The sequence below is a fragment of the Aulonocara sp. 'chitande type north' Nkhata Bay genome, linkage group LG19, assembly GCF_057382095.1.
Source record: "Aulonocara sp. 'chitande type north' Nkhata Bay isolate Kocher_YH1m ecotype deep benthic linkage group LG19, A_spYH_male_GT1.1, whole genome shotgun sequence".
NCBI classification, from domain to species: Eukaryota; Metazoa; Chordata; class Actinopteri; order Cichliformes; family Cichlidae; genus Aulonocara; species Aulonocara sp. 'chitande type north' Nkhata Bay.
This window is the reverse complement of record NC_141362.1, coordinates 26,093,735-26,237,913: the sequence shown is the minus strand read 5'-3', so window position 1 is coordinate 26,237,913 and position 144,179 is coordinate 26,093,735. Positions and strand designations below refer to the sequence as shown.

At 41.8% G+C, this 144,179-nt stretch overlaps 3 protein-coding genes across 7 annotated transcripts; 2 read left to right on the top strand and 1 right to left on the bottom strand.

The window, feature by feature from the left end:
• The first annotated feature begins 178 nt into the window (after positions 1-178).
• Positions 179-2,678, top strand: LOC147307148 (uncharacterized). The gene is made up of 4 exons (XM_086274955.1): positions 179-318; positions 447-602; positions 1,469-1,561; positions 1,925-2,678. Exons 1-4 carry the CDS (start codon positions 217-219, stop codon positions 2,303-2,305), a joined length of 732 nt encoding a protein of 243 aa, XP_086131081.1. The 5' UTR covers positions 179-216; the 3' UTR covers positions 2,306-2,678.
• A 45,556-nt stretch (positions 2,679-48,234) lies between these two features.
• LOC147307147 (uncharacterized) lies at positions 48,235-53,449 on the top strand. Its single transcript, XM_086274278.1, has 3 exons — positions 48,235-48,318; positions 49,058-50,447; positions 53,390-53,449. The coding sequence occupies exons 1-3, from the start codon at positions 48,296-48,298 to the stop codon at positions 53,447-53,449; spliced, it is 1,473 nt and encodes a 490-aa protein (XP_086130404.1). The 5' UTR covers positions 48,235-48,295.
• An 8,109-nt stretch (positions 53,450-61,558) lies between these two features.
• qkia (QKI, KH domain containing, RNA binding a) lies at positions 61,559-143,339 on the bottom strand. Of its 5 annotated transcripts, none has more exons than XM_086273796.1 (8): positions 142,911-143,339; positions 110,818-110,960; positions 98,755-98,871; positions 90,247-90,390; positions 68,818-68,905; positions 66,981-67,421; positions 64,887-64,961; positions 61,559-63,646 (listed from the first exon to the last, which is right to left on the bottom strand). In XM_086273796.1, the coding sequence occupies exons 1-8, from the start codon at positions 143,053-143,055 to the stop codon at positions 63,630-63,632; spliced, it is 1,170 nt and encodes a 389-aa protein (XP_086129922.1). In that variant the 5' UTR covers positions 143,056-143,339; the 3' UTR covers positions 61,559-63,629. The 5 variants fall into 5 exon arrangements, with proteins under 5 accessions (XP_086129922.1, XP_086129925.1, XP_086129921.1 ...); XM_086273799.1 differs by having other exon boundaries at positions 67,122-67,421; XM_086273795.1 differs by lacking the exon at positions 61,559-63,646 and having other exon boundaries at positions 64,107-64,961.
• Positions 143,340-144,179: the final 840 nt, after the last annotated feature.

Sequence of the window (144,179 nt, the reverse complement as noted above, 5' to 3'; positions counted from 1 at the left end):
TTACCAGTATACTAACTAACTACCTAGCGTTACCACGATGTATCGGTGGTGGATACAGCTAGCTAGCATAAGTTCATAGTTCATAACATTCATAGTATAACTCCGTGCTCCGCTTCGTTTGAATTTTTCTGGTGAGCTCGCGGTTTCTAGACACAAGCTTGTGTTTGTGCGCGCACGTTTGTCTCTGTCTCTCTTCATATAAATATCTGTGTGTTGATGGCCAGGACCTTCGAATTCAGGAGGAAAGAGGTTGTGGATAAGAAGCCTGACATCAAGAACCTCTTGGAAAGATGGCCGGGTCTATTTCAGATGGAAGAGGTATAACTTTAACTTTTTTATACTAATGCCTTTTATCATAGTTTGGAAATTGGAATTATGTTTTGACTTTTTCTTGTTGGAAGTTGGTCTTTAAAAAAATGTATTGTACACTGTCTACTCATGTACAGATTAATGCAGAGTTTCTGCGGGTTACTGCAGTTCCCCTGCTAACCAGATTCATGGTCCAGCTGGACAAGCACTCCCCACAGCTACTTAAAATAATCAGAAAGAAAGGAGGGACAACCAAAGCAAAAACTGCCATAATCCTAGAGTTTCTTGATCAGGTAGGGTGTATATAATTAACTATTAACATGACAGTTAGCATTTTAACCGCTGTATCTAATGAGAATTTGTATCCTGTTACAGTTTTATTTTGGTAACGTCAGTGATTATGGCTGTGACCTTTTAAAATGTTGAAAGGAAGTGTGGGCTTTGTTCTTGAATGAATGAAGAGATTTATTGTCATTATACAAGTACAGAGCACAACTACAACAAAATTTATTTTGGAGACACATTTTCACTCTCACTCGCCAGATACACATACATACATATATACGTATAAACTTTTATTTAGGGACAAGAAAGCATATGCCGCTTTTACACCGACAGAACACGGTGTGGCTCAGTTCGCTTTAGCCCCCTGCGGACGCTTTTCCACCGCCTTTACACCTGATTGGCCCGGGTGTGTGTGGTGCCCACGTGATGTGATATAGAAGCGCTCCCACAAAAGGCTTTAAAAAAAAACTCCCAGCAACCATACTCCATTGACTTTGGACCATGGCCACTTCCTCCACAAGAACCAAAAATCAAACCAATCAAAATGAACCACAGACGGAGCAAAGTACAAAAACACACATATATTGCGATTGTTGTTGTTCTTCGGGCTGTGACGTTGCGGACAAAGACTTTTGCACACGACTTTTCATAGCCAGATGGGTTCACCCCTGTTCCCAGTTACGTCTGCTTTATGTTTCCACCACAACAAGCGAGTTCATCCGCGCTAAACTGAACTGCTCTCAAGCGCACCGTGCCGATTTGTCGGTGGAAAAGGGGCATTAGTCACCTCATGAGGATAGAGAGGTGAAAAAAAATTCCTCTCACGCAGCATACTCTCCATATTGCATAGTAACAATTTTAACTGTTCCTGCAGGATGCTGATGCTGACATTAGGAGGGAGTGTATACTTAAATCTCTCATTATCTACCTTGGAGAACGTGTTGAGGACTTGATAAAAGAATACACGGTATGTCCATATCTGTTCTGTCTCTACATGAGATGCAGTCTCTTGATGTAAATTTGACAACTCTGCTATTAAATGCAGTGATTAATGTAGGACAGCAATGATTAATCAACTCATCAAGTTAATATCTTAGGGTTCTGTATTGTTTTCTTTTTTTTCTTGGGCTTTGTGGAACATTTATGAAAATGTTCCGCCATTGATTTAATTTAATGATTATGCAATTCACAATCTGATTAGTCAAATAATTGTTCTAATAGTCTGTGACCAAACAACTATCAAAATAGTAGTTATTATGGTCAAAGATTTATCAGGTGTGCCAGACTTCAGTTCTTCACTTGTACATTTTGTTCCATATTTTACCTCAAGATATCCCAGAAAGATGAAGCTGAGGAAGAGCTGCAGAGTACCACCATGGCACTCTTCGTCTTCAGGGACAACTCAAGCCTCCTACATCAGCCTCGAGACATCGGGATAATCATTGATGGTGTGGAAGTCCTGAATGAGTTGCCTTCTGTGGCAGCTGGAGTGGCAAAGGTCTTTGGACTCTGTTATGCTCTTAATATGGAATATCCACGAGGATTCAGGTTCACCTTTGAGGCTCTTCAAAAGATTATGATGGAGCTTGACTTTAACAAGATGACCTCTAAGATTCGCATTTGCATGCATGTGTGCATGTGTATGTGCACATGCATGTGTATGTGCATGTGCATGTGTGCTTGGTTATTTTTCTTGGTTGGCCTGCAGTGATATTCTACATTCAAAAATTATAAGAACACCCATTTGAAAGGGAGATTTAAGTTGATTTCATTGATACATGTGTAGATTTTTTTTTTTTTTTTACATTGTACAGGCACAGTGCACATATAAACATTTTTGAGTACTGGCAAATTGGTTTAAAAAGAGTTTTTATAATGGTTTTATGCCAGTTTTAGACAGGTTGCAGTTTTAGACAGGTTGCAGGTTTTATACCAGTTCTAAAAAGATTGCAGGTTTTATACTGGTTTTCAAAAGGTTGCAGGTTTTATAAAACAAACATTTCTCTAATCATTTCTGCCGTAGCACTAAATCTGTATATTACTAATCCTCTCTATTGATTATAGTTAAAATGGTTTGGAACAATAAATAATTTAGAAATAATTGGTTGGCCAACTGTCTTTTTTATAGGAAATGCAGAGCATTTTTGAACTGAAATAAAATGAAATGTAAAAAATATAGTTTGAATATATGTAAATCAATTACCTGGCTTCAACACAAACATATTAGTTCATGTTAATTTGGTTCGATGTGAATACATTAGGTTGGTTAAATTTCAATATATTAGCTTGGTTCAATAATTAAAATATGGTTCTATGTAAAAAAAATCAATTTGGATCAATGCAAAATTTAAAGTTTCAGTCAAGTCTAGTAATATTGTTTATATCAACATAAAAGTATCAGGTCATATCAAGTGACTCATTTTGGATTCTATGAAGTCAAATATTTTGGATGTGACAATTGGACATCATTTTTTTTAATTTGAATAGGGTTATTCTTTTTACAGTGTAATGTTGTGTCTTAGTGCTAGGTAAAGCATTGTTCGGTTAAGTTTTAAAGTGTATAGATTGACATGGTGATTGTTATTGTTATTTGCGTCCACATTTTCAGGAGATTTTCAGTCCGGATCACATCTATGGAGCTCTGAAAGTGTTTAGCTCTTTTGCCTCACAGAAAGAAGATCCTAGGTTCATATCCAGTCTTGGGTCTTTCTGTGTGGAATTTGCATAATTTCTTTGTGTCTACATGGGACTCCATCCCCCAATCCAAAGACATGAATGGGGTTAATTTAATCAGTGATTTTAAATTGAGCATAGGCGTGAATGTGAGCATGAATAGTTGTTTGTCTCCATGTGTTTACCCTGTGATGGACTGGCGAGGTTGTACACTGCCTCTCGCCAATTGAAATAAGCTCCAACCCTCCTAGTAATCCTGAATTGGATAAGCAGAAGAAGATGGATGGGTAGATGGATGGATGGAAGATTAAAAACTCACACATTCTTCTTCAGTCTTTTAATTCATGCTCAGAAAACAAAGACTTATCCTATACATTCACTGTCAAACACCACAGGCTTATCCACAATGCACATTCACAAACCACCAAAAAAAAGGCTGCTGGCGTCTTAGCTTGTCATTGTTAACAGGAGATGGGCACACATATTAAACAGAGACGGCTACACTTTCCTATGGGCACAAAACAAGCAGACCTTTCAATAAACATAACAGACTGCAGCCACAAGATGGCAGTAATGTAAAGGATGGATGCAAACAGGTCTTTATGACAGTGCTGTCTAAGATGAAAGGAGAGAGATTACTTTACTTTGGTACATTTAAATGTTTGTCTGTTTTTAGAGGAAAACACTGATTTCCATGCTTGTCCTGACAGAATCCCTTTGAGAAACACAATTTAAGTTGCTTTACCCCCGCCTGCATGTGACATGCATCTGCAAGTCGCTTTGCAACCCACTTTCACCTCACATACTCTTATGCTGATGTTGCTGATGTCGCTCTTCTCTGCGGGATCTTGCTCCTGCTCTCCAAGCTTGCATGTGAAAGGACGCAGTATCACAAATATAAACAGTAACTGCGATTTATTCTTCCTTTGGCTTCAGTGATCCAGTGAGTGACAATTCAATAACTAATTCCATCCATCCATTCGCTTCCGCTTATCCTTCTCAGGGTCGCGGGGGGCGCTGGAGCCTATCCCAGCTGTCATAGGGCGAAAGGCGGGGTACACCCTGGACAGGTCGCCAGTCTGTCACAGGGCCAACACACAGGGACAGACAACCATTCACACTCACATTCACACCTAGTGGCAATTTGGATTTTCCAATTAACCTATCCCCACAAGCTGCATGTCTTTGGACGGTGGGAGGAAGCCGGAGTACCCGGAGAGAACCCACGCAAACACGGGGAGAACATGCAAACTCCACACAGAAAGACCCCAGCCTGATGGTGGAATTGAACTCAGGACCTTCTTGCTGTGCGGCCACAGTGCTAACCACCATGCCTCAAATAACTAATTTAATAACTAAAATGGGCAGACAGTGTTAGAATGACCAGTTTACTACCTCCCATGGTATTATGTTTTTCTCCAAAGCTCTGATGTTTTCTTCAGCCATGTATTCATACAGATATCATTTTCTCAGTCCATACACTCCTCTTACCTCCTCCTATTCTTCCTCTTGGCTTAGACACTGATCTCTGGTGTGAAAGCCCTGACGCCCTGTTGCTAGAGAGGAAGAGAGTCTCAGTGTGATGGGACTAAATTTCTTGCCAACACACTCTGTGGAGCGAGCGCCTGTGGAGGTCTGTATGGACCCTTAGATGTGGAGTACAGAGACAGACCCTCCAATAACAACAGCCCTCTATATTCAGGCACATCCTTGAAAAGACTGCCAGTGATGGCCAACTGCCTGATTTACACACAAACATGGACGCAAACATAGAAAATAATACATACTGTAAGCACACACACACACACACACACATCTATGCCTACATCTGCAGCTGAAGTCCCTCGTTTCCCCTCACACACACACACGCACAGCGCTGGTCGAGCCATGACTCCACTATGAGTGATACATAGGATCATTGTGAAGCTCGCTACAGCTGAGGCCCCACATTTATGTCACTGTGTGGTACTGGGAGGACAGATGCACACTGTTACAGTGCAGAAGAGAATAAATCAAGATAATTTGCCCTCACAAACACACACCAAATTGTTTTATTACCAATAAAACTGACATTGGAAACTATGAAAACTCGCTTGATTGAAAGTAATTTGACTGACAGGCTCAACTTTTTGCCTTTTTCATCAGCAGCACTTGAAGGAGAAACTTCTTCATTTTAATCTGATACAGAAGATAAAAAAAGGCATCTTTGTGGAGAGGTTTCTTGTAATCAGCTCTGCAGGACCAAAGCTTCGTAAAGCTTAGAAGTTAACAAACCTTAACCAACAGCAGCCGTTGACCAAAGAACTGGAGAAGTGCTTCTATTTTACACACCCCATTACCAGCAGTACTTTATTTCTATTCACCACTGAATGCTAATCATGCATTTCTTCAATAAGTAGCTCTAGCACTATGCGCCAAGCGTCAATTTTCATTTGGCACCAAATGTCAAGTTGTTTGTATGTTTCAGAGATCTGAAATCATTCGCTAATATGCCAGTTGCTCTTTGGGAACAGGATGGGTAGGAGGTTGGGTCAAAACTCTATCGCTGATGACAGTTATTATAAGATAGGTTGCTATTTGGTGCGAGGCAGGAATTATAAACCATATCTCACTCTCCCTTTATATCTATTTCTGTCAGCATCTTTCTGATGTGTGCGTCGGAGTTTTGTGTTATTGATTTTGTGTGTTTTGGCATGTGAGCTGAGAAGATTGATGGAGGTTACCATTTCAAAGCATGTAATTCATCAGCATTTGACAAATCCATATCTGACACAAACCCCATCAGTGGCAGGTACACCTTTCTTGTTTCTTTTTTTTTTCTTTTGTGTGTTTGTGTGCGTGTTTCAGTTCAGATGAAATCTACAGTGGGATTTTTGTGTGGGGGTGTGTTTGTGGAGTTGAAGTGGAGGTGGGGTGGTCCCTCAATTTGAAAGCAGAGAGAGATTGACAGTCAGGATTGGACAATGTTTATCTACAATGGAGCTGAGGAAAATAGGTTTGTCCCTGATGACATTTTCATCGATTGTAACATGTACTGCCCTTCTTCCCACTGAAAATGACTAATCTCAGGACTTGCGGTAGTAGTTTTGTTCTTGGGAGGTCAAGGTGCCATGTTCACACAACGTGTAGGACTTCTTTGTTTTATCCCTTCATAGATTTTTCAATCTTACTCCACTGAACTCAGGAGAAAGAAACAAACAAACAAACAAATGGGTGTTTTTTTTTCTCTATTCAAATGCCTGAAAAAACTATTTAAGCTCACTAACATACCACAGTGCAAAAGTAATGAACCACCTCTCATTCCTTTTATTTTGCTTCATTGTAGTTAGCCTGGTGCAGTAATTCTCCAGGCTTTCTGAAGGTATTCCAAAAGACACTGACCCATTAATTCCAAGCATAAAAGTGCATCAAACTCAAGAGATGAATCAGTGTTATGCCTACAGAGAACAGACAACTTAGCACAGAACCAATTTTAAATTGTATCTTCAGGCTTTGACATTCATAAAGTAATAGTTTTGCACCAACAAGATGATTGCCAAAGAGCCGTTTGCTAAAAACCTGACACATCTCTGTACAGAGAAAAGCTTGTCCTTTGGGGAAGGACACACAAGTGGAAGGCCAAAGAAGAAGTGTCAAATTTAGAAAAAAATACAATTGAACACTATCATTTGTGGATTGGCCTCCCCATATGCCTGACCTCAGCATTATTAAAGTAGTGTTGGATCATCTTGACAGAGAACAGAACAAAAGAAGAAGAGCTTTGAATGTCCTTCAAGAAACCTGGAGAACTATTCCCGAAGAGGCTTAAAGAAATTACGAGAAAGCTTGACAAAGAGAGTTCAGGCTGCATTGAAGTATAAAGGGGGTCGTCACCAAATATAAACCTAACAAAATGAAGAGTGCATCAAGACTTTAGCAACAGTACTCTGCATTTGCACCTGGCCTAAACTGTTTCTGGGGCCCCTTATTTTTTGCAGGGATTAGGAAACCATAGACATAGAGCTTTCAGAGGAGTGTAAGGTGATTGAAATTAAGCCGCACTTGCTGAAGAGTAGGTGTGGCACCATTATCATGTGAGAATATGACGAACCTCATGGACAAACTGTGATAGCTCCATGGCGTGCATCTGGTCTCATAAAATGGACTCATATTGCTATGTTGTTATGTGACCCTGCAGAGCAATCACTGAACCTGATGCCTGCAAAAACACTGCAGTTCCTCCATGTTTAACAGATGGCAATTGTGATGGGAACCATCCTTTGGTGTTTGGCTGTCCACAAACATCAACCAATCCCTGTTAAAATGAGGTGCACTGACCCATATTAGTTTTTGTGTGTCATCTAAAACAGGCTGTGCACCCTTTGGTATTTCAAATTGTTTCTGGTTGATACCCTTGCCCAGTGATCTGAAACCTTAATACCCCAGTCAGCACCTCTAAACTATTAAAGTGTCCCCAAGAACAGAGTCACTTGCACATTATTTGATGTCTTAATAAGAACAGTGTGAAGCCTACAAAAAGTAGTAGTAGCCACAATGTTTTTACCTCACTAAGTAAGCCAGCTGAGTGGAATCTGGCAACGCTGACACTCCAACTTCTTCACACTGAATTCACATCCTTGAAATAAACATTTCTGATTAAATTCATTTTGGTTTTGAGAGATGTTATTAAATCTACCGCATGCCTGAGCTTCTTCTTGTTATTGCTCTTCTTCACTGATGAGTCAAGACTGTCCTTATCAGAAGAAACACAGTAATCAACTCTTATTTAACACGTTGGAATAAAGAGTTGATATTTAGCAATTTTTTTAAATTTAAAGTACTTCAGTTTGCCTCATACCTTTCACACTTTTTATGAACTTTTTAAAGGTTGTATTTCCTTGGAGTTAAAAAAAAAAACAACTCACTTTCACCCTAATGTAAACACACATGCTAAAGCGCACAGTAATGATGAATGGCAAATACTGATCTTAGCCACATTTAATCCATTTTCCTAATCTTCTTTCGTCATCAGGCTCTCCCTCAGACACATCTGCTTGTTTATGGGTCCCCGGAGGGTTGTGCCGAACAGCTACGCTCTCTGGCGAGTTCAAGGTAAATTCCAGCCGGGCGTGGTCAGGGTCTGATGAGCATGACACATTTGTGCTGAAATGCACTAGTTTAGCTTTATGAAAATCTGTTGACTTTACTGTTGAAACAAGCCTTGGCAGTTAATAAGTATGTCAAGGTAATTCTCACGGAGTCATATATGCTCCCTATAGACTGATGTGCTGTAAGCATTCCAATATTCTGTGCCACTGGAATTCATTTTTAAACTGCTTTTTGCACCGCTTTCAAGCCGCTCCCTGCCAAAAATCCAATGTTTCTCCCTCAGCAGTGTCTGGGGGATAGTGACTCATTGAGTCATGTCATTAGATAATGGGTTTGGAGGAGTTATTCAAATAAACACAGTTCCTGGATGTAAAATGGAGGCAGAGAGTTCAGCGTTGTTTTTTGTGGGGATACCAGGGGATTTCCAACACTGCTGCAGGGCCCATCTGTTGTAGATCGAAGCAGAATCACAGAACCAGTGACCCATACTGCAGCTGCCCTGTCACAATATTGTTTTTAAAGGTATACCACAGCAGCCATCTGTACCTTATTGCCAGTGGCACTTGAACAAGGTATTCTTGGGGTAATGTCAGCGGTAAATATACCATAATCCTCAAGCAGGTTTGCAGTTCATCATTTACTTATTGATCGGCGCGGCTCCCAAGTGATCGCAGCAGTGTTGGCTCATGTTTATGTGTGTGGGCTGTACAATAGTGCTTCAAGCACAGTCATCTATGACTGTGTTTCAGCTGTCTTCACTCAGTCAGTATTATCATTAGCAATAATATTAACATTTTTCAAAATGCACCTCATTGAGATAGTGAATAATTTGTTTTGTTGCTGTTGCTGGAAAACTTGTAATAATTTTGTGCATTTTAATAGACAACAAAGACACACATGCTCCTGGTTTGACTATTTAATCTACAAGCACACGAGCTCCACCGGGATGTATACAGCCTTCTTTTAAATGATCACGTAAAGCTTTTATCAATACGTGTGCTCGACATAAACCCTTTACAGTATCTATCTGTACAAAACACACAAACTGGCATATCTATAAGGTGGGATGATAAAGTTTTGTGCCTTTGCCCATAAAAATTTAACACCATACCTGGTTGTACCTGAGGTAGTGCTGCACCACTTCCAGCTTAGGTGTTTTTTCTTTTGTTTTTTTCGCCATCACTCCATGGAGGTCCTGTTCTTACCTCTAAAGAAGTGTCAGAAACATGAACCTCAAACTTGAACCTCATTTGGGGGAATGATGAAGTTGCTGGAAGTCAAATCTAGTGAGAGGAGCAGGTGGTTAGACATCTTAGTGCATTCATAGTGTCATGGGCTGTCTTTTTGAAGCAGAAGTTGATGTTTGCTCTCTCTGTAATGTTAGGGCGCATGCTTAAATCCACATACAGGGCCTCCAGGGAGCAATATAAAAGTCGCAGCAGCACTGAAAGTGATGACCTGAAGGGAGAGAATAGTTACAGTTTAACCATGTATAGTTACGGGCCTATCTTTTTTAGATTTTTTTTTTTTAATTTTGGTTTGTTTTGTTTTAAAACAGATGCAGAAAAGTCATTTTTATTACTGTAAATAAAACTCTAACCCATCAAAAAAAACCTCAAATTAAATTTGTAATTTCTGTTATTCGTGCTGTTTTTATTTATATAATATATATATATATATATATATATATATATATATATATTATCAGACTCAGTATAAGTCATATTCCCTTCATTTGTGGACTTAGCCTTGATGTTTCCCGTTGTTTTAACGGTCTAACTAATTTAATCAATTATATGAAGATTGCTATTATTACAATAGTTATCATAATTCTTTCCTCGCTGACAAGCTGCTCTTAGAGGTAATGAACATCCGAACGAATCGCACCAATTTAAACAAGTGCAAAGAGGAGAGATTTCTCCCACCAAGATTTTTCTTGTGTATGTGATGAAGCTGGACTGCTTGGAAAGCTCTTTCCCCCTTGCATTATTAATTAGTTGAAGTAAAAAGAGCTTTATATATGTATGTATATATATATATATATATATATATATATATATATATATATATATATATATATATATATATATAATCCACAACATCTGCCACAGAAGCAATTTTTTAAATTCTCACTTAATTTTCACCTTTGGATGTGTTTCAAGTCCCTCTTTAAATCGCTAAGAAGCATTTTGATTCATGAGGAACAGAGAGGACATCATTGAGGAGATCACTGTTTTTAAGATGATGTAATAAAGCACTATTTCTTACACACGATTATACATTTGATTGCAACCAAAGTATGCAGAGGAATCTCTGAATGTGAAGCACGTTGAACCTTGAAGCAGATGGGCTACAGCAGCACAAGACCACACCGGGAGCCACTCCTGTCAGCTAAGAGCAGACACAGAATCACCAGAATAGAACAATAGAAGAACACTGTTACAAGAAAGCAGTGTTGAAATACCACAATATATGTCAATCACACAGCGTACCCGTTGGTCTAACGTTTGCTTCCAGAAATAACATTTCACAAATCATCTCAAACTGGGTTCTTAAACATGATGGCGAGTTCACTCGACCCCACAGTCATCAGGTCTCAATCCAATAGAGAACCTTTGGGATGTGATGGATCAGGAGATTCACATCACGGATGTACAGCCAACAAATCTGCAGCAGCTCTGTGACGCCATCATGTCAAGACGTCTAAAATCTCTGAGCATTCCTCAGAGATTTTAGACTTTCCAGCACCTTGTTAAATCTGTGATAATTTAATTGCTTCCTTCAGCTTTTTTTTTTTTTTTTTTTTTTTTTTTTTGCTGTGTATAATGTTACAGGTCACTATCACAGCTGTTGTCTGCTTGTGTTTGTCAGCATGATCCTTAACCCCTTAAAATCTGAACCATAAAATAATGTATTTCTTTTAATGGAGTTTTTATTAAACCTTTTCACAAATAAAAATGTCATTAACTGAATATTTGTTTCGATATAAGAGTTTTAATTTGGGTCGTACTTTGTCATATTTCCTGCAGTCTGCATTTTTTTTGTTTGATTTTTTTCCTTTGTTTTTTTCCCCCAATGTATTGTTTTTAAAAGTATTGTGCAATTTATTTATTTTATTTTTGATATTCATATCTTGGGGTTCTCCCTTGATGGCAGACTGGGTTGTGCCTATTTAAGTGGCTTCCTCCTGAAAACACTGTGTCTCTTGCTTTTTTTGCCTCCCTTGCTGCTTTCACACTGGACGCCTTATTGGTTGCAATGATTATGTTAAAAAATTACATGAATTAAAAAATAAACTGTTGTGTTCCTTCTTGAAGCTGTATCAGTAATTTTAGAAATAAAAAGCCCTCTACACACTCCTGTATCGCTTCTGCTTTATATCCCAGTAATTAAGTAATGAGTGATGGGCCAACACTTGCATATGCACATGCTGTTATAGTGAAGAAAATGAAACTATATGGTACATATGTACTTGGCCTCAGGGCATAGATGTGTTTTTATTCTCTCGGAGCTCATGGCTTTGCTCTATTGACAGGCTAGCAGTGGCAAGGCTTGGCTGATAGGCTCTCGGGGCTTTTAGTTGTGCCCTTGTTTAGATGGTTTTGAAAAGAGAAGCCTGGCCTCTGTGGTTATCGCTGGCACTATTTATACGCTGGTCTATTTATCTCTTTCTGTCTCTCTTGCTCTCCCCTTCCTTCTCCCTCAGTCTGTCCTTGCAATAATGACAGCAATTCATATTGAATTTCTCTATTCCCTGAAAGTGATGAAGATGAGGCACTGGAAGGCAAACAATTGGGAGGTGGCAGTTCATCAAGAAAAAAAGAACCCACTGGGGAAAGTAGAGGTGGGAGTGATAGGCTCTGCTGGAGAATTGAGGAGAAAAAAACACAGAGCAGGACAGATGCATTTCTGGGATTGAGTGTGAAAGATGAGGTAGGATGCCAATCAAGAAATGAAGCATCCTCACTATAAGATGGGGAGAGTAATTGAAGGAATGATGGGGTTAGGAATTCAAAAAGGACAATGAGAGAGCACATAGGAAAAACTGGGATGAGCCTCAGTGCACTACCCTTCAGTCCCCAGAGCCCTGTGTGAAAGTATTACCCGAATATCCTTATAGCACAGACTGGGTGTGATCACACGTTTTTAATTGATTTATATTATAACTTGCAGTATTTGACAGTAAAGAAGTAGTTTGTTTGTTTTTTTCCTTTTTCCCTTTGAATTGCAAGAAGACATCAGCATCGTCTTGCAAAAATAAGCAGTGTGCAAAACCTCCGAGAATAAAGACAAAACTGTCAGCAGCAAATAGCATAGGAGGCAAGGGGCGGAACCATAGATGCAAATAGATGCTTAAGCGAGAAGACAATGTCTGGAAATTTCACCTGAGCAACAACAGCTCTACAATGAGTAGAGTTTTCTTTTTGAACATGTGGTCACACCCTTGAACCCACCTTCCACACTTAAATCGCTGCTGGAGAGACTCCCCTTTTATGTTTTTCTTGTTCATGGCTATGTTTAAAACACTGGGAGGTAGTCCAAAAGAAAACCATTGTTTAAAGACACAAAGACACAGGTGCATTTACAACCCAGAAAACAGAATACAAAGGTTTGCCAATCTCTTCAATCCATAGTCTATTGGCATTAGAACGCAGAAAGCATATCAAATGTTTAAACTGGGAAGTTATACCATGTTAAGAAAAAAAGGTCATTTTGAATTTGATGGCAGGAACACATAAAAGAGTTGGGACATGTTTACACTGTGTGGCATCCCAGATACTTTTAACAACAGTCTGTAAACTTCTGAACTGAGGGAACCGGCTGCTGGACATTTGGAAGAGTTGTCCTGTACTTGTGTGATATTTGATATAGCTGCTCAGCACTCTTCTGGATCTTCTTTGTCATACTTTTCTCTTTCATAGTGGGCAAAATGTTTCTGGACTGCAGGCGGACCAGTCCATCCCCTGGACTTTTCTACAGTGAAGCCATGCTGTTGTAAAAAAATACTACTACTAGTACTAAGATATTACTGAATTTCCCAGAGTAACCCACCCAAGGTATAAATAAAGTTTCATCTAATCTAATACAATATGGGTTTGTGTGAGCTGTACATTATATTTATTTACATTTTATTGACTGTACCATCTTTTTTCAAAGTGAAAGCGAGTTTGTTTCTAAAAATAATTATATGTTTTAAACAGTTATCAGGACAATGTGTTTTGTTCATTAGAAAAACACAGTTTTTAAATATAATTTGTGGTTTTGTGTGTACTCCACAAAATGCACCAGAAAAAAGAGGTTTACAGACAGTACCCTGTCAGTGATTGCCAGGATCACCACCCATGTTTATTTATTTATTTATTTACTTTGCTGTGTGTAAACAACAAATTAAATAATTGGTAAGCAGCATCTAACATTATTATGAATGCTTGCAAGAAGTTTGGCCTTTTTGATATTTCCTCATTCTAACTGCAACATTTTACATTAAATTGCAATGAATTTAGTTGCCGTTGATGGTAACCTAGCAACGGTCTATTACAGCACAAGCGATGATGCTGGAGTTGGTACTCAGCTGTGTCTCGGCGTAACTTGTTAGTGGGTAATTAGGTCAGCTTGTTACATCAAACAGCACAAATGCTCTCAAGGCCCAACAGTCCTCTGCATGAAGCCAAATTAAAGCAGCAGCCTTGAAAAGCAGAGCTGTCTTAGAGTTACACATGATGTGGGGACACGCACGATTCATAACTGGAGAGCGTGGTCAAGTGAGCCCAGTGCTGGTTAGAGTCACAGATTTCAAACTTGAGAATTCTTGAGTAAAAATGCAGAGCACAGTTCAGATAATACACCAAACATTCTGGGTTTTCATATCTAATGCTGTCTTCAAATGCGTGCTAAGTGGCCTAAAACGATCAATTTAGTAAGTAATAAATACTGAGAGATTTAACGTGAAGAGGAAAAGAGAAAGAGAAGAATGAATAAAAGAGAGGCAGGGAAAATAAGAGGAAAGATGGATGATTTCCACTGACAGCAGGCAGCCGGGTGGTTCCCGGGGGGCTGCAAGGGTACTGTGACAACTTCACAGACATAAACACACACACATGCAGACCAACACTCACACAACCACAGATAGTTACCTACCACCAGACTTCAAACTGAGTCTATTTTCCCTTTTTTCTTTCTACCAGCTTTCTTAAATGTGAGCATTTTTTCATTATAATGGCACAACGTGTTTCTGATTCTCAGTCCTCTGTCTTGAGGCGTTCAGTGAGATGATGATGCACCCCTCAGTCAGGACACAAACAGCATTTCCACAGCAGGTCATAACTCAGTCAAGCTGCCTTGATGAGACTCATAACTACTGTGTTGAATTTACGGTTGCTCAACTTTGCACTCACGGCTGCACGCTCTCCTCCATTCAACCTCTTTGGTTCAGTGTAAGCCATCACACTGACTTTCACTAAGCCCTTTAGGATAATTAATTTATGGCACGGCACTGTGACATCCTAAAGTCCTCTTTGAGCAATTACAGTGTGGTCAACTTATTCGTCTTGTCAGCAGCACAACTTAAATGCCCTTAATTCTTTCAGAACAGTGGGTTTACTGGGATGTACATATTGGTGCTGACAGGCTGTCAGCATGCTGGATTAAGACCTCCACTGACCCTTCTGTGTTTAAGGTCAAAGTGCCACTCACGATGTCAAAACACATCTGCTGGCGCCCACAACAAACACATATCACATCCATTTAGAGTCATGTGGAGCGCTTGTCCCCAAACATCACTAAACATTTATCAAAGAGCAAGCAATTGATCCATGAGCTTAAATTAATCCAAAAAATGGCAGGATATATTTTAATGGTGTGCCACTTTGATCCTGTTGTGAAAAAGTAAAGTAAGTAGTTATTCTCCTTTGTTTTGACAGACTGGGTTATCTAACTTCTAACAGGCTGGTTTATTAACTTGAGCTACTCCTCTTTATTAACTGTAAAGCCAAAGCAAATCTCTTTTGACATTCTTGTTGAGCAGATGTGTTCCACAGTTTATTTTTGTGTCACTACAAATTTCCTGACTAATAACCTTTAAATTAAATTGACTGAATCTGGACTTGTGTGAAATAAGCCAGTTATGGTCCACACCCCCGGGGCAGACTCATAATCAGGCCATCTCATCCCACCCCATCACGATTTGTTGATATAACACGAGTCCAAAGGGGGGAAAGTAATCTAGATTACAAAAATATATAAGTCTGGGACCGACTACAGTACAGTTGTCTTCACACAGATGTCAGTAAAAACGTGCTGAGAAAGTTGTTCCAAGTTGTTCTGTTTTTATCTAAAGGCCAGGATATATAATAATTGTTAGCTATGTTACTAGAAATACTCCATTTCATTATTGTTTAGGGAAGTGGGCTGCAGGACATACAGGAGACAGACCGCAGGATGAGGGTCCGCTGTCTAGCTGCGGGTTCTGTTACTATGCTGTGTTTACATTTCTGCATATCTCTGCAAATGGACATCACACTGGGTCACGTCTGAAAAAAATCTTAAGTTCTGCACTACATGTGTAAAACCAGCTCAAGACACGAGTTTCAGTATTTACACTGCAGAGGCACTGAGCAAATCCAGGTCACTCGTTCCTTCCAGCAGTGCCATAACAATGACTGCATCCTTTTAACATCGTCACACCATCACAGTCGGTATTACAGCTGATGCTTCTAAAGATGGCAAACGCAAATCGCATATCTTGTTTTACCATGAGAACTGCCATTGTTCCTGCGCTGACATCATCTCTCTCTTTGCAGAATTACAGATGAGTGGCTTTTGCCCTGTTTGTTCTGCAAAGTGGCGAGAGCGAGGAGTGCTGTCCGCAGACTTTGTGAGTTTGTGGTAATTAAAGCTGGATAGAGCCCTATCAAGTAAAGCTGCTTATGTTTAATACAGTCAGCCATGCAGACATGGGCCAGCGGCACACGGCCCTGTGCGGTAGGGGGACGGCATGGCACACAGCCTTCGCACATAATCCCACCCAATGCATCAGCATGGGGGAGGGGGTGAGGAGGAGAGAGTGGTTATTACGCTTGGGTATTCAGCAAAAGTTAAAGAGCATTTTATTGTGTGTGTGTGTGTGTGTGTGTGTGTGTGTGTGTGTGTGTGTGTGTGTGTGTGTGTGTGTGTGTGTGTGTGTGTGTGTGTGTGTGTGTGTGTGTGGCAGAGACTGAAAGCAAAGAAAGAGAGAGATGGGGACAGGACAGTTGAGGGGGGATGGAGGGAGTTGCAGAGAGTGAGAGGGATTTAGTTTATGGCAGATAGACTTCAGTGACTAACTCCATTGTGCGAGTGCTCTGTGCCGTGTGGATCAGAGACGGAGAGAGTGTCCTTTCCGCTTAAATCTGCTGGCATCTCCAACCAGGCAGTCACTCACTCAGTCACCATGCAACACAGCTGTGCAGGAAAGTAGTCCTTGAAAATCCTGAAACAGACAAGTACAATCTACAGACGTACGCACCTATATAACTGCAATATTACATATTTTTTAAAAGAAATTATACAAATTGGTGTAAAGAAACTATTCCACAAGGTTTTACTACATACAGTATGAAAGGGTCGGGCCATAACTTTCATTGAAGGTGGGGCTTCCGTTTTGGAGTCAGTTAAACATGTGCATTTTCATACTATCACCTCAGTACATCCCGTGTGGTCTCGAGCGTCTCCACAGCACATATTGCCATGTGAGCTGCTTCGTGTCCCTAGCTGTAGTTCAGCAATGACTTTGAGGGTTGCAGCATTTCAGCTGTGCTCTGGTTCCCTTCATTTTTCCTCCTCTGTACGTCTGTATTATGAAGGCAAGATATAGCATGGTACTAAGTGTGTAATTCCCATAGACTTCAATAAATTTTTATCTATTTCACCTGAAAATATGTTGTCATTATATTTATTTACAAATACTTAGTGGTAGATAAACTAGAATAAGGGCATAATAATTCGAGTTCTTAGATAAAAACCATTTATACTGCAAGTAATAGTAATTAGCACATAAGTAATTTTAAGCAGCAACTTTAATTTTGTTGTTTTTCCATGACATAACAAACTTTCCCCATCTTACACTGTAAATACACTGTACTTTCAGGAGCATGGGCTCAAGAGTTGGGAGTTCGCCTTGTAATCGGAAGGTTGCCGGTTCGAGCCCCGGCTTGGATAGTCTCGGTCGTTGTGTCCTTGGGCAAGACACTTCACCCGTTGCCTACTGATGGTGGTCAGAGGGCCCGGTGGCGCCAGTGTCCGGCAGCCTCGCCTCTGTCAGTGCGCCCCAGGGTGGCTGTGGCTACAATGTAGCTTGCCATCACCAGTGTGTGAATGTCTGCGTGAATGGGTGGATGACTGGATATGTAAAGCGCTTTGGGGTCCTTAGGGACTAGTAAAGCGCTATATAAATACAGGCCATTTACCATTTTTTTATTGTATCTTCTGCTATGTATGTCTAGGTAAATGTATTTCAGTCATAATTTTAGTACATACATAGAAATTCCATTTAATTCTAGGGGAATTACACTCTTTGTCACAGGCTGAATTATAAAGTGCTACCACGATTTCTACCGGAGAGATCGCAAAATCATCATCAAAAACATTAAGTAAGCAGAAGACTTTGAAAGTTCCCTAGAGGTATGCGCTTCATCCTCACTTCGAAAGTGGTAAGAGGAACTTCTTAAAATTAGTGTCATGGTTGTTACCAGCTGCAACAGTGTGGTTAGTATTTTCCTCCTCGTGTGACACTGTGCATGTGTTAAAGCATACACTTAGTGATACAGTATCTGCTTCCTCAGAGGTCTTAAAAGTTCCCTAGAGAAATGATCTTCATCCTCACTTGGGAAGTGGTAAGAGGAACTTCTTAAAACTGGTTTCATGAGTGTTACCAGGTGCAGCACCGTGGTTAATATTCTCCATCATCATGTGGCTTTGTGCATCCGTGCGACACTTACAGTAATTGTATCTACTGAAGTCAGGGGGTTTAGTAGCTACTGAAGTCAGGGCTGGGATCTGTCATCACAAGAGCATCACAATTCTGCAGGATACAGTCAAAAAAATCTAAATGAAGGCCCACTCCAAGGACAAATGTGGTATTAGAAGTCAGTTGTTTTACAGCTGTATGTAGATGGTCTCATTTGGGGGTTTTTGCATTTGGCATTTACTTTCCTCTAATTTGGCATTTGTTCTTGTTCACAACAAAAACAACTGCTGTAGCTGCAGGTAATTACAGTCTTATCAAACCTACTGAACACACTGATTAAGATATTGTCTGGGGGTTGTGGTATGGCATTATGGCATACCGTCAATTGCACACTATGGCCTGCATGGCCTGTGGTGTGATCTAAAGGAGTGTAAAACAGACCTGTGATATGGATAAAGATGTGGAACGTGTTTTCGATTATCAATTGACGTCTAACGATTGAATTCTCCAGTTGCTCCTCCATTTTGCTGCCATAATTGGCCGAGCTATTACTTGCTACTCAGCATGCATTTACATAACTGATTTCTGAGAAGTGGAGAGGGAGTTGTCCAGCTCACAGACCTAAATGAGAGGCGTACAGTGCTGTAATTTCACAGCTGTAATGTGGCATCAAATTAGCCTTTCAGATCAATGCCTAATCTAACCTCGGCCCAGAAAAAGATCTAAGTGATCCAGCCTCGAAGACAACCGCCAAATCCCCCAGCATCCTCAGTGGTGGTGCACTTTAATAAGCTGTAAGCTCTTCTTCTGATTTGAGACAACCTGAAATAACACTAATTCCCTTGATGAAAGGAATGTTATTTCTATAAATGTGACACATGTAACACAAGCTGAGGCGAGAGGAGGAGAGAAGAGGATCGTGTGGGAGATGAAGATGAGGATTTGCTTTCGGTCTAATGCACATATTTGCTGAAGTGGCTTTAGCCAGTGTCTTTGGAACCGACCTCCTATCACTCCTTTAAAAAAAAGGTTTCAGCGTGATATTCCTTCCCACTTTTTCTCAAGACGTTTGATCTCTGAGCTCAGAAGAGGGTATTAAACTTCACAAAGGCGAGCCGTTGATACCCCAGGGATCAATACACCCTGGCTGGTCAATTCATTAGAGCTGTACAGTGATTAATTAAGTTGTCTTAACCATCGGAAGCAGGGAATGACAGAGGATGTTAAAAGGGGGCGAAAGAGAAGAAAAAAGCCAGCTTGGCTCGACGCGGGTGGTGTGGAGCCCTGAAATGTGAAGCTGGGCTGTGATGTGAGCTTTTGAGCTTTTCATCTGTCTTCACCCCTGTCTGCTCTGTCCTTGGAGCTGGAGCTGTTCATTAGAGGATGAGGAGGAAGCTGGATACCATAGTGTGAAATAGGGAGAGATGCTAATCCTGACAGGTTAGTCATTAAGAAGCCCTCAGAGAGAAAGAAGACACTGAGCAGGCGGCGGGTGGGCGGGGTAGGAGAGAGACGGAGCAGCATTGCTCATAACAAGCATTGCAGGCTTGTTATGAGGTCCCATGCAATGTGAAGCAGAGGAACCTTTGACCCCAACATCCTGTTTTCTCCCCGCTCATCTACTGGTAGCTGTTTCAGGTTTGATCCACAATGAGCAGATTTCACTTATAAATGTCACTTTGTCAGTATTGACCTCTGACTCTAAAGACATTATTGTATTCTGATTGCATCATTAACGCCTTCTTACTGACCATATGGACGGAAATATAGAGGGCATAGGTCATACAGGGTTCATGACATTTGTGTGTCATATCTTCTCTTATTTTTATTTGAATGAGTCAACGTTCTGACCACACCGTGGATCTCCTACTTTGCCTTCATTTTAGGAAATAGGATGATAAGAAACACATTTTTTAGTGTGCTGTGTGGTAGCACGTACATCATGTAGGAAATGTTCTCCTTTAGATACATGAGGACACTGCAATAGAACTCCAACCAATCTAAAAATAGCATGAGTGCTGATCTACAGAAGCAAAAAATACATTTTCATAACAACTTTTCTTTTTTTTATGAATTATAGAACATTTTAACGTTCTAATGTGCTTCAAATAACTCTAAAAACAGATTAAAATGATGTGGAGACAGAAATGTGTTAAATTCTCAAAAGGTGCCAGAAAATCCCCAGATAAAGTTTGGTTCTTTTTGTTTTTGGTTTTTTGTTCTTCTTTTTTTTGGCATAAACAAATAAAATGAGATACAGGTCCATAAAGCTTAAGTCTTCTCTTAAGTCAACAATCTTGTCCTCACAAAATTCCCTCCAGCGCATCTTTTAACACATATGCTCATTTTAAGAGAGCACAAAGGTGCGACAGTCAATGCTAACACATTACCATAAAGCTGAAGGGATTCAAATTATAGGCCGTTTGAAGCTTTCGAACGCAAATTGGGCAAAATTACAACTAGCGCGGGTGGCTGTCGCAAAGGCTGATGTCTACATAATTACAGTGTGCTGCTTTCCTTGGCAGAAAAAGAAGGCTGTGATGAATCTGCCTTGATTGCCAGTATTTAGCACCATCGTCCTGATTGCACACATACTGTACATGTGACAGTTCAGGTCTTTCTCTCATAGCATATATCTCTCTTTGTTTCCTTGTAAAGCCCTAACTTAATGTTCATCAATCTTCTTCTTTCTTTCTTTTTTTGCAAAGATTTCTGTCTGTCTTCATCTCCAAATTTGTCTTTCAGTGTGTATTTAGTGTCTCATCATCCTGCTGTGCCCTGCATGATGATGAAGCTGTCATCTCCAGGGCTACAGAAAGGGAGAATCAAAGTGTTTCCATCAATACCTGTTCAATTAGTATGGCTTTCATGTGATTTGATTATGGAAACAATAGGCGTGGGTGTTGATTGGAGTGTTCACTAAACAAATACAGGCAGGTACGACAGAACACTGTAATCCAAGTGAGCTGGACAAATACACATAAGACACACAAGCACAAACTCGTGCTCATGCGCAGCATCTACACAAGTCCACCCACACAAAGCTAATTACTGGTATCCTTTCTACTTTTTTCAGCTGTCAGCACGCAGCGCATTTCCTGCAAGGTGACAAATAAGCAAATGGAGCAAGTTTTTTTCTTTTCAATTATACTGATGCATTGCAAGATTATTGTTTCACACAAGAGATATTACCTCCATTTGGCCTTGAAAACTTGTTAGATGAGCATAATTATATATTTTCATGCAGACAAGTGATGCATTACAGTCTGTACCCTGTGACAGTTGGTATCCAACGCCTGTGTAATGATATCAAGCCGAGTTAGAATGAGGGAAAGAAGAGCTAAGAAAAAAAACATAATCCACCAGCGGGATGAGGAAGCCTGTGGAATCCGGTATTCCCTTCCATCGAGGCCCTGGGGTCCCATTTTAGATAATCAGTATTTCACAAATAGGACTATTTTTTGCTTCTGTGGAAATAGCTCCTTAGATGATGGCTTCACAATAAGACAGGATGGAGCTCTCTGTGCTGGGAGAAAGACTTAAATAATAAAAGCACATGGGGTTTCATGAATAGAGTATTATGGGGATGTGAATGGGAGCTTTTCTCCCAACTCTCTGCCTTTTTGCCTTTGCTTCCCAGTGCCAGATCCGAGAAAACACTCTGCCCACTGTCCGGCTTTTCCCTCGGGAAATGCAAAGAGAGACAGATGGAGAGAGACAGAGAGGGGGGGAGTGATAGGACCCCTGCCACATAAATGAATTTTTCCTTTAATTTATACGTGTTTCACAAACTTAGTGCTGAAAAAATAAAAATGTTTATAGAAATTAGTTATATACAAGTACAAAAATCTCACTATCACTGTCTTTTTTATACCTTAATCTGAGCCGATCTGGTTATTTTGGTCAAATCTACTCCTTTCCACATAGCAAAATTGGTATGGCCCAGATCTGGCCCACACAGTGTGCTTACACATGGCCCACATACCGCAAAAAATGACAGCCCTTTGGTGGCCCAGAATTAATTTGCCAGACCTGGCCCACACATGGGCCAGCACAAGGCCAGTTGCAGACACACTGGTGGTCCTGTGCTGGCCCATGTGTGGATTAACTCTGACAAAACTGATCTGGGCCACCAAAGGGCCATCATTCTTTGCAGTATGTGGGCCATGTGTAAGTTGTGTGCAGCCACGGGCCAGTTATAGACACACTGCTGGCCCTGTGCTGGCCCAGAACAGTTTCAGCTCTGGCCCCAGATGTCAGCCTAATGTGTACCTAAATCAAGCCATGTAATAACAACATGTGCCACAACATGATGTTACAACATGATTACAGCAAAGATGAGTAAACCGTTACTAGGTTTTGGATAAAGTGTACGCTCACAAACCTGTCAAAACATTGGCAACCATAGCTGTATAGTATTGCAACATGGTATTTGGGTCTTCTAACTAAAATAAGAAAATAGGAGCATAAATAGTGCCATCATTGCCAGACCTGGTCCACATCTGGTTGACATACACCCTGCCATAACACCGGTCAGTCAGAAGTGCCAGCTTGATGCCGGATCCAAGGAAGACCTGTTTTCTATGGCCTGGGCCACACCAAACCATAATCGGGCCAGATATGGCATGCCATTGCATAAACAGTGGCATCATTGCCAGACCTTGATACTTGATACCAGATCCGGGCCAGACCTCCTTGCTATTTGGGTTACCAAACCAAAGACTTAAGAAAGCAGCACTATACTACACCAATGTGCTATTGTCCCTATTATGAATACTGTCATTCTGTCAGATTCCTCTGCCACTCTATAGATACAGCAAAGTGTCCTTTGGTGAAATGTTCCCTAAACATGAAATTAAACTAATGTAATTATGTGTAAAAACAAAATATTTTTCCACTAAGAAGTCATCCCTCATTTCTTAATATTTCTCAATTTAAGAAATTGTGCTACTTTAAAAACCATCTGTCAGTCTTCTTATTGCCTCAAAAAGGAAGGCCTTATTTTTAATAGTAATCCAGTGTTTCAGCAATGGGCCCAAGAAAGAATTAGTTCACATGCAAATGCACAGCACTGTTCAAAAGTCATGAGTCACCCCTCATTTCTTTATATTATGCGACAAAGGTGGGAAATAGGTGCAGCGGTTTATTCAAACGTGTGCAAACACAGATGGAAGTAAAGGTTAAGTGGTCTCCAGAAATAGTTCTCCAGGCTTCTTGAAGGACATTCAAAACTTCTTCTTCGGTTGTTGGCTGCCTTTTCATCCATTAAAATAATGTTCAGGTTCGGGCCGATCCATGACTGATGTGTGTTTGTGTTCCACTGCGTGTTTTTTTTTATCCAGGTATGGTTTTACTGAATTGGCAGAGTGTTCGGGATCATTATCGTGCTGAGAAATGAAGCCACTGCCAATCAGGTGGCTTTCAAAAGGTTTTGCTTGATGGATCAAAATCTTGTGGGACCTTTCTGTGTTCATAACTGAATCAATTTTAACAACATGACCAACACCACAGACTGAAATGCAGCCCTGAACCATGACAGAGCCTCTATCCTGTTTCACAGATGGCTGTAGACACTCACTGTTGGATCTGTCTGCTGACCTCGTCTGTACGTATTCAGCCAAATCTTAAAAATTTGGATTAATCACTCTGTCAGACCTGTTGTCACTGATTCTCAGTACTCTTGTGTAATTTGGCATACCTCAGCCTTTTCTCACTGTTTCCTTTCATTACGAATGGCTTCTTGACAGCTACCTATCGGCTGAGATCATTTCTGATGAGGCTTTGGCAAACAGTAGGTGGATCAGCTGAAGGTCCAGATATATCTCTCAGGTCCCATGTCAGCTTTGCTGGATTGTTTTTCCTATTTCTTAATGACGTGACTTAGACATAGGTTTTGCCTACTGTATATTTCTCTAGTTTTTGTCTAATAGCCTGTTGGGAATCACCTTGTTGTTGCAAAAATACTATCAACGTGTTATTGTTGACATTTTTCACAAAGAAAGACGTTAAAATGTGCTTAAAGATACAATTTAAGTGTGTTTCTTTGCTAGGTTTTCTGTTCTGTGTAGACACAACACTGGTCTGTCCTTTGAGTTAGGTGCCTTTTTTCCATGCTTGACTGATTCACAGGTCAGTAACAAAGGCTGGACTGAACATGATTGGACAAAGACGTTTTACAAAGTAAAAGAAAGTCTAGCTCACTGAAACAAAATATAAAGAAATGAGTGGTTGCTTGAAACTTTTCCACAGAACTGTAACTACAGTAGGTTTAATCTAATTCAGGTCCTTTAATTCAAAGGAAATGATTAGGCAACTAAAATGTATTTGACACTTGTGCAAAAATACAAGTTTAAGGTTTCTGACTGGACATAAAATCTGGCCTTTCGGAAGCACATCAGACAGGGAGGTGGTCTAACTTACAGCCGCACCCCTAATTTCTGCCACACTACATATAGAGACACCTGTTGGCTGAACGTGTGTACTGTATATCACAGGCTGCACAATTCCCCAGTATGCATAACGACACCTTGGGAATCTGTGCTCGGTTTAACCACAGCTTACCAAATGACTTGCACGGTTATGCCTCCACAACAATCAAAGTTTTCATGCCCGCTATCACACATGCATGAGCGTGTGAGAATCCAGACAGAGCTCTGACAGGTGGACGTGTGTTAAAAGCGCATTTTGCAGCCTGCGGTCCTCCCCACCAATCGGCAGAGGAATCCACAGCGTAAAATCTCCTTTCCCCCAGTTCACGCATCACCACCTGGCTCTCTGACAGCGTCTGCTGCCCGTCGTGGCCCCCTTGTCAAACCCTGTTGCCATACCCCTTGACACCTTCCCCCATATCTCTGCTCAAAGTGCCAAAACCTCAGCCGGTGAGTGTTTGATTTCTATTTATTCATGTGGTGTTTCTGCTCCCTCCGCCCCCTTGCTCTTGAATAACTTTCAAAATATACTGTATATCTAAAACACAAAGCAGGCTGCCTGTGTACGGGAGCTGTCAGGAGGCTGTCATGTTAGTCTGCTCTGCCTGGCATACACACTGTCTTATGAATTCATGAGCTTGAAGTAGAAAAATCTCTGTAAAACTGTGCGTGTAGCCGTCTGTGTGTACACACGTTTACCTTTGATTATACATTTGCATGTAGGTGGCACAGCTTTGATGACATGTTAAGCACAACACTGCAAAAATGAAAATAGGCACCGATGAGAAATGATCTTTACAAGTCTGTGCAATTTTTAGTTGATATATAAACATGCAGCCAGCATGGATTCATGTGCATGATGTGACTTTAACCACATAAAAAGACCCCAATTCACCAGCCAGAGAAGATTCTTAAGTTTCTTCGCTTTTTCATGTAAAGGTTTTGGTCTAATCAGCCCTCAGTCTGTGCTGATTTAACATCGGAGCCCATCTCTCCCTGTCCTTAATCAGGCTCTCATCATGTTTCCTGCGCTCCATGAATGATTCACTGTCAGTCAGATCTGAGCACGTGGACAGCCTCTCAAGGACTTGTTTTCTGTCTAGAAGTTCTGTAACGTCTTCCAGCCTTTTAAGATGAAACAAAATTATTCCGGGAGCTCGAGAGATGAAGGGGGCATATTATAATGTCACAGAAGACTTCTCTCTGATAAACCTTCGCCATGGTGCTGCTCTGCAGGTCACTGACTGCTGTTAAACCTTCTAAAGATTCAAGTAAGCTTTATGATCATCAACAGAAGAAAAACATAAAATTTTCTATCCATTTATTCCAAATCAAATGCTGTTTCTGCTCACACTAACAAAACTTTTTCAAAAAAAGAAGCCCCAAACATTTTTCAGGCATGGATGTTGGGCAGTCTGCAAAGAGATTTCACCTTGCAAACGTATCCCCTACATCATCGGCATGGATGAGTTGTTGTTACAGCCTGACTCGTGGGCCTTAAAATAAAATGAAGATCAGCGCCAGAGTTTGCAAAAACAGCATTTGAGTTCATATCGATTTCTTTCAATCTAGTTGAAAACAAAAAAGCACAACTCGGAAAGTGTGGGGGGAATCACAAACCACTTCCATGCATGCTTTTATCCGCACCATCTCAGTAGTGGACACTCTAGTGTTCACATGACATCACATCATTATAAGTGGATCCACCTGAAAGGGAAAACAAGGCTTTTTTCTGCTATCTGATGTTTATTTTTACCAGGTTTGCTAAGCTAAATGCTGGATAATTGTTCAATTGGATGCATTAATGGCACTTGTTCATAACTAAATATGAACAAGTTGCGTACACGCAGCGTCCAGATTGCACCATTCTTCCGTCTCTGCAGCAGCACAGCATATCCTTTAAACTGACAATGAAAATAACTTCCGGTTATATTAATCTAATAAGATATTATAATAACCTAATCTTGACTACATTTGATTAGTTAGCTCATTAGCTCCTATATTAGCTTTGATTGTGAACGCATTCTTGTACTTTGCGTCAACAGCAACATGTTATAGACCCATCCAGATCAAAAATACACAACTGGCTGCTGCATCTATGTAATTTATGTGCAGCAAAATGGAGCTTTTAATGGACTTTGAATTGTACTATCACCTCAAGGCCAGTAGGGGTTGCAGAAGAGTGTAAACCGCCCTTCAGAGAGTCCCTCAGCTGATTTTGAAGGTCACTGCAAATATTGAAAACTCCAGAAGAATTCTTTATTTGACCAATGCTTCCGGTAGTTTGCTGTTATTACAAATTACTGCCAGTGCAAAGCAGTAGACTGTAGCATTAGCTAATCTTTTATAGAAAGTCAGTCGTCATGTTTATACACACAAATTCAGCTGATGTGAATTTTCAATAAAGTCAAAAAACACCTGCTCTTCTCCTTCTGTTTTCCTTCCCACTTGTTCTCTATGACGTCCTCCTACATTAATCCTTTGTCCTTCCTTTCACCGGATTTCGTGACCCCCACCAGTTCAACATTTGCTCAGCTAATAAGCATAGCGGTTCAGCCGAAACCATTTTTTCTCTTGATTTACTGCACACCATGGCAGCTCTCCAAATTAGAATGTTTATTTATGGCCATCAATATTTAATTGAGTTTACTCTAATCTTGCGTTAGTGGGTTCAGAAGTCTCTGCATGGCTGTTTAAATATTAAAATTAATTGGAGTGGAGATACTGTAAAGAGGCTTGGCTTAATTGTTCTGGGAGAACAGGTAGCTTCTGAAGCCTTGGCATAAGGCGTGCACAGACACACACAAACAAAGACACACACACAAATATTGAGCCTTTTTAAAATGTGCTTTTACCAGATGAGATCTTTGAGATTTCCTGTTAATTGCCCAAAGAGATTCTCGATCCACAGCTGAGTCACTCTGTAAAGTCTGACCATCCAGGCGACACAGTTTGCAGACATGTGCCATCCACACAGTGAGTCATATTATATTAAATGCATTTACAAGTATGTGTCAAAATCTGCTGTTATCCTCCGTTGAAATCTGGTGATTGATCTCTAAGTTGTAGACCAAATTTACATCTTCTGTGTCACACAGCTTTTTGGCAATAACACAAAGTTTTTACCAGCTCGAGACAGAAGTTTATGGCTGTTCTCTCTGCACAAGTTTGAGATTACTGTGAAGTGTCATACACGAGATCCAGAGCATCTAAATTTAGCAGGATTGCTGGGAATGGTGCATGGATGCATTCCGATGAGGCGACAAAGCTAATTTAAATCTATATGTAGTTAAAAGTTTTATGGCTGTAGTCACCAAATAGTGACTCACAGCTAAAGAGCAGAGATTACAATGCTGTAGATCTTCTCATCTGTGTGTTTTGGGGGTTTTTATTTTAAAACTAGTCATGGGTGGCTCACTGCTTGCAATGGTTAGAACTGTCACCCCACAGCAAGAATGTCCTGGGTTTAAAATCCGCCAGCCGGCTGGCTGGCACCATGCTCTGGATTTTGCGTGTTCTTCCACATTTTTGTCTCACAGTCTGAGAAGCAGAAGCAGAAATAAAATAGTCCTTAAATCTATATTATCAAATAGAAATTTCCGCTTTGCTTTTCTTCTTAAAACCAAAAAAGCTTGAAAAGTAGTGGCACAATATTTTAAAATCTGAAGGAAAACATATTGTTATAACAGCACAAACTGGCTTAAAGGAAATTATTCTAAACATATTTTTAGTTTAGTTTAAAAAAAAAATACAGAGTAGTCCAAGAAAGTTTAATAGCAGTCGCTCAAGGTCTGAAATAGATACACATCCACCCCATCCATCCATCTTCTTCCATTATCTGAAGTTGGGTCGTCATGGCAGCAGGCTATGCAGGCTATTCCAGATGTTTTTCTCCCCAGTAACGTCATAGTGCAGCTCTCGGATGTGATAAATACTATTATCTCTAAGTATTTTGGACAAACAGTTGGTCTGGTCACAGTATACTCAATGATGGGTTTTAGTGTGCTCTGTAATGTCTGTCCTCTTATCATTGCTGGTATGGATTCCAAAATAAAAAATAAAAAATAAAGTGTGCGTATGTATGTACATATATGTACTTGTGTGTGTAGATATATATGTATGTATATGTATGTGTGTCTGTTACTTGTAGTTATTACTGCCTGTTACCTGTGGTAATGCAATTTATAATTTATATATTCTGTATTCAGTTATGAAGGCTCTAATTGTTGGTTGCGAGCTGCCGCTTAGATGCTTGTATCTGCCCGGGGCTGTTGATGGGTCTGTATGCAATGATGGGCGTAGCTGCGGGAAGTTTATTGTTTTTTTTTGTTGATGAGTGAGTATAGGGGTGGGATTTAATAAGTTTTCTTCGTCCCACTCCTTTTTCAGGCAAGTTTTGTTTTTTGTTTTGTGTATTTTATGTTCAATATAGGTATTTGTTGTGCCTGAAAATGAATAAATAAATGAATGAATGAATGAATGAATGATGCATTTTTTATAATTTTGGGAGTGGAATTTAAATCCAACAATCATGGCCTGTGTATAAAAAATATGCTATAAAAGTGTCCTAAACGGTTAATGTAGCACTTTTGTTGAAGCTGAAAGTTTGCACTGTGAACACATCTTGATTGCTTGATTTAAACCAGTGTGTTGGTGTACAGAGGCAAAATTACAAACACTGGGTATCTAATCAGGATGCCCCTGATTTGGTCTCCACCCAAATAGGTGGAAACAAAAATCTTGTTTCAGAGGCCGATTTAAAAAACTATCTCAAATGACTCCTCTCATCAGGAAGGACTGTCAGGTCTCCGAACACCTAACCATATAGAGGACATCAAATTCCTCAACATACATTTGCAACCCTATTAGTCACGATTAACTAAAGTTAATGACCATAAGGTCAGGATCAGCTCTCTCTTCACCAAGACAAGCCTACCCAACAGTTTGAGTACCAAAGGACCTGAACTGTAATCTTATTGGATCCATTGAAAAATAATCCCAAAGCGTTAACCGTTATATCACAAGAAGGGGTTCCTGACCAAGCCTTCACTGTTTGCAGGAGTGGCATGGTGTCTGGTTGGATTCAGTATGGCCAAGACTGTGAGCGTCTTTTCGTTCGGTCGTCTTTGTCAGAGTTTATTTAGGTATGATTAAGCTTAGTTCAGTTGGCTGAGGTATGAAAACAGGTCTGGAAAGCAGCAGAGAGCCTGTGTTAGGCCTCAGGTTATGCTGTTGAGGTGATTTAAATAACACTGTCTGTCTCTCATTTCATTAATACACTTTCCCTCTCTCACAGCGCCTCGGGGCATAGAGCTACAGCAGCGACTGAATGAAATTCTGTTTTTCAAAATGAGCAGCATACTCGAAAGCGATGGTAATCTCAGATGTAGAAATTGGAAAAGTCAGCACAGCAAATGCATCAGCAGCTTTTCCTCCAGACAAACATGCAATATTGATTCCCTTTCTGAACAGGTCATATTTTATGTATTTGTTTTAAAGATTTCGATATTGTGCTGCAGCGCTCGTCAGGTTTTTGAGCGAGGACTGCCCCTTAAATGAACATTAATGATGACTGAAGTAGATATACAGCGCACCTGCTGCCTGCTCACCTCAGAAACCTGCTCACTTAATAAATCTTAATTGGACAGGTTTGTGTGTGCGTGCGTGTGTGTCTGATTTGCTGCCTGCAAACTGCCGTATGATGTTTTCCAGTAATAACTTTTGTTTATCCCCATCTGCATTTTACTCCTGTACTTAAACTTTAAATACGCAGGAAATCCAAATATATGCATCACCTCTGTTACTCTCAGATATTTATGAAGCAGATTATTTTCCATAATGGCATACAAGTAAATAACAAGTGAATAAAGGTGAGGGAGGGGGGAAAGCCAGGCAGAAAAAAATTATATCCTCCGATATTATTTCTGTAAAGCACCATGGATAACAGTCACTCAGCAACCAATTGAAGTGACAATGAATTGTCAAAGGGTGAGGACATCAAGAAGACAGATACCTTCATAAAAAAAAACTTCGCTGCCACATAAACAGCAGCAGGAAATTAACCGGAGTTTGAATTACAAAGGACTGCAATGTGCTGAGGTCTGTGATCGTTACCCCTCTGAGGAGGAGGAGGACCACTGATGGATGGGTGGATGCACTACGTCCCCCGGAGCCTCCGTTCTGAGCTGTCCTCATGCTTCATGCAAGTACTTTGCATTTCTCTCGACTCATCTCTGCTTCTATATTATATGACAGTGAAAACATCTGCAGAGCCGCCAGCCCCATTGCCTGGCTGTGCCGCTCTATAGGTTGATCCATACCGACTCTCGGGACTTAATGGGCCACATCTAAAAGCAGCGCAGGTGTCTTTCAGAGCTCTGCTGGCAACAATTTGAAAATAATACAAAAAAATTGCTTTTTCTTTTTCTTTTTTTTTTCTTTTCCTATAGGCACGTTTGAAAAAGAGTGCCTGCTAACCTTTAAAAATGACTGACTGCGTGGAATAAAACTGTGGCACTCTTTAAACACGAGGCTCTTGCTAACTAAGTGAAAAGAGTTTTTTCGAAAGCTACAGTTTCGAGTGTTCAACACTTGTGCGCTGACTGATGAAGTTCAGGTGCTGAAGGGTTTTTAGAAATGAACTCTTCATTTGAATTCCACACGCCTTAACTCCAGCTCCTCAGTGAAAGAAACCAATAAAAGGCACTCCAGCTGCTCCTGAACTACAGTAACTACACGACAATAAAAGGAATCAGTCTCGCACTCATCTTCATTTTAGCTTGTTTTCTTTAAAAAACGTTCAACATCACATGTGCACCTTGACCCTGAGTTTCTATGCTAAGATAAATATGCTTGCTTTCAGCTCAAACATCAGTTTATTAGCGCTGTGAAGCTTTAAGCAAACACCAAACAGCCTTTATGGTCATCTTTGTCTTTATTAATTTCAAAACAGGGAAGTGCAGATTAACGGTAGAGGTGGGCTGTTCGATCTAAATATCGATACCTATGCTGGTATTGGTATCGGATCAACAGTAGCGCAATAGGATCGATACTTTTCGTTCGGTGAGTAGCCCACTGAATTGTGTTCTGTTTGTTTTATTTGTGCGGTGGGACCTTTTGGTGTTGACATGGTTATTTTATTGATAGCCTAAAGCACCTCGGCTCTGGTATCGGCAATATTGGCTCTGCATTTACTTGGTATCAGATTGATACCAAAATTTGTGTGCAGACAGCAGAAAGCCAGCATGATTACAAAATCTGCTCGTGACTAATATTGCGATGCAGGTTTTAGTAACAAATGATGAGGATGATCTGAGCGGGATGGAAACGGAGATGAGAAGAGATGTTGAGATTTAGGAAACAAGGGGAAGGTGATGGAAAGGGGCGTGTGTGTATGTGTGACCGTGTGTGAGAGAGAGTTAAGGGGTCTGACGGCTTTAAATTAGATGGCACATTGCTGCAACGGCTGAAGAATTTTATTAAGAGTCTTTATATCTTCTGCCTTAAGCCGCTCCGATCAGCATAATCCCTGTCCAAACAAGAGATAATGAATCCTTTCTTTTAGTGTTGGGTTAGACAGAGGAAAGCATGATGCCAGTATAGGGAGGGAGAAGTGCACAAATTATTGGATTTAGATTAGGAGAGGCCTATTTTAATGGGTTTGAAGTAATACCCAGACAATAATAAAAAGTTGTCCTGAGCCCATGTGGCTGTGGGGGGCGGCGGCCGATATATTGTGCTTAACAAAGCTCTCTGAGCTGGATGCTATCCTCTTTGCTTGTTTTTGTTTACCTTTTTGTCAGTTCTGATTATTTTCTACAGTTATTCGTCATTACTTGTCGCTGGGTGTGTGTGTTTTGTTATGAGCTACACATCAACGTGGATGCAGAGGCCGTATCCAGACTGACGCACGGCGTTGCTCAAGTCTGCTTATCTTGTGTATGTGATTAATCTTTCATTTACATTTTCTCCTCCAGTTTGTTCAAAGACAAAGCAGGAATATAGAATTAATTAAACTCTTTTATGTCTTCTGGTGCAAAACAGTCGTCCGCACGTGGTTTCTCGTGACCTTGACGACGCTTTTCGATGCTGCTCAGCTAGTAAGTGGCAATATTTCTCCAGACTACTTAAGAATATCTGATGTTGAGGTGCTCACGCAGAGATTTTTTTCCACTTGCGCAGCTCACCTCATCTGTAGATTTTTATTATTAAAGCGTAGTCTTATTGCAATGCCAGATAAAGCAACAGAGGGAATTCCTGAGGGGTGTAGCTAATTTATTCATCCATATATATACATAGGATGGAGTGGCTATTATAATGCAGAACAGCAAAAACACGCCTCAGACGAGTCCTATTTTTATGTTTTGTTGGGGGGTTTGGTTTTTTTTTGCTAAACCAAAGAGACTGTACACCATATACGCCTTATCCAAAGAATTTCTCTTACACTGTCAGGAGGTTTATATATCAAGAACAGGTGTTATAAAGGATTTGAAAAGTGCGAACAAGGTTGACTCATCCTTTTATTTCTCAAGCTCGCCTTCGTAATATAAAATCAGCTAACCTTGGGCACTAAATACCAGTTTACATGTGCATGCACTCTCTGGCACTCTTTTAAGCAGAGCAGTGCCAATTAATCAAAGCAATTTTTTCATCCTTGGCCTTAAAATGAATAACCAGACAGACAGCAAACACCCCTTATGGAGGAGTGGTGTCTGTCTTCCCCTCTTCTTTCCATTAGACAAAGTGATACAGTGTAGAAGTGGAAAATATGAAAGGAGTCGAGGAGCGAGGGGAGACCGAGCTGCTGTACAGGCTGTACTGTAGCAGATATAAAAAGAGCTGGATTGGCAGATATGGGCAAAATGGGAGACAGACAGAGATGCAGACTGTGATAAGAGCAGACATGTACAAGGCTCACTGTGGCCTCAGTCTCCCAGGTGACGAAAACCCAGACTTACTTCCAACAATCACGAGAGAAAGGAAATAGGTGCAAATATCCTGTTTTGCTCAGCGGAGTACTTTGGGTGCGTGTTTTTTAAAGAAATGTAATGTTTTTGTTTATTCCCAGGCAATAAAAGTGTCTCTCCTAAGGTCATAAAATGAGGTCTTTCATTTCTTAATGGTTAAATAAATTACTTCCAACTGTTACTATGGTAATTATTAAAAAAGCAACAAATTTAGATTCAAACTGACAAACAAATCAATACATCTGACGCTATATGGTGTCATGGAAATGTGTATCGATACACACAGACTCAGCATGTTATGTCTACATGGTTTCAGCTTTCCATGTGTACTTTTATACCACTACAGGACCTGATAGTGGAGTTAGGGGACGGGGTTTGGCCTTTCTTACCGGCACATAAAGCAAATAATGTCTTTGTGTAATGTGAGATCTGATTTAATGCACTTAGGATTGTTTAAAGACAACACATATTAGTTTTAATGGAAATTTCTTTCTTTTGCTTTTTTACTAATCTATTATTCCTGGAGACGTTGTGCAGATGTGAGTAAACCTCTGAAATCACGTTATATTTGCTAATCAGTAAACTATAGTTCCTATGATGTTGATGTATTGAATGCAATTCTCTAAACTCCTGTCCCATTTGTTCAAATATGTCTCATTGCTTCTGTCTCTGCCAGCTAATATCCGAGCAGTTCGTCCAGATGTTACACGTAGGTAATGCAGCATGGATGCTTCATTAGTTACCATGACATCAAAGCTGATCACAGAGTACCTCCTAATACCGTCGCAGCAAGAGGTATGAAGCTCCAAATTCCCTCATTTCACTAATTACGCCACAATTATTTGTCCCTCCTGCGCTAATTACAGCTGTATTGATTTAGACCCCAGATCCTAATAATTAACTGGGTAATATTACACATTTCCATGCACTCACTAGGAGGCTTCACCTGTTTAGTGGCAGCCTGTTGCTACATTACACCAGCCTGTGAAACTGATGTGGTTGTCAGCTTCAATTAAGAGACACAATGTTTCAGAACAGAGGAGTGAGACTGGCCTGGAGAAAGGGCAAAGGAGAGGAAGAGGGTCACGGGGAGGAAATGTTGTCGCTTGGGCTGAAGGGCAGCAGCTTAGGGGGAAGGAAAGGCCAGAGTGTGATGGCTGGTGAGAGGAGGTTAAGAGAGTAGCTGTGGACAGGTGAACGTTTAGAGAGAAGAGCTTAGTTAGAGGTAAAATTAGGCAAAACGGGGACTAAAGGGTTGGGGGAAGAGTTAAAGGTACACATGACTGCAGACAGAAAAGTGTCTGCAGCCTCTCTGTGGCTGTATCCCTGTTTCCCTCCACTGGTTTTGCTAAAATACTGGGAGTGAAAAGAGCAGTTATGTATGTAGTGTAGGATACAGGAAAGATACCATGTTAGGTGAAAAGAGCCAATGAAATGCAATCATAGTACAGTCCCATTAATGTAAAACTTTAAACTGAGACATTTTACAATTTCATGAAAGATAAAATAAAATAGCTTAATTTGACGTTGATGGCAGCAACATGTGTTTAAAAGTTGGGAATGTGGCAACAAAAGCCTGGAAAAGTAAGTGGCACTAAAAAGAAACTGCTGGATGAAGATTTTGCAAATAATTAGGTTAAATGTTAACAGGTCCATAACATGACTGGCAACTAAAAAGAGAGCATCTTAGCGAGGCAGAGGTCTCAATTTCAGAAAAGTTTCTCAGTGCAAAATTGGGAAGACTTTGACTTTTTCATCAGTTACAGTACATAACGTCATCAACAGATTCAGTAATTTTAGAGAAATTTCTGTACACAAGTACAAGGCCAACAATCAGCTTGTGATCTTTGGACCCTCGCTGCATTAAAACCAGAGGCAAAGTGAACAACTGTCAAGTGCTCAGAGACAGAACAGTTTTCCACTTTGACTCTATGAATGGAAATTTGAAATTCTTTTAGGAAAACATGGATCCCACATCCACTGACCTAAAGAGGAATGGGACTCAGCCCTTTGTAACACTTCAAAAGCCTGCATTTCTCATGGTGTGGGAGTGCAACTGATGGGTAAAGGCAAATTGCACATCTGGAAACGACCATCAATGCTGAAAAGCATGTACAGGTTTCAGAGCAACATACACTCCCTGTTCAGACGTTACTTTCAGGAAAGGTCTTGCATATTTCAAGAAGACAAGAAGAGTCCGGGTGCTGAACTGGCCCTCCATTTACATTTTACACAGTGCCAGTATGACTCGTGCTTGAGTAATTAAGGAGTACTCGCACATCCTCTTTTGGTGCATTCAGTTAAAGGCAGCTAAAAAAAAAGGGCAAACATTTTCTTAACAAAAATTACAGAAATTACTGAAAAAAGTGCAACTTTATCACAAAGCCATGAGGTCTGACACTATGACTAAGAACATGGCAAACATAGACACCAAGTGATGTAAAGCAAAACACTAAATCTCTTCTTTATTGTGTGTAAGTGTGTGCTGATGGGACTGCTGCCAGGCCAGAGTTTTGAGATTTAATGCAGACGCAGATCTGACAAGACAGATTAATCCCAGGGAAAAAAAATAAAGGAGGGGGGGATTGCCCTTTCTAATGTTTACACCCGCTGCGTGCCCATATTAATTACAGACACACTCAGGAAGTACAAATCCAGGGACAATGCAGTCATTTGTCTCTCCTCTCACACACACGCACAATCGCGCACACACACTCTCAAGAAAAGATAGCACCATGCTAATGTGGCATCTCTCTGTGCCTCGGGGATGTGGATGAGATTATGCCTGCGTACGTGGATGAGTGAAAGCGGTATGGAAGGAAGTTCATTACCGCTTTACCACTCAGCGTGAGGCCACCCGGCAAGGAGCATCTCATCGGGACCTCCTCGGCATGCTGGGAGCTCCGCCTGAGGGGAAACACACCCAGTACGGAGGCGCGTCCCTAACAGCAGACGCATAAAACAGCATAAATCTGAAAACAAATGTTCCCACAATCATTTAAACCTGCTAATTCTGCTATATATTTATGTACACTGTTAATACACGCTGCATTATTAAATATCTTTACTGTGCCCGGGCACGCTTGGAGATGAATCGTTTTGTTTAAATGACTTGACATTATGAAATGTAAACAAGTTTTGTGCACAATTATGCAAACTGTAATCTGATTTGGAAGCATCAGCCCAAAGAAACTTCTCGCATGCCCTGCTTCAAATTAAATATTTTCAGATTTTTAAGTAAAAACAAAAAAGAAGAAGAAGAAGAAAAAATAAGAAAAACACATCTATGTTTGAATTGGCTAAAGTTATCTGTATAGCTGAGCCGGAGAACCCAGGATTATGTTGTGCTGGAGAGCTGTACTCCACTGAAGCTGAGGTGGAGGCGTGCGTGTGTGTGTTTGTGTGTGTGAGATTGAGTGCTGAGCCAGAGTGCAGCGAGACACAGGTGCATTAAATTGGGTCAGCGTTTTCATTTCCCAGGGTGAACGCTCACACACACACACACACACACACACACACACACACACACACACACACACTAACAGAACTGAGCTGTTTCAAAGTGAACCTTGATGAAAACACACCTGCACATGATATGCATAAGCAACACACAAACACACACACACCCTGTACAGTATGTGCACAAACATTAACTCACACACTTTCCAGATAAACAGGATTAGGAGCTATTTTTATATTGAGACAAAGACTTTCAGCATGAATCAGACACAAGACAAGGAAGAAGAGGAAGGGAGGTGGTTTCATTTTCCTCCCAGTTTCTGATTGTGTGTGTGTTTATGTATGAATGTGTGGAGGTAGTGTTTACAGGGCACAGGTCTAGCCACAGGGGAGCAGAATCGGAGGAAGGTTAACTCCCTTCAATGCTTCTGTAAAAAACAAAACAAAAGAAAAACAAAACAGGCAAAGTTAAAACTGTGAGTGTTGGTGCGTCTGTTTTCATGGTGATTGCTTTTCCTGATATTCAGCCTCCCATGGCTGAAGTCATGAGAGCCTTTCTCAAACAGCAACAATAGCAAGGACAGTGAAAGATTAACACCCTGAAGAGAAGCGGTGCAGGCTCGCTCCTGTGCTGCTGCACAGGCGGGACTCCATCCTGCTCTTCATGAGCTAGCAAAACCCTGGAGATCTGCCTTTTAAAGGCTTTATGAAACCTTTCTTTTTTTTATGACGACCCAGAAAGTGTGAATGGACGGCTAATATACTGCTGGAGCTGCTGACGTGCATACAATACAGGCAAAATGAGGCTACTGGAAAACTATAAATGTAGACTAATTACTTTCATTCACAATCATAATCTCTGTGGCTGTACTAATACACTGCACACTTGAAAAGTAGCATTTTTTAAATAAATACAAAAAGCATTCATTAAACTGGCACATACTCCTGTGAAAAAGCCCTTTGGACTATTTGTTTAAATACATAATATAAATAATTCAAATAAGATAAACATGCTAACACTGTCGCTTTTTATAGGGAGAAATTTGAGGAACTGCTCGGAGCTGCTTAGATTAGTTACTGTGTTTAGGAAGCAGGTGAATAACTTTCCCACTCATTACATTGTGTATATTTTATTAGATAGGTTCATATTAGCTGCAAATTCATCACTTTTCTGCTGATATTTATTTAGCCAGCACACAATGACTGCAGTTTCAAGCAAAAACTCTCATTAAAATGTTTCAGGTTGAAGATTTCAGGGTCAACTGTTTGCTTGGGTTATGGCTTTATTATGGTCTACTGGAAGAGCTGCATCAGTCAGACTGTCAATATGATCTGGCACTGATGCATTTAATTAGAAACTTTGCGATACGGATGCACAAAGGAGATCATGATCTTCCTCACAGCTACTTTATCTCTTTGCCACATGTTTGATCAACTTCCTAAAGATTTATATCTGTTGTCTGCCCTGTGCTGTAGTCTTCCATTATTGTGTTGTTCTTGATTTTTTTTCAGAGCTTGCATTAAAAACAGGGGCCAGTCCAGTATGGAAGCCACTAGTTTTGAAAAGAAGAAGAGTGTGCATCCCATTACATTTACTGCAAGGTGGACGTTATGCACAGGAAGTGCCAACCAGAAAAGAATCAGGTTAAATCTACATAGTGCAATTTTTGCTAACCTACTCTTTACATCACTTCACCTTTTCCCACTCTCCATGGTCCAGTCACTTTCTTGCCTGCCCTCTGTGAGCCATTTAGCCTCTCTTCCATGTGCTTTAAATCTCTTCTGTCATTCAGCCTTTCAGTCTTCCCATCTCCACCTCATTCTCGGCAGACAGAGAACCTTATGCAAGTCTACACCTTCCGCATCTCCACCACCACCAGCATCCAGACTCCTGCCATGGCTGACCCTACAATAACCCAGAGAAAAAAAGAAAAATTAAGCAATCCCCAATTTGCAAAAACTTTGTGACAGTGCCAAGGAAAAACTCCCTTTTAACAGGAAGAAACCTCCAGCATAACCAGGCTCAGTGAGGGGCAGCTAGGTGGGGGTGTGGGGAGGAAGACAGGACAAAAGACACACTATGAAAGAGAGTCAAAGATCAATCAAAACTAATAATTCAATGCAGAGTGGATTATAAACACAGAGAGAGTGAAGAACAAACACTCAGTGCATCATTGGAAGCCCACAGCAACCTATGGCTATAGATGTGTAATTAGCCTGCCAAGTATCCCATTTTAGCCTGTGAAAACAAGATTTGGTCTGCATAGCATGATAAACTGGGTAATTGAAGCCTGTATTTACAGTAGTACAGTACAGAAAAGTAGAAAGGATGTCTGTCTTCCAAATTGGTGATGGGAGATGGTTCCACAGAAGAAAAAAGCTGAAGCCTCTGCCTCCCATCCTGCTTTTAGAACCAACTACAATTAAGCCAGCAGTCAGAGCTTAAAGTGTTCCATTGGAACAATATGGTACTATCTCATTTTAGAGATCCTCTTACCTGATTATTTCAAACTTTGTATGTGAGGAGATGGATTTTAAATCAATAGCAGGAATATAAAAAAACAGCTCACCAACTCAGGTCAGACTTTCCACTCTGAAAGTCGGAGCAGCCACATCAACACTAATGTTGCACTCCAAGATTGAGCTGTGCAATTTGTAAACTTGTATGTCTGTGAAGGTTCTCAGTCGTCCATCATTCTAATCTTAAGAGGTTGGAAAAAAGAGAGCAACTTCCCTTCTTTTATTCAAGAGGCTTCTTCAGTTATAAAAATAAAAAGGGAAGAGTCCTAGGCATTTGATCCCTAGTGGGGGTTGTCCTCTTTGGAGGTGGTCGTTGACCTCCCACTGATCATGTGTGTCATCACATGAACCAAGGTGTGAAAAAAGGTGTGGGTCATCACCATTCCCCAGGGGGTTAAAGGTAAAACCCATGTGAGACCTTCCCCTACCCTATTATGTGAAGCGCAATTAAAGGGATCTCAAGACTGCATTTAGTTGGCTAATGTCACCAGCTATCAAACCTTGCAATCTGTACTACCTCTCTTGTCTATTTGTGACTCGCCATATGCAGAACACCAACCAGACGTCGTCTGTGCATGTACTGCAGGAGTGATTTTAGGTGCAAAGCAAAACGTATCTCTTGTGCATACTGTGCACAAGAGATACGTGACCGAGTACTTCCTGTTGCCTGCTTCCAGTGTAAGCATTACAGCACTGCTGTTAATAAAGCTCAACACAAAGAGCGCTCTAGCAAGTAAGAATGAGGGGATTTAGGTTTGGAGAAAGGCGACTGGCATCCAGATGATGGCAAAGTTGGCATTACATGGTTGTGTAGGTCGTTTTCCCTTCTGCAGGACTGAGAAAATTGGAAAAGGGAGCTCTACCACTCCTCTTTTCGTGGAATGACAATAAAATACCCACTTAGAGCAAAGGGTTTTTAGAGCGAGGGCAAAACAAAGTGGTCAATTCTGGTGTGATGTCTGACTTCAGAGGTAAACAGAATCCAGCATCTGTTGTACTTTCAGAATTCAGATATCACCCACTATGGCCTCAGGCTTGAATTAGAATTAAATCAATCTTCCCCATAATGCAGAGCCTTTGTGTTTATGTTGAGCAATTATTATGCTGAGGTGAACAGGGCATTTAAATATAATAAGCCTTATTGCAGGGCCTGCTACACCTCACAACAACAGAAGTGAGTATCCAGGGAACATTTCTGTCTCATCTGCATTAATATATGTATATGTGTTGAATGCTGAACTGTAGTCCACGAACAGCATCCTAACATAATTCCCTCTGCCAGTGTCCAGGTGACTCAGGGATGTGTGGAGCAGGTGAGATATGGCATCGTCTGTGGAACGATTAGTCCGGTAAGCAAACTGAAGTGAGTCGATGGTGGGAGGAAGTGAAGAAGTGATGTGATCTCTCATCAGTCTTTCAAAACACTTCATCACAATTGAAGTCAGTGCTACTGGACGGTAATCATTGTGGCAAGCGGGCTGTTGTTTCTTTGGAACAGGGACAATAATGGACCGTTTGAAGCACGTGGGAACCACAGCTTGGGCCAGGGAGAGGTTGAAGATCTCCGTGAACACCGGTGCTAGTTGATCAGCGCAGGCTCTAAGGACCCGGCCAGGGATTGCATCTGGTCCTGCTGCCTTCCTGGTGTTCACCCTCCTGAAGGTGTTCCTCACGGCATGCTCTGTGATGACGAATGCATTTTCTTCACTGGTGCACTCCGAGCGCGCGCAGCCGTTTGTTGTTTTAATTGCTGCGGCGTCGAAGCGAGCATAAAACGTGTTCAGCTCATCAGCCAGTGAAGCATCGGCATTCATCATTGAAGAAGCTGGTCGTTTATAGTCCGTTATAGTCCGCAGTCCTTTCCACAGGCTCCTAGAGTCGCACTGTCGTAGCTGTGACTCTAGTTTTTCCCCGTAGCTCCGCTTTGCCTTTCGGACCGCGCTGCGCACGTTGTAGGACGCAGCCTTGTATAGGTCCATATTACCGGAGACAAGCCCTTCATTGTAGGCAGCGGTGCGTGATCTCAGAGCATCGCGGATGTTTTTATCCACCCACGGCTTCTGGTTGGGAAACGTTCGGATGATAGTTCTTTCTGCTGTGTCGTCCGCTAGTTTCCCGATAAATCCCACAACCGCTTCCGTAAACATGTTGATGTCATCAGAGCTGCGTCGAAACATGTCCCAGTCTGCGTCATCCAGTGCGTCCTGCAGCGCGGCCACCGATTGGTCCGTCCAGCGAGCGACCTCCCTCCTGATTGGTGGTTGCTGCTTTAGCCTTTGTTTGTAAGCAGGTATGAGGAAGATGGCGGAATGGTCCGATTTTCCAAATGCCGGCAGGGGTTGAGCCTTGTAACAGTTCTTGAACGGGGTGTAGCAGTGGTCTAATGTCCTCGTGCCCCGGGTGGGGCAGTTGATGTGCTGGTGAAGGTTGTGAAATGTCCGTTTGAGATTCACTCTGTTAAAATCTCCCATAACAATGAGTGCGGCATCTCGGTGAAGTGTTTGTTGATGTGTGAGAGCCTCATGTAGCTCACATAAGGCAGTGTCCGAGTCCGCGTGAGGCGGAATGTAAACAGTGCAGGCAATGACCGCAGTGAATTCCCGAGGGAGATAGAAAGGGCGACACTTAACGATCAAAAGCTCCAGATTGGGCGAGCAAGAGCGTGTGAGTGGGGAGATGTTTGTGCTGTCGCACCATCTGTTGTTCACCATCAAACACACTCCACCACCTCTTTTCTTCCCCGACTCCATTGTCCTGTCCATGCGGTAAACCGAAAAGAACCCCGTCGGCTGCACGGCGTGGTCTGGTATCGCTGGGTTCAGCCAAGTCTCGGTGAAGCAGAGGAGGTTGCAGTCCCGAATGTCTCTCTGGAACTTGATTCTGGCTCTGAGGTCATCAAGCTTGTTCTCGATGGATTGAACATTGGCTAGCAGGATACTGGGCATGGGTGCGCGGTGTGCGCGAGCCCGTAGCCTGTTCCTGATGCCGGCTCTTTTACCTCGAGGCCGTCGCTTAGGGTCGCGTCCTTTGTTCTCTCTCAGGATCTCCTTTGGCCAGGTTGGGTCCGGAGTTAAACATGGTGAAATGTTCGTGTACTGCAGACCAATAGAAACCAAAGTGTCTCTACTGTAGCGGATTTGTGTGTTTTGCATGATGCCCATGCAAGATTATCGCAGATATAGCAAAAAGTGACGAAAAACTGCAAAAAGTGGAGAAGTTAGGGCAGAGCATCCAGCACGGCAGCCGACCTCACCGGCGCCATTTTGATATATTTTGATATATAAAAACACCCAGCACGCCCCTGCGGGCGGTTTATCCTTCAAGCTCGGGTCCTCTACCAGAGGCCTGGGAGCTTGAGGGTCCTGCGCAGTATCTTAGCTGTTCCCAGGACTGCGCTCTTCTGGACAGAGATCTCCGATGTTGTTCCCGGGATCTGCTGGAGCCACTCGCCTAGCTTGGGAGTCACCGCACCTAGTGCTCCGATTACCACGGGGACCACCGTTACCTTCACCCTCCACATCCTCTCGAGCTCTTCTCTGAGCCCTTGGTATTTCTCCAGCTTCTCGTGTTCCTTCTTCCTGATATTGCTGTCATTCGGAACCGCTACATCGATCACTACGGCCGTCTTCTTCTGTTTGTCTACCACCACTATGTCCGGTTGGTTAGCCACCACCATTTTGTCCGTCTGTATCTGGAAGTCCCACAGGATCTTAGCTCGGTCATTCTCCACCACCCTTGGGGGCATCTCCCATTTTGACCTCGGGACTTCCAGGTTATACTCGGCACAGATGTTCCTGTACACTATGCCGGCCACTTGGTTATGGCGTTCCATGTATGCCTTGCCTGCTAGCATCTTGCACCCTGCTGTTATGTGCTGGATTGTCTCTGGGGCATCTTTACACAGCCTGCACCTGGGGTCTTGCCTGGTGTGATAGACCCCAGCCTCTATGGATCTTGTGCTCAGAGCTTGTTCTTGTGCTGCCATGATTAGTGCCTCTGTGCTGTCTTTCAGTCCAGCTTTGTCCAGCCACTGGTAGGATTTCTGGATATCAGCCACCTCCTCTATCTGCCGGTGGTACATACCGTGCAGGGCCCTGTCCTTCCATGATGGTTCCTCGTCTCCCTCCTCTTTCTTGGGTTTCTGCTGCCTGAGGTATTCACTGAGCACTCGGTCAGTTGGGGCCATCTTCCCAATGTATTCTTGGATGTTCCTTGTCTCATCCTGGACTGTGGTGCTGACACTCACCAGTCCCCGGCCCCCTTCCTTCCGCTTAGCGTACAGCCTCAGGGTGCTGGACTTGGGGTGAAACCCTCCATGCATGGTAAGGAGCTTTCTTGTCTTTATGTCAGTGGCTTCTATCTCCTCCTTTGGCCAGCCTATTACCCCAGCAGGGTACCTGATCACGGGCAGGGCGTACGTGTTGATGGCCCGGATCTTGTTCTTACCGTTCAGCTGAATCCTCAGGACTTGCCTGACCCTCTGCAGGTACTTGGTGGTTGCAGCTTTTCTAGCGGCCTCTTCATGGTTCCCATTCGCCTGCGGGATCCCCAAGTACTTGTAACTGTCCTCTATGTCTGAAATGTTGCCTTCTGGTAGTTCAATCCCCTCAGTTCTGACTACCTTCCCTCTCTTTGTTACCATCCGACTACACTTCTCCAGTCCGAACGACATTCCAATGTCATTGCTGTATAGCCTGGTAGTGTGGATCAGTGAATCGATGTCTCGTTCACTCTTGGCATACAGCTTGATATATATATATATATATATATATATATATATATATATCCCTTGCCACTGAGAGTACACCTTTGCTGGTTCTGTGGAGAACAGCTGGTTTATTCTCCTGCCTTCTATCTCTCTGGTGTACCTCCTCAAGCGGCTGGCCAAGGCTATGAGTCTTTGCTTGGCAGTTTCCAAGGCCTCAGGTATGGACGGCTTGCTGTATTTCTTATGTACCTTCTTTATATATACATATATATATATATATATATTAGGGGTGCAACGATATTCGTATCGATATTGAACCGTTCGATACAGTGCTTTCGGTTCGGTACGCATATGTATCGAATAATACAACATTTGTAATTTATTTTATCAATTTTCCTTCTGACGATGCTGTCTGTGTTGAGCGCTCAGTGAATCTGTGTTCGACTACTCCGCCTAGGCTGCACTGTCCAGCGCAGATCCACTGAGCGCTCAACACAGACAGCATAGTCAGAAGGAAGAGCGCAGGGCACCTCCCCCACCCTCATTCAGATCTGGCGTTTGGAATTATTTTGGTTTTCATGTGACGTATGACCCTGAAGGTAAGCGAGTCATGGACTAAAGTAAAACAGTATGTTGGATGTGCCATGCAATGCTCAATTACATTGGTGTGAACTAGTGTGCTAGCGCAGTTAGCTCGTTAACGTGTTGGCCGTCTAGCCCCATGCACGGAGCGATCGGCGGTAGCTCGTTAACGGAGATTTGCCGTGTTGTGGCGTTAAGGTCATTTCAACGAGATTAACCTGAAAGCACTAGTGGGAACACAACGAATATGACTGCACATTTACGCCGACATCATCCTAGTGCAAAGACAAGTGGAAGCAGACAAAAAAAAGCAAGCATGCTACTAACTTTAGCCGAGTCATTTAGACAGCTGTTAGCACATGATTCTCCTTATGCTGCTGAGAATATAGCCCAGAAGAAGCGGATAGTATAGCTTTTATTTTGGAAAGAGCCATTTCTCTGTAATAAACTCTCTTTTCCAAAGATGAGTGATTCCTCAATCAGATACAGGGCTTGCAATATCGCTAGCCCGACGTCCCGGAGCTAGCGATTTTTTCAGTCGGGCTACCAAAATCTATCTCTTCCCTGCCCGTCGGGCTATTGTAGGAAAAATATATGTCAATGCTTTTGCATTCTTTCAGAAATGTAGCTGGGTAATTATGTCATTGGCATCGGTGAGCCACTGTCAATATGTGACATATTGAAGTCGCGTTTGAATTTGCGCTTGTTTTTTTGCTTTCACTTTGCAATCGTGCGAACTGTGTATAGAGAGCGACAGCACTGATCTGTGAGTGATGATAATTTGTGCACCAATTCCTCTGACATCGTCTTATTAATCGTTAGCTTACTATGCAAACATGACAAGTGAAATCTCCCGCAGCTTAAACATGTGAGAGGTTGATCGCGCAGAGAATCGCTGAGCTTATGTGAGTGAGTGTGTAAAAGCATTTCAGTTCTGCTGAGCCAAATAAGACAGGTCAGGGTGAAGAAGTGACAGCCTAAAAAAAAAGCTTACCACAAAACGGAGAAGTTATGACAAATCAGACTATAAGGCAAAAAGAAAGTGCAGCTTTATGGTTTCATGGACAAAATAATTTCTGTGGCTGCAATATGATGAGCTAAATAACCAGGGCTGCACATAAGTGGTCCGCAGGTGCGCATTCGCTGTCAAAATAAAAAACACACACAAGGGTTAGGGTTAAATTTAAAAACTGTACTTTTGAGTTAAAATATATATTTATAATTTTAATAAATGACAAATTAAAAATGCATGAACATTTTTTTGTATCGAAAAAATATCGAACCGTGACACCAAAGTATCGAACCGAACCGAACCGTGAATTTTGTGTATCGTTGCACCCCTAATATATATATATATATATATATATATAGACCGGAGCAGTCAGCCGAGACTGCAAGACCAGACTGACCAACCTGTGCACTGCCTGGATTGATTACGAGAAGGCCTACGACTCAATGCCCCACCGCTGGATAATGGAATGCTTAGAATTGTACAAGATCAACAGGACCCTGAGAGCCTTCATCGGGAACTCAATGGGTATGTGGTGTACAACACTAGAGGCCAACTCCAAGCCCATAGCACAAGTCACCGTCAAGTGCGGGATCTACCAAGGAGATGCTCTGTCCCCACTGCTGTTCTGCATAGGCCTGAACCCCCTCAGTGCGATCATTGACAAGACTGGCTATGGATACCGACTACAGAACGGAGCAGTTGTCAGCCAAGAGTGAACGAGACATCGATTCACTGATCCACACCACCAGGCTATACAGCAATGACATAGGGATGTCATTCGGGCTGGAGAAGTGTAGTCGGATGGTAACAAAGAGAGGGAAGGTAGTCAGAACTGAGGGGATTGAACTACCAGAAGGCAACATTGCAGACATAGAGGACAGTTACAAGTACCTGGGGATCCCGCAGGCGAATGGGAACCATGAAGAGGCCGCTAGAAAGGCTGCAACCACCAAGTACCTGCAGAGGGTCAGGCAAGTCCTGAGGATTCAGCTGAACGGTAGGAACAAGGTCCGGGCCATCAACACCTACGCCCTGCCCGTGATCAGATACTCTGCTGGGGTAATAGGCTGGCCAAAGGAGGAGATAGAAGCCACTGACATAAAGACAAGAAAGCTCCTTACCATGCATGGAGGGTTTCACCCCAAGTCCAGCACCCTGAGGCTGTACGCTAAGCGGAAGGAAGGGGGCCGGGGACTGGTGAGTGTCAGCACCACAGTCCAGGATGAGACAAGGAACATCCAAGAATACATTGGGAAGATGGCCCCAACTGACCGAGTGCTCAGTGAATACCTCAGGCAGCAGAAACCCAAGAAAGAGGAGGGAGACGAGGAACCATCATGGAAGGACAGGCCCCTGCACGGTATGTACCACCGGCAGATAGAGGAGGTGGCTGATATCCAGAAATCCTACCAGTGGCTGGACAAAGCTGGACTGAAAGACAGCACAGAGGCACTAATCATGGCAGCACAAGAACAAGCTCTGAGTACAAGATCCATAGAGGCTGGGGTCTATCACACCAGGCAAGACCCCAGGAGCAGGCTGTGTAAAGATGCCCCAGAGACAATCCAGCACATAACAGCAGGGTGCAAGATGCTAGCAGGCAAGGCATACATGGAACGCCATAACCAAGTGGCCGGTATAGTGTACAGGAACATCTGTGCCGAGTATAACCTGGAAGTCCCGAGGTCAAAATGGGAGATGCCCCCAAGGGTGGTGGAGAATGACCGAGCTAAGATCCTGTGGGACTTCCAGATACAGACGGACAAAATGGTGGTGGCTAACCAACCGGACATAGTGGTGGTAGACAAACAGAAGCAGACGGCCGTAGTGATCGATGTAGCGGTTCCGAATGACAGTAATATCAGGAAGAAGGAACACGAGAAGCTGGAGAAATACCAAGGGCTCAGAGAAGAGCTCGAGAGGATGTGGAGGGTGAAGGTAATGGTGGTCCCCGTGGTAATCGGAGCACTAGGAGCACTCAACATCGGAGATCTCTGTCCAGAAGAGCGCAGTCCTGGGAACAGCTAAGATACTGTGCAGGACCCTCAAGCTCCCAGGCCTCTGGTAGAGGACCCGAGCTTGAAGGATAAACCGCCCACAGGGGCAAGTGGGGAATTTTATACATATATATATATATATATATATATATATATATATATATATATATATATAAGAAAATATCATTTTCCTAAGTGAACACATCTCAAAAGTTCTTCTTTATTGTTGTTTCAACACCCATCCAAGAGCGAGAATATAGTGTTTGCAGGAGGCGCTGAATTGAGAAAAAGGAGGACAAGATCACCAGGAAACCAGACAGAGAAAATGATACAGGAAGAAGACAACAGGTAAGTGTGCACACACACACTTACATTAAACATAGTTGTGGTGGGGAGTGGTCTGCAGTGCTGCTGCAGGGGAGGTGGACACACCTGAGCAGCATCATGCCTCGCCAGCTTCAAGTCTATGCTGACTGTTTAATGCTGTTGTTGTGTGTTTGTGACAGCAACTGTGAGGTAGTAAAAGTGTCAATAGAGTGTGCTGAATAGCATGTTCACGTGCACGTCATCGGGTCTGCCGTGGTATGTTTACACTAGTATTAGGATTGTAAGAAGCATTTTAAAAAGAACTTTGGCTGTTTCAAATTCAATTTAATAAAAGTACTTTATGTGATATTTTTATTTTGTTTTTTTACACTTTGTCTTTATCTCACATTACAGTATAATCTACTACTACTTTATTATCTTCAGTAGCATGTCTCATTACTGAAGTAATCAAATCATGTTGGCATGTTGGCTGGGGCTCACCAAAACCTGTGCTCAGGGGTCTGTAACTTGATGATACAGGCATGAAGAAAATAATTAAAGGATAGATTTAACATCGTAGATTGTAAGTGCCATTTGTCTGGACTCCAGGACAGCATCACTGGATGTATCACAGTAAACATTATGAGGATGGAACCAGAAACGTTGTCACCCAAATGTTGTCTAAGGTTCTCAGTATTATGGCTAATATAATAGTAATTACACTTTTGCACTTTTGGTACACTTTTGCACTTTTGGTGGTACTGTGTATTATTTCACACAGTCTGGGGTTACTTCAATACAACAGAGATGATCTACTACAACTAAGCCGTGGAGATCTTCAACTAACATCCGAGTATCTCATCCCCCCGGAGATCGTTAAGCAACCCCCGGGGCTACCCGCAACAGCAAGCCGCAGGAGGAGACGTTGCGAGCGGAGGCAGAAGAGAGGCAAGCGGGGAGGCCTGTGGGCACGGCTAAAGACTAGTCCGTTTAAACCACCACTCCCGATCATATTCCTCTCCAACGCCCGTTCAATCCGTTACAAACTGGATGAAATACGACTGCAGATCGCCACTCGACGGACTTTTAATAACTGTTCGTGCATGATTTTCACTGAAACCTGGCTGGACAGCGCCATTCCCGATGCGGCTATCGATCTAGCAGGCCGCACCGCCTATCGAGCCGACAGGTCTGCGGACTCGGGTAAGAAGACTGGCGGGGGGCTGTGCATCTATATTAACAACCTTTGGTGCACGAACGTCACGGTAACGGAAAAACTGTGCAGTACAGAGGTAGAACTGTTGGTGTTAAAGTGCCGTCCATTCTATCTCCCTCGGGAATTTTCTGCCGTTTACATCTGCGCTGTTTACATTCCACCAGATGCTAATGCTAAGCTAGCGTTAGCACAATTGAGCAGCAGCATCAATAACAGCCTGGTAGCACACCCGGACAGTGTCTTTATTGCGGCTGGGGATTTTAACCACGCGGACCTGAAATCTGTACTTCACAATTTCCACCGTAATGTGAAGTGTGCTACCAGAGGAGATAGAACGTTGGACCAGGTGTACACCAACATGGCGAATGCGTACAGAGCCCAGGCTTATCCCCACCTGGGTCTGTCAGACCATCTCTCCCTTCTGCTACACCCAATATACACACAAAAGATCAAGAGCACTGGGATTACAACCAAAACCGTGAGAACATGGCCGCAGGACGCTATTCCGATGCTTCAGGACTGTTTCCACTGCACAGACTGGGATGTATTCAAGGTGCAGGACACTGACAATCGTGTCGCATTGGACAGTTACACCTCCACTGTCTTGGACTACATCTGTTTCTGTGTGGACAATGTAACAACTTGGAAACGATTCCGTGTGTTCCCTAATAATCCACCCTGGATGACACACGGAGTTCAACAACTTATTCGAACGAGGAACAACGCTTTCAAATCCGGGGACCAGGAGGCATACAGTGCTGCCAGAGCCAACCTGAGAAGAGGCATCAAGACTGCCAAGCAGCAGCACAGGAGGCGTATCGAGGCCAGGTTTGAGAACAACACAAACCCAAGGCAGGTCTGGGAGGGCATCAGGGCTATCACGGACTACAAAAGAAGAACACCATCACCCTCAGCCGACAGTTCTACTCTGGCTGAGGATCTAAATCTCTTTTATGCCCGTTTTGACAGGGAGAACACCGACCCTGTCCTGTCCCCTCTCCCCTCAACCGACCCTGCTCCGGTCCTGAGCACTCATGAGCTGAGGCGTGTGTTCCGGAGCATTAACACCAGGAAGGCGGCCGGGCCGGATGGAGTGCTGGGCCGGGTGCTAAAAGACTGTGCTGCGGACCTGGCGGACGTCTTCACCTCTATATATAACACCTCGTTGTCCTGTTCACTGGTACCATCCTGTTTCAAAGCTGCAACCATCGTTCCCATCCCAAAACAGTCAAATGTCACATGTCTGAACGATTTCAGACCTGTGGCACTCACCCCCATTCCCGCCAAATGCCTGGAGAGACTGGTCATTAAACACATCAGAGCTGCTTTTCCACCATCCCTGGACTCGCACCAGTTTGCATACAGGGAGAACCGGTCAACCGAGGATGCGATCGCCACAGTGCTGCACACATTACTGAAGCACTTGGAACACAGGAACACCTATGCACGGCTCCTCTTTGTAGACTACAGCTCGGCTTTTAATACCATCCGGCCATACAAACTCCGTCCCAAACTCCACCAACTGGGACTTAACTCCTCTCTGTGCAACTGGATTGTGGACTTCCTCACTAACCGTAGACAGAGTGTCAGAGTGGGTAAGAATACCTCTTCCACCCTTGTGGTCAACACCGGTGCCCCTCAGGGGTGTGTTCTGAGCCCTCTGCTATACACTCTCTTCACCCATGACTGTATTTCCTCCTGCGCGTCCAATCTCATTGTTAAGTTTGCAGATGACACTACAGTGCTCGGACTTATATCCAACAATGATGAGACAAACTATAGGACAGAGGTGCAACAACTAGAGTCATGGTGCCACGACAATAACTTGGTCTTAAACACCAAAAAGACCAAGGAGATCATTGTAGATTTCCGGAAGAGGGGCCATAACAACCATCTGCCTCTCTTCATTGGTAGTGAGGCGGTGGAGAGGGTGAGCAGTTTTAAATTCTTGGGGGTAACTGTGACCGAGGACCTGTCCTGGGGCAACCATATCACCTCAGTTGTACGGAAGGCCCAACAGCGCCTCTACTACCTGAGGAGACTGCGGAGCGCACACATTCCCAGATCTCTGATGTTGAACTTCTACAACTGTGCCATCAGCAGCGTTCTGACGTATGGATTTCTAGTGTGGTTCCCCAGCTGCACCAAGGCCGATCAGCAAGCACTCCAGCGGGTGGTGAAAGAAGCTGGCAGAATTATTGGAACAAGTCTGCCAGAGATCAGTAATATCTTCCCCACTCGCTGTCTGAGGAGGGTGCACAGTATCCTGCGGGACCAACATCACCCTGCGCGCCACCTTTTCCATCTGCTGCCCTCAGGGAGAAGGTACAGGTCTATACAGGCCAGAACATCCAGACTGGCCAACAGCCTGTATCCACAGGCTGTGAGGCTCCTGAACTCTCTGCCCCCCTCTCACGGACAATAACCATATCCAACTTCTTAATAGCAATGAACTGGTCTGCATTGGTGCATCATATCTTTATTCTCTTCCCCCTCCTGCCCCCCCCCCCCCCCTCTTTCTTAAATAGATAACTATCATATCTGATATCATATCTCACAGTACAATAATATTGAATGGGTTGCATTGTTGTATTTTGTCATGTTTCTCAGGTCTTTGTCTGAATTTCTACGAACATTATTGCTAAGGATTGTCTTATTGCATTGGAGTCACACTGGGTTAAATATGTACACTTGGGTTTTAAGGGGTATTTATTATTTTCTTCTTTTTTTTGGGTTGTATGGAAGCCCCGAACGCAATTTCATTGTTCTTGACAATGACAATAAATAAATAAATACTAAAATACTAAATACTAATTACTTTACAATGTAAATTGCCTCCAAGTGACTGTTGCTGTGATTTGGTTAAATAAATGAAATTGAATTGAACTAAACTAAATATTAGCAGCAAGTGAAAATATCAATTTGTCGTTCAAAATTATTCAAGATAACTAAGGTTTGTTTGTTTTTTTACCGTGGTTTGGAAATGTTTTTGGAGTCGCAAGAAGAAAATAAGCTGAGGGGATTGTCACCTGCAAAAAGCTCCAGAGGGGCCAAGTTCAGCTTGATAAAAGGGGAGACGATTTTTCTAAAAGATGTCTCACCTGCTAAAACTTGGAATGACACATATTATTATCCACTTAGGCTGCCGATGTCTTCTGATTCGCTGTGTTGACACATTTCCTCGATAGTAGAAATGTTTCCATCCTCCTCCCAAAAGTCCTGCACATTTCTTTATCGCAGTCTGGCTGACATACCCTGTTATTTTGTGCTCCGCCGCCACAACTTATATTTACAGTAAACTCAACTTGACGTGAATGCAGCAATGCCCCGTGTCACTATATTTTCCCCCCCCCATTCTTAAACTGTTTTGAGGTGGGGGACATGTAGTCAGCGGGGACAGAAAAGCGACAGATCTGACAGAAGAAATCGCACATACACGCACACCAGTTAGACATCCTCTGTCAGCAATAGGTGACACAGCAGGCCTGCAGTATTCACACCTGTCTAGATCGCTCAACACAGAAACAGCACAAAAAGCAGTGGGAAGGCCTGTTGGATTGGCGACGAAGATTCATCATTTCGCCCAGACTAGAGCGCCGTGACAGATGGTTCTGCAATTTGATGTCTTGTAGCGACATCTTTGCATCGGTGCGTATGTGGCTGACGAGGAAAATGTCAGCGGGCCTTTAGTCATTTGGATGCATAATTCAAAATAAGTTATTATGAAGACATTGAAAGCAGGGGATCTGGTGACACGTGTGCCACCTACTGTGTTTTTTGTCACCTGTGCAACGAAACCAAGCGACTGATTTCAGAGACAGGGAGAAATACCCACGTCTGTCACCAAGTAAGTAATTCTTCTCCGATCTTGTGCTCTCCGCTATCTCGCTGTCTCAGGATGACCACAATCCAGCTGCTGGACTGTGTCACTCTGCACAGGTGCCCAAAAAACTATAGAGTTTCATTCATCAGTCTGAGCTTGAAACCTACAACAACTGCACCCACTAAAACAACTCACTACACACACATGCACAGCAAGAGAGGGAGAAACAGCTGCACCCTGATGAATGCCCTACATTCATTCCACAGGAAGCCGGTTCATATGTCACCACTGATGCAGCCCTTCCACTCTCCTCATTCAAAAACACACACAGGCGCACACACACACATATACTGAACTGCAGTTCTCTTTCTCTGATTATACTCCCAGCTGGTCTCTGCGACAAATGCTCCTTTGATGCGTCTTCCCGGAGGCCAAAGCCACCATCGGCATTCTCCTCCTCCTTCTCCTCCCTTCCACTTCTCTGCTCTCTTTCTGTCTCCCCACCAGCAGCTTCCTGCGTGACATTGAAAGTCGTGAACTTGCCGTCCCATTCTGCGGCAGCTCTGTGCTCCAGCGCGAGGACAACAGAAGAAGACAAAGAAAAGAAAAAGATGCCTTGTGATCTAGATTTTTCCTGCAGAGATGCCAGTTTGAGCTGGAATGAGACGCCCACTTCAAACCCATTGGTTTTTATTACTTACGGGTGACAATAAGTCATTGGGAAGCACCCAGAAGTTGTAGATTGCTCTAATTACCCAGCGAAGATGGGTCATTTTCATTGCAGGTTGTAAAATTTCTCTGGTTTTAGCAGATGGGCCTTCCTCAGTAACCTACAGTAGACATGTTATGTTTGATAATCAGGGTAAATACCTGGGAGAATGCCCAGCAGCCAACAGCAAACATCTTATATTGGCTCCATGAAATAGGAAAAGGAGAGGGACTCTTGTTTGTTTTGATGAATTTAATTTTCCACCTGGGCTTGCCGTGAGCTGATTGTGTACGGAAACACCACTTCACATCCAGTTGGCGTGTGTACAGAATGATTAATGTGTAAGCATACATACCTTTAGTCATTCTCTTGACGGGATTATGCTTCTCTTTTCAGCCTCCAGGCCCGACAAAGATTTTTATTTATACGACTCCAGGAAGAGCCGAGATTTTAAGCTCCTACCTTAATTTTGAAGGCCCTCATCTGCACCTGACAGGGTACTATTTAGATAATAACTCATGGAGCTTTGATATCATTATGGATGTAAATTAGGGGGTTTCGATGATTTTACTCGCTCACTGTTTAAGGACCACGGCCCTAACTTGTGTTACTCTGAAAATAACCATATATTTTTTTAAAATTAGGACTTTTCCCCCCCCTTTTTCTTTTTAAAGTCAAACAAAGAAAAGATGTAAGTGATATCTTATTTTGTTTGCCACAAACTGAACTTGCACAATCCATAAATGTGACAAAACATAGAAATTACCATCAGGCATTTTAATGACTCCAAATGAGACATTTTACAATATGTTGCCTGAATTCAACAAACTGCTGGAAACACTCCTCAGAGATTTTGTTCCTGTTGACATGAGGGCATCACTCAGTTCTCGCAGATTTTCCAGCTGCTCGTTTGATCTCCAGTCCCACCTCATCCCGAATGTGCTCTATTGGATTGAGATCTGCTGACTATGGAGGACATTTAAGTACAGTGAACCAGTTTGTGACATGTTGTGTTATCCTGCTGGAAGCAGCCATTAGAAGGTGGGTACACTGTGGTAAAGGGTCAACATGGTCAACAACAATATTGAGGTTTGCTGTCGTGTTTAAATGATGCTCAGTGGGTACAAAGAGGCCTAAAGTGCGCTAAGAAAATATCTCCCACACCATTAGCAGCCTGAACCGAGGCAGGATGGATCCACAAATTCGGGTCCTACGATCGAGTCCAGACAACATTTTTCTAGTCTTTGATTATCAACGTTTGGTGAGCCTGACCAAACTGTAGCCTCACTTTCCGGTTCTTACCTGATAGGTGGCACCCGGTGTGGCCTTCTGTGCGGTAGCCCATCTGCTTTAAGGCTTATTTAAGGCTGTTGCGCGTTCAGAGATGTTCAAGATATGTTTGTGGCTCACATTTTATTTTTCTCTGTAAACCCTAGAAATGATTGTGTGTGTCAGGCACCAACTGCCACGTAAACTCACTTAAATCACAGTTCTTCATCATGTGGACACTTGAATCCCATGTGATTGGCTGGTTAGGTGTACCTAGTAAAGTGGCCTGTGCATGAGCACTAAAACAAGCATATTGTTCAGAGTTGGGCTCAGCTGCAGACTGGCTAAATCTCATTTAGCATGTGGCATTTCAGTGCCTGCAGTTCTGCATACATGTGGCAACTCCTCATGCTGTATCTGATTTAATGAGATACCTGCAGTCAGTGTTGACACCTGGTGCTTTTTGTGCAGGAGGTCCTTGTTGCTGCTCTCCCCACCACAGAGCCATCCCATCAAATATAAATGACTGCAGACAGAAATATTAACCATCTTCCTTGGATTAAAGTGCTACTGAGTGAAAACCAGATAAACGTCTTGCACAATTAAAACAGTAAAAACTCCAACAGGTCAGAAAATACCCTACTGATTACAACCTCCTCCCCTTTCCTTTTATAGCTGTTAAGAAGGTTAAGTGGCCTCCAGGACTCCAAGTAAAACATTATGTTTAAAATGGAAAACATAAAACTCAAAGATCAATTCGTGTATGGCAGCAGAGGCGTGACGTATTAAATTTTAAACACACCGGTAAGATAATCTAACCCCTTGCAGTCTTGAAAGCATTGGCAGATGCACGCGTGACATTTAATGAGTGAAACACAGCTATTTATAGGAAGCGAGTATGTAAACACTGCATGCTGCTCATTCAGTGCGACACGCAGCCTTTTAGCGAGCGGTCGACCTCGTGATGAGTTCGCCGTGTGCAGCAATGACAAGATGACACATCACTCCGCATCGTCAGCCTTTATTAAAACAGATCCGCCTCTAAATAGTATCACTGCTCAGTTTGCTGTAGAAGTGTCAACTTTTTAACCTGACGCCAGTATACTTGGTGTCACCTGTCACGCCTGATTACTAGCGGTCGAGAACGATTGACTGGACCAGACAGGAGTGAAGCGCGAGGATTTGGTGCAGCAGTAGTCAGCACAGATTTTAAAAGTCAGTGTGGATGCCGTCTCCAGAGAGAAAGCTTTAACTGTGTGACCCTCTTTGAAGGTCAGCATTTTACATTTTACCAACATCACACTCAAATCCAGCAGAGGGCTTGATCTCACTTTAAAGGCTTAGGTGAGTTATTTTTCCAGGATCTGAACCCTCACTTTTTTTTTAAACTTCCTGTAAGTATAGCACACCTACCTACCTTTTCAACTCCCCAAAGTCACAGCAAATCCAAAGAGATGATGTTACCGATAAAAAGTGTGAAAAGGACGAGTCCAGGTAGAGCAGTCAGAGGGAAGCTTGTAAATATCGTTCTTTATTGCACACATGACATTTGTTCTCCTCATATTTATTCTTTTTTTTTTTCCTCTTTTTTGGTGTGAGCAACAAAAACTGGCATTACATGTTTTACACCCTATTGAAAAATTCTCAGTCTAACCCCGTATAATAAAAAACAAGATAACACAAAACAAAATAAAGACTACTTCACATAAAAACTTACAACTCCACAAAAAAGGAAATCTCACAGATATTGCATCACTAAATGGATGAGAAACTTACAATATATCATACTAGTATTTTTTTTTAGGAAAAAAATTGTTTTATACTATTAAATGCATATATATATATATATATATATATATATATATATATATATATATATATATATATATATATATATATATATATATATATATATATATATATATATATATATATATATATCATTATTTTTTTTTAAAAGGAAGAAAAATCCAGTGGGGCGAATTTATTTCTGTATTTTGGTAGCATTTTTCTTTCAACCACCTGAGTGCTACATCGCTGAGACCAGTACTGATTGGTTAAACCTGCCATTTAACTCATTGGAGGAATGTTTGTTAAACAGAGGTGAAGAAGAAAAAGAGATTGACAGGTGAGAAGGTAGTTAGTAGATAAATCCACTGAATGTCCTGTGACAGATTTGGAAAAGACAGTGAGAACTCTGCCAGAGATGGCAGCAGTATGCAACCAGCAGCAGTTCACTGCATACTGTGGTCCGATTAGAAAGTTCTCATTAAGCCAAAGTTTAATGGTGGGAAACATCTGTGACCAAATTCCCCCCTCTTTTTTTGGTCAAATTTCCCAGTTTAAAGAAAAAAAACAAAAGAAAAAAAAATGTGCATTGTGCTTGGGTATTTAGTTTTGTGTGCTCAACAAGCCAAGAATAAAAACAACAGCTTTTGGTGAGATAAAGGGAGGCAGAAAATTGGCACTTGAATGATAAAGTACAAAAATATATAATTTTCCAATCGAAGAAAGAAAAGGCACTTTTTAAACACAGCCGCGGTATTTTAGGCAGCGTTTGTAGTTTACTGTGCTTCAGACAAGAACTCCCACCGGCTCACTGTCTTTTTCATCAGCTCGTTTGTTGACGGGAGCCACTGAAAACCTCTCCGACATATAAAAAGGCAAGGCTTGTGACAGCTAGTGGACGGATGTTTAGCTCAAATTGCTCATTACGACACAGACAAGCCCATCGAAAAAAAAACAAAAAAACAACCACATTAAAGGCCAATCCTAGATTAATAAATAAAAAGCTTATGTCTAACAATCAAAAATGCACAGCGAAAAAAATAAAATTACAATTTTTTGGCTTGCCTGTAATGTAATCTCTGCCTTTATTTGCTGGTGTATAAGCAGGTGTTAAAGGTTAAAGTAAAATAAAAACATGTTAATGTTAATTTTACAAGTCGAGAAATGTTAGTTTTGATGTTAGACACTTTAATTCTTGCTCTCCGCTCGCTGAGACAAGAAGAGAATTACAACAAGTTAAGGCCAAGTTGTTTTGGTTGCTGCAGATATTAAAAAGGAGGAAACCCCCCCCCCCAAAATAATGATCTGGAGGCAACAACTCAGCGGGTTAAAGTAATAATCGGGATTAATGAAGTTAATCTTTTGCTTGTGTGTCAGTGTCAATACCTCGAGTAAAGAGTGGAGGGAGAGCTGAATAAAGAAAAAGGAGAAGAAAGCTCAATGAACCCCAGGACGAGTTTAATGTCAGCAGGAGGATGAAAAAACACGAAACAAAAAAGAAACCACACACACACTGGCAGTGTTTCAGACGAGGAAAATCCACCCTGGACAGAAAAAAGGTGATAAATACTAACAAGCTGAAAGCCATATCAGCATTCTTACACTGGAAGAAATAGTACGGTTGTTTTGATCCCAGAGCACTTCATATTGGCGTGGTGTACTGGTGTGTGTCTAAGCGTTATAGATGCTCCCAAATGGCCTAGTATTAGCCGTTATATCAATAAGCTGAATGGGGAGAAGTGTTCACCAAACAGGCAACAGCTGGTGATAACAGTAATGCTCCAATCCAGGCATAATAAGCCAGGGATGCAATAGAGGGAAAGTGGGGAAAAAATAAAATAAAATACAGCTTTAGACGTTCACACGACTGCCATCTATAAATTTGCCCCCGCGCCCGAGTGTCTGTTGTAAATAACTCACTACATCTATAATGTGCAGTGATGAGATGTTCTGCTCTTCACATTCACAGTAAAATTAATCCCTTTGAGATGACTAATATGAGTATTTTTGCACAGCTTGCGATTAGTCCTGCACTAACTAATGGTTAGAGATAGTGTGTGTGTGTCTGTGTGTGTGTAGGGAGGAAATGGGAGTTTTATCTTCTGGAGATTAGGACGTTTTGACTTTGCGTGTGGAGATGTATTTGTTTTTTTAATCAGTGCGCGCCTCGTTGGAGAGAGAACAGCCGACCCAGAGGTTAACCCGTGACCTCGAGCAATGTGGGGCTTGTTGTTTCAGACAGGGCGATACTTCCTGCCGTCTCACGGAGGGGGCGGCGGAGGGTCAGTGACACAGGCGGATAGGACAACTAACAAAAAGTTGCTTCGGAGAGAGACGACAAGACATAGCAGCAGTGTTGGGTGCAAGTATGAAGAGACTTTTTTTTGTTGGTTTCTTTTTTTGTAGTCAGCACAGAGGTGAGAGCGCGTGAGCGGCAGTGAGGGACATTTATCAACTCGTGCAGTTTCCAGTTAGATCTGTGCGTGTGTGTAGTGTGGTTTTATGTAGAGCACACGTGTTCATGTAATGTGCGTTGTCAGTCAGTGGAAGTGGTGGCAGGACAACTGGTTTTAATCGTGTTAGTCCGTGAACCAGACCAGAGGTAATACATTCATGAAACTGGTTATAAACACAAGACAAAATATCAGCAAGTTAGTAAAATTCTTACTAAGAATGTTTTATTAAAATAAATGCCAAGAGGTTAATAAGAAAAAAATAACAGCATACACCATGAAAACTAAATGCAAGCATGTAAAAATACTCGTGACAAGGAAAAAAAATTAACTAATAAAGTAGCTAATGAGTTAAACAAGCTGGGAATCAGCAAGAAAACAAAACAAAACGTAACAGGGAAAAAGGCAACACTCCCCACAAGAGACAGTTTTCGAGATGTAAAAGAGATGAGGGGAGGGGGCGGGGGAGAAGGAGGAGAGAGGGTTGTTTAAGGGCGAGGGGGGTTGCAGTGGGTTTCATTTAAAAAAAAGAAGAAGAAGGAAAAAAAAGCACTCAGAAACATGATTAATATACATATAAAATGAGATTAGAAAAATACATTATAAACCTGTAACAATGGCTGTTAATTACATTATCATACATGTAGTAGGCAGGCCAGAGAGAATACGGTAGGCATAAGAGTCAACCTTTCCCCTGATGGTCTTATCCAGCCTTTCACAATGACACAGCAAGTTGTAACATTGCAGAGGGAATTTTCTTAATACTGTCAAATGCCGAATAACCATCTCTTGCTCCACTTTAATATTGCATTTCAATTTAATAAAAATAATAACACTGAAAAAGAATATTTCATTGACCTTTCACTGTAACAGCGTGATGAAAGAGCTATGAATAGAGGGGGAAAAAAAACAACAAAAAAAACCAAAACCGCCAAGTGTTATATTGGATTTAAGAATTCCTCGATTTTAATATTATTTCACCTTCCAGCAATAAACTGTCAGTTATTTCAACAGCTGAGAACTGTTTGGCGGTGAAGCGGGCCTCGCTTGTTTCATTATTCCAACATTTCAGCTGTCCAATTTAAACCTCATGATTGTATTGATAGTTTGTTGTCAAGCTGACGCTGAGAGACGTGGACTGGATGCTTTCAGTTTGCAGCTGTTGAAACAAAAACAAACAGGCGTAGTGGGGACGACCCTCCCCACCTGCTGTTCGCTCTTCCATCCACTCCCTTGAACATCATGTATTTTTCTTAGCTCATAATAAAAACAAACAAACAAACTATAAAAAAGGAAAAAAAAAAAAAAACATGTTCCGGCAGACTACTGGGTCACGACTGGCAGTTCAATTTGTTCTAGGAAGTTAGTCAAAGTCACCAAAAATCAAGACAATATCTCATTTGATCGTTAGAATCGAAATAACAATAATAATAATTAAAAAAACAGAGAACACAATCTGCTCATACAGCAGAGTAAAGGGCCATCAGGTAAAAGGAAAAGAGAAAAAAAAATCATTTCAGGAAGACAAAACCATGGCACATGTTTGTAGCTGGTCAAAACGACTGCTATTCTTTTTGCATAGAATAACTTCGGTAACGCCACGATACGGTGGCGGCTACCCTGCTCGACCTTTCAGAGCGTGTAACACCAGCCATTCCTCTCTGCGCCATCTTGGTGGGTGCTGGATATTATTGAACACAACTGGAATACTAGAAAACAGAAACCACTGTCGATAAGGCACTTTGATTTGATCTTTTTAAGCTCTCTAGGCGTCCGTCTCACTCTGATGCTCGCTAACTTTCCGAAGGGTCGTGACTGTTTTGGTCTTCCTTTTCCAATCATATTCAAGGTCAACAGCACTTCTCCCCCTCCCCTTCCCCACTTGGTCCCCCCCCATTTCCCCTATACGGTTTTAAACTTTTTTTCTTTATTTTTTTCTGATTTTGTAACTGCAAGTAAAGTATCAAAAGCTAAAATTGCCAAAAATAGATCTTATTTTTTCTCATCTCCAGCACCCTGTAAAATTATCTTTTTTTTTGTTCTCTTCTGTATTTGAATATGCAATGACATATCTACATTTTTATATATTTATATATATATTTATATATATAAGACGTATGTATAAAGCAATTTGAACAGGCAGGCATGGCTTTCACATCCTATTTTTTTCTTGAGAGAGTTAAACAAAAGATTGTGGGCTCAGAAGCTAGACTATGATCACAGGGAGGTGTGACACATTGTGGATGCGCTTTTGGATCGTTTACCTCGAGTTTAAAAAAAGAAAAAAGAAAAAGAAAAAAGAAATTTCATCAGTAAAAAAAACAAAACACAAAAATGCAAGTAGGCTCAGATTATGCCAACTGCACGATTCAACTCATGTAAAGTCTTCAAACTGGGGTTAAAACTTAAAATACATTTAAAAAGAATTAGTCAAACGTGGAGATGGAAAAAAATGGCAAAATAAAACATCTGTTTGGCAACGTGGCTGATGAAACAACTTAATATAGAATCCAGGTAACATGGCAAAAGCATTTATGTACAGAACTTCAAAGTACCCCCCTCCCCCCTTTGCTGTCACTGTGTAACATGTTGATTTAGTGTTGATTAGCATCTCTTCACCTTAAAAGAAAACAGAGCAGTAATGGGTGAGAAATCATCTAAACTGACTGGCTGGCTGGCTGTTACAGCTGAAGGCAGGCACTAAAAATTCACACCCTTTTAAACTCTTAAAAATCACAAAGAGAGCCCTCTGTGAGACAGATGCATAACTGCAGATATATAATTCACTGGCAAACCCTTTGGCTAAATATGCACACTTAATACTTTTTTTTTTTGTCTTTGTGATCACAGCTCAGCTAACTCATTGAGATTTTTTTTTGTCAAAATACATCAGGCACTGTATAGTGGATGTAGTGTGGATGGGGGGGCAATTTCCCTCTCCCTCCCCCCGAAGCCTCAACACACCCTACTTTCATTGTAGTATTAATTAAAAACACACACAAAAACACACAAAGAACCATCAGCCCAAGTAGTGACCTTCCCATCTTGCCCTTCATCATTTCTTAAGCTTCTGCAGCCTGCTTTGAACATCAGTTGGCGTACTGCTTTAGAGCTAACCACCTCGCCTTGGTTTTGGCTGGTCAGGTTTAAGCAAAAGCTAATTAGTCAAATATGAACAACAGGGGGAAAAAAAAGGACAAAATCAAGTGGAGAAAATGACTAAAAAAAAAAAAGCATTAAAAACAGACAGGAGAAAAACAAAACACATAAATCATAAAAAGCTCCTTTAGCAATCATTTCAGCCATGCTTTTTAAAAAATTAAATAAAAACAAAGACAGAAAGCTGTTTAGAGGGCACACCCAGAATGTGTCAGCTCAAAAGTACATCTTAGAGCTCAACAACTGAACTACACGTGAAAATGACAGAAATTAAACAAGTTAATGTGAGTGTATGTTCTCTTTCCTTCTGTTTCTTTTTCTCTCCCCGTGGGTGGGTTTTGGGACAGGGTGGGAGCAGGTAGACGCTCTTATATCTATATTTTGAGGAAGGGGAGGAGGGGCTGTCAATCTGAGGGCCATTACTCTGAAACCAAATGGTTTGCGTCAAATAAATACTCAACTTTGATTCATACAAGTGAGGTCACCACATCAGAGTAATTAGAGGAAGGGGGTGGGGTGTGTGGGGTGGGGGTCTTTATTGCTATGTAATTCAGTGCAGATTTATGAGTCATACCACAAACACGTCCACCCAGTGTGTGATTCATGAAGAAAAAGAAAGAGAAAGAATGGGAATCGAACTCAATGAACAAAGGGAAAAAAATATTTATGAATATCACACAACTTTGTTGGGTTTTCGTTGTGTTTCTGTGAAGATTCTGCGTTGGTTTCTACTTTTTTTCTCTCTTCTTTTTTTTATTTTTATTGTCAGAATGTGTTAGGGTAACTGTACGGGCAGGCGCCTCTCTCTCTCTCTCTCTCTCTCTCACACTTGCGTCCGAGAGGCTAGCAAAAGGCAATTACCAGTTAACTGATCAGCAGGCAGGCTTGGGGCGGCTCGTCATTGGGTGAAGAGTTCAGAGGTCAGAAGGTCATGTGTTAGTTGCCGGTGGCGGCTAGGTGGTTAGAAACAAAAACAAAACAAACAGAAAAAAAAAGATAGAAAGGATATTAGTGTCAGCAAGAAGAGACTGGAATGACATCATTTTAACAATAAAATGAATGCAATCTCTTACGTCGCCCCCTGCTCTTAGTCCCCTGCCAACATGAGGTGAACCCAGCTAATCTCACTGCGATCATGGCGCCGCAACGGCATGATCCAAACTACTAAGCCCCACCCTGAATCAGGTAGCTTGGTGGTTTAAATAAAGCGCACATTGCCCCCAAAACCAAAAATAGAAGCAAAGAGAGGTCGAACAGACAAACAAAGTAACAAAAATCTAGTGTTTTAGTGTCGTTCGAGTTGGAATGCAAGCTCCAAACAGTGTGATTAGTGTTAAGGAGACTTAATAACTAGAGTTATGTGAAGCATAACTAAGACTAGTGTTATATGTGCAATGAATAGATGAATCGCTGTTTTCCGATTCGTTCTCTTTATTTAGCAGTATATTTTTATAGAATATAAATATACACAAAACCATAAATACATTTGATATAAAATGCTCAAATATAAAATGACAGTACCTCATGTACAACTGAAATATTAAAAATGTACTTTAGCTTTATTTCAATATATTTGCAATACACTGGAGAGAATGCAAGCTACCTCAGCTTATGTCTGTGCGTGCCTATCTTCCAGAGAAAAATCAAAAAATCAAAAATAAATGTAAATTTCAAGGTGAAATGGGGCCTGGTAGCAGCACGGCCACTTGCCTTATGCCTGCTATGTCTTTACGATACAGTATAGAAATGAGTCTCCTTTTTCTCTGCTCCCTATGAGTCGAGGAGATAAATCATGTATGGGAACAAGCCTGCCCCATTTTAGGCTCTAATCTCACATCAGAGGAATGTCATTATACACTTTCAACACTGCCTGCAAAGTACTACCTGTCCTGGCTTCACAGCTGCAAAAACCCAAACCTTTCAACATCACTTTTGCCTGAGCTTTGACATATACACAGTCTGCACATACTGCATATGTTAAGTACTAAATGTAAACAAAATGTGCATACCACAATCAACCATTTAGCTGGCGTGTGGCGATACGGGGTAGGAAAGGTGGCAGGGGGACAAGAAAACAAAACAAAATGCAATACAGACAATGTAGAAATTCCCAACTAAGGCATCGAGGCATAATACAATAATCACTGAAATGCATAAGTCAACATCAAAGTGTAGCTAAGAGACTAAACTGACCTCTGTCAGCGGTCACAATCCTTTGGTAAGGATGGACCCGCGTGTCATGCCGTCTCACTTTAGTAGCCATTGCACCTAGATTGTAACAGGTCCACAGGGTTAGAAACCGTTCACTTTGAGGAGGGCAAAAACAGTCATTTGTACAGTGATAACATTCACATTTTAACCATTATAATGCTCGGATTACACAACAATACACAGAATAACATAATACAGATTATAGTACATATACACACAAGCACGTCTTCTTTTTTTCCTTTTACACGTAGAAAAAATGCAGTAGAAAAAAAATTATACAACTTTTTGGAGATTTACTTGGTATTTAAAAATTCATAACTTAAGTACTAAAATTCCACAGTGCTCAGAGTTATATATGTGGGTGGATGGGGTGGTAGGTAAAGGGTACAGGCTCCAGGGCTGTCTAGAAAAATAATGTGATTCTTCCTGTGGGATCCAAAAGGGGAACAGAGAGAAATTTGTCTCTTCATTTTGAAAGGTGGGGAAATCCAATACAGCTCTGATGGTAATTGAATAGTGCCAGACACCACCTGCCTCTCCCTCTCTCCTTCATTTTCTCTTTCCCTTTTCAACATTTCTCTCCAGGTCAATCTGCTCACTAGCGGCACAGGCTGTCATTTCCTTCCTATATTTGTCACAACTGATTTCTTTCTACTGCAGCGGTTGACACCGCCTCGTATGCATCACAAAAACTGTTTGTGTGCCACACTATGTTCAAGTATTACAAATTTCAGATGTGTGCATGGATTTAAAACAACAACAAAAAAATGAAATAGAAAAACATTTCCCAGAGGAAGCGAGGACATGCGAAATAAGTTATAAAAAAAGATTTTCTTCTGGCATTATCAAGAGCAGATTTTTTTGGCCCATGACTACACAGCTAACTACACTACTCTGAAGTAGCAGATGGCCTGACATTTCTTTATTCTCAGAGAAGCCGTTGGTGGCTAGATACAGTAGCGCAGGAAACTGAGCCAAGTCTGTGAGTATGTGTGTGTGCGCGCGCGAGTATGAGAGGGAGCGTGTTCCACAGGGCCCTGTGTTGCTGAAAGCACCAATCGATAGTGTGAGTAAATAAAATGCACTAAGCTGGTGTAACCCTGCAAGTTAAAGAGAGAAAAGCCAGTCAGCTGCCCCTGTCTGTTCTACACATGACTCCCAGAGGCACCTCAAATACACAGGTCAGCTAAAACCACACTTGTGTCTGCTGCTGCCAAATGAATCTGTGAACATTAGTGAAGTGCAGTGTCAAATTAAATCTGGAAAGCGGCTAACAAAGGTTTCTCCTGCCTAACGCGGGAAACGGCTTTTCTTTTGTGTTAACTAGAGCCTTAATATAACATATGGGGACGGTACCAGGCCTAAACCTAGTTCTTTCTTCTTTGGTAGCAGATGAGCTGAGCTTAAAGCACCGTCGGGGATAAACACAACATATATTAGACCCCCCTCCATATTGGACTTTTTTTCTGACACAAAAAGTAAGTGGAGCGTCAGGTGTTAGCACAGCGCTCCGGTTCAACGGGGCTAGAGCTAAGACAATGGAGAGAAGGAAAAAAGGGAGTGAGTGGGGGAATTTAATGAACATCCCCAGTGGGAGTGAGAGAGGGACTATCTGCAGGCATTGAGGCCTGCCTGCAGACAACAGCGCAGAGAAATAATTTCAAAAGCTGCAGAAATCCAAGGGGATCTGCCGCCAGACTGAATAAACCTCTAGGCCAGTGCATGAAAGGGTTAGGGAGCAGACCTGCGTGTATGCGAGTGTGTTACTGTCAGTGTGCCTCGTTTCACGCTGAGGCAAGTGCAAGTCCACCTATAATAAACCTTGCAGACAAGAGGCAATATAAACCTGAGAGCGCAACTGTTTGGCAAGAACGTAACTAAACAGTGAATATCTTTAGTCTATAGAGAACTTCCCATTAGCCTGGCCCTCACACAAGGTAATTATTGCCCCCCATTGCCATTTAACAAAGTGTCCATGAGCAACATAGCTGGTCATCCCATCACCAAGAGCTTCATCAGTACATCCACCCTGTGAGTTTGTCTGTTTTGATCCTCAGGTGGACACGACATATTTACCTTTCAACAAGTCCTGACTGTGGCTCATGGAAGCCGCGTCCAGCACCCCAGCTCCGGGGTAAAACAAGCTGGCCTCTTGTCCAGGCTGGCTAAAGCTGGTCGCTGTACCTGCGGCACCCATGCTTCCCCAGGCTCTCTTACCTAGAACCCCACTATGCTCGATGGGGTACTCCAGCAGGGAGGTGGGTGCCAAGGCATAAGGGTACTCGTAGGGGGTGGTGTAGATAAGCCCGCCATCCGGTGTGGGAGGCACCAGGGTGGGGGTGCCATTGGGCAGCATGGCAGCCATCTGAGTGGGCCGGATGAGGTTCATGATGGGGGCCCCGGCTGGCGTCTGAGGCCGCAGTGCCTGGGGAGGCAACACCTGACCTGTGGAGGTCGCTATGAGGCGAGGGCCCTGAGCGGCTGCTGCCGCCGCTGCAAGAGAGAACGCAAGGGTGGCTGCCATAAGCAAGAGAGTGAAGGACAGGAACAGAAAGAAAGAGGACAAGAGATAAAGTGTAGTGTGGTTGAACAATATCACAGATGAAAAGTGAAGTGTGAAAATACGAAAGGGGGAAAGGAAGGGTGAACAGGAAGTGGCAGAGAGAGATAGAGAGAAAGGGGAGAGGAGCAAAAGGGAAAATTAGTCCATGCAATGATCATGGTGGTGAACCACAAAAGCGACAATCTTTTGCCAACATTGCCAAACAAAATTTAAAAAAATAAAATCACCCCACACACCAAAACACAAGAAGCACAAAAATACTGAAATAACGCCATCATCCCAGTGCATCTGAAGCAGACCGATCACCACAGCAGCTACACATTCACCTACTGGAAATGATATGGGTGAGTTAAACGACACGCATGCCAACAGAAACAGAGCTGTTGACTTCATATAGAGGAGGAGGCAGTTTTTATGGCATAAATAAATAAATAAGCAAAATGAGGAGAATTTTGAACTTGATGTGGAGGTCAGAGTGGGAGCATTTAAACTTAAAGAAATGCCCATCCTCTGCAAAGTCAGCACTCAGTTTGTGTTGGATGACAAATGGACATACAAATATAATTCTTATAGAGGCTAAGCATTAGCATGTTCTATAAGCTGTGCCACACAAGCTTCCCCAAAGGGAAGCCTATTAAATAAAGTGCTTTTGTAACTGCAGTTGGGTGGTGGGCTACTTCATCATGGCTCCCATTTAGGCAGATGTTAAACGAGAAAAATTCAACAAAGAAATTAATCGCTTAAACTTTCATTAACAAAAAAGAAATGTGTACAGAATAACCAATTTTTAGAGACATTTTTAATTAAATTTTGATTAATTATTAAGAAAATAATCACATGCACAAGTTCAGATTAACTTGCCATTAAGTCAAACATTGGGGCTGTATATGATTTACATTTTCAAACATAATTTGGTGATTACAAAACACACGTGAATCAGCAACTGACATGCAGAACTGAGCAGGTGAAATACAGCAATGTGCTTAATATTTAAAGTCTGCCAGGAGCGAGTAAAACAGGGTGAATGGATGTGGATTGCAGGGGAAAGGATGGGTGGATGAAAGGATGGCAGAGAGGACAAGAAATATGGAGAAAAATGGAACAGAGGTATTCCTACTTATGGTTGGAAAACAGTTTTGAAAAAGAGGTCTGCTCATAGTCAGAGATAATATGATGTATGCACACAGTGGAGCTGACTGCACATATATTTAATGAAAACCAAAAGTATGAGTTAATGGGAAATATTGGAAAAATATCATTAAAATATTAAAGGTTTTTATTATGTATGGAAGAAAACTGATGGATTATGGAAATTGGGGATGCGGTTGCTTTTCACTGCAGCTCGCTTACGTGTTTTGATGTTGTTATCTCTGTATGTCCCATTGAGAATAGCTAGCTCCATCAGCTGCATCTTCTTCAAATTGTCCTCTCCCTCCGCCTGTTAAAAAACAAAACATTTTAATACTCACATTAACACACCTTACATTAATTAACATGAGCCGACAACTATCGGACAACTAAAACAATCCACATGAAGACCATTTCACCTAACCGCATGTCTGGCTGTTGCCGTTAAATCATTTGGACACGACGTGTCATCTGCTCTCCAGAAGCACTGGTTGGACTGGGTTTAGGGAAGCAGATATGAGATAAGCTAAAGGGCTGTTGTCGTGGCAGAGTGCCTTGTTGTTACTAAAATGCTGACAGAGACATTAAGTGTGGGAATGCATATTCATAATCCATATCAGAATGATAATTACTGTAATTTTCTTTGCTCCCTTGTGCGCAATCAAATGCGCAATAACCGCACTGGCTAATGTCAGTCCTGTCAATTAATGTTTGGATAAATAAATACAAAAGCAGCAGCCACTGTCATTATCGCCAAATTAGGGGACTGAAATTATTCACGGAAAGCAATTAAGATAGCACCCCTCCTTCCTCCTCCCACTCACCCATCCATTCCTCCCAGTTTCTTTTCTGCACCTCGCCCCACCCCACCCAAACTTAATTTCCCCTTAAGCTACCGAACATCCAATAACCATGACAACACAAACCCCTCCCTGTGATTTTCCAGGTTGTACGTCATAATATAGGCACAGTCTTACGTGGCTTATTCACAAAACCGAGGGTGCACGTGAAGCCTTGCTGACCTCAGGTTAACCTCAAGTCAGTTATTGATTTTATACCTTTTGCTGGTTCAAGGTAAAATTGTGACACTTGTTCCCTCACTAGTTCATCTCGTAGGCACATACACTCTGCACCAGCATTTAAACGCCTCATGTGTGCACAGAGTAAGGCAAACCTGTCAGGGTGGCAGGAATGAAAGCAGAAAGGCAGATACTGAACCTCCTCCGTTTCTCTATTTTGTCTAGGTGCAGAGTGTGTCTCCTGGACTAATTCACAGTTCAACAACAGCCTGCAGCTCCATTCACAGGACGATAAGGGAAGAAAAGACGTGGAAGGAGAGAGAGAAAGAAACGGAAAAAGAACGAGGGCTCAGAGTTAAGCCCTCCCCTGAGACTCCTCTTCAACACAGCCACCGAGAGAGGAAGAGAAAGAGCGAGGTTAAGCAAGAGAAAAAGTGACAGAGGCTGGTCTTTTGACTAAATATAAAGCTGTGGCTTCAGAGCAGTCACAGCATTCAACAGTGTGTCTGCGTGTGTGTGTCTGTGTGCACACGGCATGTTTAGTGTACCACAGAGCTGCCAATTAATGAAGCAAGGAAATTTCTTTTCCTTCGCTACCTCCACTGTGATCTGTCTCTCTTTTCTTTTAATAGGGAGGTCTTAAAGCATGAAAACGACACAGAATTATTCCAAGCTGCAAAGGCTGATCAAACAATAACTAGTGATTCAACAGACATGTTTTTATTTTCCAGGTAATTAGAAATTGATTGATTAAACAAACAGCTTTACATTACCAATAATTAACATCTAAATGATCATTCATTTCATTCAAAATGGCGTTCTAATATTCACCTCTGAATCAAATATTTTACATCTAATCAAATGACAACTTATGCTAACTAGCACATTCAGAAATTGGTTAAAAATAAATAAATAAATCAAGCTACAGGCTTGAACGGTGCTGTATGACAGACAAGTCAAGACAAGGTGTTAAAATAGCAGCCAAGCACTATTTTACTCCCTCGCCATTAGCTTTGGAGGTGAGCAAAGGGCCGCTTGACATGCAGCTTCAACACTAACTGAACACGGCCCAGGTCAGTCGCTAACATGGACCAATAAACCCTCTTCAATAGAGAGACAAAATCAGTACTAATTAGATGCTGCAATCTCTACGTAAACAACCGAACACGTGAATGAACAAGCCCTGCCAATAAACATTAAATCCAATATCATCTCTGTTTCTTCCATTTCTGGGATCACCTTTAGTTACTTACGTTACAAAGTCAATATAATCATAGTGTCTACAACCTTGCGCAGTCCAGAAAGTGGGACAAGCCTGCCGTTATTTGCTAATGACTCTCATAAATCAAAACAACCATTTATTCTCCTGCTTCCCTCTATGTGTGTGTCTGGGTCTCCCTAAAAGTCCATAATCCTTTCTCTGGAGCTGGCTTAAGCAAACGTAAGCTTCCCACGTCCACAAGTATGCTCGGGTACAAGTGATGTAAATTTCATCATCAGACCCAGAGCATGAGGGTTCGTGCAAATGTCTACATACCTGCCTGTTTTCCGGAACCGTGGAGAGAATTTACATTGTAATGCACCAACTACGCAAGCGCCCCGGGTGGAGGACTTCAAGAAGACTTGAAATAAAATATTAGAAGAATGACTACTCGGCTGCCGGGTCTGTATCCGTAATAGAGTATAATCAAGGCAGTCAAATTGAGGGATGAAAAGTAAAGAGAAAAAAATACAAAATGAATCACATAACTACTGCAGAGGAAAATCATGACGAGGGGCTGCATGTGTAATACTTTCAAAGCTCAATATGTTTATTCTGACAATAATAAATCACACAATCTTGCCCGTGTCCCTACATGGAGAGCTGGATAAAGAATACCAATTCTGCTAAAACCACACTTGCATTCAAGTTTTATTTTACACACAAGCAGAAAAACCTCTAACTGTAATTTAAATGAACTGTCTCTTATATTAAGATCAAGCCCTTAATGAGCACATAGCATCCCAGCAAGCTTAGTGCAAAGAACACAGCATCAGTTTGGTTGCAACAGACTAAGACTTAAAAAAGAAAAAGACATAATAATTAGCACATTTCAGGGGTGAGACTCTAAAGTATATGACAAAACGATTAGGGGTTACTTAGTAGGAAGCTACAGATCAGGACATATGCATTCAGGGATGTGGGTGTTACATGTGTTGTGTGTGTTGAGCAATGATGGATCTGCAGGGCTGTGGGGGTTAAATGGGTGCAAGGGGAAGGGGGTGCCACCATCCATCCAACTCTGCATAGGTGGCACACTGCCTGTTGAGAGGAGAGAGACAAAATAGAGGGCAGCGAGAGGGGAAAAGCACAGATGCTGCTGCTGCTGCAAGGATGAGGTGTGCATTGTTGTGTGTGAAATGTGTACATCCTCAGTGGAGGGCTGCCGATATAGCTCCAGCCTCTAACAGTTTGCTCACTAAACCCCCCAAACGCAAGACAGATCATTTCTGTTTTACATCTGAAACAAGCTCATTTTCTGCATCAAAACACAAAATCCCTCTTGCAGCATTGCCACCACTTTTCTCTGTAGTAGGTTTTGGGAAGTGCTGGTTGTATTAGTGCTACAGTTTGAGCAAAACAACAACTGAAAAATGACAGGCTCAAAATGGCTAAAGACACAGCCATTTACACGGGCAGGAAACAAAAGACGGTACTGCAGAAATCATGTTGCTTCCCCCCGCAGAAGCACAGATTAGATAAATGATGAACGGTACCTGAGAGAGCAGTTAACACTTAAATGTTGTCTTGCTCAAGGTGTCGTCACAATTAACAGACTCCTCAGTCGGCATGCACAATAAATAATAAAATCTTCATTCTGATGCTGCACTAAGTGTGTGTGAGAGCTTCTTTGTGTGTGTCTGTAATGATCTGGCTGCTGGAATTCCCTAGAGATGAATAGCTCCTGGATTACAGAATGAGAGGGATGGGGAAAGGAAGTTTTCTCTTATCATCTCTTACATGCACACATGAATGTGTGTAACAAACACGCACACACACACAGACACATACACGCTCCTGTCCATCAGTGAAAAAGCCACTCAATAAAGCTGCTCTATCCACAAGAATCAGATTCAATCAATGAGGCCTATTTGTGAAATCAGCAGAGCGGTAAAAGCTATCAGGGACAAGCAAGACGGAGGGATGAGGGAAGGTGGCGGAGGAGGAGCAGGCAGTGTGATGAGCTAAAGCAGGTGAGCCATGTCCCAATGCCTACCTGACAACCCGGCGATGAGGTCACTAGATGCATGCTAAATTACTGTCACGCTTCACTCTCCCGTGCCTCTTCTGATCACAGCTCGTGTCAGCCTTTTATATGAAAACAAACTGTAGCTAATGCTAGTTTTTATTAGACAATAGTGTTTAATGGCATTTACTGCATGTGCATCCCATGAATGATTGTGTACACTCACTCTCGCCCTGACACCCCGATTGAAGGCCCTTTCCTTTCCCCTCTCACCCACAGAAAAATGCAACAGGCGCCTGGATTAGGTTGGATGAGTTTCCTCATGTCTATGACTGCAACTGAGGGGGAGTTTTTGCTCATATCTGGCAAGAGTCGCAGTCTATGCAGCTCAGCTCAGAGAGATGAAATGATGAGCAGTGAGAGATACAGAAAGAGAAGTGGAACAAAAGGGTAACAGGAGGAGAAAAAGCGCTGCGGAGCAAGTACAAGAGAAAGCGTGAAAGATTGTCCTTGAGTTGGTGGAGAGATGGAAAGATAGGTAGGAAGAAGAAAGGAATAGCTGAAGAATATGAAACGAGAAAAGACAGGCAGAGTAGTGAAAGCCAATTTGTCTGCTCCCTAGTGGGATGACACTGGCTAGGGCCTGCTTTCCTTCCCTGGCCTCTCTGCCAGTCATCACAAACAGCCGTACGCACACATGTGAGTATACGAGCGCACACACACACACACACACACACACACACACACACACACACCTTAGGCCTTAGCAGGGCTAGGGTCAGGCTGTCTCCAAACTACTCCAATTACCTCAGCGGTAAATACTGCCTGCCCTAGCTGCCTCCTGGGGTATAGGGAGGCAGTATGTGTAGAACTGAGAATGAGAAGGGAGGGTAAGTTTTTCAGCAGAGGGGAGTGAAGGAGATGATATTGGGAGTCTCGGGAAGGGAGGAGTAGGTGACTTCATGTATATGGGTGGAACTGGCAGTGGCGGCAGCTGGTTTCTCCCCCCGTATCCCTCCCTCTTTTCACTCCCTTTTGGTTCCTTCCCAAACTCTAACATCTGGAGGGAAATGATTACTCTTGCTATGCTGCCAAGACGACTTATCAACAATTCCACACTCTCCAGAAGTGGAGGGTGTGAGAGAAGAGGATGGAATGAGTACTTGTAGCAAGCTTCAAAACATCTCCACACTAAATAGTGACAAGAAGTTTAATCAATGCAAGATAGTTAAAGCAAACTTGGAACCTGGACGGGGGGGAAGAAATGAAAACACTTGTGCAGCAAACCTAATTCCAGTGTTTTCATGGACAAGACTGTAAATCAAAGAGATGCTCTGGAAATGAAAAAAAAAAAAAATCAAACATGCCACTCATATATACAAGACAAACATGCACACACAGAATAAAAACATATTAGACCTTTATCACTTTTCAGCAACAAGACCATGTATCAATCAACTACAGGGGAAAAAAAAAAAAGTCTTATAAATGGGCATCACATTTTTATCTATTCTCTTTCATTAAAAAAGGCCCTTTAAAGGGTCTAGTAGAGTAAGTGCTGTTTGCCCTTTTTCAAATTCACTGTTGCACTTTCAAAGGCAATTTTCTTGCCTCTGCCTTGCTCCTCAGCTTTTGTGAACATATCTGCCAAGAGAATCAGGCCTCAACTGTATTTTCCCTTTCCCCAAAGACTAACAATGCAATCTCCTGCAACTTTGCTTTCTCGCAGCCTCATGCCTTCACAACATTCCCGTAAAGCCTCTTTATTTCTGCTGAACTTCTTTGCTCCCGTCCTCACAACCAGACAGCTCTGTTAGCGATGTGCGCCATTAGTCATGCTAAACCACCAACACACTTGCTCATTAGCATAGAAGTGAACCTGACTCCAGTCAGATTATTACAAACGCATCACGGCTGCTCCGCCCCATCGCTGTCAATCAGACAGCTTATCGAGGTACGGTTGAAAGTGGCACATATAGTGAGGCGCTAACTCTTCTGTTAATACTTCTCTTTCTACTTCATAACAAAGCTCAAGTGCCAAAAGCTCAGGCTCAGAAGTGCCAACTCTGCTCCGTCTGGAGAAGCATCGGTTGTAGCTCAGTATGTAAGACATATGTTGCAAAAGGGTATTAATTTAATTGCATACTTTATTCCTACAGCTTCTCTGGGGTTGTTCATAGCATGTGGTGTAGGTATGGGTGGTAGAAACAGCCTGAGCCATGGAACTGGAAATGGTTACTGGATCTATGGGGCTTATTACAGCCTTTTATTGTACTGGAGAATAGCGAAGTGGGCAGCCTTGGTGCTTGCCGATAGCCCCATCAATATCAACTGACAGACCCATACAGACTCTGCCACGGACAGGAGAAAGGACAAGAAAATAAGAAGGGAAACAGAAATACTTTTTTTTACTGAACTAACTAGAACTTTAAAAAAATATATCTTTTTTTCTTTCCATGAAAAGCTTTTCCAGTAATAGGGAAATAGCCACGCAGAAATTCTGAGTGATCATGTTTATCCTTAGAAACTGGGCTGGTATTTCATGTAACATATCAGCATTAAAAGCAGATTAAATTTCATATGAATAACCTAGAGAAAAAAATGTACACAGATTTAACAGAATGATTCAGATATAATTAAAGCTTGTTGGCCTGCTCTAGCTTTGACAAACCAATGACGTTACAAGCTAAGAGAATAAAGGATCGTGCAGTCCCACCGTGCTGTACAACCTAACTAACAGCTGTCGGATTCTCCTGAACACTCTCATCTTCGTTTTGCTTGCCTGACAATAAAATTCCCTTTGCCTGCTCCCACATTCCCAATTTTCACTCACAAGCTCTACCTTATTCATCCATTTCCATTTCATTTCCCCCCCCTTCTGCGCTGCACTCTGTTCCTGCCCCTATCTTTATCCCTCATTCCAGCATACTGCCAGACGGTGTATTGTTCTGTCGCTGCGATCCCTTAATGCCATCCAATCGAGCAGGGAATATCTTGAAGGGATTTGGCCAGGGATGATTTGGGAGCTTTAAATACTGCTAGGGGATTTGCATCAGATTCAGAGATCCTGACTCAGAGCTGATCACTGGAGCTTTCTCCCGAAACAGGGATCCAAGTACCTGCTGCAAGATGTGGATTCAACCCTGGAACTATTTGGATGGATGTGCACATGTGCAGGCCAGCAATTATATTTTAAGACAACTTCCTTGGGTGTCCTTGGGTTATCTGGCTCAGTGCAACCTGGGAAAGCTAGAACTGTGACTCTCAATAAAGGAACAAGTTTCAGTTCACTCATTGTGCTATAACTCTTAATTACCAACATCAACAAGAAAGCAAAGGGTTTACCATGATTCTGATGATTTCATTCACTAAGTAGCACAGAGCTATGAGGCATCCTAGCACTTCCTACAATGCACTGTTGAAAAGTATATTTAGTTTTATTTAGTATGCCAGTATTGCAGATGTTGACTGCATCCTCTGCTCATGCAAAACCACATTCAACATAGCTGTTTGGAAGAAAAATACCAAACAGGCAACGGAACTCAACTTCTACCACGGGACGACCAGTCAGCAATCGCCAACAAGTTAACATCACCCCTAACAAACAAAAGCAGCGTGGAAGAGAAAGACAAAAGAAGGGCCCTGCGATAAACAAATCAAACCAACCCAAGTGAGATTTTTAAAAAAAACAAAAATCTGAGGGAAAGCATTTATTCTCAAGAGACCATGGAGGAGGCAAGAAAGCCATCAGTCCAGAGCTGGCTGGTGGGACTGAGAGAATGGAGTTTGAAATGACTTGAACGATGGCTGGCAAAGCGAGGCATCAAAGCCTGTAGGAGCTGAATTTGATGGGCAGCCTTTGGGCTTTCAAAGCGCTGAGCTCTACACAATCCTATTTTCCTGCCTAAACACTGGGACACACTGTCGCTGGAGAGGCAGAGATGAAAGCTCCGAGTGTGTGCGTGTTTGTGTGTGTGCTTCCTCTTCACAGATGTTGCAGCTTGGCCCTGGTATGGGCCCTGAGGAAGTTCAGAACATACTGTGGGTGGACAGTATAAAGTGGCGTGTGCAAGAGACAAAAAGACAAAGTGGCAAAGAGACAATGTGCACAAGTCTTGATCAGCACTGAGCTGTCGGAGACAGAGTTCTAACTGCAACTCCCCTGAAATTGACTCGCAGCCATGTGCACACTTCTGCATTTCCTTGCCTCTCTGTAAAAGGATTAAAGGGACCTTCAAAGAGCGGCAGAGAGATTGGCCAGGGGCCTGCAGGGTCCCTTTCCTCACCACTGGAGGACCAGGGCAGATTAAAAGTGCCCGGGCTGCTCAGCCTGCCTTGTTACCCGCCTTTGCTTTCTGCGCAGTGTATTAGGACACTTGAAACTCCCCCCGGAGGAGCCGAGCACAACCAGGTGGATTAGGAAGGAGGTTATTTTACAATGATGTGAGGGACCTGGATGGGGACCGAAGAGCACGTGTATGTGTGTGAACTGAAATTAAAAGGACAGTACAAGTGGGCCAGGCAATTTCATAAGTGGTGCCTGTGTACACAGAATGCACCCTCACAGGGGATCATGGGTGACTGAAATCTAAATGAATGAGACAGGAGAAGAAACAGGCCTAATTCTCCTTAGACAGAAAAAATGAACTAGATGGATTAGCAACAGGATGAGGTTTCAAGGAGAAATGAAGAAGTCAAGAGAGCGCGTGAGAGAGAAGCTGCTAAGTGTGGCGAGTTTGGTTCAACAACAAAGGACAAGCCATCACAAATGAGACCTCTTCGGTTGTTCAGCTAGTTTATATTGACAATTAATTACTGACCAATTACCCACTGTGAAATTTGATGGTCTAAGAATATAGTTATCCTCATTTTACATCCAATTTACTTGGCTCTCATTTGTAATTTGCATGGCAGCACACATGCATGGCAGTGCGCTTCTTTCTTCTTTCCACAACTCTTCCCAGCCGTGAGTAGGTGAACGCCAGAGGGATAAAACAAGCAGGAGGTGGGGAAGGAGATGAAACACACCATTCAGCATGAATATTATTGTAATCTGAATCTTCTCCTTGCTTTGGGTTTTCAACATTTCCTGTGGTTGGCTCTGTGAGCAGACTGACGATGAAGGAACAGTGGGGAAAGTGGAATACAAAGCAACAAAACCATTATTCCTTGTTCATATGTCACTAAGTGCGTGCAAGCAGCTTACTACAGGTGCACATCTAGGTAGGTGCACACATGCAAGGAATTTTATCAAAACCGTTTGACAACTTCTTTCCAGATGTGGGGACAGCCGACAGTCAAACTAGACTAAGACTGTTTAAAAATATGGTCCCAGTTTAATTCCAGGCTACTTCACTCTTTGCAAAAATGTTCTGTTTGTGGTCATTACGCTGACAGACTAACTATAGTATTTTTCAACAAAACCATTATTCCTTGTTCATATGTCACTAAGTGCATAAACTATCCGTAAGGTGCCATTAAAAGTGAATGTATAAGAAAAGCTTATGTGGGTGGAGAAGCGAGGAGTAGGCCAAATTGCTAAATCTTGAGATAAAGTTAAAGTTCAACAATCAAATAATATTCTAATGAAAAAAATAATAAAAATAATATCTATGTGTACAACCAAAGTTCTACTGAATATTCGTGTCCAACATGAAACTAGGCTTTGAAGCCGAAGCCTTCCAGGCCCTCGTCTTTTCTATCAGCGGTGAGTCTCAGTACACCGGTGAGGATAAAGTTGGAGCACAGCATGAGAACAGAGCTGTTCAGCAGATTTATGTAACCATTAACTAGTCCAAGACTATGTAAGGTTACTCTAACGTGTTCTCAACCTTATCTGTACTTGTTGATGTGCTTTGTTATGTAAGACGAGATCACCAAAACGCAATATAAGTGAGCTGCCTGGCTATATGATGTGATGTTAGACTATTCTATATTTTCATCACATCTTATTTGAAGTGTTCCCTGTTTTTCCCTGTATTTTAATCTACATATAGGGGGGAAAATGGCCAATTTTAGTTCAACTCAAATTGGTTGAAGAAGTCTGCCTGCCTGCCTTTGAGCTTTACGGCCAGTAAATTAAAGAAGAAAAGGACAAGGCCGGGGAAGGTAGCCAAGATTAGACAGGTTGCTCCCTACGGGATTACAGTTTCTTTAGGGTCAGAACCACCTGTCTGCCGCCCAGGAGAGTGGTAGAACTGGAGATGACGAGGGATGGGCAGATGGAGATGTGGAGGGGAGAGATGGCAGGGGAGGATCCCTAAGGGGAAAGACCAGACCGAGTCCCTCCGGTCAGCATTTGAGCTGAGAGGAGGGACCTGGCACACAACACAGAAGCTCACCGATTACCACATATAGTAGAGCGATAGAAAATGGAGGAATGTGTGTAACTAGATGATCAAAACTGGGTCCAAACAAGTAACAGATAAAGGAATAGAAGAAAGTATTGAATAGCCTTTGTCCTTTCAATCACTTCTACAGAAGAGAACTTCTGTTCTCATACTTTATGGAGTAAAATATGAGAACGACAATGAAAGAAATGTCTTTCGCTATAAATCATGAATTGATGTAACTGTGCAACTGTGAACACACAATAAATAGCAGTGTTACAAAATCAAGCGTACGCGCAGCAAGACCAGCACAATTACAGGTGAGAAGTGGAAACCTTTTTCTCAGAAAAAAAACGAGAAGAAGAAGAAAAGAAATTAAAATGTATGCAAACAGATTTATATGCCAACAATGCTGGCCTTTCATGGTGATTGATGGCTTCCCTTTCTGCACATTTCAGAAGTAATAAACACAGAAATATTTCCTTCTCTTCTCTCTTAGAAAGGCACAGAAGGAAGGTTTGGGTAAAACAAATGGCTCAGAGATTCCAGATGTGTGGTCATTTATTTTATACCCAGCTTTCCCCGCTGTACTGAAATGTTAGCGAAGGTCTTGTCTGAGCCCGCTTTCAAATGTAGTAAGTTAACACCAAACGGAGGATGGCTGTGTTTCATTGTTGATTTGGTGTGTAAAGTATTACTGAAGAATGGGTGTTGGGGATAAGTTTGTGATTTATACAGCCAATCCAAAAAGTTAAAAGGAAAGTCTTTGAGGAGGGGATGTATAAATGTCAGTCTGCACGCTTGATTAAAGAGCGCTTCAACCTGACATGGCCGATCACGGTCACTTCTTAAAAAGTAGCCCATTAAATGACATGCACTAGTAATCATTATTGGCATAAGTGTCAGAAAATCCACATCTGTTTCCTGTGGTAACAGTTCAAGTGTTCCATTTCAATTACCCACTTATCACATCTAGACCATTAATCAGAGCTGCTTTATACATCACTATTTTAGTGTTTGCTCTTCACTGCTCTTCTGGTTACAAGGTTTCAATACGAGTCTGTGTGGTACTTGTCTCAAATGTATTAGCAAGGGCACAGAAAAGGTTGGATAAATGAGTAAAGAGTGTGAGCGCTGAAGATGGATGATGATGAAAGTGGAAGACAAGAGGATGGTTAGAAGTCAGAGGTCTCAGTGCCTCCAGGCCACATTCTCTACCACTTCACACACACGCAGACACACACATGCATACACACAGCCAAACCAAGAAAACAGCACAATTGCACTGAAGCAGGAGCACAGTGATGCACCCTTGCAGTCTCTAGCAGGGGTCACCATGTCAAGGAAGCAAATTAAAAAGATGATTAACATTCATGTGGGAGAAGCGTCATTGACGTGCAGGTGGGACCACACACCATTCACTCACTCACCCACCCACCCACACCCACACACATATATCTATATAATGGGTGCACTGAATATTGCAGTCCAGCCAGTTGTAGCTGCGATGTCCTGGGAGGTGGAGAGCAGGAGGTTAATATGATCCTAGCCAGCTCTTTCATTAGACTGATGAAGGTAATAACAGCCTACAGGGAAGGAAGGGCTGCCAGATTGACTAAAACCATATACCCACAACCTGAAAGCAACGTCTGCAAGCCTACTTGAGCTACCTGGCATAGTGAGATAATAGCTACTTTTGTCATTCACCGCATTTAAATGCAGACAAACCAAACATGGAACGAGAACTGACATGACGTCATGCGATGTGTGAGTCTGATGCCCTTTCATTCCGTAGCTGTACTGCAGACCTTTCAGCTAGCTTAAAGAAGACAAAGGTAAAAGTATATGAAGAAATGATGAACCAGTCATTTGCGATACTGCACATAAATACAGAGCCAGTATTGCAAACACCAATAACAATACATTAAGGTGCAAATTTATGCAATGCAAATTTAGTTGGCTAAATATTAAACTTAAAAAACATATCCATCCTATCTGATCAATACCAACACCAACATTGGTATCGATACCATCAATATTTGGATCAATCTGCCCAACTCTACCATGAAGTTATACTTTTACACAACTACGTAGCACCTGTTGCAGAGTATTTTCTTTAGAAGTCATGTTCATTGAGCACAGTTAAGTGCATGCATCACCAAAACACATTATGAAGAAATGTGAGCTTCTATTCATGGGTATAGCCGATATCATGCATGGCTGAGAATGTGAGGCAGGGGAGCAGATTAAGAGTAAATAAAAAGAGGATGGTCGTGATAGGTAGCCCCAACAAAGAATAAACATCATTAATTGGGGAGGCACACATGGATGGACACAGCCAGATGGTGTTTTGTGCTCATTTGTCATACACTGCTGACAGAGAAAGAGGAAAGAGTGAGAACCAGAAAGAGAAAAAGGAAGAAAAAGGTGTTTATTGATTGCAAAAATCTGCACACTGCTGCCTAGAACACACTTTTACTGTGCAAATCTACCTCCGCTTGTTCTGCACCGTCTTCTCTCTGTGCCTTTCCAGACTGAGTGGTTCTGATGGTGCTGCCATTGTACACTCTGCCAAGCCGGATGCATACTGGTGAGTACAGACCCAACACCCCACAGATAGCCAAGCTTGGCATCCATTAAGGTCCATCTGTCTGCCTTTCACAAAAACACCCTCTACTGTATGTTCTTTCTCAAAGGTGGCCCACAGGAGAGAACAGAAAAGAGAGAAGAGTGACAGGAGACTCAGGAGAGCAAGAGACAGGAACAAGAAAAACGGGGTTGAGTGGATTTGGGGGGGAAAAGAACCCTAGTGTTGGCATGAAGGGACTCCAAATGACAACCAGCTGGGCTCTCACTTTGCTGCTTGCTGTTCAGGCATTTATAAAATTGAAGAGAGAAAAGTGGACTGAAAACAATGTCTTATTTTGCATTATGTGTACTAGAACTTCTAAAGTTAAAAAAAAACAAAAAAACAACAACAGTAGGATGGAGTGGAAAGTAAGAGAGATGTAGCACAAGAGGGAGCAGTAAGTCTGAGTCAGGACTGGGTTTCCACCATCCCACAAATGGAGAGTAGTGCTCAAGGCCATGGGCTGCTCAGGCAGCTACCATGCTCACTTTGTTCTCTGCGATGACAGTTTCATTCAGAGAGGCATGCACTCGGCTCCCCAGGGCCAACGTGCCCCTGCACCAACCAGCTCTTTCTTTCTCTGTTTGCTGTTCTCCTTTCAAACACAACCCTGCCTGCTTTTTGGATGTTCAATGTGTATGTGTGTAAGAATGTCAAAGGAATCAAAGCTAGCTGGCTACCCCTATTAATATACTATGGGTAAGTGCTTTACTGTCACTGCACTGAATCAGATGTAGACCCTGCTGACATGAGAGCCTGTAGACCAGATACGGTCATAAAAATGCCTGAAATTTAAAACAGAATTGACTCACTTTTTCTAAATAGTATAAACTTTGTAAGCAGCTCAATTATCACTACACAGCAGAACATTTTGCTTTGTTAGAAAGAGTGAAGTGCCAAGTGTTTTTTTGGGGATTGAGCAGACACACTATAAGGCAGAAATATAGCTCTCAAAGAATCTGAAAAAGTAGATTATTGGCGAAATCCATAACGGCACAGATGCAGGCTGTCTCACCCGGTCTCCAAAGAGCCAATCAGAAGTCGAACAAGGAAACATACTAGCCAATCGTGTCTAGACTGGAGGTTCACGAAAGGATTCCCTGTGCATTGCAGGACATATCAACTCACTCCTCTACTAAAAATGAAGGTAAGCCCAATTTTTGTTTTTCTTGCTTTGCTATATCTATAATATGAATTAGCATTTCTGGTGAGATGAGCCATAAACACAGATCACGCCATAAATGAAGCTGTGATACTGCAAAGCGATCGAACGGCCAATTCATAGGCGACCTGCTTTACCTCCTGAATTACAGCTACCCCACATTTATGTCTGGAACAAAAACATTAAGACAGCTCATCCAGTTCCTGTATCAGAAATCTGTGAGCTCTATGCAGAGTTTAAAAAAAAAAGAAAAAAGGCAACACTGCTGCTCTCTTTTCCTTCCTCCTGCACACTCTCATACACAGAATGTTACACAATGCATCTCTTGGCTAACATAGTTATTAATAATAATAATAATGGATTGCATTTATATAGCGCTTTTCGGGGCCCTTAAAAAGTAAATCTCTACTAAATAATTTGGAGACCACGTCTGCCACACAGCTTGCAGTGAAACAGTCAGGCCACATCTCAATCAGTGATATCACAGCAGGCACTTGCTCCTAAGAAAAGTAAAGTACCTACACCGGCCTGATTAAGAAGGGGTGTGGCCAAAGGTGCGGCGTGCCTAAATGTTTCATACAGAGGTCATGTTATTGCATTTAATGGGGATTATAAAGAAATTGCTGTGGCACCCCCTGTGTGTGCAGCTGCCAAGCCAAGACTTCATTACACACCAGAAAAAACGTTTTCCATCGATGCTTTGTTTGAGGTTGTGAGTACAAGTAAGCAGTAGATCATTAATAACATGTGGAAGTAATTCAGATGGATTTGGACCTAAGCGTATGTCTGTTTACACAAGTCAGCTGCAAGCCAATTCTTATTTGTGATGACAACATCATTCTACATAATCTTGGCATACACAAAAATCAGGGTTTTGGGGGGGATTTTTTGCCTCTCTCTTAATTGGACATGATATTCTGTCAATCACAGGATAATGCCTTCCTATAGGCTGATAATCTTTGCTCTCCTGCCCTTCTAAGGATAGTGGGGAGAAGTGCAATGAGCCAGTCAGGGTTTATGCATACAACTGTGCAAGCTGAGGTTACCGAAAGTGCATTGGGGTTCTGCTGCTTGCTCTGTTTGAGGCCTTAACGAAGGACTCAAGAGATGAGAGCAGCATTTTTGTCGGTGTCTATGCGAACACACGCACGTGGACGCATTTTTCTGTGCAAGCGCATGTGTGTGTGCGCACTAGCGTAGGATCAGTGAAGTAAATCCACACTTGAAAGAGTAGCTCAATCAAGCTCTTCCACCAATCTCCCCCCGCCTCCCTTCCTTTTGCCTCTCAACTTGCTGTCGTTCCCCTGCTCCCAGTTCATTTAGAGTTGAAGAGTTCACAGGACTAAGGAGTGAAAGAGCAACACACGGGGCAAAGATGAAGAACTACCATGAGCAATGCAGCAGCCACTGGCTAAATGACAGATAAAATGTAAATACATCATACAAACCCACAAATGAGCCGAATGATTTTACAAGTCATGCTTTTTAAGAAAATTACATGAGAAATAAGCTCATATTGTTTCTGTTAAATGCACTTATTTAGCCTAGGGAAAAAAGTTTCATTTTGAATAATTAAACGAAACCATTACTGTTAAACAAGCTTCTACAAACTATTTTCTTACTAAAAAAAATAAATAGTATGAACGTGACTGAGTTTAGTTGGCTAAGCAAGTGGGAGGAGAGGATTTTCACTGCCAGACATCCTGGCTTTTAATCCCAATTCAGTCAATTGTGAGATTATTTAAGAGCAAAATTATTATTATTATAAAGCCTTTAACTTCAATTTAAGGCCAGATTTGAAGAACCTTTGGTTATCCCGCATCCTCCCCTCTTTGCTTCCTTTCTGCAGCAGGGACCTCGTCAATGACAAGTAAAGCCTTTTCCTTGGAAGGGAATAAAAAGCATGACCTCATTTTGTGTCCTGTGCGATGTAATAAAGGCGATTTTACGCTGCCAAACGTAGAGGAGATGCCCTTCATTAGAACTGTGCATACTCAGCGTGTCCATACTTTAATCCAATTTAGTTTAGCATGATAAAGGGCATTACAGCCACCCAGTCCCACACATACTCACGACACGTATGCATTCAGATGCAGGAAATAACAGAAGAAAAGAAAGAAAGAAATGCAGAGCCCTTAAGAATTATTGGGTAGATAATGCACTGCCCCAGTATTTAGGAACATCAGACAATTATATTGAACCCAGGGGCCAGTCAGAGTCCTCTGTGGTAAGTAAAATCTATAACAAAGTCAAACTTGGTTTATTTCTTGCGTCAATATAAAGTAGAGTATTAACTAAAAATATGTCTTAGCCGAACAAGCTTTAGCATTTTTTAATAGATATGAATGTGAGGAAAATGTGCTTCCCTTATTTCATTATATTCCAAAGCAAAAACAGGACACATTGTTAGAGTTTGTATTGTTGATTGTTATTTATGCTTAGAAATATTTAACCATAGATGCTTAGAGGTGTATAATCAATTGTGTAGTGATAAGTTGTGTGATCTTTAACAGGCTACAGAGGCTTGGTGTGCATTCCACACTAGAATGCACACCTACATCCTGGGAGCACGGGAAGAGGTCGCATCTTGTTTTAATTGTTTTATGGTAGGATTAACGTAGCTACGTCTGTTCTAGTCTAAGTGCTTTTCTGTTTAGATGAACTGCTGGACTTCCTCACCGGGGGGGGGGTCTAGTCTACCCTCTTCCTGACCAAGGATGTTTGACCCTTTGATCAGCAACACACACACACACACACACGCGCACACACACACGCACACAGGCAAGGTACTCTTTGTTTGTATGTAGACGTCGTATGTTAATGAACCTATGCATATTCATGTAACCTCAATAAAAGGACAGTGTTACGGGAGGACGGACGAGAGCAACTGGGGTCAAGCGAAGGGACGGCGCTCTGTCCGGTCTCTCCCGTGCACGAGTAACATGAAGAACTTTGCCTATTTGTGTCTTGCTTAGCAGTGTAATTATATTGTCTTCAACGTTCCAGCGGATGGGTTCAAGCTACAAACCTATCACACATGGATCCTGAGAAATCAGAACATTTATATGCAAATTTGATAGGTTCAGAAAAAACACTATCTATCTAATGTCTAACTAATGGAAAAAACTTTTCATTATGGTTAAATGAACAAAGATGCTTTGCCTGAAGGAAAAATAGCCTTTGGCAAACTGCATCTGGTCATTAATTAGATCCATAAAACTCTTATTCAAATTAAGAGAGAAACTTTATGAGCAAAGAGATTTCATTAGTGTCTCAAAAGAGCAAGAAGCTTTCTTGTGTTTGAGAAATAAAAGAGCGGCTCTTTACTCCACTCAGTGGTTCAGGTACCAAATTAAAAGACTGTGTGTAATGTACTTGTAAGGGTGCAAAATGCACAGAGATTTCTAGGAAAGTGATAAAGTTATTTTCATGGCACTTGATTCGGATTAGTTTTAACATTGAGCAGCTGCCATTATCTTAAAAGGTGTTGCTGTGTCGTGTTGACACGTGTGCCAGTGACTCATTCTACTTATAATAATGCAGCTTCCAGATATGGCCTTCATCTTCAACTGTGAATATAAAAGTCTTTCAATATCCTCTGTACATAATTACAAGTCCCCAAACTAAAGTCAGGAAATGAGAACCAGTTCCAAATTGTCCAATCCATCAGAGTAGGATGTTCCCTGGGTTACTTTTTTCTTTTTATTGATGCCAATGTGTTTTTCTGACTGTTGAGTCTTGCAAAAACAATGTTGTTAAACTCATGAATCTACTTTGTTGGAAACTTCTAACAAAAAGGAGTCAAGATGAAAAGGAGGAAACGGTGCAAAGCATGGCTTCATTTGAGAGAAAAAAGGATAGCAGTGCTAGTTTTAATGGCTTTAAAATGATCATTTCAAGTACGGGTGGAAACACCAGCAATATGCCGAAACATCTGTCTACACAACTTGGGCTTAAAACAGGAATCCATTAGACACTATTGCTTCTCAGCTAGGCAGCATACATGTTACAAGGGTAAATACTGCATGGTATATCCGTACAACACAGGCGAGCTTAGCAATTTTTTTCTTCTTTGACTTCAAACAACATTTTTTCCCCCCCTCACTGCATCCATTTTAAGTTTTGACTGACTGTTGCTACAATAAAATAAGGGAATTCAACCAATAAGGTTAAAAAAAAAAAATCAATTAAGTGTGGTATCAGTGAAGTCATATCAGTTCCCTAAGGAGCTGTGAAACACTTCAGTATTCAAAACAGTCAGCGCCTAAACAAATGACAAGTAAGCCGAATACAGACAAGAAATACTCCGGCAAGATGGCACGAATTAAAGCGCCTTCCACACTGTCTCAAAAGGGCCTTATACCGCTTTGACAGACAGGTTAGAAACATCACAGAAGACAGGAGATGCATGATGCCGCTTCCTGTGGCAGACGTGAAGCTCTAAACTAGGGCTGCTCGATTATGGCAAAAATGATAATCACGATTATTTTCACTGAAATTGAGATCTCGATTATTTGACGATATTTATTTAACCCTTTAATACCTACCATAGAACCAAGTACGCCAGAGCTTATATTATTTTTTTACATGTTGTAGTGCCATTTGTGGGAGCATTTCAAGTTGCTATACAACTGTTATAGCCCATATTTTAATAATATGTATGCATTAAGTCCATAGTAACTACATTAATTGCAAAAAAAGTGCAATAAACTACAAAAAAAAAATTGAAAATCGTTTTTGTTTTTTTGTTTTTTAGGTTTATCCCTCAAAACTTTAAATACAAAAAAGTTGCAAAAAATAGTTTACAACAACAGGAAATTTATTTTGAGTGTCTTCATAGTTTTATTTTGGAGATACACCAATTTTTATATACTGCAGGAAAAACGAAAAAAACAATCCTATGATGCAAATTTGCAAAGAAAACAGCATGTGCATCAAAATAAACTATTTCCAGCTGTGCAATTCGAGTTCTAAGCATCCCAGAAACTATTCAGAAAAGTCAAACATGACCAGTATAGGCTTTTAAGGCCTACAAGTAAAAAACTACATTTTCCGCGAAAATGACGTCACTTCCGGTTTCGGGCAGGAAATGGCGGACATGCGATAGTTCGCGCTGACGTCTGTTTCACTGTGGGAAGTGTTACGAACAGCTGATCGGATCGGCAAAGCGTGTTTCTGGAATATTATGTTTTTGTTCCTGCAAGCGCTTTTTATGCAATTTTTGCAAAGCTTTATGTGGAAGGAAACCGTGACCGAGGACAAGCTGATGGCATGAGATGTAACACAACTCCTCTGGTTTCATATGCAAAACAAATTATTGCGCTAGCTTACGCGGTTCCGGTTCTACAGGGATTTAAAAATAGCTACACAAAACAGAGCGTGCTGCTCTGACCAGCTTTAAAGGGTTAACAATAACAACGTATTGAATAATGACTTTAAAAAATAATATAAAATAGTGTGCAACACCACTGAAGTTTTTTTTTTACCTCTCTTTTCAACCAACAGCAGTCACTCTCCTCTCCAAATAACTTCTGCTTAGCTTTCCGAGCTTCCCTCGGGTCCTCTTAGTCAGCGGTCTCCAACCTTTTTTGCACCATCGACCGGTTTATGCCCGACAATATTTTCACAGACCGGCGTTTAAGGTGTCACGGATAAATGAGGGAGGGGCTAATAATCGGCTCAGTCATTTTTAATGATCGTTGAAAGCCCAGATCGTAATCATGATTAAAATTCGATTAATTGAGCAGCCCTACTCTAAACTGGTCTAAACGAAAAGATACCGTTCAGGGCCCTAGAATGATGCAATGACAAGGATTTGTTTTAACTCTTTACACTATAAAACAACATTTTACAGTCTCCCCCATTATGAGTTTTGACACCTCAGTATATATCAATAAAAATGTGGTTTGACGACCATTAGGATGGTTTCCAGGTCTTTTCAAGCATACAGTAGCTGCATAGGCAGAGACTACCCTCACTAACTTCTGATGCACACCCAGTCATTTTGTTCTATAAGCAGACCAGAAATATGAGAGAAAGCACTCAAGGAGCTTCAAGGGGTAAAGAGGTAAACCCCATTTGTTTTAACAATTACTTTCCTGATGTGGCAGACCCAATAAAATAACTAATAACCCTGAGCTGACACATGTAAACATTTGAATTAAAATATAGCAATTTATAGTCTATGCTTGTTTTTCCTAATACAACACCAGGATTCAGAGAGCCTTTCCCATGAGAATTTCTATATAAAGTTTCAAACATGTTGGTCTTAGAGCTAAATAGGTGACTTCAACTTAACTCTTGGGATTCAGGTTTCCATTTTATAAGTCTGAAGAGAAGTTTGTTCAGCTACTTTTTGACAGATTGATTAACATACAGCTCTTACTGGTGTGCATCTGAATATCCCTGTAATCTTATAACCCCTATATTGATGTGTTCAGATCAAATTTTTTCCCACTATTGAGCTCATTTCCACAAATGTTGACTTTCTTGGGGTATCAAAGGCATCATAACTCTGACACTCAAACATTACATGCTTGTAATTGTAATACAGTTACAACTGGGACAAACGCTGTCCTTGTTGCGTATGTCCCTCCCCGGGCGAAAGAATCTTAATGTGAAGCACACATGTAGGAATAATTATGCATTAGCACGATAGAATGCATGAAGGACAGCGGATTAACAAGGTTACAAATGCAAGTAACACTTTGTTTAACCTTGTAAGGCTGATATTGGTTGGCCCCATTTCCACAGACCTCCAACCCTGTGCATTGCCACCTGCTGGTAAACCTGTGCCTTCAGCTGCCCTGCCCACCTGGTCACCACAGCTAAAAGCAAAAATATGCATTGCATGCCAAAAGCACTACCAGCAGCTATCACCAGTGGCACCATGTAAGAGGAAGTCTTGGCAGAGGGGAAGCGGAGATGAAATGTGGCAGTCACAGGAGGTGTGTACAGCTAGCTATGTTTTTCCACTCCGCTGGAGGTACAGCCAACCTGTTCTCCTCAACTATATATGGAAGTAAACAGGATGCTAACAGCGGGATAGAGGTAGTATGCCATATGTAGGTCGGTAATCTTGTTGTTTTGACCAAAAGCTTCTCATAGGACCATAAATTTAGAGTCAATATAAGTCCTTCATCTTCTGGGAAACTCAAATGGAGAACATTAAATCTCTCATTAAACCTCAAGCTGCTACCATTGCATCCATCCATACATCCATCCGACCGGCAAGAGGCAGAGTACAAAATGTGTACGTATAAACTTGTGGACAGTATGTACTTACTGCAGGTACAAGGAGCTTCTTGACCTCCTCCACTGCTCTCCTCATCTTGATCTCTGCTCTAGCCTGTGTGTCTTCCACTGTGATGAGGACATGAAGGTCTTCATTTAGGTGTTCCCAGTTTGGCTTTCCTCTGTTCTGCTCCTCCTGGACAGAGAAATAGGAAGAGCGAGAGAGACGTTGAGTGAATGTGACAGTGTGGGTGTGTTAGAGTACCAGTGCAGTAACACGGCATATCAGAGAAAGTGGAGGCGAGAGGCAGGCATACACAGAGGACGACGGGGCCCTGTGAAGAGAGGCGGGATGACAGGGCCGGCCCTTTAGTCAGCTATTTAGCTTTAACTTTGAAAGGACACCCTTCTTTAATAGATCCCTCGCTTCGCAGAGACAAAGATGACAGCTAGCCCTGCAGCAATTAATATCAGTGAAAGATGGATGGATCAGAGAGAGATGGATGGGGATATTTTTATTTTATTTTATTTTTTAAACCGCAGCAACTTCACTTGTTGGAATAAAATTATAACATAGCTAGGGCTCAGAGTATGTGAAAGTACATGAGTGTGCATCTGCCTCTGACACATTTTGACATACACTGTAAGGGCAACAAAGGTTCGATGAAGGAGTCGTTTTCCTTCCTACAAAGGCAGCAGCACAGTACTCTCAGGGTCCCAAACTAGCAATAGCAGCATCTAAAAGGAAAAAATGGGTTGTATTCAAAACCACCATCACTGCTAGATAGCCTTTCAACACAGTTAAATAGGAAGCAGGCTCAAAATTGAAATTTGGCAGACTGAAGTTTAGAGAAGCTTTATGTTTTCAGTTGCCTCCATGAAAAGCCCAGTCATACCCAAGTCGTGTGAAAAAGGTAAAATGGGATATATGTACAGACAAAAAAAAATCCTACATTTGCAGCAAAAAAATAAAAAATGGGATCAATTTTCAATTTAGCATAGCTACTTTCCTCCCTCTTCTTGTTGCCCGGCTGACAGTAAATCTAGCGAGCAGACACTGAGAGCGCTCTAAAAAGCTTTTGAGGTTGGATCGCATGTCAGCGTACAACCATGAAAGCCAGTGGTTTGAAAGCAGACTACTTCCCCTTGAGGTGAGGAGTTGAGGTCTAGGTTGTCTGTAAAAGATACAACCTCAGATTTTGATGTGTGACACCACATTATAGCACCAAAAAGGGGGAAAAGGGATAATAATGCTCAAATGTTTCAGTTCGTGAAGACAAAACGTGTAAAGTGAAAATGAATCTGACTGCATTGTAAAATCAGAAATGTTTTTCCAAAGGAGGTCAGAGTCTTGAGGAGTCAGCTGCATACTCTCCTGCTGTTGTTCATAAATACTGTATCGTTTACTCCCGCCCATACAAACCACCTCAACTCCAGATCACGGCTCATTTCTGAGTAGTAGGCGAACTGCTGCAAGGATGTCTAATTACAAACAATGCATTGCAGTGCTCTGCATGGGGTCCACCTGACATGATTTCAATATACTCAACGAGCACCTCAAAGTGAGGTGGAGCACGCACGCACGCACAGTACTAAGAGCTTGAGCTGAGTGCCACCCACCTGCTTTCTACTCCACAGAGAGCTGTTGCCATGGCACTGCTCTTTACAACACACACACACACACACACACACACACACACACACACACGAAAGTTCAATATTCCACTCTCGTTTTCCCCTTTTCCACACATGGGTGTGGGTGGGAGGGTTGTTGGGGGGCTAGTTTTCAGCAGTCAGGCCATTATTTCACCATGGCTGTTTGCTTATGGCCTATTAGGGGACATGGGGACTGGAACGTGACTCAGCACTTTCTGGAGGGGACAAGTCAGAAAGGCCACAAGGGCTGCCACTGTATGCAGGACACAGTATGGAAACACATGGCTGACACGTAAAAGTATTTACACTGACAAGACTCCTGCTCAAGTTGGAACCAAAAAAAGATTAGTCGGTCACATGCTCGTGCACATATGTGTGCAAAGTGTGACCACCAAAGCTCGGACAGATTCAGATTTGGTAAGGATTTTATCCAAATATATCGGGGGGTGGGGGCGATGCGTACACCCACACATCTCACACCAGCATGACTGCCTGAGAACAAGGTCACTGTGTGCCTCTGAGAGAATGTGACAGCATGACAAACAGGAGGAAGGCTGGAGGGGGAGGTAAGAGGAGACCTACCAGGAATATTGGGAAGGCCTTTGAAGACAATGTCCATGCTGGCCAACATCAAATGCCACTGCAATAACCACGTACCGGAGGGCAATGGATTTTGGCAAAGCACGTAGCATGAAAAGAATAGCATGGGGATTGCATCTATAAACACCATCTAAGAACAGGATCAAGGGGAAAGGCTGCTAGTCAGCTATGTTGCCCGACTTCCAACGTCTGTGCAGCACCTGTTAGCCCGTTGCATTTCACACCTCTCAGAAAACTTAAGGCCTCAATTCTCACCACATGTTAAAAGGTTACAAAAATATAGCACTGATATTTTTGCCGATCCCTTTTTTGGTTGTCCTAAAAATCGTGATTCAACGTAGGCTTTTTAAACTTATTTCATGATCTGAGTAGTTATTCTTTACAGTCAGGTACACTCAAAAGGATCTTTGGCCATGCGGCGCCACAATTTTATTGTTATTTTGTTGGTATTTGACAGTCTAGCTACTGTTTCAACTCTGCCTTTGCTACTCTGAACGGCCCATTTGCTTTTGATCCTAAAGGATTTCCCAACTAAGGTCAGAACAACTGAGGCTGAATGCAAGCAGGCCAAACAGGTGCAGCAGAGAGCTGCAAGGACATGGAAGGACAAGAGAAGATAAGCAACGCTGGAGAAGAACAGTAAGCACTGAGGGGAAAAGATATAACTACATATTAAATGAAAATGAGCCAGATTACAGAATAAACACAGAAAACCAACATATCCACCCCCAAAATGTAGATGACAGTGGTTAAAAAACTCAACTTATCAATAAACAAGATCAAAAATGACAGATTGAACATGACATTACTAAACAGGTCACCTTTAAATCTTTGTGGCTAAAGGACATAGCCACCTATCACAGAGGAAACAAAGACATGAATTACTGGGTAATACGGCAAGTGTAGCTGCACCCTCTGCTCAATGCCAATCACATTAAGGGTGCTCAAAACAGACCAAAAAACAGCCTGCAACACAACTCCGTTACAAATAAGGCTTTTCAGATTGCAGGGAGTACAAATCATTCTCTCAGCCATCAATACCATATGGATGTTGATTTCATTTTAAAGTCAAAGTGACTTTGTGCGACACTTTGTGTCCATTAGGTATTCGGCTTCAGTCAGTGTATTGCAAACCAGGCCTCAAGTGACCCCACAGGCTCTAAGCAATGGGACATATTGTTTTTAGGGTGTATTTTATCCATTAGCTACAACAACTAAACTAATGTTACTAAACTATTGTTAACAGTTGGTCATTACAGTGATTAAGTATAAATTCAAAAACATAAAAACAGCTTGAAAGAGTTAGAGCTATAAATATAAAATGAGAGAAAAGAACCAGGCAGATATTTTGACTCGACATTGTTTCCCTTAAGTTGTTCAGCTTAAGGTAAACATTGCTAATAACCAGCCATTAATATTAACTAATTAAGGTAGACTAAATTATTCACTGCTTTCTCTCTCCATGCACCAGCATCTGTGCACTGAAAGCATGAAGCTGTAATACCTGCATGTATACTCTGCTATTCTCACAGTGTGCCCTTTTGCGGTTGGATGGTGCCAAGTTAACCAAGGCGCAGCCCCGATGTCTACCAGCTTTTCTGGTGTGTAATCAGCCTGGCAGCCTGTGCTTCTTCCACAATCAAATATTAATGTTCACAAATTAAATTGGATTTTATATATAATTTAGAAATGTACAACACTAAATATCCGCCTTAGTCCTTTTCTATGACAGTCACCTTTTAACCCCCTAAAGCTATTTGCAGAGGAAAAACTCCAAGGCAACTAAAGTAACACCTGGACTCTGAAGACTTAAGTACAAAGAAGCTATTGTGGCTCTATCGAAGTGCATCCAAAGATGAGGAGCTAAAAAAATAAATTAAAATGTAAACAAAACAAGTAGGTCTGCTGCAGAGCCAGCAGGCTAATGGAATTCAGTGTATTGACTGCCAATGTCACATATTAACTCTTAAGCAATAAATGCAGGAGCTGTAGTGTGACTCTGTCTATGGGCTGGCACAAGCTGATGGCTCAAATTGGAGTCCGATTCTATTCCATCAGTGACCATGCTGATAGCACAGTTTTAGCCATTATGTTTTGGGACAATCAGCAAAAAATACAAATCAAAGCAAATTCACTTGATAGAGAACATTTTTCAAGTGCAAGTCTGAAAGGACATTTAGTGCGACTCTAAATAAAACAGCCATCTAAGTAATTTCACCATGTAGCAGCCAAAATAGAATTAGGGAATTGGTTTTGCAAAAGGGAAGGGAAATCCCTTTTCTGCCTGTGCAGCGGTCGATACAGCGTACCTGTAATTTAATTGCAGTTGTTCTTGCTGCTGTTTTGCATTAAGCGCGACTGCGGGAGTGGAAAACAGAGACCAAAGCTGCCACGTCAGGTGAAAATCTGATTGGAATATGGCTGCAAAGAGAGTCCTTTTTAGCTGTCAGAAAAATAATTACTCAAATGTGTCAGAAAATCTTTCATCTTTCCAACCATACTTCTCTATTAAGAGATGTTGCAAAAATCTACGTGTACCAGTCACTCTTATAGAGACCTCACAAGTTATTTTCATGTGTTAGACTCCCCTGTCTCAGCCTAAGCTGGATTTCAGATGCCTGCACATACACACAGACATTTGTAGTAAGTTCACTATTTTCATATTCTGTATTTGCCTACCATGCCAAACCATAAATGATAAAAATACTTCTGCTGGGCTCTGTCCATTATAGCTGCCCAACATCATTTTAGCGTCAACACTACGGTGTGCAGGCCTGCAATCGTTACATCACAGGCCGTGCTGCAACTCATTTGACAAAGAGTGTGTCATTACAGAAATATCTTGCCTCAGTCCTGAGGAAATGTCGATGGTGACTCGGTCAGAGGCACAAAACAGATTTTTCTCTAATGTTTTTTTTTCTTATGTTAAAAAAATTAACATTTAAGAAAGAACGCTTTGCACTCGATTATTACTTAGGGGCAAGAAATGCAGCTGTTCTAGGGAAAATTCATGAAAATCACTTTATTTTTCCATCTTGTCCAACATGTTTCAATTTCTACTTCAGATATTCTATTCTAAATAACCCAATGCTGCACCATTAGACAAAAGACATTTGTTAACTATGCTTAAATACTGTGCTTGGAAACAATTAAATGACTACAGTTTTTAATTTGCACACAAAATACTACAGCAAACAAAAGAAGACTGCAATGCAACGTAAATTTGTGTCAGGCAGCCTAAAACAAAACATGATATGTGTTGGTACATAAACATACAACAAATAATTATAATCTGGTGTGATTAGATGTTCAGGATTACAAAAATCTCCATCACTCGTCATCCATCAGTCTACCCTATTGTTCTCTTCACCTGCTTCTTTCCCTCTTATTTTATTTTCTGCTTTTCTTCTCTCACTATTGTTCTTTACTTCTCTTTCCCATTCCATAGCTCCAGTGAACTGACTCCCTGTCAGGCAGTGCGACCCAAGAGGGAGTAACCAGCTGAATTATTGAGAGCATAAAAATGCTGCTGCTAATGGATCCTGAATAAACACACTGGCTAAGCTGCTGCCGTGGCATCCTCTTCTGCCACGGGGCATCAAGCTGAAAATACTGAGGTTGAGAATGCAGTGACTGGGAGCTCCTCACGCAGCTTTATTTGCAGCTGAGCCACAGCCATGAGACGCTTCAAAGCTTTTGGGGTCCTGTAAACAAATCTCATAGTATCTATTATGATTTATGGATCCAAAAACAGTCACATTATTAGGCGTTTTCCTCATTACGCACTGTAACGCAACATTAATGGGGGGAAAAAAACAACATTAGTGGAGTGTTGAGTGATTAATGTAATTAAATCTTCAGTTATAATTTTGTTTAAAGAAAGATAATCGAAATAGGGAATTATTGTGCTGCAATCAATTTTGTAATGGTGTTCTGGTTTTGTCTCTTTTTATGAGTCCAGCAAATGCCTTTTCCCCAACAAAGGTGAAACTATACCAGCAAACTCCTGAAGTGGAGACTAGTGAGCTCAACTTCCATCAAAACAATCCTGTAACCCTACCACCTAATTTCTTTTCCATTCACTTATTTGTTGTTCAGTTTAATTAAATTTAATTTAAATTTAAACATTTTTAAATTCCACAAATGTATAATGTTTTTGGTCTCGATAAGTAATCCTCTCAAATAATGATTTTTTTTGTAGCCCTACATGGGTGTACGTTAAAATCATAGCACAATACTAGGGGGGAAAAAGAGAGAAATGAAATTAAAAAAAATAAAAATAAAAAATAACTATAATGGATTTGGAGGAGGAAACAAAACCTTTTCCTCATTTACTTAGATTTTCTATGTATACACAGTATTCAGGACCATTTATGAAGCATTTTGAACATGAGATCATTTAATTTCTAAATATCAAGTGGAGAAATGATCCTGCTTGCTTATGTGTGTAATATTTGCCTTGACAGGTCCCATCACAGCATCACACACACACAAAACAAACTGGCACACGTCATTAACTTTTAACACAGTAAGAAATAAGGGAGGCAATCATGGATTCACGTAATGAGCTAAAACAAAAGGATGTGTGGGCTGGTACATGTGTGAGCATGCTTGGTCCCATTAAACAACTTCGGGATCTAATTCCAAAGAAGACGCCGCAGCTGAGCATCTCCATCTTGTTCTGTGATAATGAACTTACTCAAATGGAAATGAGAAGGAAAGATAGAAATTAAAATACGAATGAAAGAAGCCATAAAAAAAGAGGGAAAAAAAAGAAAGTGGAGCAAAAACACTGGGCCTGCAGCAAACTGGATCCTCTAACATATGACTCAGCTGGAATCTGTATGATCTATTGGACTATTCTGTAACTGTTGGACTTTTTTTTTTTTTTTTTATGTAGGAGAAAGGTAAGTATTTGGACATGGACAAAAGACATTTCTGCAACTGTTAAATTACAGCTGCTTTCATCACACTGTGTCAATGCACTGGTCACTTTTTTAAGTACACCTGTATAACTGCTTGTTAAGCCAAATATCTAACCAGCCAATCGCATGGCAGCAGCTCAAAATATTTAGTTGGGTCAAGACAACATGGTGAAGTTCAAACTGAGCACCAGAATGGGGAAGAAAGGTGATTTAAGTGACTTTGAAAATGGAATGTTTGTTGTTGTCAAGACAGGCTGGTGTGAGTATTTCAGAAACTGTTGATCTACTGTTGATCTGTGGAATTTCCCCACATAGCAATCTCTAGTGTTTACAGAAATTGGTCAGAAAAAGACAAAATACAAAGTGAGAGGCAGTTCTCTGGGTAAAAGTGCCTTGTTACTGAAGCAAAAGCGGGCTTGATCTTGTACTAGCAAGGTGTACCTAAAGAGTCACCGATATGATGATGAGCAATTGGGAGCACAAAGAAAAGGAAAATTTAAAAATGAGATATAAATAATGAGTTAATTAAATACAGTCAAAAGCAGCCTTTATAGGAGGCTTTGAGGCAGATGGGCAAAATTTGCAGTTAATTGAAACAACACATCTTAAAACTGTCAATTTGTCCTTATATTAACTTCCACACAATTTCCTCAGGGATTAATAAAGTATTCTTATTTTAAGGGCATCACTAAACCTGATCTGACAGACTCGAAATCTTACTTCAGGGTGCATTTTTGTTGCTGTTGTCTTGTTGTCAGCCATACTTTGGGATTGTGTTATGATAGGAATTTCAGCAAACTTGGCGTCTGACTTTGACCGCGTCTGAGATTTTTAGGACACACACCTATGGTATATCAATTTGAAAATCCTACGTCGTCTCATTGGAGTAATCGTGTCCATGTCACTCGCACAGAGAGACAACATCAATACTCCAGGTCTTTTATGACTGTGGGCTCAAAATGTTTCACATCATTTCATTTTATTTACCTAAAGAGCACAGTTTGTAAATAAAATAATGCAAAAGGTGGCATTGTTTTGCATAACTTCAGTCCTTTGTGGATATGTAGAGACCTTATATGTCTCCAAAGTCAGCTCGGTATATCCAGAAATAGTGGCTGCTCCTGGCCTTGGCCGACTGGTTTACTACTGGCTTCAATACTTTCCACTGCGCAGCGTTTTGCAAACAGCACTATCAGATATCAGGATGCAGCCACTGGGCATTAGCTAAGCATGTGTCTGCTTCATGTTTCTTCAAGACCAGAGGGAAGCTTTTTGTGTGACCACTGGCCCAGAAACTTTCGCAATATTGTGTGAAAATTAAAAAAAAATATGAGTTTTCCTCTTGTATATACCAGGCACACTGCCACTGATGATCTTACCTTCTTTTTGTCTCTCATGGAGCTTTTTCCTCGCACCATGATTTTGCATCCCGTTTCTGCTTCCAACTGTTTGGCTGTGAGTCCCCGCGGGCCAAGGATTCTCCCCACAAAGTTATACTGCAGAAAGAGAGAGAGGAAAAAAAAAATAAAATAAAATAAAAAAAAAAGAGAGAGAGAAAACCTTGTGAGTCTATATACAGACACATAAAAGACAGAAAAATTTACATTTTATTTACCTCAGAGAAACCCTTCATAAGCAATAAGCAGTTTCCATGAGCTTTCAAAAAGCATGACCTCAGCTTTGTTGGATATCACGCCTCTGCTACAAAGACTACACGCACAGCCAAAACTACCCTCTTTCAGCCTTTCAGGAGCCATTTTCACACCTGCACTACAGACCTGAACTTTTCTCGACAACAACACTGGAGGATTTGTGTCTGAGAACACAAAAGTCCATATCAGTCTGACAGGATATTAAACTGACCCCACCCTGCCAGTTCCCTATGCAGTGTAATGTCCACTTCACTTAAGCAAGTACGCGTGCAGGTGCCGTCCATCATGTGTTTTCTGTGATCTACCAGGCCATGCTTAACCCAAAATAGATTTTTTTCCCTTGTCTGACACAAACAATCTGCTGTCTACTAAATGTAGGAAAGGAAAAGTTGGTAACCAGCAGATACAGTTCCTCTTTTTTTTCAGTTTTTTCCCACCTATTTGACTGGAAACTGTGCTAAAAATAGCTGCACTGGTTGTATTTTTTGTCCCTTCACCACAATGAGAGCACGATCAAAGACGACAGTGAGGTTGGCTTGCCCCAATAGATGTCAAAATGATCTCAAACAAAAAATAGAATATTAACTACACAGGGTGTAGTCTGGGTGGGCATGGTGGAAAAAGAACAAGGGAAATTGAGTTGGAAAGTGTGCTAGGGGTTGTGAAGTATGGCAGTGTGTTTTGACACAATTTTATTATCATGGCCCCCCTTTCACTGGTGAGTGGCTGTGGAGCTTTGTACCACAAGGAAACAAATTTGCCAACATAATCCTCTTGACATGAAACTGGTTTCCAACAGGATAAAGAGAAAACATGTTGGAATAATCCAAATAAATTTTCAGCCAGAACGAAAACAGAGGGTAAGGAGGAGCACAGTGATGTATAAAAAGGTAAACAAACCACCCAGGTTTCAATAACGTATGCTGGTGGAGAGCATGACGGGTAAGAGATGCCCCCTCCCCCCTTCTTTTTCTACCTGAAAATGCTCACTGCCATAGCGGAAAGCTTTCCTTGACAATCAGAAGCACAACTATTCGTCTCTTGGGCTGTCGCAATGAGCTGTGACACCACAGCATTAAATTCTTAAAACGCAGTCACATCTGCTTACGCACGCCACCGCACCAGTGCCTCTGCAAAATCCAAAAGGCTATCAGAGGAGTCACATTTAATTACAGAGGGATTACAAATTTAATGTGATGTTGCCAGTATTTCCCCTAAACAACATAAATGCTACTGAGGACAATCGAAAACTCCGGGCCTTTTGTTTTTCTAGTCCCTGTCGGTGGGTTTTGCCTGCATCCCTGGCCTGTCTCTAACAGGAAAGACACACCCTGTGACTGGAGTCTCCCACAGACGATCATGGCGTGCTGCTACACAGGCTGCAAGCGTGCTTTTCTCTGTCACAAGGCAACTGTCCGTTTGGTTAACTCGAATGCAGGAAACTGGCACAGGGGCTACATTTGTGTGTGTGCCAGCTGAAGGATGTAAGGACACCTGTCCTTGGAGGTCAGCCACCAACGAGGTATGTTGGCCTGCTTCTGACTTGTACATAAACACACAGATGCATGCACAGCCTCGAGAAGCACAGAAGAGAGAGCTGTCTGTCTGCATCACAGCTCCCGCTGCAGACGAGGGTGAACCCTGAGTACTGTGGTACTCCTACACATACCACACAAACACACAGTTTCTAACCCACTAAACTCAAGCTACAGTGATGTGTGTTACACTCTGCTAACAACAGTGGTGACATATTTGAAAAATGCTTGCTATCAAATTAGCAAATACAAGGTTAAAGAGAAAGAAAAAAATCTAAATGTATATGTAGATTTCTGTGCAGATATGACATGTGACAGCTCCAATTGGCCTCAAAACCTACAATATAACCCATCAGTCCCAAAACTGACAGATTTATTCACCGTGAATATATTAAATACATATATATTACACACCAAGCTTAAATCATCGGATTATAGAAGGGGGTAGGAGAATATCTGATTAAAACTCTGAGGTGGCAACTAGTCGAACCACTCACCTTTTTACAGCAGAGGTGTACAATGTGAACATGATTATGCTGTGTTTGTCAGAGAGCAGTGACACGAAGGAGGAAAGCAGGAAGAAATAAAGAAAGGAAAAAGTTATGATGCCACATCTTGTTTTACCACTACTTGGGAAATGATTATGAGTAAGAAAGGCCAGCACCGGCGCATTCTCGTATTTTTCACACTGTGCAGGTAGACAAGCTAACTACTCAACTCCATCTGACGGGTCCTTGCAGATAAAAGAAGTGTGGGGATTGTTATGGCCCCAGGCCCTCTTGCGGTGGTGCTGTCTCTATTGAGTTGCAGGGGTTCCTGTGTACAGCTGAGTAAGACTGGTGGAAAAGCAGAAAACCCAGCGAGCACTCTGCACAGCTATTTAAACGCCACGTGCCTCATCTGGCTTTGTCTCACATGTCCATATATTGTTTGCACACTTCACGTTTCTTCCTGTAAGTTTCAAAAATACATATATATGTTAAGCTGGCAGTACACCTCAGTTTTTTGCTGTGACGTGACTACGCGAGCATTTCAACAAAGCAGCCACCTATCATATTTAAACTTTGCAATTAGAAATGTAACACTGCTGTAAAGAGTGAAGCCACATTTACTCAGTAACAGAATAAAGCTCAGCATTTTAATTGTAGTGGATGGCTCGCTTTGCTCCCTGGTCTGCAGTGAGGGTTTGACACTCTTTTCATGGATGTTGATATGCTTTTACAAAAAAGCGACCTCCATTTTCAGCCACTGGAATGTAGAGACAATGAACAGCCAAGCGGGTGAGTTATCAGAAGGGTACAGGGCCCTCGACTCTGCCAGGAACTACACTCAGTACAGCCAGACAGGGGAGAAGGACGGATACTGTGCCCTGACTGCCAAATGCACTATCCAGTCTTCACCCGGGCCTGCTAAACTATCAAGCTAGCTTTCATTTTCTGTCTTCCTGCTGTTAAATCAACTCCGTGCTTCTGCAGACTTAAAAAACATCTGGGAGCCATCATTTTTCTCGTCTGGACTTCCAGAGCTTTATTATTGATTATCGTCAACAGATCTATGATTTTCCTCACTAAAAAGAAAAAGGAGGGGGGTTGGGCTCGATTATTTACAGTAGTAGAAAATTGCAATGGAAGTCTTCTCTTCAGTTCTTGAGTTCAGTGTCACGTTATCTGAGTTTTCTCAAAGTTTCACCCCCCCCCACAAAAAACAAACAAACAAACAAACAACAAAATACAAATACAAACATATACAGTATTCACACATAGCTCATGTGTAAACACAAAGACATACAGATGCGCACACATTCATACTCACAAAGCCCCCTCCAGGACAAAGGCTTACACTGACATTAAAGGGCCTTTGTTTAGTCCCAGTTATCGCTACTCCACAGGCGGGTTATGCTGTGTGCATCTACGTCTCTGTCACTGTGTGTTTGTGAGCGTGTGTGACACAATGTATGGGGTGAACTCTTACAGACACCCTCGGCATACAGAGCTGCACGGGTTTGTGTGCACGGGCATTCTGGTTTTGTGTGAACTACTGAGAAAAAACAGCAGTTCCACCAACAATGCTCACAGAAGCAGAACAATTGTGCCTTTGACGGCGTTTGTTTGTGGTGGTGGGGAGACAGGAAATGAGATCATGCTGAGGGTTCTGACTGTGTGCGTGGAAGGCTTATCGAAGAGCCGGGCAAGGCCAGGAGCAGAATACCAATCACTTATTAACCAGCCTTGCTGGGCTTATGGAAATGAGGAATAGTTCATTCAGTGCAATGCATCATGGAAAGGAGGAACCTGGTTACACCAGGCACCATCATCTCTCCCCATCTTTTCACTTACTTTACTCTAAACCTCCCTCAAAGTCTGAAAGCATTATTGCGAAACAATGATATCCAGTTTATGGAGGCTTTACAGAAGTTACCAGCCCGCTTAGTTGGTAAAATACATCCCTTTTGTTTCCATATCCTCCCTTCTGTATCCATTCATAGCTTCTGGAAACTCTGCGGGCTTCCTTTTCCTCTTTGTCAGGACCTTGGCGTTTCCTTTGCTTATCTGTGACCCCCACCCCTGTAGTGGACAGGTCTTTCATTTAATCACAGACAAGCTCCCTGCTTTTAGTCACTCATTTATCTTTGGGCTCTAGTGTTGCATCACTGAAATAATCCATCATATTTACCTTCACACTACTGCTTGATCCCTACCCCTGCCAAAAAACAGTATAGAAGGAATATGAAATGGAGCAGACGGGTGTATAAACTACTGAAACCTGCATACCTGATGTTTGGGAGGGACAGAGGACAAGGCCATAGGCTGATGAAGGAGTGAAAATTAGACTTAGATTCCAGTGGTGACATTTACACCTCAAAGCCCTACAGACTTCAAAGCTCTCTATTCAGCACACCCAGCATTTAGTGCCTAATCCATAGCTCCTTTGATAATTCTGTTTGGGTTTATTTCGGGGTTGCAGGCAGGGTGGAAATACAGACGAGTGAGGACGGAGAGATGGAAAGCATAAAGATTGATATTGGCTCAAAGTTTGGAAGATGTGAGTAAAGAAAGCAGCGAGCAAAGTTTGTAACCCTTTAGATAAACAAGAAGCTGGGATAAAAAATAAACAAGTAGAAACATGCTCAGTTACATTCAGCCTCACCCCTATGGTTAAACGTTACATAATCACAATGAATCAATAGAAGACCGAGAAAGATGTGGATTACTGTTATTCGTGTGATGCTAGCTTTCTCAGGAAAACTTGATGCCGGTTAGTTACATCTCACCAATATCCATTCAGTTTAACAGAATTATGCAAATTCAGGTAAAGCTGTGAAATCACACTTGCATCAGCTGATTAGCCATCAGCTTCTTTACTCACTTGTACTGATTCATAATATGACAGCCAACCATGTAACTGATAACAGCTAGTCATACACATTCATAGCCTGATCTGCTTCTAGCAACACCCTGTGATGCAACAACTTCCTGTTAAGTTTTCGGTAATGTTGATGTTGATATCCAGCATTTATCCTGGCGTATTAGATCTCCCAGCAGTGTCTCTCATTATGAGCTATTTCCAATAAATTGTTGATTCCTTCAGGAGATTGTCTTTCAAAAAAATAAAAAATAAAACAAATAATGTTGGTACTGACACAGATATCAAATTAGTATAGTTGATATTTACATCCAAGATTTTTGTTCAGCAGTAAAATCCTGGTACTTACACAGCACTCTTCAAGCATTAAAAGTGATTTTCTCCCACACATTGATACAGTGCTTTTTTCAGTGCCTTCAAGTGCTTTCCAGTTATCGCACACATGCAAATTGATGGACCCATCAGGGGTGACTTGGACACTCTGGGATCAAACCACTGACCTTACGACTGTTAGACGAAACGCTCTATTACCTGAGCCAGAGTCCAAACAGGACAGGTCTTGCCAGCTATCTCTGTTTTTTTGTTTTTTTTAAGTCAAAGGCATGGATATTAGTATTTGCTCAAAAATCCTGTATCAGTGTGATCTAGTATATGTATGCAGGTAGTGTAGCACTATTGATACAAGCTGACACGACAGTGCAGTGCAGTCTTTGATTCCGGTGTGGTCGACCTGCTTCATTTTGTCCTTGATTCTCACTTTTCACCCTCCGTATCTGTCAGCTTAATGATGCACAGACGGACGGGCCAAAGCAGCACGTGGCACCATCCACCCAAAGTATGCAAGCACACGCTGCTGCTACACAAGCTGGCATTAGTGCGGTAACGGAAGCACGTCTAATAGCTTATACTTTTGCTCTTCGTCATTTTAACTGACAACAACAAATAGAGTTCTCGCTGCTTAAATTATTATTGTAATTACCTTCTTATCAAACGGCTAACTGGAAAACCATCCGTTCATCAAATTATCAGCATCACGCATGGCTGGCTAGCTATAGTTATCAAAATCCTCCTCTCTGCCGCTCTACCAGTGTGTCGAGGTGAGGTGCGGGGTGGTACATTTCCAGGACTCGTAATGACTTAAGGGGGTCAGAAGGATATCAGGAGCTGGCATGATAAGTGATGACACCCTCATGGGAGCAAGCTTAATGACTTTCCCTGTGCAGGGACCTGGCTGGTTTGGCCGGGCAATTTTTCCGCAGTGAAAGAGAGAGGGCCAGGACATTCTGTCTGCTCAAACCACCAGAGCCTCTTTCTTTGCTGTTCGCAAATCTGGGTGCCTTGCAGTGAAGCACCATGATCCAACAGAACACATGAACACACACACAAACACACTCAGAATTCAAATAGTTAATGGACTTTTTCTCCCTCTCTCTCCCTTTTTTTTTTTTTTTAAACCAACTCATCAATGTATAGAAAATATAGTATCTTTCTATTGTCTTTTTTTTCTTATTTGCAACAAGATTTACAGTTAAAAACCTCATTTGAAGCTTAAATTCTTTGGAACAATGAAAGGCTGGTGATCCCCCCGGTGCTTTCTCCAAATATAAGGAGAGAAAATATTTGCTTCTATTAAGGAGACGAGTTATTTGCAGTTTACAGATCGACTAATTTGCTTTTAGAAACTTTAAAAAATAAGAAAAAATAGAAACTCGCATGGACTTCAAACATCTGCTCCTGTGAGGTTCTTTGGTTTGGAGACAGCTGGTGTGGTGAGAGAGCGGAAATGGGACAGGGGCTTAAAAGGATTTCATTACTGGGGTAAACAACCTTAAGTGCCATGACAACACCCAGAACACTAGACAAACAGAAAAGACCAACAGCAGAGACTTAGCTAGGGTGTCCCTAGCTAGGTTTTTTCCCCTTTTTTTTAAATAAACAATTTTGGCTATACAAGTGATCATTTTCGTCTTGTGGATGCCCCCGAGCTTGTGACAAGTTCAGACGGTCCTGTTTACCACTTGCTCAACAGCTTACATCCAACTGAGGGTCTCATTTCACAGAGTCAGCACAGCAGAGGTGTCTCCCCCCACCTCTCGCGTGTGTTTTCAGTCCTAAGCATTTCTCAACACCAGGTGACCTGCCCACAACCCACCTGGGCATTTAAGATTTGGCACATACAAATACACTGGGAATAAAGTGGAGACAGACACCATCTTAAAAAGATATGTCACACATCCTATCAGACGCCTCAAGGTCAACGGAAATGACATGCTGAGCTGTCAGTCAGCTGCCTATCAATGTGTATGCGAGCGTGTGCTTGGAAGAGAAGCGGAGCCACAGATAGCATTTAATTGAAGGTTGAAGTTATCAGATAGCCTGCGACTCAGCTGTCAGTCAAGATGCAGTCACCACAGTGACGCTTCGCAGTGTTCTGCACCGCTGACGACATCGGGAAATGGCTGACTTTGAAGAATGGCGAGGGGGTGGGGGAGACAGACGCGCAGGCAGACTGAGTGATGGAGGCGCACGCATACACAAACACATTTACAGACAGATGTGGGGCACACAGGCCAGAAGAGGGACACACTTAAGGGAATTAGAGTAGGAGTGTGCTGGCGAGGCAAGTTATTTTGGTAGAATTGACATGCCGCACTGCATCCAGGCACCAGGACAATCTAATTATCTACTGGTGAAACCTGAGCAGGGTAAACATAGGTGATCTGACAGAGAAAGCGTAAGAGAGCGCGTAACCTCAGCCTAAGGATATAGTATGAATAAAGGGAGTTTTTAAATGGAAGTGAAAACTGATGCCAAGAGTTCCACAGATGGGGAAACGGCATGAATGATGACAAATGTTCCACGGCAGGTGAGTAGATGCCAACAACACAAAACAGGAGACTTGGAACATCATTCTCCGTTTTCTTGGGAGAGCCTAGACTTGTATCAGCAAGCCACACATACATGGATTTTCAGTGGGAGGACTCTGGGAAATCAGACAGAAATGTAAAAAGGATGGTGAAATTCCCCAGTCTAATAATCTTTCATTACACTTTCCTATCCGTTAGAAGTGGGCAGATGGGGATAAAAGGGACATTTTTCCCTTTGCTTCTTTTCTATCCTCTCGTGCTTCCTCCCCCTTTTTCTTAAAAGACTAAAGGCTTCTTCTTTTTATCATCTTTAAAAGCACAAACTGTAGAACCGCTGTCTCTCCGTGTTAAGACAACCATTTTAACTGTTTTATTGGGAAATCAGTTTAACGCGCAGCAACACTTTATCTCCTATTGTCTGCTGCTCAAATAGTCAATGCCAGATTTCATTTCCTCTCTGTCCACTAACTTAAAAATCCTAAACAGCAGCGAGAGCAGCAGCACAATCAAACGGATGACTACTCTTCAACTTCAACTGGTAGCCTTAAAAAAAATTACATATCTGGCACAAGATTACTGTTGGCACCTACACAAATATGATTTGGCAATCATGCTGAGGAAGTTTTGCACGTGTTCCAAACAGGAGAGCTAAAATAAATAAATAAATAAATAAATAAAATAACAATCATTTAATCTGGACTTGCTGCTGATTTCTCCCAACTGCAGTCATCACATCTAAATTTAACAGTAAGTCTGCCATTGTCCTCTTTCCCTGCTGACAGACTGAATGGCCATGCTTGAATGTGTTCACCAAATGAAAGCAGAAAACAAATAATTTGAAAAATGTCCTATTTTTGTGTCACTGAGTTTCAGTGTTCATCTGTGCTCACACTTCTTTATGTGCATGTCAGTGGGTGTGCTAATTTGTGTCTGATAAGGTCATCAGTGAGTCATCTTGACCACCAGGGGGAAGCCTAATTAATTTAGTAGCTTTCCAAACAGCTTATAAACAGAATACAAGAGTTACAGCCCTGCTCTGCTCAAAGCAGTGCAGCAAAGCGAGTGAAGGGTACACCAAGGGTCATCTGCGGATGCTGCACTTTTAATAGATTGTGTGTGTGTTATTTCATTAGCATCTCTACAGTCACAGGTGGCACCCACTGCTTCACACATTTTTATTGAACTTCTTCGCTTAAAAAAAAAAAAAAAATTGCATTCCTGTGCAGCACAAAACCCACACACAAAGAACACAGAAACTTCTGCAGTAACTGAAAGCAGGCATCATCTCTAAACAGCATGTCACAGTCGATGATCTCACTAAGACGACCACCATGCTCTTAAAGGCAACTGCACATCAGCTATGACCACACATGTCACAATTACAAGGCAAACACTTAAGGGTCACTTAAACTGGCTGGAAGTCCCTTAAGAGCCTGAGCGCAGACGCTGGGCCTGGTCTCAGGGTGAGATGGAGCTAAGCTGATCCTAGCCAGTCCCTGGTGCCTTTTATCAATTCTGTCAGGGGGAAAATGCAATCCATGCCCGACTGAGCCTTGGCCTGCTCTACGGTGTCTCTTATCCTCGTCACCTCCCTCCATTCATTTCCTTGCTGCCAGCTGCTGGGATTATGAAGAGAAACGCTGCTTCTCAGGACGTGACACAATCATTCATGTGTGCGTCAAAGATTACCATGAGCACATAAATGTGGCCGACTGTGGTAAACGCCTTACACACACGTCCCAAAGCTTTACACGCAGACACACATATCACTCTGCTCTGTGCTGCCACCTAGAGCTGGGCGATAGAACGATAACGATATGTATCGCGATATAACTTTTACTCGATAGAGAAATTAAGCTATCGCGATAGACCTCGCCGCTCTTGTCCTCTTTTAAAAAAAAAAAAAAAAAGGTCGGCCAATCCAAACTAAGTAGCGCAGAGCCGAACCAATCACAGCCGCAGCGTCACGTCGCGTGACTTGTTACGTACAGCACAAGTGCCAAGCCGCACGTGTGTTTGTTTGGGAAGCAGCCAGCGGGTAATGGAGCCAGCGCGTAATGGAGGAAATGAGTGTGCCGACTAGAAAAATCAACCGAGCGTGACCGAAGAGAAAACAGATGATGGTTGCAATGCCGGAGAGATTGTCGAACGGAAGAGCCATAGAAGTTCCGTAGTGTGAAGGTATTTCGGCTATTTCAAGTCTGACAAAAAACAGAGTAGCGTGCACTGTAAATTGTGCCGGAAGCAAGTCTGGAAATACAATAAACTGGTGCATGCGTCACACTGTGCGCCACGTTATTGTTTCGGTGAAATGAACTTCTACAATACTGTTACTGTTAATTCTACTCTCTGCAGTGTTTAAATGCTTACATATACACACAGTTACTGTCCCTCCACACATACGACTCGGTTCTGCTTCTATGCCCCAGCTTTGTTTACTTTTTCCCACCGAGGCTTCTAGACTTCTGATTGGCCAACATTTCTGCACGGTTAGGAATCTAGCGCCACCTGCTGCTTTGGCAAGTTCATAGCAGTGTTTTCCTTCATTTCTGCCTTTATGTGTGGACGGGATTATTTTTTAAAACGGAAACGGAAAATCTCCGTTTTCAAAAATACCCGTGTACGTGTGGACGTAGCCTCAGTCTCTGACTGGAAGCGCTAATTCGTCATTCGGCTTTTGTCAGACTAAAGTAACTGTTAAAACTGTTTGAAAAGCTCAGCTATACAACAAGGAGAGATTGAGAATTTCCTTTTAGTTCTCAGTTTATTTGATATTGACAAAAGTTAGTCAGTTTTGTCTGTTCTTCTGTAAAACAAACTAAGATTTATTTTTAGAATTAATATTTTGTTTCTAAGTGGAATTGACAAATTAGTCTGTTTCGTTTGTTCTATTTTGAAACTTAAACGCTTTAGCGGCTGCCTTTTGTGTAGTTTGCAATATTTGCCTTTATTTATCTGAAAAAGTCTCATGTTCCTTAAGTACATCTACCCTGTTGAACTTATTATGGGAAATAAATATTTAAATAAAAACAAGCTGCTGATTATTTCACATTTTACTTGTGAGCAACGGCACATTTAAATCTTACAAATATAGTTATTTGGCTTATATCGTGATAGATATCGTTATCGCCTGAAATGAAAAAAACATATCGTGATATGAAAAAATCTCATATCGCCCAGCTCTACTGCCACCATCCTCCTCATCTCTAGAAACACCATGGTACCTCCACCGTGTGCTGCTTCCCCCCCTGCCCCAACTGTGTGTATCCATCTCTCCATCACAGTAAAAACCAAGTGGTTACTCTAAAAGATTTTCATTCCCTTTTACTGAATATTTATGAAATTGCAGTTTACTTTTCTTGATGCTTCTTTTTTCAATCCCCCGCTTTCTCTCGCAGCACTAATCTGCTGCTGAGTTGGCTCATAAACACCCCAGCATGCTGCGTTTTCCACAGACCAGGACCAAATTAGTGTGCAGTCTGACAAAGTTGTATCAGTAGTACATTAACAACTTGGTGCACACAGTGTAAGTCGGGCAGCTAATAAAGTAAAAAGAACAAGTCAAGGACTGCATGTTTATCAACTAAAATATATTTTTTTAAAAGAGCAAAAAACTGAAAGGAAAAAGAACAGAACTGAGAGCAGAGTGCATGAGCAGTGAGCAAGTGCTTACAACAGTCATGAGATATGTCTTCAGTGCTGACAGACTGCAGAGCTATCAGCAGCTGTCGTTCCCATGATGACACATCACAAAGACACATGGCCTAAGGCAAGAGGACCAACAGTGTGTGTAGAGGTATTTCTGCACAAGGACCAGTATGTGAAAGAATGTCTTTATCTGTTAACATGAACTTATATGAAAAATAAAATCTAGTTTCTCGATAAGATTAAGATTTCTTCTTTAATACACTTTCCTCTGGCTCCAGTCTAAATATTAATCCAGCAACCATTCAGGCAAATGCTCTGATATTATTAGCAATGTGATGCAACAGCAAATGTGAGAGACGTGTAACCCTGATACTCACATCTGGGTACTCTTTGACAGGCACAAACAGTTTTTCCTGCAGGTGAACGATGGGTCCGACTGGTTCGGGCAGCTCCAGTGGGTGTTTGTCCACAAGGCCATTCACTGTGTCGCTGTACATGTCTTTACGCACTCTGTTGATCTCTGAAAGACAAAAATATGTAAAGTGCGGTAAGCAACTGCATAAAAACAGAGCAGTGACACTTAAAAAGAACGGTGCTAGATATATCACTGTCATATTGATTTTGACTTATGGGGAAAAGCCTAATGTAGCATACAAATCTTTGCCTTGCGTAATGTTTGTCTTTTACAGATAAACAACTGCGTAACTTGGCTAATATTAACATAGCCTTTGAGTATAAAAACGTGTGAGCATTAATGTTTCCTGCTTTCTACAGAAAATGGCATTTTTTCCTACTACAAACTGCTCTGAGTAGAAACAACAAATCTGTGATTGTGTGCAAGTTAGTCTATGAGCCGGAGACAAAAGTTAAACACTGCACTATTTACAGGTTAAGGCCACCGACTTTCTGTTCTTTCCCCTCAGAGGTTGTTCTCTAACAGAGCAGCCTGTGCAAGAGCCTGAGCAGGAGACCAGATACAGGGGAATTACTAAGGCTTAAGTATATGCCGCCTTTAGATCTGATCCCCCTATCAGATAAAACTAATGGACCTCTCTCTCTTCCACACGCACATGCTGCCGACTCACTCATACACATGTTCAAGCAGCACACCCCATTTTTACTCCATGTGTAGCCCGATGCATACAATCAAACCAGTGTGTCTGCAAGTCCTGGTATGCGACAGTGAAACGAGGGTCAGCTGCTGCAGGGCATATTTCTGCTTTCCAGGTTACCCTCAGAGTACAGTCATAGTGAATCCAAAAGTGCAAAGACGACGCACTCTGACGTTTGTGCCATAATCATATGATCTGCGATAACACTGGTATACAAGTTAACGTGACAAAATGTTAAAAAATTAATTGTCATATAACAATATCACTGACATAGTAAGACAGTGTTTACCTTCCCCCAGCGTGCACAACAAGACAAGCTCTTACATGTTTGACAGCAAACCTCTGATGATGATTTAGCACATAAAACTAAGCTACTTCAACATTCTCCACCATAGCACGTACAGGAAAACACGCCTTCGAGTACAACCAGGCTAAGAAGGCACGTGAGGAGCACATTCTAGCAGATGGTCATATGTGACCCCAAAGTAAACAAATGAGTCAACCAAGCATTGCTAGAGAACTCAGTGGTTGCACTCCATATGACAAGAAGAGCAAACAGTGAATGGATGTTACTGTAGCAGGTACATGGTTGTAAAGGAGACCTTTAAGCAATGTTAAAGAGCTCAACCCAAGACACTGACACCTTTTTTCCCCAATAGAGTCACACTTTGAATTAGGCAGTTTGTCATTAATGACAAATACCCTTCATTTCTTGCACTTCTAAATGCTGCTGCCTGCAAGCTGCAAGCAATAAAACATTGTTCAGTAGTTTTGTTTTCTATATTTTCATAAATATCACTATTGCAACTTTTCCTGAAATACTGTGATATCATTTTGTGGCTATGTCACCCACCTCTAGTATGAAACAGCATGAACTAAATTGTAGAGCTGGCGAGGCCTCAAGGAACCGTGTGTGCAGGGTGGAGTGGGGGCGGCTGCTAGGCACTTTTTCCATCACCCATGAGACCTTCTGGCAGTAGGGAGCTCTATATTAAACTGCAGCAGGGGAACCTGACACTCAACTATAGATGCCCTCAGTAAGGCATGCATGACAGGCGAAGCATAACCCTGCACCTATGCAAAACTGGATAGGTGGGGTGAAACTTGCATCATCAGCTGCTTGTTAAAATTTGCAATTATAACAAAAGACAAAATAGCAGCATTAGAAAGGGCAAAAACGTCCCGACAAATCTCAGCAAAGCAGTTTTCCCTGACGATGTCTCAATTACATTCACAGGCATGTCTTTCTCTTCCTGTCATCTTAAGCAGATTAATACTTGTTGGAAACCTTTTACTACACTCACAGTAACGTAATGAGTGGTCAAAAATAAAGTCATCCTTATTTTACCCGTCAATGTTCCTGTTGGATCACATAATTGTGACACATTTCCAAACTTGGTGCAGGAAGAAAAGAAATTTCCTGCATTTTTATCTAATTTCGTATTATGAACAGCAACCGGTGCTGTGGTTTAAAAGTGCCAACAAAATGTTTTAATTTTTGGACAGTGGAGAAAATATATTTCCTCATATATTGACTTTATGTCCTACAAGACACCTAGATACAACATTTTTACTGCTAAACTGAAAAAGAGTTATCTCCGGACATGGCAATGAGACTAAAAATTTGTCACCAGTGAGGTCACAGACACTGACCAGCACACAGCTAAAAAACATCTGGTCTGCAGCTGTGTGGACAGCACCTGCAGAAGACATTGGAAGAGTACAAACAGGCAGCCAGGAGACTCGGCCCAACTCCTTTCCAAACCACATGACCTCAGTACTGTGAGGACCACAGATACTCCCAGCCCTTCCCAAAGATGAATTCATCCTCATGGTATCTTGCACAGAAAACAGATTACATCACTCCTAACCAAAACAGCAGCCAGGCAACGTCTTAGCTTTGGTTTGACACATTATACGGGGAGTAGACCACGACAGAAGGACAAAACAAACAACATACAGGAAAGGCAACATAGTTGACAACAAATCAACATGTATTGTGTTTTAAAGAACCCTTGAATCAGAAAAACCTGAACACGAGCAGGTTTAATTTCGTTCCTTAAAAATAAGTAATCACCACTAAAGTGCAACTAAAACCAAGTTCTATAAGCCTTCTCAAGACAATGAGCGAAAAAAAGAGTTATTCAACACCAGTAAAAGCAAGTCAATGACAACTAAAGAAGAGATCTGTAACTTAAATTAAGAAATCACTTCTCTGTATACGAGGGCGTAACTGTGCTTGATATGAATTTCATATTTGGAGTCATGGTTCGGTATGTTTTCTCTACAGCAGAGAAATCATCCACACACAAAAAAATCCATTAACTTTTTCAAACTTTACAAATGCATTCACACGTGCTCGACTGGCAAAAGTTCAACTGTAACAATAAAGGCACTCAAATGCTGTGAACAGTCAATGAAGAGAAACTCGGTTTAGTGTCAAGCATAAAACAAATCAAACAAAAAAACACAGTAAAGAAGAATGCAACATAACATAACAACACAACTGAAGTGAATAAATAAACATCTCCTGCTTGTCGCTTCTATTTGACAGATACTGTACCGATACTGTATCAGCAGAATCCTCTGTATTATTATCCTTATTGTAACTGTATCGTAACCACTCTTGTTATGAGGTAATTCAAGAAAAATACACGTACCATTACACCTATATCTACATTTTTTTTTTTTTATTACACTAGGTCTGCATCCGGGAACTATTTTTTTCTTCAAGATAACAAAAGAAAACCAAAGGTGGTATTCATATGCGACAATGCAATCCAACAACCACCAGCGGCCTCCCCACCCCCTTCTTCTAATTCTATTTCCTCTTGCTGAAATGTCACATTAACATAAGGAGGCCGCGCTGGGCCATCAATGGAGACGTGCGGCATTTGACAACCTCTAATTTCTGTGCGCCAACTCTTTTCTGAAGCGCTGCGCTCACCTAAAAATTACCCCCTGCCTCGCACGGCCGACAAAATCATTTGTCTAGCTGTCCACCCCGGCAGAAAAGGCTGATTTTGTAACAAAGCGTGCATGTGGGATCACTATCTTGGATGGGGGTTGGGAGGGTGTCACCCTCTTGGAAAAGAAAAGAGACGGGGGTAAAAAGACGAGACAATCAAGTGGAGTGAGAAAAGACGTTAGCCGCTGAATGAGACTTTTTCTTGATAAGTGGTATTAAATGCAAAACCCTACTAATGCCACAGTAAACCCTGCAACTATGGTCACACATCACCCAGCTCAGTGTGTCATCTCCAACCTGACTCAGCTCTTCACACAGACAACTCTGACAGAAAGAGTTGTGTGTTTATTTACCTGTGGGGGTGGCTCCACATAGACACAGGAAGAAAGCATAATATATCTGTTTAGTTTTTTTACTCAGACATCTGTCAAGAAGAAACAAGTATTGACCTTGAGAGCAGGGTGAGGGCACAGCGGAGGGTTTGATGATACAAAGACAGAGAATTATAACCACAGTGCTGAGCAAGCAGAGTGCAGCTGAATTCTTCTAGACTCACGCTGCTCTTTTCTGCCTCAATTTAAGTTTTTTTTTTTTAGAAGCATTTCACTTTATTGTTCTCTTTCTTTTGTTTCTCTCAGCTTCTGCCCTTTCTTCTCAATTTTGCGGTGAAAAAAGAAAATGTCACAGACTGAGGCTGCATATCTGTCTGCCCTTTGTCAAGCAAAAGAGACAATTTCTCCTCATCTTTGCCGTGATCTTAGCAATGGTTAGAGACGTGTAACTAAAGGGAAGGGTGTGGGAGTGAGGAAGGGCAGGTGAAGCGCTTTTAAAAGGCAGTGGACTGAGAAATATGGGAGAGGAAGTGTCTGTAAGATGGGAGCCCATATTCAGTGAGGTTTGGGGAGTGGATATTAACTGAAATGTTCATTCTTGACCTTGGAAGAAAAAACTGATCGGGAAAAAAGAAAAATCTTAAATCAACATCTGCTCAATTATTTGAGCCTACCATCAGTGTGTGGCTGTCTCCATTTGGCTTAAATGCACTTTTTTGTACACGGCCTCATCATGTGATAACATCAAACTCTTTGACAAAGTTTGTGAGAAGTTAAAGAAATCACATTTGATTTTGTTTTATTGAAATTTAAGAAGATGCCTGATTTTCAGTGTCCATTTCAAGGGGTCATATTACTAGAACGTACATATTTCAGGAGGTGTTTTTTGCCCCTGACAATTAAAAACACACCTGGGTAAATGTAGAGGTCAGTGGATTTCCTGCTATGTTGGAGAATTTTATAAATTAAACATGTATGTAATGAGGAAATAAATAAAACCCTTTAAAAAAAAATTCTGATATCGCACAGGTCATTTTTGTTTGGCAGAAAACCTCTTGGGAACCCTGATGTCACTGTAAGTGATCTGTAGAGACCATAAGGACCATACATATGGTGTTTTTAATCCTAATTTACCCTTAAGATATAAGCCACTTGATGACTCTTGGTTTTATTTACTTGTAGATTTAATTTGAATCTAAAGTTACGGCAAAATAAAATATGGTGACATCGTGTAACAAAACAAAAACCATACATGTGGTGATTTTTAAAGCCAATTGATCCTCAAGATAATGCCTCGTGATTTTGATCGTCTCAGGCCTCGACATTTAATGAAAATGTAGATGAATTAGGTGAAGCTACATCACAGAATGACAAAAAATCTCATTCTCATATAACAAAACAACAAGCCTTGAAGAGAAAAGGCAGCGTCACTGTGCCACCTTTGCTTCTAACTGGTTCTTTAGCAGGAAGTCAGACTAGCAGTCCCAAACAGAAACCATATCCCTGTCAGGGCACAGCACCAAAAAAAAAAAAAAAAAAAAAAAAAAAGGGGGGGGGGGGGGGGGGGGTAGACTTGGGAATTATGTGCACACTGAAGCAAAAGATCGAGCGCAAATCCATTATGTGTATCGAGTTATTTAAGTGTCTGTGACACTGTCAGCCAATCACAATTGGCCACTGCAAACTCACAGACATGGACAGAGAAGCTTTTCTTGTATTTACCCAGCCAGATGTTTAAAAACATGATCACACAGGGGCAGCACATGCTGAACTAGGGCAAACAATTCATGAGCCTGTGATGAGAAAAGGCACACGACGAGAAAGAATAGCCAAGTGAGGTAGGTCAAGTTTGGAATCTGAGGTAATGTATTCAACCACAGCATGAAGAAAACACAGTGAGTGAAACAGAGAGGAAGGGAGATCAAAATTGGAGCAAAGAGAGAGGAAATAGAAGAGCGAGAGTAAAATTAAAAACAATGGAGAGGTCCAGCAGGAGATCCTGTAATCAGGTTTAAGACAGGTGAACATCACTCAACTAGACCTGCTCCATAAGAGAATGGGAGCAAGTCCATTAAGAGCCCAAAAATAGACACGTTCCATAAATGCTTTGTCTTCACCCTGTAGCTCACAGCAAACCGTCCTCTGACCATGCAGAGCACATCTGTCCCAGTAAGTACTCTGCATGTGTGAGAGACTGTCAAGAGCGGGAGTGAAAGCAAAAGAAATATAATGGTTGAGCAATCAGTGTGATCAGCTTTGCCTAAGGAAAGCTGCTTTAGATGCCTAGTGATGCCTGGCATTAGCCTGATATTATCTGGCACCTGAAGCAGATCCAGTCCAACACCAATTAATCTTCAAACCAAAATGATCAAATGTTCAACCCTGCAGAGAGACATAGCCAGTCCTTCCAGTTTAGGATGATTTAAGATCAAAAACCTGTAGTGTTAAAAATAATAATAATCCTCTTCATGCTTGCACGTGCATGAATGCTCAATTCATGTTTTAAACAGGGGAGGGGGGAGTGACTGGGATCTCAGGTAAATATAGACTGAATGCGGTCGCATCCAAAAAACTACAGCAATCAAAGATACACCTAAATGTGGCGGTGCCGAGTGAAACAAGACTCGGGCGAGGAACAAGCCTTTTCACTTAAAAGCTGCGCACTTCAGCAATCACAAAGCCTGGGTACCCCTTGCAAGCGAAAGGATTTGGGCATTTAATGCATTCCTGCCCTTTATTCACGGCACAGACGACTTTATCCAAGACGACACTCCACTTCAACAGTTTAGGGGTTTGGCAGGCCAAGCATATGAAAGACGGGGGTTTCTTTTAAAGCAGAGAGCAGAAGTATAGCGCGCACTGGTGGGGCTGACTGAGCCATGAAAACGTATGCATTTCTGGGTCTTATCGTCAACTCACAGCTGTCTCTCGCTACCCCTCCCTGTTTGTGGAGGGGAGAAAAAAAAAAGTTTCCCTATGCTTCCGTCTTATTTTTACTTACATATCTTTGATTTAACAGTAGGCCTACACTGCTAAATCCTTTGATGTTCATGCACAGTCTATTCCTGCGCTGTTAATGAGTGCTGTCTTATATACATAGTAACCAAAATAAGTTTACATTTTGAAATATAAAATTCTTTACTCTGGGGAACAAATGTAATTTAATCATTATTAATTAGTGTATTAATCTTTATTAATCAGTGCCGAATGTTATGTCTGAAATGTCATTTGTTGCGCATTGATAGTCCCCGTGAATAAGGTAATCACGGCTCATGTGACTTTATGGTTTCCAAGTAAACAGCAGCAACACTGAACAAAGAGGATTTAGATAACTGTGGATCAACATTATTCAAGCCAATTAAGCCAGTATTGTGCCTTTGGAAATGGCTATATCAAACACACCGATCATTTGCGAAAGCTTCACCCGAGTGTGTCTATTAGCAGCGTAGCCGTGTTTCTTGCAATGGTTATGTGGCTATATTGAGCAAAGCACAGTGTTATTTGTCCCCGGCAGACCGCACAAAGATTTGTCTTTTAAGCACAAAATTCACAGTTTGTCTCTTTGCTGACCTGCAGCAACAGCAATACAGAGAGGCAATTTTGCACAATACAATTTTATTGCTGGAAGATATACACTTAGTCTGAGCAACCCAGACAGCTGAAGCACAATATAAACTTTGGCACAGAACATTTCGGGGCAGAATGAGGCCAAAGGATTTTGTCACCCATCCCTTACATACGGGTTGCTCCAATAATAGGGGGCTGCTCAACATTCTACCAGGACAGGAGAAATGATATGCAACTGCAGCGACTAACAACTTTTTATTGTACGAGAGTACTGCGAAAGGCTCGGAAGAGTACTCATTAAATTTAAAATTTGTGCCAAGAGGTCTCTGTGAATGCTAATTAGGGCTGCCACAAACGATTATTTTGATAGTCGACTAGTCACCGATTATTTTTGCGATTAGTCGACTAATCAGATCATCATCCATTGGACGTAAAACTACAGCTTATTGCACCAGCAGCATCTGCTCTTATATAACTATCATTAGCTTACAGCTTTAAGTGTTTAAGGTCTGTGCTAACTAAACATAAAGACAAGATGATAGTTTATTAAATTTTAATGAAATTTGCAGATTGTTTCGGTGAAGTTTAATAAACTCCTTGCTATCTAAAATATAACAGGACACTGGAGTATATTCTGGAGCATCTCACACTTCTGATAATCAGTTGTCTGCTTGACGTTTATTCAGCTGTGTAAAAACTATAACTTTAATCTCAGACAAACCGATTTACTCAGGAACAAATAAAATACAAAAAAAAAGCCAAACAATAACATTTTAAGTTATCTAAGTGACTCATATATATTTAACCTGAGTAGCGAAAGACGGCGGTGGGTTTGAAAACGATTTGCGGGGAGTCCGGTGTTCTCACGGCTCTAGTTAGCCTTGCCCCCGGCTTGCTAACGAGCTAGTGGGTAACAGATGTCTCCGAAAACGTAGGAGCGCTTTTGAAAATATGTGGTGTCCTGATAAACTGAGCAGATATTTGAGGTTTACACAGTTACATTCTCGCCTGAAAATATGTTAAACGTTTATTTTGTGACCCAGAAAGAATAATAAGAGTAACATTAAAACTAACTAGCTGCCGCCATTGTTGGAAACTGCGCTGGGCCGCGCTATGAATTCTGGGACACAGCTGCTTCTTCTTCTTCTTCTTCTTCGGGGTTTAACGGTAGCTGACATCCTTGTACATGCAATGCTGCCATCTTCTGTTTCAGTCCGTTATTACACTCTTAAATCCTGCTACTTATTCCTGCGTCTTTTGTGATCTTACAAAGCTTCAAACGACGCGTCGACTATTAAATCAGTCGTCGACGATTTTGATAGTCGACGTAATCGTGACTAGTCGACAAATCGTGGCAGCCCTAATGCTAATGCATCTCAACTGTCAAATTCTAAGTAGCACACAAAAAAAAAATACAGTATATCTCAATTTTACTTTACAGCGACTTATCTACACAGTTGCTTAACCCTGACATGTGGATATAAGCGCTGACCCCCACAGGCTGAGGGGGGACTAAAAGGCTCTAGACAGAAATGACGGTGCGGTTTGCAGCCAGAGGGAGAGATTTATGTTGTGTGTCAGGGATTTTCCTGAGGCAGGCTGGGTAGAAAGCTCCAGCGTCAGGTCTTTAAGTAGATAGGCCACTAAATAAACGACTGGCATAACAAGGTTTCTGGATTCTTTCCTGCCTGTGCCTGGTTTAAAAAAAAAAAAAAAGTAAAAAAAAAAAAAAGAAAGAGGGAGAGAAAAAAGAAACACAGAAAACACATTCACAAACACACTTTTACCCATCATTTGGTTAAAGTGCAAGCCACGAGAGAGTGGAGCTACACTTTCAGCCAAATTAGGGATGGACGAACAACGACAAAAAAACCTTACATACAGCAACGGTAACCATTTCTGTCTGCGACATAAACTATAGCTGGGAAACAGCAGCAAACATAAATGCTGTGCGATTGTACACACACGTCTATATCTCAGCCAACTCACTCCCTGAAAGCAGCACGTTCTGCTCTCTGATTATCAATAATGAGCAGAAGCTGCCCGAAAACACACACACACGTAGATAATAACTCACACAACATTTAAGCTATGGGCTCACCAATGCTCTGATATCATGCGCACAAATGCACACATAAGCACATATGATACACATAAAAACAAACATCCAGCCGAACATTAAAACACCCACACACGCACAAGCTAATGAGCCTGTGTGTGTTTATAGGCAAGGCTCCCCTGAGACAGTGAACCCACAGAAATAACACTACACACGGGAGGAGGAGGGAAACTGCCTCGGAGAATATCTGCTGAACAAATACAGCAGGAAACAAGAAGGAAATGGTGCTACATCTCTCCTCTAGCTTGCCTTAATAGCCACTGCTTTATATTTAGTCTGGTGACAAAAAGACAGATTAAAAACAGAGATTAGAGAAACACACAGCTGCTCTACATTACGCTGTTCTCCACAGTCTCACGACTCTTGACTGGTGAATTTATTTTATCATGATGACTGAGAGCAGGGGGAAAACTGAGCTGCAAAGTTGTAGTTTGTAACAAAGGTGAGCCTGTTAATATAACGTCATCTACTTTTAATAGCTGAGCATTAGGATTATTACAACAAATGTGTGCATGCTTGAAACAGAAAGCAAAAGATTTATGTGCACAGAAAACAGAGTTGGTGGCGAAACTAATCTCAGAAGTCATCAAGTCAGACTAAACTGCACACAAATACGTCAGAACACTGTGACGTCGGGTGTCATGGTTTACCGCCTTCTCTAGTCACCTAAGAAAATATATATGCTCAAAGCGGGGTGTGTAGGTGTCTTCGTGGCCAAAAAAAACAAAACAAAAAAAAAAAAACAGCAATCAGTAAAGCCATTAATCATAACCTGTAGCAAATGCTAGGTTTCCTGAGGCTGTCAGAGTGACTGCATGCAGGAAGGGGGAAGAAGTGCCAGACTGAGTATGGCTTTCTGCGGCTGCTGACACAAACAGTGACGGTATGCTGTAAAAAATGTGTGTCATTGCACATTAGTTTGGTGATTAAACTGCGTAAACAGACAGTGAAGAAGAGGAGAGAGGATCCACAGGAAAGGTGTGGCCAAGGGTGAGGCGATAGAGAAGCAGGAACAGCCTGCAGATGTGCATTTGACTGGCCACAAATTCCTTCTACAGATTGATAATGACTGTAATGTTTGAAAAAAAAAATCGTCACATACATAAACAACAAGCTCTACAACAGATGGTATAATAATGAGAGAAAATAAAGAGAGCCTAAAATCCAGAGAACAGTAAAAAAAAGAAAAACAACAAAAAAACAGAAAAAAGCTCTACAAGGGGTTTAAAACTGCACAAGTATACCTAGGATGCTTGCTGTTATTTTAAAAACAAACAAACACTGGGCAGACCCAATAATCATCAGATTTAGATTTTTTTTTCCTGTTTACAGCATTTCGAAGACGAATAAAAAAAAAACTATCCATCTCATTTTTAAAAAGCATCATCACTTTAATTTCAGTGACATTTTCTTTTCTTGCAAAGTGCTGTGAACAGTCAAAAAAAAGCACCACATTAGCAGCGTGCACATAGTTCTGTGCGTGAACTTTGAAAGACTCGGGGTTGTCTAACAAATCAACAAAATGTCTTTACCGTCTCACAGCAGCAAACAGCCCTTGTAAAACAAAAGAGGCCATTTGATTAGAGTGACTGCTGTCACTTGATAACTCCCATCAGCAGTGAAAGCTGAACAGGTGCAGATACCCCTGAAAAAGTTAAGACAAATATCCTTTTGTGATCTCACAGCTGGCACCTTTTGTTTTAGTACATATCTCAAATAAAAAAAGAACAGGATTATTACTAAAAGGTGATTACTAAAGCTATTAAGCTGCAAAGACATTCAAGGTTAATGCCTTTGGGATGGTCTGGAAGAAAAAAAATGTAAAAATAAATAAATAAATAAGACAAGCAGAAAATTTATTTGCCATCTTTTGCCATTCCACAACATTTTCTTTTTAAAACCTGCCATATTTGTTTACATATGGCACTACATTTTAAAACAAAGTACCAAATTTATGGTAAAAAGAGGAATATGTCTCCAAAACTCCTGTCCTCACATCAGGACCGCCTTTCATCTGCACCAAAATGACATTTTCAGTTGTGTTACATGCAAACAAAGTGTCCAAAGAAGAAAGTCATATGACAAATATAACAACAACTGGGATAGAATCAGAATCAGAATGTCTTTAGTGTCATTGTTACAGGTACAACGAAATTAAAAATGGTCCCCAATCAGTGCATCATCCCTAACAATATCAAAATATAAATAAAACAATAAAATCAATAAATAAAATACTTAAGAATAGTATTAGCAAACTTTCACATCCATTACTACAAATATGCTTCAGTCAGCGCATAGATTAATACAAGAGTGGCATGATGGACGTTTTTTTTGTAGCAGTATTCAGATAATTTAAAGGTTTGATTAACCTACAGTAATGATTCAGTGTAAATCAAATAAATAGTGAGCACATTTAAAACCCAATTCTAAACAAAATAGCCCAAACAGGCACCATATGTGGTAGTTTTTTGGGGGGAAACACGCAAACAGAAATGATAGCATACCGTAGCGTAATAATGAAATAAAATCATTATTTAATGACAAATTTGAAAAAAAGAAAAAAGAAAAAAAAGAAAAGATGTCTGATATCCAATCAATCATATGTGGCCAAAATAACAAGGTGAATAATTTACATGTTTCCCAGATGAGACACTGCAAAGCCCTATCCTCCTCACTTCCCTCAGCTCAAGGCTGAAATTACCGTTTCACACAGTATCTGCAGAGCTATTAGGACTTCAGTCTAAAATTAGAAAAGGGGATCATCACATTTGATGATGTGGAACTGCTTTATGGGGCTGTCTGTTGGTGGGGGGCAAGCTGGCAGCTCAATGAGCCAGAGGTGTGCCAGTTTTGTGCACTCCATGGGGTCTACCATACAGAGTGAGGCAGGGGAGGGCAGCTCAATACCGAACCATAATGGTTTACTCTTAATAGCTGCCCGCGAGGGGCCAAAGTTCATTACTCCCTGCGTGGCGGGACTTCTGATCGGTCGAAACGTATAAGTGCAATCGCACTCACACATTTACACTTCAGGGAGGCACCCCAAGGGGAGTGAGCAAGGTGGAAAGCTGTGGAAACTGTTTACTTTCCTTCACACACTCACACAGATACAATTCCCTTACAGGAAGCACCGGAGACCACGGTACTTAACAGAAAGCTTAAACCTCTTTCTCATTGCTAATTATTCAGCAGTTTTGAAAAAAAAAAAAAAAAGGTTTGGTGCTAATACTCTCCTCAGTTAACCTTTAAAAGTAGCCCAACATGCTAGCTCAGCTAGAAAAAAAAAAAGAGAAAAAAAGACAACCTAATGCACACAAATGCAGACTCAGACTGCTTCTAAAATACCAGGCAAAGGCTATTTTACTGCTGCTTTTGCCATCTAAAGAGGGAACGATATGTAGCGTTAAATTGGAAGCCAAAGCAAAAGTCATTTAACAGGCTGGCTTTAAGAGAGAAGCCTCATGAGCTGAAAATGGTTTCACAAATTTGAGAGGAAATACTTTGTCCCCAAAAAAGCAGCAGCACAAGGAGAAAGCGCATCTGCTTCCCTTACATAGACCCTACAAACTATGCTTAGTTATGATGGGAACTGTTAAAACTTGTGGGTTAATTAGTATTAACCCAAGCACACAGAAAAACTAGATTGTTCTTCTGCATCCTGCGGGAACTCATTTCTCCACCTGGCAGACAAAAGATTGACTGTGCTGTGCGGTGACACACAAGAACCCTTCTCTTACTTTGCTTGTTGCCCATTTAACTCAACTTTTAATGTTTCAGTCAATGTAGACGCAAACAGGCATTTCATCCGCCAACGCCCCAGGCATTATGCTTACAAATCAGGACTTACATTTGAGACAGACACACACACACACACACACACACACCTCACAACAATGCAGAGGATGCTATGTAAAGTGAAGCACAGGATGCATTCTTTGAGCTCCACAAGATGTGAGAGCATGAGATAAGGAATGGGAAGAATAACAGGATGAAGAGTCAGGAAGCTTGCTGATGTGGTGTGTGTGTGTGTGTGTGTGTGTGTGTGTGTGTGTGTGTGTGTGTGTGTGTGTGTGTGTGTGTGTGTGTGTCTTGGCCCGTTTTGTGTTGACGCTCGCCTTCTGGACGGTGAAAAAAGGAGGTATCCTTTTCCTCTTTCCACAACCTGGAAGGGGCGGGAGGGAGTTCAAGAAAAGTATCATTTCCTGTCAGTGGCCAGATACAACGCTATGCCTCAAAGACGCAACCCAGTGTCTGGCAGAATAACTTTGAGCTTAAAAATACACAACCACTTAGATGGTGAGCCGCCGTTCATTTCATAATATATTTTTGCTGTGTGTGCACACAGCTGCCCCCTTTTGTCACGCAACAATTCAAGGAAAGGTCCAGCTGTCAGAAGAGGAAGTGAGGGGAAGGAAAGGCTCCGACTGTCAATGTGACTGGAGGAGATAACACGCGCTGTGCTTCCTGTCCCCACCCCTGTAACTAAGGAGACCACAGTGCACACAACCAATGGCGAGGATGGAAGGGAGGATTATTTGGATAATTTGTAATACCCCCTACGTCGTCTTTGTGAACCGATCTCTTCCTCAGATGTTTTTCCCCTGACTATACAATTTACCCATGCTTCAACTCTTTCCTACAAACCGATCAGAACCCACAGGAAGCCGACAAAAAGCTGGTTTACCTGAAGGTCGTGCAGTGGAAGATTGGCATATTCAAAGATCATTCCATCACGTAAACGCTGCCAAGTGACGGCACAGAGAGAGTCTCAGACAGATGCACATTTTAACTGTAAACCTTGGGCAAAGCCTAACATCAACTGAGACTTCTGATTTTTGGCAAAGAACAGATGGGAGCAGAAGCTTGCAAGAAGTGCGGCACTGAGAATGTCAAACAGAAACAAAAATGTTTATTTAAAAAGGGGAATTTCACTTCTAAATCACATTGGCACATTTTCCATTTGCCTGTAGTGATTTTTATCTCAAAATACCAGAAGAATATAGACGAAAAAAACTGAGCAGAAGTCTCTATTTTAAGAAATCATAACTCAAAAATACTAAATTCGCCTAGTAAGCGGTTTCATATAGGAACTTAGTGTAGGAACAGTTTTCTTTCATTAAAAGTAAAAATAAAGTCTGTTTCCTAAAATCACAACCTGGTTATTCAAAAAACATTTAAACATTATCTGCACTTTCATGTGGAAATGATTTTATTTGTAGCAAACTGCATCCCACGGCAAAAGTGGTATGCACCGAGCTTATATTACAGAGTCGGCAAAATGGATGCCATTATAGACGATGATGACCCTTCTCAATGCATGTAGGTGTGTGCTTCCCTCTGTGGGGTGAGAGGGTTGGCTGGTGAATTTCTGAGTAACCTGGTCATGATTTCAGAAACCGGATGTCTCCAAATATCCAGTGTTATAGGACCCTTATTGAAATAAGTACAGAAATAGACACATTTTCCTTATAATTTTGAATAAAAGGTGGAAGACTAAGTATGTTTTATTCATATCCATTTCCATGGAACAATATTGGGGGGGGGGGGGGGGGGGGGGGGGGGGAGTTAAGGGAGAAAAACAAAAAGACAGATCCATCCATAATCTCTTCAGGTGTCCACAGAGCAAACTCAACCTCAACACTTTCTTAAAGCAAGGCAAGCAAGTCAGCTTTATCTTTTGATCTGGCTCAAAAGATGAAGCCGACATAAAATATTTACAATAAATATTACGAGGAAAATACAAAATAAAATATGATGCAATTAAATTAAAAAGCAGTGCAATAACTCCTGGCTTTATGGATCTTGTCATAACCAGTTACTGGTTCAATAGGTAAGTGCAACCATAACAAATGCAGTCTGCTCTTTCATATAAGCAATACAGACGTTTGAGCACGTATTTTAAACGCCTTTTAATCCACCAAATGAGAACGTTAAGCTTTAAAAATGACAATTAACTTCCCTTACCTCCTCTCTAATGAGTGTCAGACAGTATACAACAAGACAGGAAGACTACGCATGTATTGTGTACCACAAATAACAGAAACCACTGAAACATTTAGTCAATCCATAAGTTAACAAATGATCTGTAAGGCTGGCGCTTTGCCCTGCTCTTTCCTGCACTCCACATTTTTTACTAAACTCAAATTTGTGCCAATGCACATTAGTAGTCACCCTGCTATGACAGCTATATTCACCTGCCATTATAGCAATACAAGCTTTAATGAAGCATTTCAATCTAACGCTGAAATTAAGTAAGGTGCGTGCCTATAGTCTGTGTGCAGAAAAAGCTTGAGAAGGACATGAGTTATACATACAGGAAGACAAACAGGTTACATCACAGATTATATGCATGTTGTGTGTCTGTATGTCAGCTTCTTTTATCCCCAGGCGCTGGGCCTGCTGGGGCTTGTAGCTACCATCTTAAGTTCCAGTCCAACAGCCACTCAGTCGCTGTCCCTGGGTGTGACAACACACAGACATCCCAGCTGCTATTGTGTCTTTGTGCCGGCTCTTCATCAGCTTTGCAGTCTGATGGGCCCTTTTTTTCCTCCAGTATTTAAATCTTACCACTTTAAACGCCTACACTTGTTCGAAACAAATTAGGCATACAAAAACAAATGTGTTAAATATCTGTATAGATATGCATGGTCCTCTGCCAGAACAGGAATTATTCTGGACTAAGTATCCAAGGACGCATTGTGTAAGTGTTAGATAGTCATAACTCGGACTGTTCTTTATAGAGTAGCTGTATGTACTAAACAGGCCTGGCACGATGCAGACACACTTAAAAACTCTCCTGCTATGGGATGTACTTCCAGATTGCTTATCTTGAAGGACACACAACAACAAAAAATAAATTTCAAAAAAGGAAAGGGCTCCCCCTCACCTACCCTCTCTTCTATCTGTAGATCATAAGAAAAACTGCACTTTAGCTATGCATCTGTTTGGTCTGGCTGCCCCACAGATCAGCCATTTGATCTGTTTTGTCTGCCAAGTCATGTACCTTTCAGAGTATTTAAACAGAAGGATTTTAAGATTTTGAAGAGCTACAACAACTAGGTCAGAGTGTCAAAAAGGGAGGAGAGGAATATGAAGAAGAAGAAAAAAAAAGTGGGAAGCGCTGTCGCTGACTCAACTGTCATTAACCAAGCTTCCACAATGTTTAAGCCTTTAAACACTGATCTGCCTCAAAGTGCTTGGGTGTGGGGTGGGGTGGGCTTAACAAATCTGCAAGTGCAATGTACATGTGCACAATTACAGCCAGCGGACGCAGGCATGTTGTTTCCTACCAAACGACGATTGAGCTTGGCAGTGAGTGAGTGGAAAGCTGAGTGCACGCTTGGGTCCTGGGCGCAGACAGTTAGAGCTGGGCTGATGCAAACCGACAGACAACGTTACAGGCCTTTAATGTCACCACTGGTCCTCACATGAAAGAGGCAATGTAGCCCCAAGGCTGGATTTTTGCCACACATGCGAGTACAGAGGGAGGCTGGAGAAGTGAAAACAAATGGAAGCAGAGAGTGGGAGAAGAAAATAAAATAAAAAATCTGGAGAAACAGGAGATGAGAGGGGAGAACAAAAGGCAGAGGGGAAAAAAACAATGATGGGAAGCTGTAGAGTCAGCCTGATAAAATAAATAGGTGAAAAGACAAAACTAGGAAAAATGAGTCACTCCCTGGGGAGAACAGATACCGATTTTTCCCCAACAATGAAAACGTTGCTTTTGCCGAGCAACACGTTATCAAAATGGAAGGCAACGTAACACAAATAGATGAGACGGATGCATGTACATGTTTGAGGCAGAAAGGAAGAAATGGGAGGGGGAAATAAGGAAAAAAAACTATGTATGTGCATTTTAGAGATGCAGACAGAGCAAGATTTCAAATGGTGATGAGGGAGGAGGAGACAGAACCAAGGTCTGGTTCATTCAGAGTGTCAGACGCTCAATAAAAATAAGGTTTCAGGAAGAACTCCCATCACAAACAGCCTAAAGTAGTGTCAGACAAATACTCTCCAGGAAAGCAGAGCAGGGAGCTGAAGAGAGGGGATTAAAGGGGACACAGAGAGAGACAAGTCCATCTCCTAGCAGACTATTCTTCACCTTAAGGTGTCAACAGCAGCTGGCACCTTGGCACCCTGCTCATGGCCACACCTGTCTCTCCTGCTGGGTCTACACACCTTCCATCCCCAGCTGCAATAAATCTTTTCTTCCCTTGGAAGGAAGGCAACTAAAAAGGCAACTAAAAAGAGAAAAAAAAATATTTTTTAATATATATATATATATATATATATATATATATATATATATATATATACACACACACACACACACACACACACACACATATATACACACACACACACACCAACACAATGCTGGTAATCAAAAAATAAAAAATCTCTTAAATCACCATTTTCAATGTCAGCGAGCTTATGCTGGCACCTTCTGTAATAAAATCTATACACACCAGCCGGAGAGAAGCGGCTGTATTCGTACCCAGGATGTACTGACGCAAAGGGGCGGGCAGTACTTCAGCATACTGTCAAACAGTGTTGTTTATTTTTATTTAAACAACACGTTTTTCTCGTCCAGCAACCACAAGTGCCACAAATACAGGAAAAAAGGACTTAAAAGCCTTTTTCAACCACTACTTTGACAGAGAAAGTGCTTATAGATTTGAAGCTCCTTCAATAAACCACATTAATCATTAAACAGTGACCAAATTATATTTTTTGGTTTTATTGTGGCAGTTTTACTGTATGTCACAGTTTATTATTTATTGATACTATTTAATTAATAGGCTCATTCTTCTGACAGGCATGTATGGAATATAAAACATTAATTAAACAGAGATAATAAAATAAAAGCATGTGGCCAAACTAATAAATCTGCTCTTCTAACCTCTAAGATTTGAACACAAAATAAATACTAGAGTCAGGCCATAACAGAGTACCTGTTATGGTTTCTGTTAGATGTAATGGCACTTTTTGTTTGCCACTGTTTTTAAACAATGTCAACATCTGGCTCGTTAGCATTAATGTGTCCACAGCCGAGAGCAGCTTTCAAACAAACTCTGTTTGGACTTATTCTTCCAAACTTTGCAGCACAAAATGATTGTATTGCCAGGAAAAAGCACCTGTTAGCCTCTAGCTGGGTTTCTCCTGGCAAAATGAGCCTTTGGGGTTACGCTCATAAGCACGATTGGTCCGCTTATAGTTAAGGGAACAAGCGTGTTAACTTACTTAGCAGAAGCCTGTATTGTTTCCTGTTATTTCTGGCCATTTGACAAAATAAAATAAAGCATTTTAATCTTATCCAAATTAAACTACACTTAAATCAAAACAGCTGTCTACTTATTCTTTTTTAAATAAATAATAAAAAAAATAAAAATCACAGTTCTGGTGATTTTCCTTTGGTGGAAGGGTGGGTACCAAGTTTGTTTTTCAATGCAGGAAGCGCATTTATTAACCTAGAGTAACATGTTCATTATGCTGGCCTCATCTGGAGCTGTCTGTACCCCGCCTGCAGTGAACTTTAAGCATGGAGGGAGCCTGTCCAGGAATGAGACAAGACGAGTCTCATTTTGAGACTGAAAACCTTACAAAGAGCTGACCCAACTCCTTCCTGTTATATTTTTCATCTTCCATCTGTCTTTATCGCTTCTGAATGTAGCAACAGAGTCTCAGACTGCCACTTGGCTAACTAGCATTATGTAGGTGGTGAAATTTAGCAAATGTGCAGTTTTTGGTGGTACAAATAGTTTGTGTTACAAATTACAGAACTCATAGTTCAGTAGAATTGGTTACATAATATCAATTGCCTTATACATACAAATTGACATTAATAGACTATAAACTCTTTGATCTGCCATGGTGGTCTTTTTTTCTGCTCACCTATATAATGTATGATATTGTGTCAGGAATACCACCAGCAGTATGCAGCAGCTTTATAAAGTGGTACATCCAGGTCACATTATTAACCAAGTGGTAAATACAGAGTGTAAAAAATTAACTGCAATCCTCTGGGCTTTTTTGACAGATAGCACTTGTGTGCATGCTGCTATGTGAACCGGTAGGAATGACCCAGTGTGTGAGTCTGGCCCATTAGAGCACAAAAAGCCATTGTGCATCATTTGCTGAGAGGAGGAATGGGGAGACAGAGGGGTGGCGTGTGGAGCTGAGGGAGGGGTCAGTGACCTTCTTCATAACCAACCAGATGACCTCATTCACAGCACATAGGAATCCTCTGTCTCCCCCCACTGTTCTTTATCACACTCACCATCCTCCCATTGCTCTCGGAAGCCTAACTCGCCTTTTTTGCTTTCAGCGAACACAATAAATTAACTGAGTGGGGACAAGCTCATGCCCTAACCCTTTCATATAGACGACACATTCTTTCCCGCCAGTTATCCATGTTTTTTATGCCAGTCTTTCCCATGTTGCACAAAGTGTGACAGGGACTCTTTGTTTCGCCAATTAAAGCCTAATCATATGAAAACACCTATTGTTTCTGCTGTGTAATCTCCTCCCAACCCATGCACTGATAAGGATAGGCAGACTTAAGCCTCGCTACAAACAGACAAGCAGCAACAAACACTAAACGAACACAACAGGCTCAAAACTGGTTCACTTTCTGTCACAGAACTTAGTTCATGAGCTGCTCCTGTCACCGTGGGCTGCATGTGCTGCACATGGGCATAAATTATGCTAAGCAAACCATGTTTTGTATTACAGCAGAAGACTGCAGGGCAGACAGCCACTGTAAAATACAACTGTGCAACACATGTAATTGGAGTTGGGCCAGACAGTTACTATGTGTGACTGTGTCACTGAGTCAGAGTAAACCCTGTTCAATCAACTGAACCACTGCTGTACAGGTTGAAGGAACAATGACATAAAAATCTACAGAGGACAAAAAAAAAGACTGCTGTTTGTAAAAGAAATGTGTGCACCTCTATCCAAGACAACATAACTTCATCACTACAAACACGAATGAGAACACCAACAACAAGGACAGTACAGGGACTGCTACCTGCAATTAGTGTGACCAGGTGTCCCACTTAATGTATGGCTGCACAGCATTTTTATCCCTCGTCTCCCCGACCCACATATTGAGACAACATACCACACTTGGATTGGTTCAAGCTAACAAAATTCAACACGTGAGTCTCACAAGAAACATGGCTGCCAAAGACATGAGCCGTTTATGGATGAATAAATAGAAAAACTCAGAGATAATTAGCAGAAAGAACAGAAGCTGAAGTAACACTTTTAAACCACTGTAACACTGTGATGACATTAAAACTGTAAGACTATCACTCAGGGGCATTAAAGCAATTTTTAGCTTTTATTTATCCTCGTAGGAAGTTGTAAAATGTGCATTTAAATACAATAAACAACATCTGTTTATGCGCCTGATCCCAAATCTCTAACCTGTCTAAAAATTAAGACCATCTCATGCCACATAAAAATCTTTTCCCCACCACATGTTACAGGTCTGCTACTGGTAACGTGCTGTTTTATTAGATAAGAGGGACAAATGTTGCCTGGTATTAGTAATAGAAACACTTTAAACTTGAATATCTTCTAAAAAAATGATGCTCCTTTACCAGCATCTTAGCTTGTAAACTAAGAGAGTTCATATGCCTATGTCATCTACGCCAGCGGTCCCCCAACCCCCGGGCCTCGGACCGGTACTGGTCCGCGAGTCGTTTGGTACCGGGCCGCGAGAGTTGAGGCTCAGGTGTGAAATGTATGGTTTTCAGGGTTTTTAGCGTTATTTTGTTATCGTTTTTATCGTTAACTCTGTTTTCCTGGGTCTTTTCATGTGTGTTATGAATAAATCTTTTTTTTCGGTACCGGTACTAGTTTTATTTTGTTGTATTTATCCGCAACACCTTAAAGGCCGGTCCCTGAAAATATTGTCGGGCATAAACCGGTCCGTGGCGCAAAAAAGGTTGGGGACTGCTGATCTACGCCTAAAATAAATACATAAAAAAAGCCTTCCTGCATGATTTGATAGAGGACATCCTCCTTCACTCTGCTGACATGTGTGACAAAACCAGTTTCACAGTCTGTGAAACTATCTTTATAACTGGTAAAAGTTAAATATGTCAAAGGCCTCTCTTGATTAAAAACGAAAGTAATTTAGTACTTATATAACACAACATCGAAGCTTTTACCCAGTATATAAGCATTTAAGAGAAGTCTGCATGCATGTGAAATCCTTAACATTAGGGCTGGACGATTAATCGTTAGAAAACCGCGATCTCGATTCATACTTATGTGCAATCTCATTTCCAAATGACAACGATTTAAAAAAAAGAAAAAAAGAAAAAAAGACGACGATTGTACCGCATTTTGATCCGGGACGTACTCTGCATGAAAACAAGCGCTCACTCTTCCTGCTCAACAAATGACAAGGGCGGAGCCTTATACCACGTGATACAGAAGCTGTGCCGTGTGATGCTAAAATTAGCAGGGAAAAAACAACGGAGAGCACATCAGGGATGATGAGAAAGTGACAGGAGAAAATCCGTCCCAGTCAACCACCCAAACATCAATAACGGGAACCTTATACATCGCTTCCCTATACCCGTCGAACTCCCGCAGGCACAAAGAAATTACGGAGGCTATCACTTATCACCTGACCAAAGATATGGCTCCCATCGACACTGTGCAAAACGAGGGATTTAGGAAAATGATCAACACCCTAGACAAACGCTACACAGTGCCGTCCTGCAACTATTTTTCTATTGTTGCACTACCTGCTCTATACATGCAGTGTCGAGCAACGGTGGAGACGGAATTTCAAGCAGTACAACATTTTGCGGCAACAACAAAACGTGAGAAATTTGTTGTTTTTATGTTTATTTATTGTTTTTATGTTCAGTCTCAACTGTTAGGAAGTTGATGTGCAGTTAATAAGTGCAATAAATATTTATACTGGAAAAGAAAATCGTGAGAGAATCGTGATCTCAATTCTAAGCCAAAAAAAATCGTGATTCTCATTTTATGCAAAATCGTGCAGCCCTACTTAACATTGAGGAGATTTCTACAAGATGAACTCAACTTTTTTGTGGGGGTTTGGGACTTCAAACAACATCCTGAAAATATTTATTATATTTACAATTGTTTGGAACAATGCTGACATTATTTCTGGCACCGGTTTGTTTTTTTTTCTCAGAACTGTCAATTCTGTTCAAAGCAGGACCGGAGAAATCTAAAGGGACAACAACATCTAAAGAACAATGCCGCAAGCGTCTTTACAAGAGATCAACTGCATTCAAGATGAAAAGCCGACTGCCCTGGGTAAAAATACAAACAAAACACGACTCGCAAAATTCTGCATCATTGTGTAATTAGAGCTCCCAAACCAGAAAAAGTCTGTGAAGGACACATCAAACGACATCTCAATCTCTGCCTTATCAAACTGGACGCCAGAAAGCTTGTTTAGAAATGTCTTTAAGACAATGACACGTTTGAAATTAAAATATAAGAAACAGGTGAAAAATACAAAAACCATAATAACTCATAATAACAATATATAAAAACTGCAGCTTTAAGGCAGCAGTGCAGATGCCAGATTAAAAGTTGGCATTGAAGCAAATGGCGCAGTATACAGGCTAAAGGCATCATTTTGCAAAATTATGCAATTTACAGTGAAATTTTTACAGCACGTTGCACAATGACACAACTAACAAGCAACAGTACTGTGAATAGTAGAGTATGGCTTTTGAAATGCAAGGACGGAAAACGTGTTGAAAGCACGGTGGCAAAATGCTCAGTAGTGATCTCACTGCCTCCTCCTACTTCACTTTCTTTGGCCCCTACAGGAGGTTATGGCAGCACTGCCTGCTCTTGCCAAGCTTCACAGAAACAACAAGGGCTGCTGAGGAACAGTTAAATTATTCATCTCAGATTCATCAGCCTGCGACTAGTTAGAAACCCCTGCAAAGGCTGAAAACCACAGGCAGACTGATTTAACGCTGGGTGTTATGAATAGGAAAGGGCCAGAGGACGCTTTGGGCAAACGGGGGTTATATGAGAGTATAGAAACGTTACAAAGCTAAAAAAAAAAAAAAAAAAAAAAAAAAGGGGGGGGGGGGGGGGGGGGGGGTAAGAAAGAACGTTTCTGCACTTTGATATTTCCACAGGAGTTGAATCAAGTTTCCTGTTGCTGGCTGTTAGGGAAAAAAAATTTCACAGAGTCAAAGACAAAATTATTCATCGAGCATTTCCAGGCATTTAAAGCAAAGGAGTAATTCCTACGTGTCACGGTGGCATTCGCATTAAGCCGAGCTAAAACACTCTATGAGAGCAAGTGTGGGGAAAACAAACACCAGGCTGGAGGTTAAGTGTTCTGACTGTGCTCCGGTGAAATTCCTGAGCTGGCTGCCAACGTTCGCTTTGCCGTTCCTCCTCTGAAAGGAGAAAGAAAATGAATGCAGATCGGTGGGCGAGTGAGACGGGAACAGAGTGAGCATTCAGCTCTTCTTTTTTTTCCCCCCTCATCTCCTTTTATGATAAAAATAGGGGACGAAAACAGGATATGGTGCTGGTCAATTATAACCAGTGTATGTGTTGGGACAGTTCAGACTTTAAAAACAGAGTGGAAAGGGGAAAAAGAGAGAAAATGAGGTGGACTTCTGTGAGTGAGGCCAGTGGGAGAGCTGTTTGAGGCATGCAAAGAATGTAGCAGGGTGGGGCCCATACTTCTGTAACTGAGAAATATAGCGCAAGTTGCGTATTTATATAAATGTGCAACGGAGGAACCAGATAAGAGGTGATTCATTGTGTAATCTAAAATAAGTAATAAAAATAAAATAAACAGACAGGCTCACCTCTGTGGGTCTGGAAACAAAAACAAAACAAAAACAGAGCTTGTCACCACAGCAAGAAAACAGCTCCCCCTCCCTCCCCGTGCCTGTCTGAAGGAAAACAAACCACTGAGTCCCCCTCTTTATAGCACTTTCCTGTCTGAAGCAGGCATGACTTCCTGGATATGTTATTCCATCAGACACAAAAATTTAAGACAGATGGTAAAAGCTGACAAAACTTGGGTCAAATGCAATGGTGGAGCTCTAGTTTTAGAGACGGGAACAAGTAACCCAATTTACTGAACAAGTCTGTGTCAGGAAGCTGTTGTAAGATTACGACATCCCTCAGTTCATCTTCCGCTTTAATCCTGCTTGTCATCATCTAATGAAACACAGAAACAAGTATGACTCCCACTTTAACAAGAACCACGATTTTCCAGGAAGATTTCCGGTCCATCTGGTTACCTTACTCTCTTATTGCTCATTCTGATGCAATGGCTCTGCTTTTAGGGAAAAATAAAGAGAGATAAAACTGCCTGCAGCCATGTGTGGCCTAACAGCCAGCAGCATCATAAGGAAAGACACTTAGTCTTGGCGACACAAGCCTGATAGTCAGCCAGGCAGTTGGGGCAGGGCACGAAGACAGGAGGCCAGGCAGAGAAATCGCTGATAAGGAGTCCCCAGCACTCACGGGATTGAGTCCTGAGATAAGACCCTGGAACTGTCAGTGGATGACTTTATCATACAGCATCCACAGGGTGGGAGTGGTTTTCTCGGGGCGAGAGCAGCACCAGGGGAGCAAGATGGCTCCAGGGCCAGAAGCTGCGGTGGGGGTAGGCAGAGGTACAACAGAAGAAAGTGTCAAGCAAATGCTGTGACTCTGTTTCCTTCTACAAACCCTCCACATCACCCTGTCAGACTTGTGCCACCACCTAATTTATTACCAGGGAGGAGAGACCGCGTAAAGGAACCACATTAGGGCCAGAGTAAGGCCCACTAGTGTGTCTACCTGATGTGCATGCACAATCGTATATATGCAACTGTTTGTGGTACATCAGGTATGATTCTCTACTGGATTATATACAGAGTTTCTCCTGTCTCAAAATCGGACTTTAGGGGGAAGGGGTGGATGAAAACACATGTACAGCAAGCACAACTGGGCCAAATGTAGTTAAGGGAATGAGTCTGTGTTACTATACTAAACAAAGATCTGTTTATTTCCCTGATATTTCTGGTAAAAATGCTGTTTAAAGAGAGAGGACAGATGGCTTGAAAGAGGAGTGAAAGAAGCCATCTATGTCCACTGTGAGCAACCATCTTTGAACAGAGGCGGGGGTTTACGACACCAACTCTCTGCCATCTATAATCCAGTTTTGAGATCCCTTCCCAGACACCTTAACGCCCACTCACATCCTGGGCCATCTGACCTCAGGAATTCGCATGATAAGGTGGGGCCAGGTTTCACAATGAACACACCCGAAACTCTGGCTGATTGGGACCCACACCCAGTTTCACACCTAGGCTCAGGCGATTAGAGGATCATCAGGGGGTCCTTTTGTCCCTCTGTGGGGGGATACTCCCACTAGGTTTATATCTGGGACTCTCCACCATTTGACCTTAGAACGGAAGAAGCTTCTCGGATGAGAGGTGAAACGTCTTCAAGCAACTTAAAGAAGTCCAGACGCTTTTCTTTGCAAGCTCCTTTGACTGCTGTTTAAAGAGTTTTTTCCTTGGTAGAAAGTGTTTTAAAAAACAAAAACAATATTCATATGCTGAAAAAACCCACATATAACAGCAAGAGCACGTTTTCAAAGTCACGGGACGTATGCTGGAAGGTGAACCAAGTTTAGTGCTGATCTCAGCACATGAGAACTGGAGGAACACTTTTTCAATGAAACGCTGTAGTGGTACACTCCTAGCATTTCTAGATTATCGGTAGATATGAGAAGTTAAAACAAAGAAGTTAAAAGGTTAAACATTGCTGCCCTCATTAGCTGGTATCTGAAATAGAGCTTGCTTGAGATTATTTCATGTTTTGTTAACATACGACACAAGGGAACTAGTGGAACTATCATGTTACGACACTGCCTGTTGCTAGCCGTAGCTGCGGCCCCAATGGACGCTGGCGCTTCTTTCTCGCCCTCTCTCTCTCTGACAGAAACCATTGTGGTCCTGTTGTTGTACCTGTAGAAAAATGACCAGATGTATGACAACTGCAGTAAACTAGTATTTAACTACGCAAAAGTAGCAATATAGCTACTGTACAGGTGTCTGGGTGCAAGCTTGGAAGAAAGAAAAACTGCAGCTGCTAATGCTTGCCGCTCTTATCTAATATTGTGTGCATGCAATGCGATGCATGGATCAAAGAGCCACAGAATTCAGCAACATTTAAAACACAATTTTATTCTATAAGAATATAATTAAATGTTTTAGAGAACTGTTAAATACTTTTAGACTAGCTGAGCATCTGGAGCTGGGACAACCAGGAACATCCCTGCTATAGACACCGAGAAAGGCAAAGTAATGATCAGTTTACCGTAGTTCTTTATTGTTAGATAACATATGCAGAAAAAACCCTTCAGAGTAATTTACCTGCCGACAGCTATATAAGAGGCACTGTGTGGGTCATATGCAGAATAACCAATAATCATAATATACTTATTGAGCAATCAAAATAGTTATTGGATTCCGCTCTAGGGGATTTAACAGGTTTCTGCTTGCAACAACAGCCTTGGCCTAACACCCCCCAACTTTATCTGTGTTCCCTTACAGCTCTGAGCACTATCTCACTTTGTGAGCTGTGCTCAATCTTGTTAGCTGCTAAATTGATTGCATGTCAGAGGTTACTGCAGGTCCAGCCCTGTGCCGAGGAACGCCAAGGGTCAAGCTACAGTGGGAGGGCAGTGCAGCAATGGCAGACACAGGAATACAGGGGGAGGAGAGGGGGGACTGCTATACACGAAAGACTGACAGAAATGTGGGACGTCAGGTAGAGAACAGAATTCAGACTTCCAGCAGTCACCCATTTATCACAATCTGTTCACTAAAACAGCTGTTCCCTGAAGACCAATTCCCCACAAACGCACCACAGTGGACAGCAGACTGTTTGTCCTCCAGAATGCTGACAGCTCTCACAGGAATGTCCTGTTAAAACGTGACACACAGAAATAAACAAGCAGACACTAAAACTGTATGCAAAGGGAAATGATGTAGCTAGGAACAAGTGGCACATTGCACCACGTGGCTTCACCGCACAATTGCACATTTAATCTATTATAGCAACAATCCACAAAAATAGGCACATTGCTAAGGCTGGGTATTGTGGCCCAAAATGCTGATTTTCCATTTTGGAGGCTAATGGATGATTTACTACGTCAATGTATTAGTTTACTCGCCACTCAAGACAAATCGTGACTCAAAAACAGCTTATTAAAATAAAACTGAAGGCCTGCACAAAACAAACAAAGAAAACAGCACCACTAGCAACTGCTAATGTTTACATATTGCAATTATAAAGAAAAACACTAAGAGCAGCTGGGCAACAATAACAAAATAGCGAGAGGGAGTACAATGTTATTCCCACCAAGCTAATGCTTGTGTAATTTCTCTTTGCTGGTGCCCGGTCTTGTTACACAAAATGAAAGTAAGACCACTAATGTTAGCCATTTTTAAACTGTGGTTTTTGGAATTGAAACAGAAGCTAACATGTGAATCGCATTGCTCCCATTTTACAACATGCCTTTGTCTAAAGTCCTGAGCAGCTCTGCTGTGCAGCTGCTGTTAGTTTTCAAAAACTTTACATGTCTTTGCAAAACTGACCAATTTTTATATCTGTGGAGTAATCTGACTACATTTCTTCATCTTCATTTCATCATAACAGGAGCTCAGAATAAATATATTGCTGAGAAATCTGACTATTTTGCCCACCCACAGACACTCATCAAACTTCATGGCAACAACTAATAAAAATCTTGCCTTCAACATTTCCCGTACTTCACTACTAGGACTGCATTTCTAGATGTTATACAGTCTGTCTCCTTCTACCAAGAGAAAATATAGCAATTTGAAGCAGCTTGTTGGCAGGCAGATCGTAAATAGAAATAAAAAAAACTCCACAGCAGGTGTCACCTCAGGGAGATGAACAACTGCAACGGAAGGGGATTTCAAAAAGGGGGGCACGTCAATCGGCCAGAGTGACCTTGAGGGACAACATGCATGCTGGGAAAGTAACGGGGTCGTCCGTGCACGCAGGCTTGCTAAAACAGGGCGGGAGCGGTGTTCGCACAGGAGGGTGGTGTCGGCTTTCTTGCGCACATGGAAACAGCTGTGTAGACATGCACAAAATGCTGGGCGGGAGGGTGAGGTGGGGGAGATGAGCAGCTGTCGGAAGGGTGCACTGAGAGATGGGAGGAATTGGGAGAGTTTAAAATATTCAACTGCAACTGGTTATATTTTTGCTCTCATTAGCAGCACTTAAATCTGACAAAGGAAGGCGTTTAAGCCGTTCAGTCACATTTAAGCCCACAAAACAGACTCAGAAAGCAAAGCCCATCCTCTGAGAATTAGTTTTAAACAATACACAAAAAACGTCCAACACTAATGTAAAGCTTTATCAACAAATTAGCACAGTCATTAACTTTTTGTTGTTTGGCACAGTATACTTGCCTTCATGGGACACCTTCAATGTGCAAGAAATGGCTGAGATATCGAAGGCACGTAGCATACTCCGTGGGGAAAACAGCGTAACTTGTTAGGTCAAATACAAGTCAGACCTCAGTCTATCCAGTCTGACTAGAAAGGAAAGAGAGATGCTATCTTTACTACTCAAATGTCAACTACCAACCGCCATTAAAAACTTTTTTTTTTTTTTTTTAAATCACAACTCTACACTACTTTTCTGAACTTCGGGAGGAGCAGACATCCAACATCACATGAAACGCAACATAAACAAGCCTGATTCTACTAGATGTGGTGGGGCCTGCTTACAATATATACAAGGGGACGAGGGGACCAAGAGGAGGTCTGCTCCAAATACCACATCAGAGTTTTGGCCCCCTCCACAGGGAGATGAAACCAAACAACAGAAGAAGCCAGACAGTCAGTCAGACAGGCCTTCACTACCATCATCTGATACACACATGCAACTTTTAGCAGCAGGGTAAGGTTTGGGCTGGTGCCGTGGAAACCCTCAAAAACATCAGATGTGCCGTTTAAGAGGAGCGAGACTGGGAAGTTACAAGTGATTTCTTAAACACCAGAGGACTGGATGGTTTTGCAAGTTTTTTAACAACGGGCGCTGCAACGAAGCATCAGACCAGAGCACCGAGTCGCTTGCAGAAAGCAAATGCAATTTTTATCCAACTCCTCCTTGACTTAAGAGTCCGTTTAATGAACACAACTGGGAACCTTTATCAGCTCAGCCTTTTTAGTATTCCTGAGATGCAAACAGATACATTTTAGTTGGCCCCATGTATAAAAAGTCAATAGACAGAAATGCATTATTTGCATGGAGTTCTTTCTTTTTGAGGGGTTAACTCAAAAGTTTACCAAAAGCAGCAGGGCTGAGCTGTTAACAGTGTGGATGAGAGGGGGAAAAAAATAGGAGAATACATCTGCTTCCTAACTCTCCCTCAAATGAAAACACCAACACACCCAGCAGTCCCACATGACTACAATAAAAGTGCAAGATATTTCATCAGTTTTGTGAAGTATTTATGGGGTGTGGAGACGATCAAATTGGAGGCCGAAATCATTAAAAACAAAAAAATACGTGTGCATTGCAGAGCTGCAGATTTTCTGAGAACATCGTGCATAAGAGACTTTAGCAAGCCTCAAACTAAATAAAAAAGATGAAGAAGTGCAATTTTCTACTAATAAAAAAGCACTATAAAAATGTCCTATAGGCAAATGAGAAGACTTCACTATTTACTGCACCAAAGCAGCACCCAGGCTTAAACTTAAAGTCAATGTACATCCGTTTAGCGTTATGCAAGCTTTAGTTTCATAGTGGCAATAAGTAAACAGCTCCGCATTTGTCTTGTTTATCGCCCATCAAGACGGCCAGAAAATCTTTGCAGACCGGTTTAGCAACTACATACTACAGAGCCTACTCATCCAGACATGTTACCGAAACTCATAGGCATGCGCTACTTTCAGGTCCTCTTTCCTCTTAAGAAATAGCCCGTTCATGCTGTAGCTTACGGGGTAGTCTTATTTTTAAATTCATCGTGATGTCCGATCCAAAGCTACACACAAAATGCATGGGGACAGTCTGCCAGGGGGCTGTGGCGCTCTCTAGTGTCCCCAGCTCAGTTACATAAACCACAGGTCCAACCTTCCGCTTAGACCAGCTTATGATAATGATACTATCAACATAAACGGCAAACAATCCTGGGTTATCAAAGCCACAGGGGGTGCCAAAATCAGTGACAGGGCGCAGGAAACAAATTCTGGCTGCCAAATCCAGCCTGGACGGCGCCGCTGACAAGAAAAAGGGCGACGCAGTTTTGGTAGGGCAAGCTTGACTGGTTAAAAAAAAAAAAAAAAAAAAAAGAGGGGAAAAAAGAAAACACGACGGCAGCTGCAGCAGGGGAAGGAAATACAGACAAGCCCCCCTTCTAGGTTTTAAGGCAAATGTTGTAGTAGCCAAAAGAAGAGGGAGAAAGACAGCGGTGCCGCGTTTAATGAAAAAGTTAGACGGCTGAAATAATCTTCCGAGTACCGCCCCCCCCCCCCTCCTCGCAGCAACTCAGTGGCCATTGTTTGGGCAACAAGCAGAGACATTCCGCCGTGCTGTTAGACTCGGCCGCTGGGCAACAACTAACACGACCCTCGGAGTAAGGCAAAAAGAGAGGAACACGAGCAAACCCAAACACCCCCCAACGTGTGTTTATAGCAGTGTTAAGCACAGCAATTGCAGTCTGTTTATTACATACGTGGCCAAGTTAACGCCACTGCCTGGTTCTTGAAGAGTTCAGCAGACACCCAGACAGGCTAGCTGAAAATGTTGCTAACCCGAGCGGCTAAACTGCTGTGTGGAACATGTGGAACCAGGGCCCCAGAGATTGTTCTTTTTTTTTTTTAAACTGAGAACAACATTTGTATAACCTGAAATAAATAAAGATATTTTTATATCTTTATTTATTTTTATAAACTTGCCTGTTAACACGTCTGACAACATGACAGTGATATGCGATTTTTATTTCTTAGGCAAGTAAGAGAAAGTTTTCATCTCGTCGTCACAAAGTCAAGAGAGCAGCAGAAAACTCCGGTGGACTCGGAGCTCAGGGAGAAACAAACTCGCTCCGGTAGGATACTAGTGCGTTTCTTGGGTTGTATTGTGGGGCAATTCTCACTGGAAGTTGGTACTACTACGCCTGCCACCTCCTGGAATATCGGGGTGCCCTCTGCTAGTGTATCCCCGGGTTTCGCTAACGATTTGCGGCAGGGATGCCCAGCGAAGCCGTGCCGACACCGGACTGCACCGTGGTCATGCTTTAACCCACTCCCCCACCTCTCCAACGAGGAGGGTGTCTCTCCAGAAGGCCACTTACCTTCATCCAGAAGCCTCTCTAGGTGTGTGAAGATGCCGCAGAGATTTGGCAAACTGGTCATGAGCTTCTTCTCGTTCAATAATTGCATTAAATAGTCGGGACTCGGCCTCGGTCGCTCCTTCACTTCGACCTCTCCGACCATCATCTTTGCGGCGAGAGCGGAGAACAAACCACCGCGAAGCACAGAATCCTCTTTTAAGGAAAAGAGAAAAAAAACGAAAAAAGAAAAAAAAAACTTGCGGCTCCTCGTTTCCCTCCTCCTGATAATCAGAAGACTCTGTGAGACCCCCCTAAAATCAGGTTTGGTTTGTTCTTGTTGTTTGAGTGGAGAGGGGGGACAAAAAAAAGAAACCGTTATCTCCCTTCCACAGACTCGTGCGCTGTACTCTCCTCTACGCCGTGTGCGCTCGGGGACGTTCGATTCCACCACTGTAGGCGCGAGAGCCTGTTCCACCGGAAAGGGTCCGCCCTCCTTAACGCTCATTGGACATCTTGCTTTACAGAGTAACCAATCATTCCTCAGATCCGAGCTACAGGGGCGGAGTCGAGTCGTTAGCGGAATGACGGACGGGTATTGTAGCCAATGAGACGCAGTGCGCAGGAATGCACATAATGCTTCTAATATGTTGTCAACAGAATAGAACACATTTACCTCCTCCTTCCCCCAAACTAACAGCAACATTTTCCAGATTTAATCTTAGTCTCTCATTCTTTGTTCCTTAATAGCCTGACACTGCCATAAGTAAGTTCATAACTGTCATACCACACCATTCATGTGTGTCAAAGGTTCATGCAGTGGAATGGCTTCATTTTAAGCCCAAAGAACAAACATCAGACACAGCGATAATTTCACCTAAGATATTGTTTACAATCAGATTTTTGTGTATGCATGGATATGTAGTATCCTGATGGAAATAAGAATACAGGTGTCTATACAGCCTATAGTGCACACTGCTCCCTACACACTGCTCCCCGGGCGCCTGCTTAGTGGGCTGCCCACTGCTTCACTGAGTGAATGGGTCAAATGCAGAGAAAAAACAAGTAATTTCCCCATGGGGATCAATAAAGTATCCATTATTATTATTATTATTATTATTATAGTGGCTGAGGCTTGGAGGGAAGCTATTAGAAGCCTGGATACCATTATAATTCCTACAAAGGGATATCAATAACATATTTTTTCATCTTCCAAATAAGATATGTCATTATTAGGAGAGCCATACAACCTCCAGTAAAGAAATGCTTTCATAATTAAATTTTTACCCCCTA

Coding starts and splice junctions, on each gene's coding strand:
- LOC147307148 (XM_086274955.1), top strand. CDS start 217: ATGGCCAGGACCTTCGAATTCAGGAGGAAAGAGGTTGTGGATAAGAAG. Junction 603..1,468: donor TCCTAGAGTTTCTTGATCAG/GTAGGGTGTATA, acceptor CTGTTCCTGCAG/GATGCTGATGCTGACATTAG. Junction 1,562..1,924: donor ACTTGATAAAAGAATACACG/GTATGTCCATAT, acceptor TTTTACCTCAAG/ATATCCCAGAAAGATGAAGC.
- LOC147307147 (XM_086274278.1), top strand. CDS start 48,296: ATGATACAGGAAGAAGACAACAG. Junction 48,319..49,057: donor ATACAGGAAGAAGACAACAG/GTAAGTGTGCAC, acceptor TATTTCACACAG/TCTGGGGTTACTTCAATACA. Junction 50,448..53,389: donor AGGATCTAAATCTCTTTTAT/GCCCGTTTTGAC, acceptor TCGCTGTCTCAG/GATGACCACAATCCAGCTGC.
- qkia (XM_086273795.1), bottom strand. CDS start 143,055: ATGATGGTCGGAGAGGTCGAAGTGAAGGAGCGACCGAGGCCGAGTCCC. Junction 110,961..142,910: donor AGAGAGGCTTCTGGATGAAG/GTAAGTGGCCTT, acceptor TTTGTCTTTCAG/AGATCAACAGAGTGCGTAAA. Junction 90,391..98,754: donor CCATGAGAGACAAAAAGAAG/GTAAGATCATCA, acceptor TTCTCTGTCCAG/GAGGAGCAGAACAGAGGAAA.